The 144,179-nt window shown below is 41.9% G+C and overlaps 1 protein-coding gene across 10 annotated transcripts; it reads left to right on the top strand.

Annotated features, from left to right (window-relative positions):
* The first annotated feature begins 25,548 nt into the window (after window positions 1-25,548).
* On the top strand, window positions 25,549-84,774 carry TLE3 (TLE family member 3, transcriptional corepressor). 10 transcript variants are annotated; one of them, XM_020982176.2, is made up of 20 exons: window positions 25,549-26,760; window positions 27,383-27,483; window positions 28,130-28,193; window positions 29,458-29,502; window positions 49,125-49,187; window positions 51,328-51,402; window positions 61,221-61,422; window positions 64,852-64,868; window positions 68,642-68,761; window positions 70,454-70,504; window positions 71,386-71,538; window positions 71,773-71,905; window positions 73,062-73,240; window positions 74,780-74,856; window positions 75,846-76,095; window positions 76,724-76,971; window positions 78,539-78,686; window positions 80,111-80,261; window positions 81,612-81,688; window positions 82,813-84,774. In XM_020982176.2, exons 1-20 carry the CDS (start codon window positions 26,737-26,739, stop codon window positions 82,918-82,920), a joined length of 2,286 nt encoding a protein of 761 aa, XP_020837835.1. In that variant the 5' UTR covers window positions 25,549-26,736; the 3' UTR covers window positions 82,921-84,774. The 10 variants fall into 10 exon arrangements, with proteins under 10 accessions (XP_020837835.1, XP_020837816.1, XP_020837825.1 ...); XM_020982157.2 differs by having other exon boundaries at window positions 73,062-73,255; XM_020982166.2 differs by having other exon boundaries at window positions 61,218-61,422.
* Window positions 84,775-144,179: the final 59,405 nt, after the last annotated feature.

Below are 144,179 nucleotides of genomic sequence, written 5' to 3'. Positions count from 1 at the left end.
AGAAAGTAGAAATTGCATCTTTCTCTTACAAAAAAAAAAAGCCAACCATAGTAAATGTTGCTACATGGATAATTTCCTATTTATTCTTTGAAAAAGAAAATTATCATTAACATCAATATTTTCTTGCTATCCTAGCCTTCTGTTCCTAGTACAGAGCATAATTTGGGACTCCCTTGAAGGTGGGGATCTCTTCCAGCTTTAATATTCTACGATTCTTAGGTTCTATGGAATGAATGAATACACTTGAAAGTCTGTGAAAATAGACACCTAAGTGAACAATATTTCAGGGCATGAAAACAGCAATAATTTTATCATACCTATTAAACAAATATTTATTTTACATCTGCTCTGAGCAAGACACTGTGCTAGGTGCTGAGGAAGACACAAAGCAAAATGACCCAGTCCTTGACTATGATAAATTTATAATCTAGTGGGAAAGATAAGATTTTTACACTTTTGTAAGCAGAACAAGAACAATATACACAGTGACTACATTAATGTCAATGAAAACAACTCTAAGAAGCAGCTCAACTCTGATAAACTGTAATGACCAGCTTCAGGCCTAGAAAGATGATGAAACACACTTCTCTCCTCTCTCTAAAAGTACGGGAGACCATGGGTGCAAAATGTTGCATATACTGCCTAAAAATATTATATTATCAGTTGCTTTTTCTTTGCTGTAAAGGAGAGCTCTATGATGGTGATGGTGGGGAAAATATCAGGAAATAACAGTGGTATAAAAGCAGAAAGCATCAATAAACCGTTTAAAGACAATTTTTTAAAAAAGGTATACCTTTCTTTAGCATTTCAGTACTTCAAAAGAACTGTTGGTTCTTGGCAGGATCCATGGAACAGGTAGTATTTGAAAGGGTCTTCAAATGATGGGCATTCAGGGAATGGCAGGAGCTTAGGTGAATTGGACTAAGGAGTGAGAAGGCTAAGATTCTGCCACAGGTCTCTTTATAGGCCAACCTTACTCCTGTACCCCCTAAGCTTTGTCACTAATCTTGGGTAAATCACTTTTTCTCTCTGGGCTTCATTTTCCTTTTCTATAAAAGTTGTTTGAATTCAATGATCCCTAAAGTCCCTCCCGGTTCCAACATTTTATGTTCTGTGATTTTCATTTAGGTTTGATTTTATGGTGTGTTATTTGGTTAGTTTGTTTTATTGATGGCTTTTGTTTTTATATAACAGTCATTTCTGGACATAGTCCTTCCTTTCCCTCTTCCTACCTCTCCATCCCCCACAGTGAACTTTGTCTTAAAGCAAATCAGTTAATCAGAAAAAAAAACAATAGAGTAACTGTATCTGCCATCCTGTGTGACATTGCACATCCTATCTATTCTAAGGAAAGGGGGGAGATGTAGTTCATCTCCTCCAAGGCCAAAAATGGTCATCACAATTACCATGTGTTATTTTACTGCAATGGTGTTTTTTCTTTTAGGTAATTGTGCTCATTATACATGTTTATTTCCTGGTCCTGCTTCCTTCACTCTACATCAGTTCATGTGTAAAGGGAGGCTGATCTCTGGGGTCTGTATACAGTTTGATGAGTTGCCTAATCAGTGTAAGAGACTTGGGGGGGGGGGTCTTTGTTTAGAGGAATCTAAAGCAAGGTGGGAAACGGGGGAGGGGGTCAAGGCCACAGGTGGCCCTCTAGGTCCTCAAGTGTAGCCTTTTGACTGAGTCCAAGTTTTACAGAACAAATCCTTTTATTAAGGAGATTTGTTCTGTGAATATATATATCTTTGCCCTAGGATCAATTAATAATCACATCCTAGCCTAAGAGGGTAGTTCATAGACTATACTAACAAGAAACTCCAAACTCTTGTGTGGATGAGGGAGGATGTTAACTTTCCTAGATATTATAATGCAGAGAGTTCAACTCCAATGGGTCGGCCACCCTGTTTGGATGCCAAATGTACATTTGCTTAAAAGACTATTTTACAGAGAACTCACAAAACACAAGTGCTCACACAGAGGTCAGAAGAAGTGATTCAAGGACACTCTTCAAGGTCGCTCTGAAGAACTTTGATATTGATTGTGAGACATAGGAGACACTGGCATGGGACTGCCCAGCATGGCATGTCTGCATCAAAGATGTCGTACTTTATGAGCAGAGCAGAATTGTAGTAGCTCAAAAGAAATATGAGATGTGCAAGTTTAGAGACATCTCCATCCCAAATGTTCAAATGGATTATTTGTGCCCAACCTGTGATAGAGCCTTCTGAGCTCGTACTAGCCTGTTCAGCCACAGTTGCTGCGGTGGGACACACTGTACTTTGACCTCATGGGGAAAGAACTTTGGCTATAGCGTCAGAGAACCTAGGTTCAAATCTTGCCCTTGATGCTTTCTACCTGCTTCACCTTGGGGAAGTCTCTTAATCTTCCTGGGATTCAGTTTCCTTATCTGTAAAATGAGGACATTGAACTATATGCCCTCTGAGGTTTCCGCCAGCTCCAGAGCTATCAGCCTAGATAGATACAGGCCGAAACAGAGATTTTCCTCAGAAACTCCAGGAGGGGGGCAATGAGCCTAAAAGAGAAAATTACTATCCTAGGGTTATTCCCTAGACAGAGGTGGGGAACCTTTGGCCTTGAGACCACCTGTGGCCCTTCAGGTCCTCAAGTGCGGCCCTTCAGCTGAAGGACCTAGAGGGCCACATGTCACCTCAAGGCCGCAGTTTCCCCAACTCTGCCCTAGGATCAGTCACAGTCTATATAATCCCAGAATCTTATTGTTCCCTAGGTTATGGGTTACCTTATATAAATGTTCCCATATTTCTCTGAATTACTCAGTCATTGTTTCTTATGTACAGTATGCACAGTAAAAAGCAAACACTGTTCAAATATCATAGTTATTAAGCCATCTCAAAAGGAGTGGCTGACCACTTTGTTTCCAGTTCTTTTTCTTATAGAAAAATTGTTGATGTGAGTATTTTTGCATATCTTAGACCTTTCTTACTCTTTGAACTCCTTGGAACATGTACTCTAAAGTAGCCTGTACCTTTCCTTGAATAATACCAAATTCAGAGGTAGGGAACCCACAGCCTCGAGGCCATATGTGGTCTTCTAGGTCCTTGAGTGCAGCCTTTTGACTGAGTCTAAGTTTTACAGAACAAATCCTTTTCTTAAGTGGAAATGTTCTATGAAGTTTGGATTCAGTCAAAGGGCCTCACTTAAGGACCTTACAGGGCCATATGTGGCCTCCACAGGTTCACCACCCCTGAAAATTTTTTTCCAAAATGATTGTACCTTTCAATCCCCAGTTCCAACAATATTAGTGTGCATAGTGCATGTTTTTTTAAAAGAAAGATCTTTCACCTTTACTCAGATGACCAGACCCCCAGCACTATGAAGACTTCCTCTTTTTCTCTTCCACAAAGCATTTTCATCTCCCCTGACAAAACATGACCCTCTCCCTAACTTCCCTATTCCTCTTAATGGCACCACCATCCTCCCAGTCACCCACATTCAAAACCTAGATGTCACCTTTCACTATTTCCTCTTCCTCACTTCTCACATCCAGATAGCTACCAATTTCTGTGCTTTCCACCTCTGAAATATTTCATGAATCCTGTCCAAAGCTGAATCTAGAATACTGCCTTAGGGTGCCAGTATGTAGTAAGAGAAGGGAGCACTTCCTCCCTTCAAGGTAACTGCAAATGGTACCATGACCCTCCCACTATGAGGTGAACCTGCTCATAGACCACTCCCAAAGGTTTCTATGAGTGTGATAGCTTTCTCCAGGTTTTATAACCTTTTATCACCTCTTCTCAACTCCTTTGGAAAAAAGGGGTCAGATTGCCCCGTCCATTGGGACTGGTCCCCTATTTGGAATGTCCCCTTCTCGCCACCTAGCTGCCTTTGCTATTAAGTGTTTGAAGTGGGATTCAAACTCAGGTCTTTCTGACTCCAAGTCATTTCCTTTTCATTTTCCAGTAGGCTCTATACCTTCAGACTTTTCCCTCATACCCCCAAAACCTGACCATCCACCCTGGAAGATCTCTTCAGCCTAGGAATTCTCACCTCAAAAGTGCTTTCTGCCCTTGGGGCCGCTCCCTCTGATTGTACTGCTCAGCCAAGAATCTCCATTTAAACTCCATTTCCCACTAGGCTGCACTCTTTTGAACTTCTCCATCACTCCCCCTCACCAGGCATCTTTTACTACCTCCCTCTCCTTTCAACTTCCTTTTATATGTTGTCTCCCCTTTAGAATGTAAGCTCCTTGAGGGTAGGACCTGTATTTTTGCCTCTTTGTATTTGTATTCCCAGTACATAGCACAGCCCCTGGCAACTAGTAAGCTTATTGACTGACTGATTCCAGGCCCAATACTCTACCCATATATCAGGATGCTTCTCTTGTATCTTATGTGGTGTTGTGAGGAATAAATTACAGATTTAAAATTTGTAAATTGTAAATGCATATTATCTTATTATTGTCTTTATTGCTATCCTTATTTTAGAGAGAAGGAAAATCAGAGTCATAGAGATGAAGTTACTCACACAAGATTCCACAGCAAGTTGAGAAAGCCTGGACTAGAATGTAGGTTTTGTCTGGGTTCTCTCTCCAGTGTCCCACATTTAGGCTTAGACCAGCAGCCCTCTCCTCCTCCCCTTCAGAACCTGAGAGCTTCAGTTATAGTAAAGCAGTCTGTGAATTCAGAGATGCACTTGGATTATGCACCTGCCGCTGTGTTTCTCCTCCCCTTGAGACCTGGTCCCTGTGGGTTCCTGTAGTGAGGGAGGGTAGGCTTTCCTAGTGAACCAGTTTCCCTAAGCTGCTATCCCTGCCCTGTTTCTTTCCATGATTCCCAAATGCCCTCTCTTTGGCCTTTCTGAAAGCTTTCTAGAATCTATAATTCAGAAGCATTTGGATAAATAAGTTTTCTATCTTCTTGGACAGCCAGAAGATATCAAACCAAATTATTTGTTCTCATACCCTTTCATACACCCCACACCTTCCAGAATGCCCCTTCAGGAACCAGTGTTGATTCAGGGTGATTTATTTAAACCCAGTGCTTTTTGTCTCCCTACTCCCACCTGTTCTAACAGTCCCTCTCCCCCACCCTCAGTCATGCTATTGAGTCAGAGGAAGCAGCTGGTAGGATTCAATTCATTCATTAATTCATTCAAAAACCATTTGTGCATTGGCTACTATCTTTCACTTACATTCTTGGCTGAGGAAGATCCTAAGATAAATAAGACAGCTCAATTCAGTAGACATTCATGGAATCCCTACCCTGGGCAAGCCCCTGTGCTAGGCACTATGGGCAATACAAAGATGGACAGGGCTGGGTTCCTCCCCTCCAAGAGTTTGCAATCTAATAGAGAGATGGATAAGACAAGTATGCAAATTACTCCACAGGAAGTATGCTGTAGGTAATGCCTACCTCTTAGGATAGGTACAAACTGCTGAGTGTGGGGAAGATGGAGGAAGGGAGAGCTCAAATCTACCCAGAGGACAAGAAAGGTCTTCATGAAGTAAGGTGGCCTTAAAGTATGTTATAGAATTTTGACAGGTAGAAGTGGGAAGAGGAGGAAACCTCTCTCCACTTTCAGCTGGTGTTAAAAGGGCCCAAGATTAATATGCAGAATGAGACAGGTTTTTTTGGATGTAGTCAATATGTGTATTTGTTTTGCTTGGCTCTACTTATTTATTATAAGAATTTAGTTGTTTTTCTTTCTTTTTTCTTCTGTTCCTTCTTTTTTTTTTCTTTTGATGATAGGAACAAATTTCTGAAGAGGCGTAAGGATAATGAATAAATCATATTGTGTTGCCCCTCAAAATAGCCTGGACACCTAACATGTAATATTCTAGAAAGGAAAAAAAATATGTGGCTATACAAAAAAAAATACACAAATAATCATATTGAAAATATTTACTGTTAAAGTGCTTTTTAAAAAAACACCTTAGATTCAAGTGAAGTAATCATTCATTTTTGTCATTGCTTCTCTTCATCGTTGGCTCTTTCACTTTCATTCTCTTAATAAAAACACAACTATGATTCAAGCAGTGTTTTTATAAGCAAAATTTGATTCTAAAAATCTCCACTTGTATATGGACCAATCTGGTATAATCAACCTGTAATAATGCACTCGATCTCCCTGCTCTCAGCCTTGATCACCAAGGCTAGGAGGTAGGAGTGTCATTCTCCCTTTTTATGCTTTCCTTAGGCTACCCTTTTCTGACCTCTGTTCCCATTCAGGATGTCCTTTTTAACCTGATTTCACCTAACTACAAGGTGTCTGAAAAGTCTTAGAGCCTTAATATGCCTAAAGCCATACCAAGACTTTTGGGACAGTCTAAACTAAAAAAAGGAGAGGCAGTATGGCTGTGTGAATAGAGTATTGGCCTTGGAATCAGGAAGCCTGATTCTGGCACATACCAGTTTTATAAGGGGCAAGCTCCTGAACCTCTTAGTGCCCCAGCTGGGTCTAAGTTAGATTCAAAGTAACAGACAGTTGCTGAATTTCTGCACTGGGAGCTTAGGGCTCCTTACATCCACAAAATCATAGCTGTAGGCAAAAGAAAAAAATGTTGGCAACCTAGCAAGTATAGAGGGGACATGGGTAACTCTGTGCCAGGGATCTTGCAAGGGACAGCCTTGTCAGTGACCCATAGGAAGTGGTGGATGTCAGGACTCCTCTCCTGCTACTATATCACCCTTCTGGTATTTTCCTCAGAACCTGAAAGAATGTCCCTTTTCCCAGAAGGCTGAGCTCACAGTTCCACTTTATGTTACCGTTAATGGCATAATCAAATTTGCTTCCTATTACACTCACTCATTCACCAGAAACTGACCTCCCTGTTACCCTGTAGCATTCCAGTCAAAGAACAAGAGAAGAAAGCTACTGGCAGAACTATTTACCTAAGCAACTCCAGGATTCTTGACCCAAAGAGATCCATCCAGAATTTGCAGAAGGGCAAAGGGGACAGAGATCTGACTCTGTCAGGCTTTCTGAGAATTATCAGAGATTCCTGAGGTACCATATATTCCTCTATTTTACCCACAAATCCCACCACAGCCAAACCTCCCAACTCAAAGGAGGCTGCCCACTTGCAGATCAGTTGCTCAATTTTTGCTTGGTAATGTCTTTTGTAGTTCAGTTTGGCTTGGGGAAAGAGCAAAAACCAATGGAAGAATAAGTTAAAGCCAGAACCAACGAGATCAAGTCAGCATCAGAGGCAAAGGGGCTAAGACTAAAGTAGAGTGTGTTTACATGTTGTACCCCTCCTTCCTAGTCAAATGTAAATCCCTGAAGGGTAGGGACTCAAAACTTTTTTCTGATTTTTGAATCTTTAATACATACTAGAGTACTTTGCACATAGCAGGCATCTAATAAGTATTGAATTGAGTTGAAAGTCAAAGAAAAGAAGACATAGACAAAACACCTGAATCAGAATCAATCTAAAAAACTAGAGCCAGGACCAGGAAGCCAAAAGCAGAATTAATCAGAAAACCTAAGCCACAGCAACTAAATTAGAGCTAAAGACCGTGAAGAGTTAAAAAGAATAAACTGCAATCAGAATGAGGGAAATGACCCATTTCCCACCTAACTTCCACCCAAGCAACATGTTCAAGATTATAGAGTAGGCCTTCTGAGGTCAACCCAAAACTTTTATTTTACATATTAAGAAACTGAGGCTCAGGAAAAATATGTATGTAGTGATCATCAGAGGCAAGATTTCAACTCAACTCCTTTGACTCCAAATCCAATACTCTTTCCTCAGTACCAAAGCTGTTTGCTTGGCAAGACTTAAAAAAAAAAAAAAGAAAGAAAGAAAAAGAAATGTTTACTTGGGGAGAGCCAAAATTTCTAGTGATGCTGCTGCTATTTCTAGTCATTGCCACAGAACATGACAATTAAGCAGAGAAGCCAGAGTCAAGCACAACATGGAAGATTTAAATGCTCTTACTGGCAAAGGATCGTAGACTGAGAGCTGGAAGGGAACTTATAAGTTATAGAGGCACTGCCTTTATCTAGTTGTTGACTCCTGTCTGAATCTTTGTGACCCCATTTGGGGTTTTCTTGGGAAAGATACTAGAGCAGTTTGCCATTTCCTTTTGCAGCTCATTTGACAGATGAGGAAGCTGAGGCAAGTAGGGCTAAATGACTTGGCCAGGATCATGCAGCTTGTAAGAGTCTGAGGCTGTATTTGAACTTGGACTTTGCACTCTCTACACTGCGCCACCCAGCTACCAGAGGAAACCAAGGCATGAGTAGGTTAGGGGAATCTGCCTAGGGTCACAGAGTGAGGAAATGTCTCCACTAAGATTTGAGCCCAGGTCTTCCTGAGTCTAAGTCCTGAGCTCTGTCTATAGCACTGTTGTTAGCTTTATTTCTGCCCTACATTAGGTATGTTGATTAGAAAACCAGGGGTGCAGCATTCTATTTCTGGGCTGGGTTTTGAAGAGTGCTAACATCATGAGATTAGAGATGTTGAACTAGAAAGGCAAAGAGAGGTTAATGGCTTATTCAAAGTCACATAAACAGGGGCAGCTAGGTGGTGTAGTGGTTATAGCTCTGGCCTTGTAGTCAGGAGGACCTGAGTTCAAATCTGACCTCAGACACTTGACACTTACTAGCTGTGTGACCCTGGGCAAGTCACTTAACCGCAATTGCCTCACCAAACAGCAAAAAAAAAAAAAAAATCGAAGTCACATAAACACAAGATTTGGACTAAGTCCAAGATTTGAACCAAGTAGATTTGCAGTCAGTTCACTTTTCACTCTGCCACAATCTTAAATTGATCCTGAATGTCACCACCCAAACTCCCTAAAACACCCCTTTCATCATGTCACTCTATTGTTTAAGAGCCTCCCTATAGCTTCCCACTGACTACAGGATGAAGCTCATACTTGTCAACCTGGGTTTCAAAGCCCTCTCCAATTTGACTTCCATGAGTCTTTCTATGTTTATCGCCCACAAGGAAGAAAAGGAAGAAGGAAGCAAGTAAAGAAGAATTCATTAAGTGCATCCTGTGTGCCAGACACAGTCTCAGTCAGTCAGTCAATAAACGAGGGCATTCAAAGCCCTTCACGACCTGCCCCTCCACACACTTCCAGTCTTCTTACCCCTTACTGTGCTGCCCCTGCTCTTCCATCCAGTGCCACTGGCCTCCTGGCTCTTTGACAAACAGGACACTCCATCTCTCAGCTTGGGGCATTTTCTCTTGCCATCCCCCAGGCCTGGACTGCCCTCTCTCCTTATCTCTACCACTTCCTTCCCTGGCTTCCTTTAAGTCTCAACTAAAATCCTATCTTTCACAGGAAAACTTCCCCAACATCTTTTAATAGAAGGGCCTGCCCTCTGCTACTTGTCTCCTTTGTATCATGTATGTGTGTGTGTGTAGTTTGTACATCTTTCTTCACTTATGGTTGTTGTCTCCCAGTTAGATCAAAGGCTGTCTTTTGCCTCTTTTACCACTTAGTACAGTGTCTGGTACACAGTAGATGCACAATAAATATTTATCGACTGACTGTGCTAATTTCTTTTTTATTATCTCATTTGATCCTTGCCTGGGAGGTAGGTGATATTATAATCCCCATTTTACAGTTGAGGAAACTGAGGCAGATAGAAGGTAAGTGACTTCCCCAGAGTCACACAGCCGGTACGTTTCTGAGACGAAATCTGAACTCAGAAAGAGGAGTCTTCTTGACTTCAGGCCTGGCTGAGACTGGTTTTGAACTCAGCTATTCTTGACTCCAGGGCTCAGTGCTCTACTAATCAACCAGTAAACAGGCATTTATTAAGCAACTACAATGTGCCAGGCATCATGCTAAGTGAAGGGAATGCAAAAAGAGGCAAAAGAGAGCCCCTGCCCTCAAGGAGCTTACTATCTAATGAGGGAGACAAGAAGCAAAGGAATAGGTACTAACCAAATATATAGGAGAAAAAGGAAATGATTAACAGAGGGAAGGCCCTGGAACAGGGGTTGGGGAATCCGTAGCCCTGAGGCCATATGTGGCCCTCTAGGTCCTCAAGTGAGGCCCTTTGACTGAATCCAAATTTCACAGAACAAATCCCCTTAATAAAAGGATTTGTTCCGTAAAACTTGGACTCAGTCAAAAGGCTTGCACCCAAGGACCTAGAAGGCCATGTGTGGCCTTGAGGATGGAGGTTCCCCACCCCTGGCCTAGAATTAAGAGGGGTTGGAGAAGGCTTCCTGTAGAAAGTGGTATTTTAGTTGGAACTTAAAGGAAGCCTGGGAGGTGAGGAGGCAGAGCTGAGGAAGGAGAACATTCTAGGCATAAGGGACGGCTAGAGAAAATGCCTGCAGCTGAGAGATGGAGTATCCTATTTGCGGAACAAGCAAGAGAAAGCCAGTGTCATTGGACTGAAGAGCATAAGTCAGAGAGTAAGGTTTAATAAGACTGGAAAGGTAGGAGGGGGCAAGTTATAAAGGGCTTTGAATGCCAAACAGAGCATTTTGTATTTGATCCTTGAGGCCATAGGGAGCCATTGGAGTTTATTAAGCAGAGGAGTGACATGATCAGATTTATGATTTAGAAAAATCACTTTGGTGGCTGAGTGGAAGAGAGATTGGAGTAGGGAGAAACTGGAGGCAGGCAGATCCACCTATCAGCTTTTGCAGTAATCCAAGCATGAGGTGATGAGGACCTGCACTGCAGTGGTAACAGTGTCAGAGGAGAGAAGGGGGCACATTGGAGAGATATTGCAGAAGTAAAATCAGTAGGCCTTCGTAACAGATTGGATATGAGTGAGAGATAGTGAGGAGTCCAGGATGACTCCTAGATTTCAAAGATGAAGGACTAAGAAGATGGTGCTGTCCTCTGCAGTAACAGGGAAGGGGAGAAAGAGTTTAGAGAGAAAGATAATGGGTTTTCTTTTGTACCTGTTTAGTTTAAATTGTTTACTGGACATCCAGTTTGAGATATCTGAAAAGCACTTGGAGATGCAAGATTGGAGATCAGCAGAGTCTGGTGCAAGACAAGTAGATTTAAGAATTATCGGCATAGAGATGGTAATTAAGTCTATGAAAGCTGATGAGATCACCAAGTGAAGTTGTGTAGAGAGAGAAGAGAAGAGGGTCCAGGACAGAATCCTCAGGAACACCTATAGTTAATGGGCATGACCTTGATGAGGGTCCACTAAAAAAGACTGAGAAGGGGTGGTCAAATAGGTAGGAGGAGAACCAGGATAGAGTTGCATCCTGAAAACCTAGAAAGAAAAGAGTGTTAAGGAGGAGAGGATGATTGTCAGTATCAAAGGCTTTGGAGAGGTCAAGGAGATTGAGGATTGAGAAAAGACCAGTTTCAGTGGAATAATCAAGTTGGAAGTTGAATGTAAGGGGCTGAGAAAGGAATGAGAGGAGAGAATTTGGAGGCATCTATTGTAGATGGTCTTTTCAAGGAATTTAGCCACAAAGCGCAGAAGAGATATAGGACAGCAGTGGGAAGGGTTTTTTTCAGAATGGGGGAGACATGGGCATATTTGTAGGCAGTAGGAAATGAACCAGGAGACAGGGAGAGATTGAACATAAATGATAGAGTGGGGGGTGACAGAGGAAGTGATCTGTTGGAGAGGATGGGATAGAATAGGATCACTTGAACAAGTACAGGGGGTTAGCCCTGGTAAAGAATAAGGCCACTTCATCATGTGAGACAGCAGTAAAGAAGGAGATAGTTACTAGGTAGAAGGCATCTCTGAGTGATAGGAGATGAGGAAGAGGGGAGAAGAGAGAGCTCACAGTAAATGGCCCCTTTTTTTCTGTAAAATATACAGCAGTGATCTCTGCTGGGGGGTAGGGTAGGGGTGCCATAGGAAGTTTAAGATGGGGATGAAAAGGTTTGGAAGAGCCTCTATGGAGAGTGGGATAGTGAGTTGAGAAAAGAGGTATAGCAGAATTTCCAAGAAGCAAGGAGGGCCCAATTAAGGTTATATAACACAAATTTGTATTGGACCAAGGCAGAATGGTTGCATGATTTTCTCCACTTTTGTTCAGTAGTATGGGTATAGGATTGAAGGCAGTGAATAGTGGGAGTGATCCTAAGGCTGAGGCTTGGCAGGACATAATTGGTGATATGATAAGGAGGCTAGTGACTCAAGAGAGCATAGTGTAAAGTTGAATTGGTTCACCAAGAGGTCAAGATGAGGAAAAGAGGAGAGAGTATCTAGAGCAAGATAGATAGCCAGGGAGTGAAATCCAAGGTTAAAGGAACTGGAGGTCACAATGCAGATGAGCAGCAGGCTATATTCACTGTGCCGTCTAGCTGCTGGACTGCTATGTAAGTTTTATAGAATGTATTTTCTGTATCATTGATTTTCTCATAAAATTACATCTTAATTTGGATTGTTTCTCAACTACTCGTGCAAGTTTTGTTTCTCCAAATAGACTATAAGCTCTCAGAGGGCAGAAATGGGGCCTTAAATCTCTTCTCTATTTTCCCTCACTAATAGCATAGTGTTTTATGCACATAGTAAGCACTGAATATGACACTTTTGAATATGTGAATGAGGAAGCATCGGATTCTTTTAAAAATGTATATATACAAGCTCTCTAGCTGTTCTGAAAACAAACGACACTCTTCTGTATGAAACGGCAGCCAAAAAAACTAATGCAATCTTAGGCTGCATTAAGAGCGGAATTGTGGCCAGGACTAAGCAAGTCACAGTCTTACTGTTTGCTATCCTGGCCATATCACATCTAGGGGATTCTGTTTAGTTCTGAGGATCCTTCTAGAAAGGACGTTAGTTAAGTTAGAGAGCATTATTGGGAGAGAAACCAAGGTGGGAAAAGGCCTGGAGATGTTGCCATATGAGGATGAATTGAAAGAAAGAGAGATGTTGACACTGGAGGAGAGGAGATGGAAGAGAGACATCATAGCAGGCTTTGAATTTTTGAGTGACCATCACTTGGAAAAGGATCTGACTTTATCTTCTTGGCTCCTGAAGGAAGAGCGATAGGTGGAAGTTATGAAGAATAGATTTCAACTCATTTTAAGGGAAAGCCTCCTATCAGAGCTATCTCAGGGCTGCCCTGGGAAGCAGGGGGCACTTCCTTACTAGTAGTCTTCAGGCTAGGACTAGATGACCACTTGGCAGGCATGTTGTGGAGTTCCTTGTTCAGGTAGGGTTAGACTTGATGACTCCTGATGTCTGTTCCAACTCAAGACATTCTTAGGACAACTCAAGGATTCTGCTATTCTACCCTGAGCTTGGAATTATCTCTTCCCATAGCTGAACCTGTACCTAAAGCACGTTATAGAATAAAGAGATGAATATTATTAGGAAGAGTAGAAATATTGATGCCTAGAAACCAGGCTTAACCCAAATATTTGATATGAAACAGGATAAAAATCTAAGGGTCTCAGACAAAGACACTAAATACTAAACCGGTTCCCTGTCTGTCAGGTATATCATAGCAGATGTCAAAGATAAATGTTAGAAAGCCACAAAGTAAGGGAAACAAGAATATGAATGATCTTGGAATGGAAATTGAAATCAAGGTAATGGTAATCATCATTGTAATTGACATGTCTATAGGATGGCTTATCCAAATAAATGTAGCTGCTGCTGGGGTCTTTTCCTCTACCACAATTTCCTCATTCCTCAGACAGTCAACAGGCATTTATTATGTACTTATATGCCAGACACTGTACTGAGAACAGAGATGCAAAAGGGAAAAAGCCCCCAAGAGCTTCAAAATAGAGGTGGCAACATGTCATAGGCAGAGACAAGAAACACAAAGAATACATGGAAGGTGATCCTAGCAGGGAAGGCTTTAGCTAGAGTGACGGGAAAGGCCTTCTGTAGAAGGTAACATTTGAGCCAAATCTTGAAGGAAGCCAGGCATACGTGAGACAGGAGAGCCTTCCAGGCATAAGGGACATCAGTGCATAAGGGCAAGAAGAAAGAGAGGGAAAAACAAACCCAGGTAGCTCCCCTTTCCGCCTTCTAGGGGAGCCTTGGGGAGAGATTGCCTGGTCAGATCAAGATGCCTGGGGAAGGGCCCTCTGCCAGAGTGGTTCTCACATCCAGGACTGGAAGTAGTTCTCGGGGTTTATGTCCATCTTTGTGACTAATGTTTACTCATTTAGGGGGTCTCTGTTTTTTTTCTTTCTTTAACTAAACTTTATACTGGAATATCATGAAATACTCATTTGCTAAAAGGGAGTCAGTCTTAATATACTAGAGGTGGGAATACCATGCCATATGTCGTTTCATGTTTCCTAGGTAGGGCTATAAGCCAATGGCTTGGGGGAAATCGTCCAAAGTCTACAGGCACTTCCCATCATGAGAACAAAATTTACAAAAGGATATGAAAGCTTCTCTCAAGCATTAGCTGAGTCCCGGAAGCCTACTAAGAGGAAATGAAGTCCTACAGCTAGGAGAATGGAGTATTGTGAATTATCAATGGATTGTATATGATGTTGGCATATTAGGGTCATAGAAATAAAGCTAGAAAGGACCTCAGAGACCAGCAATGCTTTCATTTTACAGAGGAAGAAACTGTAGCACTAGAAGATTAAGTGACTTGCCTAAGGTGACAGAGGTAGTGATTAGCATAGAGGCAAGATTTGAACCCAAGTCCTCTGACTGCAGAGGACATGTACTTTTCACTGTATTACCCTGCTTCTCTCCTAAAGAGATATTCTGGCTTTGCAAACTGGGCCAGCCAGTAGGTCAGTCAAAAAACATTTATTAAGGCATGTTAGACACTGCACTGAGTATACAAAGAAAGGCAAAGGACAGTCTCTGTCCTTCAGGAGTTCACAATCTAATGGGGGTTGGGGAATAGGATGCAAACAGCTACGTACAAACAAGCCATACACAGGGTAAATAAGAAGTAATCAACAGAAGGAAGGCACTAGCATTAAGAGGGCCTGGGAAAAGCTTTCTTTTAGAAGGTGGGATTTTAGTTGCAACTTAAAGGAAGCCAGAGAAGCCAGAAGGCAGAGATGAGAAAGGACATTCTAGGCAAAGAACTGTTCCACCAAGTACCAGAGATGGAGTTTCCTGTTTGAGGAACAGCAAGGCCGGTGTCCCTGGCTTAAAGAATACATGTGATTTAGTTCAAATTTTCTTCTCAGTCTCCTCTTCCACCTCACTGAATACCTGTGGTGTCTACCAAATTAACCATGTTGCTGTTCAGTCATTTTTCAATTGTGTCTGACTCTTTGTGACCCCATTTGGGGTTTTCTTGGCAAAGATACTGGAGTGGTTTGCCATTTCCTTCTCCAGCTCATTTATGGATCGGGAAACTGAGGCAAACAAGGTTAAGTGACTTGCCCAGGGTCACACACAGCTAGTAAGTGTCTGAGGCCAGACTTGAACTCAGGAAGACAGGTCTTCCTGATTCTAAGCCTGCTCTATCCACTGGATCACCTAGCTGCCTTAAATGAACCATGGGATCATGGATTTAGATCTGGAAATGACTTTAGAGATCACTTAATCTAATCTTCTCATTTAACACACAAGAAAACAAAGGGTCAATGAAGTTATAATTTGGCCAAGGTCACATAGGTCATATGTAGCAGAGTTAGGATTTGAACTCATGTTCTTTGACTCCAAATTCATTGGTCTTTCTGAATTGATATATTACTGAGAGAGCTTATTCACCTGATACAGTATTCTGCATACCATAGGTGCTTAACGCATACTTGTTGATTTGTACTGATTACTAGTCATTCCTTATATGGTAGAATATGTATATTTTAACAATGGCCAAGTAGGGACAATAACTGAATTCTGAAGGGTGGAATATCAGATAAGTGGTAGGCCCATGTTGGGAAGCAGAAGGCCAGGACATTTTGGGATAGGAGAACTGTTCCACCAAGTCTGCAGTTCTCATACAGCTAGTTCTTTTTGTGGTGTAATACAATTCCATTAGATTCGGTGAATATTCTTAAAATACCTACCATGTACAAAACATTGTGCTATGTGCTGGGGGTTCAGAGACAAAAATGAAAAAGTTCTTCCCTTCAAGTTGCTTATGTTCTATAATCATTATAGATCTTTCTAAGAAAAGGTTTCTGTTATACTACTCCTTGGATTTCTGATTTCTGGAAGTCCTCTGGCTGTGTAGACTAGTCTGCACATTTCTACCCTAACCCTAATTAGAATAGAGAGTTTATATCACCTTAAGATTGTCTGCCTACTGGTGAGGTCTCAGAAGCAGATGGCATATTCAAAAGTTTACAAGATTTAGGAGTCAGGAAACTTAAGATTTAGCCCTGGCTTCATTTCTCCAGGCCTCAGTTTCTTCTTCTGCAAATGAGGGAACTGAACTAGAAAATCTCCAAGGTCCCTCCTAGTTCTAACATGTTATGATTCTCTTCTTGTTAACATACAAACGATCATAGGCCATAGATTTAGCACCACACCGAATATTAGTGGTCATCTAGTCTAACTGCTTCCTTTTTTTTTTTGGTTAGGCAATGGGGTTAAGTGACTTGCCCAGTGTCATGCAGCTAGTAAGTGTTATGTGTCTGAGGCCACATTTGAACTCAGGTTATCCTGAATCCAGTGCCGGTAATCTATCCACTGTGCAACCTAGGTACCCGTAACTGCTTCCTTTTATAACTGAGAGTATCACCCCATTCCACAAGACTTCCCTAGCCCATCTTTGTATCAGGGGTAAATCTTAGCCTGATACCATTGAAGGCTATCTTATTTTTCATGATGAACAGAAAGAGCCTGGATCTATAAATTAGAAGACATGGGCTCCAGAACTATTTTTGCCACTTATTCATTGTGACCTTCGCCTCTTGGAGTCTCAATTTCTTCTTTCAAAAAAGAGTAAGAGTCTTTGTGCAGTCTACTTTAGAGGGGTAATGTGAGGACCAGACGATATTGAGAGGTGGTACAGCTTTTAACATATTTAAAAGCACTATACTCATATATAGGATAAGATATTAAAGTTGAGTTAGTGTTTTTCTTTTCTTTTTTTAAATTATGAACTTAACAAACATGTACATTTTAATAGGCATAAAAGATTATAAAAAGACAAAATACAATAGACAAAAAGGTTGTGCATGAAACTACGTACAGTCCGATGATTTTTTTAAAGTAAACATCAAATTTAAGATGGTAGTAACAAAACTCCCCTGCTTTTTTGAGTGGGTTTTCCAAAATGACTCCTCTGTAGAAGTCTCTCTGGCTTGCAAAATCTGTAGTGGCCTGGCAATCACATTTCCCAGTAACTTCCTTCTTTTCCCTTTATCCTTTACCTCTAAAACTTTCTTCTATCCTTTTCCACTTTCCCCCTTTTCTCAAGAGTCACCAACATACTCAGAGATTCCACCTCCCTTCTCTGGACAATAAGTCCAGTAGGAAAGGGAAGAACCATGTACCTCTATTTCTTTAGGCCCCTGGAACCTTATTTTTATCAGGAATATATGAATATCTTTCCTGCATTGGGCCAGGAATGTGCTTACTCCCCAATTAGACTGTAAGCTCAGGGAGGGCTAATATGTTCCGATATTCTCCACAGAACCAAGTGCGGGGGACAATGAAAGAACCATTTTCAGTGTAACAATTAAAACTCCCTGATTGGTCCCAGCCATCCCCAAAACAAAACAAAACCTGACAAAGAATTCGTTGGCATTCTCACTCAGGTTGTCCTGGACCAAGTTGAGTTGTTTCCTTGAGTTACTTGAAGAATACAGCCTCCATATAAAGCTGAGGTCAAATTCATTAACAAGGAAATACCTCTTAATCTCCTAAGCCTTCACTTTTAATTTTTAAGAAGGAAAATAACCTCACAAATCTCTTAATTAGGAAGCCCAATCACTTCAATAAGTGTTGACCCCACTACACAAATCATAGATGGGAAAATTACAAAACTGTCAATAAAAGTCAGCAATGCCTGCCTTCTGAAACTTTTACCTTCCTCTAATAGGGAGTCAGCTTTCTTATTTCTTTCCTCTCATTGTGGAAAATGAACAAACATCCAATGGATCTTCCTCCCAACTGTTACACACTACCTCCTCTCTGGCCGAAGCCTCAAGGGGTTACCAGGAGTCATGGCACCAAGGACAGCTAGTTAGTCAAGTAGGATGTTCCTTAGGGTTTTGGAGACATATTTCAGCAAGCTTAGTCTTACCTCCAAATATATTTGCACGTAAAACCTGTGACTCTAGCCAAATCAATTATGCCTCCTTTAATTTTGCTACCTCTCCACTTTTTCCTTCACTTTAAACGCCTTCCTTCCCTCCTCTGCCCTATCCAAATCCTACCCATCCTCCATGGTTTTGCTTAACTCTCATCTCCTCCTGAACCTTGCCTGAGTTCCCAAATTCACATTGATCTGTGTCTCTCTCTGTCTCTGCGTCTGTCTGTCTGCCTCTCTCTCTCTCTTCCTGTTTCTGTCTGTTGGTCTATCTCTTCTAAACAATGATTGAAAACAAAACGATTGCACTTATTGTCTGTACCTCTCATTTGCACTTATTCGAGATAATAGATTTGGTGCAAGAAAGGCACCTTGTAGATCATTTAGTCCAGGGATTCCTAACTTGGGTACATGATCTGGCTTAAATAAAAATTGATATTTGAATACATGTGCATTTCGATATGTTTCCCTTTGCAAATTTAAAATTTATGCATTTAAAATATCACTCTGTTAAGGGGTCTGTGGTGATTGGTGGTTATTGTCCTTTGTTCTCCAAAAGGACCAAAATGACATCACTATGCTAGAGTCCAGCTGTGGCTGATCAGACCAATACAAGCTTGGAATGCTCTACAACAGGTCAGGCACAAATAATCCATGTGATCATTTGGGGTGGATTCTGTAAATTTGTGCACCTCACATTTCTTTTGGACTACTTCAATTCTGCTTTCCTCATAGAGCACAGCACCTTCTCTGATGAGGGCACTCCATGCTGAGCGGGCCTGTGCCAGTGTCTCCATGTGACACAATTAATCCCAAAATTCTTAAGAGAGATGTTGAGAGTACCCCTTGTATCGCTTCTTCTGACCACCATGTGAGCACTTCCCCTGTGTGAGTTCTCCATAAAAGAGTCTTTTTGGCAAGCATACATTATGCATTTGAACGACATGGTTAGCACTCTCTGCAGTAGAGTTTCACTTCACCAGACCACCAAAGCGGTTTGTTAAATAGAAATAAAGTTTAGGAACCAATGATCTAGTCCAACTGACTTTTATATGTGGGAAAACTAAGGACAAAGCCACAAAAGTAGGGTCAGAGTCAAGATTTGAACCAAAGTCCTCCAATTCCAGAGTCTTTGCTCTTTCTGTTATACCACGCTGTCTCAACGTCCTTTCCTCTATTGTTAATTACCTCTTTTTAAAATTAAATTTAATTTTTTGTTACATTTGAAGTTCTGAACTGTCCCCCTCCTTTCCCACCCCACATTGGAGAAGACCACCATTTGACATGGATTTATAAATACATATAAAATGAAACTATGCATATTTCTATTTATCAGATCTGTCTCTGGAGACGAATAACATCTTCATTTGTAGGTCCTTTATAGTTGATTTCTGTACTGAGAGTACTCAGAGTAACTTGGTTGTTCACAATTATTTTTTGACCAATATTGCTGCTACTATATACAATGGTCTCTTGGTTCTGCTCACTTCACTTTTCATTATTTCATGCAAGTTATTTCATGTTTTTCCAAAATCAACCAGCTCATCATTTCTTACAGAACAGTAGTAGTATTCCATCACAACCATATACACAACTTATTTAGCCATTCCCCAATTGATCCTCTCAATTTCCCTACATATATCTTTAAGTATATATTGTTTACCCACCTAGACTGCAAGGTCCTTGAGGGCAAGAACAGTGCCTTATTTCTTTGTATCCCCTGAAGCACCCAAAATTTGGTAGGTACCCAACAAGTACTTGTTAAATTATTAAGTTGGATTGCTGTTTCCATACATACTCTCCTCTCCTGTAAATACCAGTTATCAATACCAAGGATAGTTCAACTTTCTCCTATGAATTAAAAAAAAGTTCTGGTATATTAATTTTTAAATTTTATGTTTCATCAGCTTTACAATAAGAAATGAAACATACATAGACACATTGTAGCTTCTTGATAACAAACATAGCTTCTGATTCTAGAATGATTTTTTCATAACAGCCTTTGATTTGTATGGAGGGCTTCTAGCTCTACTTTTCTCACTTTATATTATTTTTGTATAAGCTTCTTCACATTTCCCCACATTTATGTTTATGTCATTCTTGATAGAAAGCACTTTTCCATAGCACTGATATGCCTTTGTATAGTATTGAAGGCCCCCAGTCTGACACTGACCTACTTTTCTAGCCATAGTCATGTTGCTTTTCTCCATACACTATACCCTCTAGCCAAAGTAGACTACTCAATTTGTGCCCCTTTACCATTACCTGCTGAATTGCTCATCCTTTAAAGGTCAAGTTAAAGGCCACTTCTTCCAGTACTCTATAGGACCTTCCCTCTGGGATCTCATGGGTCACTTTGGTTTTCACCTGTCTGATTCATGCATAATGCAATATTGTACATTATAGTTATCTCTGTTAGTGTTTTATTACCCTAATAGACCTCAGTGAGGGCACAGATCAGTTTACCTAAACTCTGTAAACACATAATAATTTCTTTGTTGAATAAATAAATGAATAAGTGAATAAGTCTCCCAACATTCTTCCAACCTTTGATCAGCCTGGTCCTGCTATTTATTATTTTCTGGACCTTGGATATCACTGTCCCTTCCTTAGCCTTGGTTTCCTTTATGTGTCAAATGAAAATGTTGGATTAAATCAAGGTCTTAATCTGGGGTCGCTGAACTTGTTTAAAAAATTTTTTATAACTACATTTCAATATAATTGGTTTCCTTTGTAATCTTACATATTTAATTATCTGCATTTAAAAACATTCTGAGAAGGAGTCTATGACACACAAAAAGGTTAAGAACCTTGGATTGGATGATATCTATAGTTGTTTGCAGCTGTAAATCCTATGGTGCATTTAAATGCTTTCTAGTTTACTGATATCACAAACAGCAAAGCTATAGATTTCCATATGGCTTTTCAAGAAAAGAGACTAATGAGGAAAATGATTTTAGAAAGTAAAGGTAGTGGGAAGGGGATAAAGAGCCTCTGGAGCACCTTGGATAAAGGCTTAGCCATATCCTTTGCTGCCAAAAAAAAAAGATAAAAAACACTCAATCCTAGGTCACAGGCAGTAAAGTTCTTCAAATACACTAAAAATTAAAGTTGGGATAGGGTCTTGGGTGTGGTGGAATCCGGATGCTTGGTTGTTCTGCATTATTCCCCGGGTAAATTGCTCCTTCCTCTGGATCTATTTTTGGGGTGTGTGTAGTGAGAGGCTGATGGTGGTGGCGAAGATGATGATAACAGTAATAACAAGGGAAACCCTTTATTATTAATAACAGTAATGAGACAATGACCAAGCTTTCAACCAAGGGAGAGATTTCCTGGAATTTTTTAAAAAAGGAGATAATCTCTCCTTGGGACATCTGAGCACTGCTCTTTGAAAAATCAAAGTAACCAGGCAGTCTACAACCCCTGAACCTGCCAAGCCAGACAGCTCTATTTCGGGAAGGGACAGAAGGGAGAGGTTTAAAAAAAAAAAAAAGAAAGAAAAGAGAAGACAAGCAAACTCAAAATAAAAATGGATGCTGTGATCAGCCCTGAAAATAAAAGGCCAGAGCCTTACAGATCTGCTGACGCCAGTCACAAAAATCAGTAGCAGTAATAGTTCAAGTCTGGGGCAAGCCCCCAGCCACCCCCATGGAAGAAAAAAAAAAACCTTTGTGCCTCTCCTCTAATCCAGGCCTGGATTTCCTTCTTGCCCTGGTGACTCCCGTGTGAGCCAGGAATTCCTCTCCCACGTGGGGTGGACTCCAAGGTACTCAATTAGGCAGCCAATGAAAAGTCAGTTCTCCAGTAGCAAATGACCCTGACACTTCTTGTAACATAAACAGTTGAAACGTTTCCAATTAGAACTGGAGACAGAGACGTTTGAACTTTTTTTTTTAAAATAATTGTCAAGCGCCTTGGATTGTGTGTGTGTTTTCTTTTTTCTTTCTCAAACACCAAGGTTAAAAACGCATTTTTTTTTTTGCTTAACTTGCCTTGTGGTGCGGGGTAGAGGTGTGTTGGTGAAGTTTAAAAAGTGAACCTGATCTCTTCTCTCTGTACCCTTTAGCTTTTTCCCAATCCCCTTTTATGTACAGAAGATGGCTTGTCCCTAAAGACCGGAATCCCACGATTGGAGGAGCTGTTTAGGTCGACGGATTGAGGTAGTTATCTGAGGTCGGAGCTTTGGAAACCTCAGCATCTAACTCTTTTGACCCTTCTCAGGTGGTTTTATTCAACAGCAACAAGATGAAGCTGGTTTCAGAAAAAATGAGAGATAGCCCTGCGCGGGCCTCATTTAGAACCAGAGACTAGAGAGCAAAGCTGGTTTTCCTGTAGGCCAGAATTCTCCACCTACCTGTGCAACCTACACCAGCCCTAGGGCTGCTCAGTGGTATTCCTTCAACACCAGTCTTTCTCCCCACCCCCATTCAGGCTAGGGCAAAAGCCAACCAGGGGACACTGCATCTTGAAGGCATTATATTTAATAAACGTGAGATTTACATTACTTCTTCCCGCTTCCCATACACTCCCCCATCTATCCCCCACCTCTTTTCGTCCCAAATAGAGAGCTGGTGTGAGTTCCTCCATTTTTACAAGGCCTTAACAATCTTCATTTTGATAACCATCTTCAAAGGGTACCTTTCAATTTAACCCCCCTCCCAACACCGTTTTTCTTGCCCTATCTCCACTGTGAGCACACCAACCCATCCTACTCAAAGCAACCCCTCCTTTTCCAGACTTAACGACAACAAAAAACGAGAGTCAGGTTCCTTTTTCATGGGTTAAAGAAACTACCTGCTTCATGTGTGTTGAGAGGAGGACGGCTGAGGTTTTTTTTTTGTGTGTATTTTTTTTTACCTTTTATTATTTAAATTGATACGTTTCATTACTAGGGAGAAAAATAAAATATTCCTTTGATACACAAAATCAAATTGATATTTAGCCTCTGCTTACTTTTTTATGCATGGCTCCTTTATACCACATGGTAGTGACAGATTGTTTGAGCTGGAAGGAAAAGCCATTCAAAGCTAATTAAGCAGCCATTCCAAGCACTATTTGCAAGCGGGAGGCTCAGAAGCCCAGGCATTTGTCAGCGCTCCCCGCCCCGCGTGGTTTTGACTGACAAGCCCTGCTGGAGAAAGACAGTCCCCACCGACTGCACCAATTGGCGAAGGGCAACTACCTCAGCTCTATGTGATTGGTTATTGACGCCCGGATGGGGGGGCGGAGTCGGCGAATCCCACGTGGGGCACCTGGAGAGGGAAGGGAGGGGTGAAAAGGGGAGGGTGAGCCCACCCGTGACGTAAGGGGGAGGGAAGAAAAGGGGGGGAGGAGAAGAAGATAGAGAGAGGAGCCATTTTGTGTCTAATAGATGCTGTAGCCAGATGTTTGCATCTGCCGAACTGGGTTCTCCCTTTCACTCTTTCAGCTCCATACACTATTTTTATATTTTATGTAACTAAATAAATAGATTTTAAAATGTGGTGTTGGCAGGGCCTGTTGTAGTAGAGAGACTAGTGTTAACTCTTTAAGAAACTGAGGCACTCACGTGTAACTCCTTTTTCACTCTCCCTCCCTGGACTCCTTGTGTTGGAAAAGAGATCGCATCCTCCTCATTAAGATGCAAGCGCCAATCTCCGCTCTTAATGAGAGGAAAATATAGATCCAGGCCGAGGAAATAAGCTCGCGACTGCGCTCGCGCGTGTCCTCTCCGGTTCTTCTTTCTCTCCAATTGTACCACCTCGCCAACATGTTGGGGAAGATCCTTTTTGCTAGCTTGCCCGCCTGTCCGCCTGCCCGCCAGCCCTTTTCTCCTCTAGCCCGGAGCTGACATGGTTTATTGATGATTTACAGAAATGATAAAAGGGGTGGGGAGGAGAGGATTGGGGAAAAGATTGGGAGAATAGTTATTGGCTTTCACCTGGCCACAATTGGTTGCTCAACCCTGATGGTTCTATGTTTGAGAATCCAAGGTTTTTGTTCCTTTTGTACAAGGAGGAAGAAGAAAGGTTTGTGTGTGAGGAGGGAAGAGAGTGTATGTGGGGGAGTGTGTAAAACAGTGTCTCTTCTTTTTTTTTCTTTTTAATTACACACACAGTAAAGGCCTTCTCTTTTTTCTCTCCAGATCCGGCCTGGAGTAACCCTGAGATACAGTGATAAAGGACTATCGGTGATGGGTTTACGGTTTCCCGTTCCACCAAACTCCCCCCACCCTCCGTCCCCACTAATGGCAGCAACAAGCTAGCCTGGGAGATCGGTTGGTCTTTCCCACTCAGAACCCTACTACTGTCAGGGTACACGCAGAAAACGCTCTAGGTTAGTTTGGTGCGAACCTACTGTAGTAGGAGGTGTATTGTCAGACCCTCAATCTTGTGTTTGCCTTAGAACATTGTAATCCTATGGTATGGGGTAAATTTAGTCCTCCTCTCTAATAAGCTTAATAAAATGCTGTGAGAGTGGATAGCTTCTCCGACTGAGGGGGAAAAATCCTCTTCTACTATCCCATAGACGCTACTGTAAGCACTACTTTGTAGCTAGAATGCAGGGATATTCAAATGATGTTTGGTGAGTGTGTAACTTTAATGATGGTTACCCAAGTATTTGACCAGGACTGCTCAGACTGGAAAGGAGACCAGAGTTCAGGGATACGTGAGTGAAACAGGTAGTCCGGGTGGAACCGGGTTGTTTCCATTTTTTGTTAGCAGCCAACCAAGAGTTCTCCAGACCTTCTCCCTACCCATCTCACAACAAAGCGGGTGTTTATTTTGCGAAAAGAGTGGAGCATAAAGGAGAAAATGGGGCGGGGGTGGGGGGCTGGTAGGTTGAGGAAAAGAAAGAGCCGCCTGCCTATTCTGAACACATCTTTAAATGGGGGTGGGGGGAAAAGCAACTTTGGGAACAACCATTTTATCCTCACTAAATCTTGTGAACTGAAAACATAAAAGTGACAAAGCGATTCTGTTTGTTTTATAGTATCTAATTGGACTGCTTTGCAGACCTAATGAGATTAGAGGGAGGAATCGTTCGCTGCTGCTGCAGAATAAACTGATACATTATTACAAGCCACAGGTTTTTTTAGAATTGTAGAGAGGATGTCTTTTTTTCTTTTGTTATTTCTCTTCCTTTTCCCTCCCGCCAAATAATTATTTGCTAGTGGATCGTGGGAAAAAAAAAAGAGGAGGGAAAAAAACCCTAGCCCAGGACCATACTATATATCTATTTATTATTATATGTCTTTCGGTTAATTCTTGATCTGAGGAGCGCTGTTTTTCACTCCCATGCGAAAGTCACCAGCGGGTAGGGGCTGATTGCTACTTTTCATGCATAGTTTTAGACACAAGAGGGCATTGTGACGTCGCCCCTGCAAGCATCCATTCGCAGGCCGAGTTCGGCCGCCCCACGTGGGGGTTCCGCGCTCCCATTGGCCAAGTCCGGGCAAAGCTGCCACATTATTTTGTTACTTTTCAGTCCCTATTTGGAACTGCTCTCGCGGCAGTTCAGACCTCGTGCTTGTCCCCCTAGCTTCTGTCTGTGTGTGGTATCCGCAAGGTCCGGGGTACTTTTTTTTTTTTTGGTGTGAGTGTATGTACGTGTGTGTGAGTGTGTGTTTTGGGGGTTAGTAGAGGAAAGAGGAAAGGAGAGGGGCCGAGTGGAAAGCCACAGAGCTCTCTTGTCTTGCCGGGTCTTTTCCTCTTGAGCGTCTCCTCTTTGCCCGTCCTCCGAGGCAGCAGCAAGAAGGCTTTCTTGTCTTCGGGATTTGCCATTCTCTGGCTTTGAGGACAGCGAATTTTTTCCCGGAGTGGACCCTGGCTAATTCCATCTTGCGCCTGGTGGAGTTAGGATGCCAAGCAGTTGAATCGTATCTACTTAGAAGCGGCTTTTCTCCAGCTCCGGGAAGGGAATTGAAGCCACAGCCACCGCGGAGGAGCAGCTGGGTTCTCCGAGGGGGGTGGGGGGAGGGTGGTCAAACGGCCTGAGCTGAGCTCCTGTCCTCACTTTTCTGCACTCTCACCGCCTCAGCTCGCCACCTTGGTCCTTCCTAATTCAACCTTTCACCTCCGGGAGGGTTTTCTTTGGAGCCAGCCCGGAGCTCGGCTACGCTGGGGATCTTGTGAGCGCTCCGGTTGGTGGAGCTGTCTGGTCGAGGCCCCCTCCTAGCCCGGCGGCGGTGATTTGGAGGAGGGGGTAGAGGAGGTCGTTAGTAGCTGCGTCTGCTGGTCTTGGGACTCCAACGCAGGACACCGCACCCTCCCCCCGGTGAATCCGCGGGGAGGACAAGGATGTCTACGAACCCCCCGAGTCTGACTCCCTCTTCGCACTCGAGGGAAACCGGCCGGCTGCTGGCGGCGGAGCCCTAGCTAGACAAAGACAAGGAGACCCCATTCCCCACGCCTAGCAAGCTCGGCCCCGGCCTCCCCATTCGCTTTCTGGAAGGACTTTTTTTCCCTTAATTTTTCTTTGGCTCTTTGTTTCTACTTGTGCCTGGTTCCCGAGCCTGGGATATTGTTCCGAGAGTGGGGTGGGGGGGGCGGGGGAAACCACTCAATTTCCCTGCCGCCCCCTGGTCCGGCTTTCCCTGCTCCCCCTCTCCGTCACCTCCCCGGGTTCAAGTCTCTGCACTTCAGTCTACTCTCGCAGAATCACGACCCCTCCCTGCGATGTATCCGCAAGGCAGACATCCGGTGAGTAATTGTAACTCGATTTATTTAATCATCTATCATTGGAAGGTAAATGAAGCTGTTTATCTTGCACCTCCATTTTGCTTGTTACCTTTATGGTGTGTGTGCGTGCGTGTGTGTGTGTGTGCGCGTGTGTGCGCGCTCTAACACAAAGAGGGAGGAAGCGGGGGGGCGGGGGAGGGTTCGCGGACTGGCGGACCGAGATGGTTAAAGCCTTCTGGTGCGCTTTGGTACGGCTGGTGTAGAAAGATGAAGTGCTTTCATATATACACGCCTTCTGTCCCTCACCCCCACCTCTGTGTCTAAACAAACAGTGCCTTCCCCCTCCCATTCCCTCCTTGGGATGCTGCCGGGATGGAAGCCCTCTAATGGAGGGGAGTGCTTGGGGTGCCTCTTCTCACGGTAGCTAAGAAACTTGGATCAGAGGGTTGGATCTTTTTCGGAGGGTAGTGTAGACCGGTGCTGCCGTGCGGATGGGGTGAAGGTGGGGGGGGGGAAGGGCTCCAAGGCTAAGTGATCGAGAGAAGCAGGACTAGGGGGCAGATGGTGGCAGCTTTGCCGGTGCGGATCCCTTCGCTGATCTCTTTACTCCCCTCTCCCAATGTCTCTTTCCCCCTGACTCTAGGCTCCCCATCAACCTGGGCAGCCGGGATTTAAGTTTACTGTGGCTGAGTCCTGTGATCGAATCAAAGACGAATTCCAGTTCTTACAAGCTCAGTATCACAGGTAAGGTCCAAGGTGGAGGCTGAGAGCTAGGCAGATCCCCAGGGTCCCTCAGCATACTCTTCTCCTGTTACCTAGGGGTTCAGAAATCTCCGAGGAGAGCAGACTTGGGGTGCAATCCTTCATTTCCCCGTTCGGAGCTGCCCCAGTTTATCTGTTTGTCAACCGGAGGCCCCACTCTCTACCCTCAATACTATCCCTTCATTCCCAGAGGAGTTTGGGAATAATTTTTAAAGGGGGTTTAAGGGTGAAGATTGCTCCCTGCTCCAGCACCAGATTTAGATTTTAGGATCCTTCACCATTTTCTTTACCGACTTCCCCCACCCCAAATCGCAGAGAAAGTTGACCCTTCTGGGAATATTCGAGTTTCTTTGGCAGGGTTGAGTGGAGGAGCAGGTCTTCTTTTGCCCCCTGCTTGTGGGGGTAGGGGCGGGGGCGGGGGGGGAGTGCGAATGTTGATGAGTTGCTTTTTCTAATGTCAACTGAAAATTGGATAGTGCCCTGGGTAGGTAGAAAAGTGACTTTTAAAGTCCTCTTTCTCGGCTTTCACGTTTAGTAGTACCCTTTCTACTCTCCAACCCCACCCCCCTAAAAGACAATCTTTAGTTGTGGGTGGGTTCTGAAAATTATCTGGTTTTGGTCTTTATAGTCTCAAAGTGGAGTACGACAAGCTGGCCAACGAGAAGACCGAAATGCAGCGCCATTATGTTATGGTAAGAGCTGCTCTGCAGAATGAATGGCCCCGGAGTTGGAAGTTGGGGTGGGGGAAGAAGCAACAGGGGTGGAGGGTGGACAGCAGAGTTGTGAAGTCAGACTGGAGTCGAAACACGGGGACAGTGCAGAGGAAAATTTGGCATGTGCTGAGGGGGAGAGGAAGAAAGGTGGGCATTTGGTAAAGAACTGAGAACAACCTTGCAGCTTCTGAGGCTTTGTCCCTCTTACCCTTGTCACTCCAGGATTTCTGGGTTCTGTCTAGGCTGCTCAGCAGCAAAATTCCTCTGTCTACATTAAAGGGGGATGCTGCTTTAAAAAAGAGACACTTTAGCTCACAGTTGTTGGGGCTGGAATCAAAAAGGAGAACTGGTCCCACACACTGACCTCTCTCCAAGTGTCTGTTACTTGTTTTTGTTTTTATTTTTACTTTGACACTTCCCAGATGTTCTCCAGGGGTTGGTTGACCCAATCCTGTATTATCCAGGGGCAACCTGTCTTTATGTTGGCTAAGTCTTTGGAATCTGTTCAGTAACTTTACTGCTCTCTTAGCCTTTTGGTAAAGTCAGGGGGTCTGGTCTGGCCTTAAAAGCCCTTATAAACCATTCTTCCCCCATCCCCCTTTTAAAGAGGAATGAGTAGCTTTTGCAGGTAGGCATGGTATTCTACCCAGCTGTCAGTCCTTTCCCCTCACCCCACCCCTACCCAAGCCAAAACAAAACTTGAGAAATCTATTCACCAAATCTTCTTTCGGGGGCAGTAGGTTGAATGCCTCTTCTTTTTATATCCCTGAGATTATCACAGCAAGTCTAGTCTTCAGTTTGTAAGTGAGCATAGAAGACACTTAAGCTCTTCTCCCCCACACTGCTTTCCACATAAGAGGCCTTTGACACTGTGCTAAATAAATAATTCTTAGAGGAAAAGAGGTAGCAGTGTCCCAGTGTACATAATATTCTCTGTTGAACTCGAACCTTGTATCAACAGGATATGTGGCACATGTACTGCTAGAAGGGAGGGTGATCGCTATTCTCACTATATATATGTTCCATTTGGTAGTAGGAGAAACACTTGTTCATTGTTGGCTTCTGGGGCCTCTGTAGGCTGGCCTATTAGTTTTGATTTAAAACTTCCTTGGCACATCTATCATAAGTACAGTTTGGCCAGAAACCTTCCTCATCACAAGCAGCATTTGAAGAATGAATAGATTTCTGTGTGGTTTGTTCATCATTAATGGGAACGCTTTTTGCCATTTTGTTTTTTCAATAGTACTATGAAATGTCCTATGGTCTGAACATTGAAATGCACAAACAGGTAAGTGATTGTTCCTGATCTGTGAAAAGAATACATTAAAAGAGAGAAACTTGGTTGAATTGCAGTGTCTGTGGAATTTCCTGAGTTAATCTCCAGTTTGGGAAGTGAGGTTTAGCTACCTCCCCTCAACACCCCCCCCCCAGTTGTCTGGGAGGACATGAAACTCAAACTACTGCTTGAAGTGGTAACGGTAGGGCACCTAGTTTTCTTAAGCTGCTGAGCTGAGTTTCTCTAATTCATTACAAAGAGTACTACCTAATTGTCAGAGGCATCTGATTTAACATTTAGGCCTTACTTAACTGAGAAGTTGTACACAAGATGGAGGCACCCCTTAGATCTTTACATCTTGAAAGTGAAGGGATGGCTTGCAACTTTTTATCTGCTTTTATGTAAAATTCTCTAGAGGAAGTGCTGGAGGGTTTGTTGGGGGGGGGGAAGTGATGTGCTAACTTGATAAGATAACTGGAAGGGGCCTAAAGGCCTTAGGCACAGGAGTGTAAAAATTGCAGGAATGAAGCAACTGAGATTAAACCTGATTATTTACCCTAACTACTTACTACTTTTAAAAGCACTCCTCATTCAGAATTAAAGGAGAGACCCAGTTGGAGTTGAGCTCCACTTTGGAAATCTGAAGTTAAACCAGTTTCCCTAGTAGGGGCATGGTTTAATGGATAGGCAGACCATCTTATGTTGTGGTTGTTCTAACTACAATAGGCCTCAAACTGAGCAAATACTAATATCCTTTATCTCAATGCATATCTGTAATCTGGCACTATCCCTGGGAGGGGTAAAGGGTGAGGCCCTTGGTATATTTATATTTGTAGGAGAGAGGCTGACTGTAATTGTGGCCTCTGGAATGATTTGCATTGACTGAACCCATACTGATAAATGAAGACTGGTTGGTCTCTTTCACAATTGGTGTTCCAAAGTTGTTGGCTAATACTGACTTTTGGCAACTCTGCTCGAGTGGACTTTCTACTAGAAATTTAACTTGGCTATGAGGTTTCAATTCTGTTCTAGTTATGCAGGGTGTCACAGGTAGGAAGATCACAGGGAGTCTTGGAATGTTAAAGCTGGGAGGGACCTTAGAGACCAGCTACTGTAACCCCTTGTATTTGGGAAGAGGCTGGGGTTCCTGTAATTCTAAGTGCTGTCTACTACATCTGGATACTTCTTTAATGATCCCCAGGTATTTTGTTGTTGTTGTTTAGTTGTCTCAGTTGTGTCCAACTCTTTGTGACCCCATTTGGGGTTTTCTTGGCAAAGATACTGGAATGGTTTGTCATTCCTTTCTCCAGCTCATTTTACAGATGAGGAAAGTGAGGCAAACAAGTTGAAGTGACTTGCCTAGGGTCACACACCTAAGAAGTGTCTGAGGCCAGATTTGAACTCAGGAAGATGAGTCTTCCTGACTCCAGGCCCCACACTCTCTAGCCACTGTGCCACCTCGATGCTCCTATTCTATTCCCTGGTACAGGTGCCTGTAAAATCCTAAAAGGTTTCTCAGTTAAGCAGTTTGGTAGAGACTCCTTTGGTAATCCTAACCAGGAGAAGGCTGAAGCAGTGAAGTTAAGACTGTAGTGTGACATCTTAATAAACCCTTTTAGGATGCCTCCTCTAAATGGGAAGGTTAAAATCAACCATACAGCTTCGTAATGGGATTATTTGGAAAAGTTTAACATTTGTGGGAATAATGTAGGAAATATTTGTGGGAGTGCGGTATAATGAAGAGGGCTGGACTTGATTCCATTCCAGCTCTGTTACTCCTTATGTGACTGGGCAAATTCACCTCTCTAGGCCTCATCTGCAAAATGGCCAGATTGGCCTAGATTCTGGTACAATAAAAATAGCTGAGTGTGTTGAGTGGAAATGTATGGGGGGGAGGGGGTATCGAGGGCCCCGGGCCTAAGGAAACTGAAATCCTGTCATCCTGACTCCTTGTCTCCCTTCACACCCACCCTTTTCCCCAAGAGCTGAGTTTCTTGGGTGTGTTTAAAGAGGGTAATTGCACCCAAGTTTAAAATTTATAGCAGCGGTTATCCTAAGAGCCTTATAATTAAGGCATTATATGTTGTTGCATGTTGAGTTCTGCTTGGTGTTGGACTCCCGTGGCCCCAGTAAGAGTGGATAAGATGGCCCTTTGGCATAAGGAATCCTGCTTTGATTGATGTAATGTATACACAGAGATGACTTGTAACAATCCCATTTTTTTAAGTCCGGGGCCTTGGCACACTGAGTGTCCAGAAAAAATTGCTAGTACAAAATCATAACATGTTTGGCATGTGATAGTTTGAGAAATGAGCCTCTCAGTTAAAAGAGCCTTCTCCAAATTCTTCTGCTTGATTTGGAAATTCATCTATTGTACCTCTGAGTCATTGGCCCAGTGAGGTTCTCTCCCTTCCCCCCACTGGAATCTGGCTCCCGGTTTTGCCGAATGGGGGCGGAATGTTTTCTGTTTCTTCCACTTCTTGTAGCTTTAACTTGCAAATCTCTAAGTTGGGTGAAAGGGCCCTGTGGCACCGCAGGAACAAAGGCAGAAGGAGGTGAGGAAACCCTGTGATGATAAATGCAACCATAAGCTAATAGGGCTTGTCACTCCCCCTGGCTTCTGAGAGCTCTGCAAAATAAATCCTGCCACTAATTGTAGTGTGGGTACTGGGTGCATTCAGTGGATGGTGGTTAGGCCTGAGCAAACAAGTTTATCAGCTGACCTGTTTAGCGGTTGACTGGTGTTTTATCTGCACACACAATCAAGTGACTGGAGTGCTTGAATTATTCATGCAGTGTCCTGCCCTCTAGACTTGACTGTTGTGTGATTACATCTGCCTGGAACAAACTGGATGGGTACTTCTTTAAGTAGAGGGGTGGGAGGGGGATTGTCTTGTACATTTATATAATACATTATCTACATAGCACCTTCTGGAAGTGTCGAGGTCTTCAATCCACAGAGTAAATGTCCTGCCTCCCCACTACCACAGCTCTATTTTCTTTCAAATTGGTCATAAAAATGAATTCTGGTTCATGTTTCTATGGGAAATGCCAATTAGGTAGGAACCACAGGTTTGGCTGGACGGGCCCTCAAGTATTGACAGAGGGCAGCTCAATCCATTTTGGTTTATAAACAAACTTAAATGTGGATTTGGTTGTCTCTTTAGTGTCTCTCTGTCTCTGTCTCTTTCCCTGTCTCATAGCCTTCAGATCACTGAGTGGTTAATAAATGGTTTCCCCCTCCTACTCTTCTGCCTCCCTCCCTAATTATGTCAGAGTGTAAATTACAAAATCTCTAGGGCTGGGCTGGCTCTGCTGCCCTTGCTGAGATTTCAAGAGGTTATCTGGTCCAACCCCCAGCCTTGAGGCAGAATATCATGGATGATTCAAGAGAGCTTGCCAGTTCCCATCTTTCTTGTTTTCTTTTGTTTCCCAGTAGCAACCAGAAATAACAAAGGTAATTGAGGGACAAATCCCAGAAAGATAATGAACTTTTCTTACTTAAATGAACAATGGTGATGATAAAGATAGTATTTTGGGTCACTGGGGAACCTGCGGCCTCGAGGCCACATGTGGCCCTCAAGTGCAGCCCTTTGACAGAATCCAAACGTCACAGAACAAATCCTCATAATAAAAGGATTTGTTCTGTAAAACTTGGACTCGGTCAAAAGGCTGCACTTGAGGATCTAGAGGGCCACATGTGCCTTGAGGTCACAGGTTTCCCACCCCTGCTTCAGAATATTGAATTTGGCCTATTGTGTAATTCATCCTTTATTTAGTTTTGGATTTTTTTTTTTGAAGGGGTAGGGGTTTTCCATGAGGCAACCCAGGGACAACTCTCATGCTCTGTTGGTATTCTCATGTCTGGAAAATTGGAGGAAAGCTTTAAACACTTTGAATGGAAGCTCCCCCACCCTGCTTGGCAAAACTTATTTATTGTAAGATATAGATAAGAGAGTCTTGCAGGATGGGTAAGCTTGGAAAGACTGTGATCTGCTTTTGTTGGAGGGTATGCTGTCATTGAGGACATCACAAATCCACTTCATTATTTGAGTCAGTTTTAAAGAGTGAGATTTAAGGCATTTTGGTTTCAAAGCAACATTATGTGCTAAGAGGAAAATGTTCTTGTTCCACAAACCACCAGACTTCAGTAAAAGGGCTTTTTAGTGAGAGAAGAAAAAGATCGAAGACTCACTCCTTGGCTGATAGGAAGCCAAGTATTTAGACTGGCACAGACTTTTATATTAATATCTAAAGGAACTGAGGCTATAAACTTAGTATACAGAAGTGCTGAGTACCTAATTTAAAGTTTTATAACTGTGTCAGCTTGCCCTCTTTGCACTCATTATGTTTTGAATTGCTAGTTAGAGTCAAATATTTGTCCAACTAATGATTAAAAATGCATAGTAATCCCCCATGTGTCTAACTAGTTATCCTAGGTAGGAGATTTCCTGCAGAGTTAAGACAGCTTGTAAACTTCCCCTGGGGTAGGGATGAAATGTTAGCACATCAGGTTGTATGGGGCCTGGGAGTCAGGAGACTTGGGTTCTAGTCCTGCACCTTGCTATTGGCTAGCTGTGTGACAAGTCACTTAACTGGATCTGGATGTCATTTTTCTGTTCTTTTAAGTGGAGTATGGTATAGATTGAGGCCTCGTCTACCTCCAAAATTCCATGGTTCAATGTTTTGCTATTCAGGTGGTGGAAGAGCAGATTCCCTGGCAGATAGTGGGCAAGAAGAGCCCTATGACCCTGACTGTAGAGTATATATGTTGGGGGCAGCTAGGTGTTGCAGTGGATAGAGTGCCCTCTTCCTGAGTTCACATCTCATCTCAAGACACTTCTTGGGCGAGTTACTTAACCCTTTTTGCTTCAAATTTCCTCATCTGTAAAATGATTTAGGGAAGGGAATGGCAAACCATTCCAGTATCTTTGCTAAGAAAACTCCAAAAATGGGGTCAGGAAGGGTCAGGATTGAACAACAAAAACATCAAACATTATTGTACTCCTCGTATGGAGCGAGTTAATTTCGGTTTTCAGCTTCTGTGAAGGCTTTGTTGGCTGGCTGGTTGGTTTTTGAGGGGGGTGAGAAGGAGAACCTAGGTGAAACGATTTGGGTCCTGATAGTTTGAAAAAAAATACACGTAAGGGGTTATCTGTAAAGAATAAGTACGAACGTTTGAGTGATTGAGGCCAAACTCTGGCAACAGGGCTTTTTGTTTGTTTCTTTGTTTGTTTAGTCTTATTTTCTTTTTTAATACACATTTGGAGTTCAAGTATATTCTTTCATAATCCTTCTGATTTATGTATTTCAGTCCTATCTTCCCAACCAGATTATAAACTTTAGGGCCAGGATGTTTTTCTTTCTGGATCCATCCTAGTGTGTAGTATAGGGCTAGGGTACATAGTAGGTGGTTTGATAATTGTGCAGTTGTATATGGTCCAGTAAGATAGCTGGAAATAGGACTAGGTTCTAGCTCTGATCTGAGCCCCTTCTGCAAATGAGAGAATTGGGCCCAGGTGATCTGACCTCTCAGCTCCTTTCTAGCCAGAAGATTCTGGGACTCTGTCTTCACCTTACATAGGGCCATCCAGGTCTGGCCTCGCTGCCACTGACTGAAGCCTTATTGGGGTTGAAGCTCTTTTCTTTCCCTGTCATCTGAATTGGCTGCAGACTAGAAGTCCCAGCTCCCCTGGACTTAATGCACTAGTTTGGACTTTATTCCCCAAAGTGGCATTGTGTCTCCTTTCTGATATTGGTAATTCTGTAATGACTGGTTGTGACCCACCCCCCTCCCTCATATTTAATTCTCATCAGTATAGCTCTCCACTTTGCTATTAATGATAGCAGCCAGCAGAATAGCTTTCAACATGCCATTGACAGTCTGGTTTAAGAGAGCACTTGAAAGAGTGCTAGACAGCTGAAAGTACCCATAATTGTGTACCGCAGTGAGAACTGCCAACTCAAGGGCCTTGTTTTCATAGGCTTAAAGGGACAATATCTGGTTTTCAACAAATGCTTCCAGTGACTTATATCCAAGATGATTTCTTCTCTTGTGTCCTCCCCCTTTCCTCTTCCTCTTCCATTTTCATTTTTTGGTCTTTTTTTTAGTGGATATATTCAGCCCTCTTAGGTTTTTCAGAGTAGGGATATGTATATATAAGTCTCTGTGTGTGTGTACATATATATGCACACATGCATATATGTAGATGCATATATGTATATTATATCTCATATAATTACACATAATATACAAATATGTAATATAATACATAATATATGTATCCATATACACACATATACACATATATTTGGGGTGGGGAGAAAGAAAGCATGCATTTGCATGAATAGCTGCTAAGGATAAACCCAGTCATTGATTGGAAATGCTCTCTAGACTAAATGCCTGAGGAAATTAAATTGAGGGGCAAATTCAGATTAGGCTGAACTATCCCTTAGCCTTGGGGGTGTTGGGTAGGAGTGGGACCTGAAAGGCTCTGTAATACTAATTCTCTTGGAAACTCTGATTGAATTTTCAGAATTTCTTGCTTATCCTTGCTGCCTGACTATAGAAGCTTTAGGTTTGGACAGCAAATCTCCCCAAGTCATTGAGCGTGTTTGTCTGTAAAGCTCTCAGCTAAGGCAAAATTGCATGATGAATATGGAATAAGTGCTTTTTGAAGAAGATGAACAATTTAGACTTGGATCTCTGACGTCCCTTCCAGCTCAGAAATCCTGTAATTTAGGACCTCTCATTTCGGGTAGTATTGACATGAGAGAAAAGTAGCGTTATTGGCATTCAGGAAGTGTCAGTGCCAGGATTAGAACCCTTCCTAGCTCTGTGGCCACCGGCTAGCTTCTGAGCCTGTTTCCTTGTCTGTAAAATGGGGCTAAATGGTGCTTGCAACCTCACAGGGTTGTGGGGGAAGCATTTGGTAAACCTTAAAGCATCATATAATTATGACCTATTGTTGTTACTCCTAATTTAATTTCATTCCTTTTCTTAAATAATTTCCTTTGGAAGACCTTTCCATGTGGTTCTCACCCTGCAATTCAATTCCTATTTATTGGACATGGCACAGTTCCAAGTATTATGTGCCATCTTAGAGATCCTACAATTTTTAGAGCAAGAAGGAACTTTGGTAATCTAGTTCAGTGCCTTGCTTCTCCCCCCCCCCCCCCCCCCCCCCCCCCCCCCCCCCGCAGATGAAGAAAATGAAATTCAGAAAGGTAAAGTGATTCATATATAGCAGTCAGTAGCATAGCCAGGACCTCCACTCAGGTTCTCCTGATGTGACTGTCCATCCAGTATCCATTCATTCTTCTCACCAAAGCATAACTAGGACCCGATTTCTAGTTTTTAAAATCTTACCTTTCTGAGGTAGCCTTGACCCTAAAGCTTCTTAGCTCTGTTCTCCCATGTGAGTAACCGCTTATGGTACACTCAGTAGAAGTCCAGATAAAAAATGAGATTCTTAGGGGCAGCCTAAGATAGAGCACCAGCCCTGGATTCAGGAGGACTTGGGTTCAAATCTGGCCTCAGACACATAACACTTACTAGTTATATGACCCTGGGCAAGTCACTTAACCCCATTGCCTAGCCAGAAAACAAACAAAAAAAGAAAAATGGGGTTCTTGATCTTGCTAATTCCACTTTTAGATTTTATCTCTTCACAAGAGCAGCCTGGATCTCCCTGCTCCCTTCCAGAACTCAAAGGGGTAAGAGATATTGTTCTAGGTTGACAAAAGTCACATGGGGGGGACACCTTCTGAAGTTCTTTGTAAGGGAATACCATAGCTAAACTAAAAAATATCTTTATTTATACCTTTTATGTGCTCAGTCATGTGTAATACTACTGCATGGGATGTAAGGGAAATCAGCTGTCCCCTCAAGCTTGTTCTTGCAGTGGAAACAAGACTGAGTCATCAGATAGTTAACACTCTAGGACCACACATAAAGTACGTGGTAAGTGATGTGGCATAGACTCCAACTTCAGGGCTCTGAGCAAGGCAGAGAGTCGTGAAGGGATCTCTCCACTGAGGGGCATGGCCTTCAGTCAGACCTTGAAAGATAGTTTTGAGCTGCCCTTCTTTCTGAAAGGGAAAAGTGTGATTTTTTTTGGGGGGGGAATTCTCTAATGTTGGGTTCCTGTCTAATTCAATAAACATTCATTAATTCCATACTCTGTGCATGCAAGGCACTAGGATACAAAGAGAAAAGTGGAAGTAATACCTGCACTCAAGGGTCTACCTTTTATTAGGGGGAAATCTAGGATTGAGTCATGTGATTGTCTTCCTGTCAAAAAGCAGAGAAGAATAAAAACCCAAGAAAAGTTGTTGCAGCACTGAAGTACATTCCCTTGGTCCCCGTATACACTTGTGCCATCTCTCTCCTCTACCCCCACCCAAAAAAAAAGTTACGTCCTTAGAAAAAAACTGAGCCCTTCCTTTCCTCACTCCAAGTATAGAGTAAAACAGTTTGGGGGGAATAAAAGATCTGACTTTTGCTTTGGTTTGAAAGAGAAGACTTGTATTTAAGACTCTCAAAAGCAGCTTTGCTATTCTTTCTACCACTCTTGGCTTTGAACTCTGTCAGCTCTCGGTGATACCTGGTACTCGTGTGTAGTGCCTTTATAGCATGTGTATTTTCTCAGGGAGCTGTGATCCAGCAAGGAAGCTATCCAGTTAATCCTGCTCAGTGTTTTAGAAACCTTTGCGGATTTGGAGCTCTTCAGGGATACCTGCTTCTCAAGCCCAAACCATCTGAGGACTCTGCCCAGCTCTCCCTCTCTGGTTTCCTCCAGTAGGCTATCTTCCTTCAGCTGCAAGAAAGTGAGGGTCTCTCCATCTCCCCAAGCGGGTTTTAAGAAGACAGATCAGAAGGAAAATGGTTACAGTTTTGCTACCAGTAAAATCACATCAGGAAAAGTGACATCTCTTCTAAGCATCACTGGGGAATGTTTTCAAAAGTTATATACCTGGATGTTGAGAGAGGAACCCACTGAATGAGTAGCCTCTTTGGATATGGGAAACTGAGTTACAAAGGCTGGCAAGGGGAGGAGATGGTATTTTAAGGAGTGCCCCTGGGTGCAGCACTTCTTGGACCAGGATTAAAGTAAACTGGGGCAAACCTAGGACTCAGCTGGGAATTAACAGCAATAATAACTTAGTTTAGATAGTGCTTTATATAATACTGTAGTGGATTGCAAAGCATTTTATATACGTTGTTTCAATTGCTCTTCAAAATGACCCTGTGAAAGTAGGTGCTATTATTATCCTCCTTTTACAGATGAGGTCACTGAGGCTCAGAGAGATATGTGACTTGCCCAGGGTCGCATAGTTAAGAAATGTCTCAGGCAGAACTCAAATTCTGGTCTTCCTGATACCAAATCCAGCACTGCCTAATTGCCTAGTGTCTTGCCATATGTAGCATGGAAGAAGCTGGAGTATCCAGGCCCTGCCTCCTTTTTGACCGTGCAAAGGGTAGACTAGGTGACTTGTTCAGTTGTGTCTAGCTCCTCATGACTCCATTTGGGGTTTTCTTGGCAAAGATGCTGGATCAGTTTGCCATTTCCTTCTCCAGCTCATTTTACAGATGAGGAAACTGAGGCAAACAGTGAAGTGACTTGCCCAAGGTCACACAGCTAGTAAGTGGCTGAGGCCAGATTTGAACTCAGGAAGGTGAGTCTTCTTGACTCCAGGTCTGTCACTCTCTCCACTGTGCCACCTAGCTGCCCCTCAGGTGACTTCTAAAGGCCCCTTTTAGCTCTGTGATTTTGGCACTTCTCATTCAGATAGACTCCTGATCATTGAGGATGGGCATGGGACAAGCCTTCAAGGGGAAAAAAGGCATATTTTTGTAAGTGAATACAATAGCTAAACTGAAGCATGTGACTGGGGAGAGTTGGGGAAGTCTTTTACCCTTTTCATTTCACAATGATAATAGTTAATAATAGCTCACACTTATATAGCACTTGACAGGTTCCAAAGCCCTTTCCTCATAATAGCCCTTTGAGGTAGGCTGTAATTTAAAAAAAAAAATGTGAAGGGCAGCTGGCCAAAGGGTATGCCAAATAAGGGTGGCTCGGTTTGTTTCTCATTTTCCTATGCTAATGCACTCGCTTCTCCCTTTTTCCATGTTCTTCTTAGCACAATTGGACCCCCCCAAAAAAATTCCTTCTCCCAGAGGAGCTACTATAATTAAAAAAAACCCTCAGCATTAGTTCTAATGAGAGAGACCCCAAAATTCAATTTAATGACCTAGCTCTGTTTAGTTTACTTAAAAAAAAAAAGCAGCCTGTTGCTGGGAGAAAGAGATTTGCATAATGTTCTAAGGGGATTAGGTGGCTGGGGGTTGCCATGGCAACCCCATAGTGATGAATTGAGATTTTTTTTGTGGCAGGAGTTGGCTGATGGCGCTAGGGGGGGTGGGGGGGTGCTAAAGGGGGGAATATCGGAGGGGTGGGTAGCAGCAGGAGGTTCTGTCAGAGAGGGCCCTATTGGTTTTTAGGATTCAGGATGAATGGGCAGTGTTTGGGGGTATGTATGTGGGGGGGGGGGAGTATGTCCTATGAAAGCTTCCCCTGTTTCTGGTTATACAGGCACTCTCTTTGAGAGCTTGATAGACCTCAAACAGGAGACGGGGGTATAGGAAGGGAAAGGATCGTAGGGGGGTGAGAGGCAAGCAGATTTAAATGTGTTTGGGAACTGAGAAATTAAAGTGAACAAATATTTAAAGATTATTGCATCTTGTTAACAGGAAGCCTGATGCCTGTAAACTTTGGAGAAATAGAATCAAAGAATCTTAAAGCTGGAAGGGACAAATTATTTGATGCTTACTAGGTACAAAGCACTGTGCTAGCACTTATCCCACCCATCAGGGAGTTGAAAGGGACAGAAGATGTAGTAAGCACAATTAATTATAATAAAAATAGTTGATGCTGAGTGGTTAAGGCCACTCAAGGTTCTAGGGACATTTGGAGGAGGGAAAGCTTATTTCCACCTAAGGCCATCAAGGAAGATTTCATGGAAAAGAGCTAACATTTAAGCTAGGTGTTAGAAGGATGGGTAGGATTTCAGCAAGTAGTGAGGATGCAGGGCATTTGAGGAAAGGAGGCTAGCAACGGATGGAGCAGGAGGGGGTCCAGTTTAGCTACACTTTACACAGACCACCTGGGCCAACCCCATCTTTTGACGGATAGTATTAACCGAGTCCCAGAAAGGGAACATGACTTGCCCAAGGTCATAATGCAAAAACCATAGGCTAATTTTTCTGGCTTTTCTTTTTTCACTTAACCTAAAGGTTAAAATGGGGTTAGGACTGGGAAAAATGTGTGTGTGTTCACCTGGCTTCTGCCTTCTCTCACTAACCATAATCCTTAACCCTGGATGAATTTTCCAGGGGCCAAATTTTGAATTCTCCCTTAAGGGCATAATTGCTGGGATTACTCCTGTCACCAATTAGTAGGTTGCCTCGAGGGGTGGTTAAAGGTTGAGGGTTGGGTTGCTGAGGTAGGGTGGTGAGTGGTCACAAATCCCCAGTAAACAGTCACCTAAGAAGGCTGTAGGGCCTAATACATTTAGTCCTCCTTGCATAAAGAATTCAATAGGTTCCCTTGGAAGACATAAATATTTAATGGAGTTGTAGTTATATATAATTTGATCAATATGTCAATGCTAAAAGGGGTTTTAAGGAGGATCACCTATCATCTAGCAATCTGTGATGGAAGCCTTCACCGGCCCCTGAGTAGCAGGGGTCATTATCTCCTGCTGCTGCTAAGTGGATCATTTATTTACCTTGAGCCTTCAACTTACCAAGCTGTTTTTTCTACCTAAACTCAGGCACACAGCCTAAGTGACGTGCATTCTTGGAAGACTGAACCAAAACCCACCACCTCAGTGTTACTCCTCAAAGATTCAGGTCCTCTCAGCCCATGTTCTGCCAAAGCAGCAGGACGGGTTTTATTTCCATCCCTCCTACCAGCCGTGTGGGGTTGAGGAGTGATTAACTAGAAAGGAAGGTTGTTGTTAAGTCATTTTTCAGTTGTGTCCAAATCTTTGTGACACCATTTGGGGGTTTTTCTTGGCAGAGATACTGAAGTGGTTTGCCATTTTTTTCCTTTTCCAGCTCATTTTACAGATGAAAGAACTGAGGCAAACAGCCATAAGTGACTTGCCCAGGGTCACATAGCTAGTAAGTGTCTGAGACCAGATTTGAACTGAGGAAGATGAATCTTCCTGACTCCAGGCCAAGAACTCTATCCACTGGGCCACCTAGCTGCCCAAGAGTGAAAGGAAGAAATGTTATCGTAGAGTTAAATAATCAAGCTGTATCGAAGGCCTATCATTTTGGAAAAACATAACATATGTAATCGAATACTTTAAGGTAAAGTTGCCCAGGACATGCTGTTCTGAAATCTTCCAATATTTGACTGCTGCTGGCTAATCTCTGGCTGTTGGTAACATTTGGACTGTAGGCTTTGGAGGCCATGATTCTTTCTGACCGTGTTTTCAATTCAAAATGAAGATTGCTCAGCTGGAGCCTCCTAGAATCAGGTAGAAACCTATTACTGATCCTGCAAAGGGGAAATCATTTTTTACCAATATATGTAGGATGCTGGTAGGGGTAATAATAATAACAGCTAACCTGTTTATAGCCCTTTAAGGTTTACAAGGCATAGTACAGAAATTATCTCATTTGATAAGACTGCATGAGGTGGTGTAGTGGAGGGAGTGCCGAATCTGAAACCTCTGCTCTGCAACTTAGTAAGGGTATAACTTTGGGAAAGTAATTTCATTTTTAGGTGCATGGATAGATAAAGCATTTATTAAGTGCTTGCTGTGTGCCAGATACTGTGATAAGCACTGGAAATACAAAGAAAGGCAAAAAGGAAATTGGCCCTACCTTCAAGGAGCTTTTAGTCATTGGGGGAAAAAAATTATTTTTAGATCTACATTCTCTCCCTCTCATCCCCACACCTAATTTGAGGAAGCAAGGAAAACAGAATCCATTGCAAACACATATGGTCAAATAAAGCCAATTCCTACACTGGCTGTAACCAAAAAAAAAATCGTGCCTCATTCTGCCCTCCAAGTCCATCCCCTGTCTATCAGAAGGTGGATATTAAGTTTCATCTTGAGTCCTCTAGAATTACAGCTGGTTATTATGTTGATCAGCATTCATCAGTTTTTCAAAATTTGTCTTTACGATATTGCCATTGTATATTGTTCTGCTTTTTCTGTTTTCTTCACTTTGCATCAATTCATGCAAGTCTTCCCACGTTTCTCTGAAACTACCCCACCTCTTCATCAGTTCTTATAGCACAATGGCATTCCATCACACACATAAAAAATGTTATGTGTATGTATGCACATACACATGGTATACACATACCATGACGGGTTTAGTCTTTCTCCAATTGATGGGCATTCCATCAGTTTCTAATTCTTTTTCACCAATTTTGTAGATATGGCCCTTTCCTTTTTCTTTGTTCTTTCTGATCCTAGTAGTAGCATCCCTGGGTCAGAGGGTAGGCACGCACAGTTTGATAGCTTTTGGGGCCTAATAAAGACTTCCTATTCTGATGGGGAAGACAATGATCATTTCGTGGAGCTTTCAGGCAAGAACTCACTGAAAGGAGGGGGCTGTCAGGGTGAGACTTCTCTATAGAGTATCTCTAAGACCTCTTGCCAATGTAAATACTGGGATTTGCTTAAGGTGTGTGCCCCTGAGGAAGTCTTTCTAACTTCCTGTACCACAGTTTCCCTCATCTGTAAAATGGAATAATGATATTTGCATTATTGACATTCTAGTGCTGCTGTGAGAACAGTGCTTTGTAATTGTTGAAACAGAATATAAATGCCAGTTGCCATTTTATTATTAAATGGCCTACATTCCTATATAATAGAGATATTTTTGATGATAATTAAACTTCTTGTAAAAACAAAAAAGGTCCCTTAAAAATCTTTGCATAGCTAAGTTAAAATAGAGCAACAAATCTGATTTCCTTGTGGGGGGGGTGCTGTGGGAGGGTTTCCAAATACAATCAACTCTTGATTATTTGTGCTGAGGCAAAGAACCTGTGATAAACATGATCCCAAGAAGTTTAAATCCAAATATTGCTGTTTGACTTTGGAATGCAGGAAATTTTTTTCTACCTAATTTGTTTTCTTTAAGGTCTTTTAAAATGATTGCTTTACAAAACACAAGATTCCTGTGCATTTATTAAATATAGAGGAGAGTGGGAACAGTAATATAATATCTGGAAACTGAGCAAGGAAGGGACAAGATTTTGGAGTCTTTTGGGATCATTTTATTCTCAAAGCAATCTAAACTTGCCCCCTATCTTGTTTGTGTTATTCATTTGCTTGCCAAAGTCTGTATCTCCATGGAAAGTACAGGGGTCACTTCCTAGTGTCCCTATCTATAGGACAGACTCCAGATTAGTATGGTGAAGTGAGAAGTGCCTTGGATTTCAGTTAAGAGATCCCGAACTGAAGCTCAGGCCTTGTTACTTGTTAGCTATGTAGGCAACTCTCTTCCTTTCTGGGTGGGCCTTGGTTATTTCCTCTGTAAAATGATGGAGTTGGACTGTATGACCTTCAAAAATCTGTTCCCTAAGTCTAGTGGGGGATACAAATGAGGTTTACTTCCTCTGAGGGAGGAGAGATCTCAGTAGTTCCTAAGGGAGGTGCTGTGGTTTTTCCACCAAGAAAGCTGGATTCTTGAAGCAATACATGATAAAAAAAAAAAATCTTAAGAGTTGGGTAAGGTTGGGGGAAAGCGGGAGAAGCCAGGTCCCAAAAGGTTTTCTCAACAAGTGTTTTCCAAAAGAAGTTGATCTTCAAACAGATACCTTGACTCTATCTCTCAAGTGATTTTCTGATTGGTTTTGCTGAAAGGCCAAAGCTTGTAAGACAAAGATGGTGGAGAGGATGTAGATGGACCTAATGCCTATGTACTCTATTGATAACAGATTGCTCTGAATCACCAAAAGGAATTTTTAAACCGTTTGATCTCCTTCCAGTTGGTGCTTTTGACCAAGTCTCTATTGTCAGAGTAGCAGTTCTTCATTTTTTTCCCCCAGCTGATGTTCAGAGCTTGTCGACGTTGGATCAAGAGCTGTTTTAACAGCTGTTTCAATCTGAGAGGCCACAGTTATTAACCCTTGTGGTAAATTTTCTTTCAAAAGCCACTCTTCCAAGGGATTCCAAGTTACTAAATGTTCTATTATAAATTGAGCCTTAGTATCAAAGAGATTGGGCAGCTAGGTGGCGCAGTGGTAGAGTGCTGCGCCTGGAGTCAGGAAGACTCATCTTCCTCAGTTCAAATCTGGCCTCAGACACTTACTAGCTGTGTGATTCTGGGCAAGTCACTTAACCCTGTTTGCCTCAGTTTCCTCATTTGTAAAATGAGGTGGAGAAGGAAATGGCAAACCAATCAAGTATCTTTGTCAAGAAACCCCAAAAAAGGGGTCGTGAAGAGTTGTGAACGACAATAATATCATGGAAGTTGGGAGATTCTTTAAAAAAATATCAAGTACTGCTTTCTAACTCCAGGGAACATTCTCCTCTCCGACTCCTCAAACCAACCCCCACTCCCCCCCCCACAAAAAAAGAAGGAAAACAACAACAAAGAAACAACCTCTTAGAGATAATCATAGTACCAGTGGGAAAGCCCAGTGGCTATGGAGTCTGAGATCCTGAGGTCGATTTCAGATGCTGACTCTTGCATTTCTGTTGCCCTTTGGGGCAGACATTTAACCTCTCTAGACTTTCTTACAATTTCCTCATTGGTAAAATAGGGCTTATAATAGTGGTAACAATGACCATAAGACAATAACTTAATACGAGATGATTGTAAAAGTCCCCTGAAGTGCACACCAGGTATAACTACAGTGACCAATCCTGGCAGCAGAGAAGAAATGAAAAAACAGTTCCTTTCAATGGACAATTGGAAAACCACTGGTATGAACTGATGCATACTGTCAAGAGCAGGACACTGTGTATGCATTAATTTCGGTTAGTTATATCAGGAAATGAATTAGATATTTATTTTTTAATCGTTCAAACATTTTTTGTAAAATCTGCCTCAAAAACGCCTGGATTATAGCTCTAGAGCTACAAGGAGCCTTAAGTATTGTCTAGTCCAACGCTTTAATTTGATAGATGATGAAATAAAGGTTGCTCAAATAGCATAACATAGTTGGTAAATAGCAGATTCAGGAGCCGCACCCAGAGTTTTCTGATCCTAGTTATCTGTTATAAATAGGAGAGAAAAGAGTATAGCTAACCCCCAAAACTGGGACATTTTACAGTTGGCTTTGGCATGTAGTTAGACACATTCATTACACATCAGAGAGGAAACCTTTAATGTATAGGAAGCGGTTGACTGTTGTTTCAAGAATAATTCTACTGGGAAGTCCTTTTCTGTCTTAGTCCATATCCTTTCTGATATCAGCAAAGGGGTTGTTTCTTATGGTGTGGTCCCTAATAAAGGTGCTTCTCCCTTTTGAACATTATGAGCCTCAAGCCTTGAAGAGATGCCATGGTACACGGCATATATAAAGTATACGAATTATGCTAAGCATGCAGTCTTCCTTTTCCTGGAAGAGCTATGTTGGGATGACTTGGGGGTAGGGGAAGATCATGGAAGGAAAGAAGAAAAGAGGGTCAGGAGCTGCTTCCTTTATGGGTTAAAAAGCAAAGAATTCAACTGATGTTGCTTAGGAAGGGCTCCCAAGCAACCCAGCCATGGAGAGCAGATTTCAGCAGGGTGATATATCATAAAATCTTGCTGAAGTCACTCTACCCTTTGGGTAATCAGATGATGTTGGGCACCACACCAGGAACTGCAGGAGTTGAGACACAGAATTATATAGAGAAGATTGGACTCCTGCCTTCAGGGAGTCTACAACCTTAATCCTGTGGCCTTCCTTTGTTCTTTCTCTGAAGGATGTGGGAAAGGGGAATACTTTTCATTTTTTATTAAACCATTAAGGTCCTGACACTGACCAGTTGTGTTCAAAGTCTAGTTTGGCTTGCCAAAGGAAGTTGGCAGTGGGGAAGAACGTTTCATCCACAAGTGAGTGCTTTAATTGCAGGCTAGGTCATGGCCAGCTGGAAAACTTTGAGGCATTCTTTCCTGTCTTCCCAAAGAGAAGGTGGTGTAGGCAGCAGCAGCAGCAGCAGCAGCTGCCAGAGACCCCGTTGAGGTCGGTCAGGTATGGCTGGGCCATTTCTCTGTTTAATGAAGGGCTTACTTAGTCATATGTTGGTATGTCAACACTTAGTACCTCCTGTTTCTACTATCATCCCTTCTCACCCGGGTTTGCCCACAAATAGACATTTCTCCTCAAACCACGGGCCACTGGCATGTGTTGTTGGCAGGAGCTCTAGTGTTTGGATGACTGCACCTGCAGTCCTTAGGAAGGTCTGTACCTTTTTCCCTTCACCTACCAAAGGGTGAAGACCTAAATTAAGCATAAATTAGGTGGATTCATTGCTTAGAAGTTTTCTAGTTGTCTGTACAGGTATGTCAGTACAGGTCAAATCTTAAGAGAAAACTGTCCAAAATAGTACTTAGAGAGGGCCCTTCTGCCTTCCTTTTTTCCTTCCTTTCTCCCTTCCTCTCTCCCTCCAAGATCTTTTCCATGCAGAGATTGGCTTGTGTAAGGAAAAAGACGTGTCAACTTTGAATAAAGTTCCAGGAATATTGTATTTCTTCGTTTTCCCCTTGGTAGAGAATTAAGTGGAAATGTGGGAAAAATAATTCTCCCACCTCAACCCCTTGGAGTCAGGAAAGGGTCCTGATCGGTGGAGAGTGAACCAAGAAATGTAGGATGGGCCAGTGAGCCTGATCCAGTGCCTGTGTGGGCAAATTTTAAATCATTTGGGACTATTCCAGTGAAGAAGATGTCATTCTTGCTAGTGTTTATTTCTACTGTGTTAATTACCCGGGAAAATAGACTGTACAGATTCTGAAATAATAACCAGGCTAAAATGATAAAAGGGTAGCTAGGTGGTACAGTAGATAATAGAATTACAAAAACCTGAGTTCACATTTGGCCTCAGACACTTAGCTAGCTGTGTGACCCTGGGCAAGTCACTTCACCCTGTTTGCCTCGACTTCCTCATCTGTAAAATGAGGTGTATCTTTGCCAAGAAAACCCTAAATGGGGTCACAAAGGGTCAGATATGACTGAAATGTTTAAATAACAGCAAAGCGATAAGAGGTTTATTTAAAAGAAAGCTATGAAGATTGGGTTGTACTAAATATCTAAACTGGGCCTCCTCAGTACGTGAAATCCCTTTAGATCTAATTAGCCGTCATTCTCTCTAGGGCTGGAGGGTCTGTTTCTTTATGTTTGATTCAAAACCAATAGCTAACATGCAATAGAAGAGGAAGGCCAGAAGCAGCATCTGATTAGAGGAGAAGGGGCAAGAATAGGGAAGAATTCATCCCAAAGGCAGGTGCCTGTGTGGGACTTGAAAACTTTTAAGTTATGCCCATTTAATTTTATCTTGCAGTTGGGTCTTACCTTGATACCCTGATAAGTAGACTGAAGGGGGTGGGATGGAGATGGGGATGGGGCTGAGGAGGAAGCTTAATAGATGTCTGTTGAATTGAATCTGTTTTGTTGACTTCTCTTTGATAAGGACTTTTTAAGTTAATTTTTGGCACAGTTCCCTGAAGTAGGCGCCAAATCAAAACTGAAGTCAGAAAGGCCTAGGAGCTGTCCACCAATAGAAGTCAAAACTTTCTCATTAACTGGATTAAACAAGTGCAGCTAGCTGGTCCAATGGAGATAGCATGAAGGACCTGAAATCAGAGGGACCAAAGTTGAAATCTGGTTCTGGATACTTACCAGCTGTGTGACCCTGGGCAAGTTATTTAACATCTGTCTGCCTCAGGTTCCTGTCATTCCATAGTTATTGGGATGATTTTTTAAATTTAAAGTATTTTTAATCTAAAGGGAAAAAAATCTCTCTTGGTAGAATTTAAGGTTAGGTTTTTTGAGATAATATGTGTGAGAGAGAGAGTGTGTGTGTGTGTGTGTGTGTGTGTGTGTGTGTGTGTGTGTGTGTGTGTGGGGAGTTGTTCTTGCCTTAAAATCATGCCATATTGATGGTTCTGCCTAAATAGAAAGGTCACCCCTGGCAATCCTCATAATTGCCAGGCTACTTGGCAACAGTACCAAGAAATTTCGCTATATTATCTTCCAGTTTATTTGAGACCTTGAATAGATGTACCTAACAACAACTGCTGTGTGTTCTTGTAAAACAATAGAATGTCTTTGATAAGAAATCAGAGCCTTTAAAGAGATGTAGGTTGGGGAATCCTGGTGGTTGGACCCAGCCTGCTCACTTTCTGGTCTTTTGAATACAAGTGTAGGGGGTGGAACAAATCATCTCCCAAGCCCTGTCCAGCTCCAGCCCCTATTATAGATAGCCTCCCTCTAACCACCCTTGAGTGGGCTCATGAGGAGGAAAGGGCTGCTATTGCTTGTTAAAAGAGAAAGCAGTTTTACATTGTGGTTGGAAGTCTGGAATTAGTCTCGACTATGACATTTTAGTGACTTTGATTTATGTTCCCAAGTTGACGTGTAAAACTTAATGTGATCTCTTTTTCTTTTCAGACAGAGATTGCTAAGAGACTGAACACAATTTTAGCTCAGATCATGCCTTTTCTGTCGCAAGAGGTAAGATATGTTTTCTTCCCCTTTCTCTCTTGCCTTTAAAACATCTAATGAATTTCCAAGTCAGTGTTCTTGAATGGTGGCAGAAGTGACTGTCTTGAATTTGGTAATGTTGTTCTGAAGAGACTTGAGCAATTTCAAGGGATAGACAGATCTAAAAGTGCATATTTTTTATATCATTGGGTCAAATGGGCCCCTTCCCACCATCCACAGAGGCAATTTCTACCATTGGTGCTGTGCCTGGTTAATTGACTATACTTGGTGTATAGTCGACTGGGGCATTTGACTGCCTTGGTTTACACCCTGCCAGTTCAGGGCAACCCTGCCCACAGTTATGAAGATGTATATATGTAGGTCTCAGTTTTCTTATATAGAAAAATGAAGGAGTTAGATTAGATTACTTTTGCAGTCTCTCCCAGTTGTAAATCCATGTCATCTCTATGACAAACGAATTCTGTTGAACAAAAGCCCTCAGTAAGTGGTCAGCCCAGATTAAGGTGAGTGTGTTGGTCTTTTTTGTCTGGGCATTAGCTTTATAAAAGGGCTTCTTCCACTTGGATAGGACAACATCCTGGATTTTTGGTGGGAAGGAACCTTAGAGGTTATCTCATCCAACCCAGTCATATTACAAATGAGGAAACTGAGGTACAGAGAGGTCATGTAACTTGCTAAAAGTCACTTAAGTAGTAAGTGGAATAGCTGGGGTTCAAACCCAAGTCTTCTTGACTTCAAGCTATCACACTGCCTCCCAATTTGGGGTCACTAATTTGTTAGGTGGGAAGAGCAGTTACTGTTCTCATTCCAACCTGGTTCTTTTGGGGGGCCTTATATATACTTTATGATCTATAGTTAGGTGTATTTCTGTGCTTCAAACTTTGGCTAGTTCCTATTTGCATCCCAAGCTTCCTGCTGGGATGCTGTGCTTTTGGGGAGACTCTTTCTTAGATATTCCATACTGCATGTTATTGGGGCTTAAAAGCAAGCACCCTTTCTCCCCCTTCCCACTCACATTTATCCTCTGGTCTCAAAAGTTAACACACGTGAAAGGATAGTTGTTCACATTCCTTTTTGAAGTCCCAGCCCCTGAGGTGACTAAATGATCACTCCCTTCGGAGGTTAGATATCCCACCCCAGCCTGGCACAGTAGGTAAAGTGCTAGAGTCAGAATGAAATGAACGTAAATCCTACTTCAAATCACCTTACCAGCTTCTCAGCTTCTTTACCTGTAAAATTATCCCCACAATGGTAGCAGCTACCTTACAGGGTTGTTGTGAATAGTGGGATCAGACTCAAATAGAAAGGGGTCCTTTTGGGGGCACCTACTGACTTAGAAAGCCACAAATTAGCATTATCTATGTTGTATTGTATGTCTATTTATTCTGTTAAACATTTCCCAATTCTGGGGCGGGCTGGCTGGCAGTCTGATCCCTCTGGTCTTGAGGATCAGATGAGAGAATGTCCTTAAAATACTTTGCAAACCTGAAGGTACTGCTTGTTGTGGTGGCTGCTTGTATGTAAAGTGAAGAGGTGGGATCAATAACGTATCAAGTCCCTTTCTAGTTTTCGGTCCTATGGAACTGCCTCATGACCCATTCACAGACAGATTTCTTCTTATATATAATATATATAAAATATACTGTCTTGTACAGTGAACTGCTTTTCATTTACATACATATGGGTGGTGGGCAGAGAAGAAGAGAGCGTTTTGGGTGAAGACTTGGGAGGCAGCTGAATTCTGTGTTGTTCTGCATCAGGGCTTCTCAGAACTTTAAAAATATTTTTTTTTGGTAATTTCAATATTATTGGATTCCTTTGTGATCTTGCATTTTTAATTTCTGCATTTAAAAACATTATTATGAAAAGTCCATGGGCTTCACCAGACTGACGTTGGAGTCCATGGCACATAAGGAAAGTTACAAGCCCATGCTCTATATATGGGTTTGAAAAAAGAGATAAATAAATACCTGAGCAGAATGAGAACATCTTAGCAATATGTGTCTAAGCTTTTTTTGAGGGAACAGTGGTGATCCTTGCAACTTTGGTGTCCAAATCCTGATTTAGAATTCTTCCTGTCACTTGTAGGGACCATCTAGTGTTCTAAGGCTTGTTTTAATGGATGCTCCTACACCTTTGTTTCCTTTAGCACCAACAGCAAGTTGCACAAGCTGTGGAACGAGCCAAGCAGGTGACCATGACAGAGTTGAATGCCATCATCGGGGTACGTGGACTCCCCAATCTGCCTCTCACCGTGTGTATATCCCTTTTATTCCTCTCATTTACCATAACCAGAGATCAACCCTGAACTCAGTTGGTCTCAAAGAATGGTGGCTTTAACCCTCCTCCTGGACCCCACTGGGGATTTCCTCATTGGTTTTCCAAATTGTTTCCCAGCTTCCATCTGGGAGGTAGCTGAAAACAGTTGGATTTCCACTCTTGCCTCTAAATTTTTTCTTTGGTCTGGCTGTTAGCCTGCAAAGGGAGACAGTTGGTTCCTCAGGGTTCCCCTTTCTCTGGCTCAAAGTAGCCGTGACTCAAGGTGGGGGAGGAAGGGAGCCTGTCAAGACAAATACGTGGCAAAAGCTGTTGTATAGTGGGGCTTAAAGGAGCAGTCATCAACACGTTACACCCTGGCTTCGAGGCGGAGTATCCTCCTGCCTTTGGGGGCCAGGCAGCATTAAGTGCTATTTCTCTAGGCAAAGGTTCACCCTTCTTTTGGCCACCTGGGATCAGAACTGTCTCTGTTGTACTGTTAATGTGAACTGTGCTGTGAAACATTGGTTTTTGCTTCAATATCCCATGCATCGAGTGGCCCGTTTCAATGTTGGTTATGTTGCAGCTGACTCAGCTGGCACTGAAGGCCCTTTAGGTTTTAAAATTGGAATCTGGGCTATACATGTAAACGTTTCTATGCTGCACAAGCTGCCTGCCCAGTGTGGGGGTGGGGTGGGTTGCCAGTCTTCACCTGGTGGATCAATCAGATTTCTGTGTTATCTTTCCTGCTTCTTATCTAAGTACCAAGGTTTGGTGTGAACCTGAAAATATTTAGGTTGCTCACTCAAAAAAAAATTTTCCCCTCCCTTCTGCAGTTTTATAGGGATAGGGAATGGATCTTTTTGGTACAGGGAACGCTTGAATGAGGGAGCTGCTTCTGCCAAGAAGAGGTTGGCACCTTCTCTGCAGATGAAGTCTGCCTGGAATGCCAAGAAATTAAATGACTTGTCCAGAGTCCTAGTGGTAGGACTTGAACTCAGGTTTCCTGGCTTTAAGGCTGGGTCTCTATCCAGTCTACCAAGCTGCCTTACTGATTTATATTTGGTCTTTATTTCAAGGGGAGAAAAGGACAGAAGATTTTCCCTTGTTTAGTAAAAGCCTATTTATGGTTTTTGGGTTTTTAGTATGGTTTAGTTAGAAAGCACCAGACCTGATTAGGACACTTGAATTTTCATTCTGGTTCTGCCACTAAGTTAATATGTGATCTTTGAACAAGTCACTTGACTGATTTCACTGAGTTTCATTTTTCTGATCTATAAAAATGAGAAGTTTGGACCCAGTAGCCTCCTAAGGCCCTTTCTAACTTTCAAACTTTCAGAAGCGACATTTCAATTGTAACACTACTATAATAACACACTTAGTACTTTTGAGGCTTGCAAAGTGCTTTGAAACCACCCCATGAGAGAGGCCGTGTAGGTAGTATTACAGCCATCTGATGGATGAGGAAACCGATGTTAGTCCATGGTCATAGAGCTAGCAAGTATTTGAGGTAGGATGCAAACCCAGGTATCTCAAGTATTGGACTGTTCTTTTTCTTATATCATACTGCCTCTTACTAGCTTTTGTATGTTGGCTTGCTGACTATCTGCTTAGGATAGGAAAACTGAGTCACCACTTGTACTGGGAAGGATTGTATGACCAACCCAACAAGTTTGTACTTCTGGGGCCCATTCACCAAAAGGAAATTTCTAAATGCCCTCAATGAGTGGTGGTTAGCCAAGCCTGGAGTCTACTAATGCTGTGGCTAGGGTAAATATTCACCCTAATAATTCTCATGGAGAAGGGAAAGAGGAGGATGGACAGATATTTGGGCCAACAGACAGACAGCCCAAGACCCCAGGAAACCCAAGACTGTGAAAAAATCCTTACAGACTTTCTAGGCCTTGCATCTCAGAGGCACAAGGTGGGAGCATCCAAGAACAGAAGCATGGACTGGTAGACCCAGAAGGGACCTAGGAAACCAGCCGCCCACCGCCCTTCTTTTACAGATGACAGCGCTGGGCCCCAGAGAAGGACAATGGTTTGCCTTGTTCCACCAGCGTGTTCATGGCAGGGGCAGGATTCGAATATGAAGTCCTGGGACATCTGGCTGACCCCGGAATGCTGTGTTTGCATAATGTGCTCTCTCTGTATTTAGAGTCAGGCTCTGAGACATTTGGGGACATAAGGAGAGAAGGGTGTTTTGGGACCTGATTAGATGTGGGTTCTCGGGTGGTGTGTTTCTGCGCTTGGAGCTCCTGAACACTCACCCTGATTCTCTAAAAGCAGACTCGATGCATGTTTCTGCCCCCATTTTCACAGTGTACTCCCACCTTCTCATGTGGGGGATTTTTCTCTCCCTGTCCCCATTCCTTCCTTCCTTCCCCAGACTGCCTTAATTTTTGACCCTTCTTTCCTCCCCTCTTTCCTTTTTGGAATAAGGACAGCCTGATGAATATTACTTAATTAAAAAAAAAAGGAATAGTAAAATTGAGGGAAGACAGTATGCTTTGATTAGCTGAGCTTCCTTTAAGTAGTATTTAGGAAGCTCCACGTTAGGTCAAGGCAGCTAGAGGCAGATATTGGAATTCAATTAAGCCAACGAGTGGGGCCTGTGACCCCCATTTTCAAGGTAATTGCTTCTTCGGCTCGGTCTGAATGCAGCCATAGTCCTGTCATTAAGCAGGCAGCCATTTAATCGCTCCTTCTGACAGAGTCTCACAAGGCAGGAATTACGGGCAGAGGAGGCTTGCCGGAGCTGAGGAGGCTGTGCTTGACTGCACTCCAGCAAAGGAGAGCTAATCCAGTCAAGCTGTTCTTTATCTCTTCTAGAGCAAGAAGCCTGGGACCCAGCAGCTACCACAGTGGAGATATTTGAAGCTCATCAGCAATGGGCAGTGAGATAGAAAGTGGGGTGTGGGGGAGGTGCATAGGAAAGGTCTTGGCCTTAGTAGTGGAAGGGCAAGTGGTCCCAGGAGGCAAAATCTGCCCTGGGCAGAGCAGTGGTAAGCCAGCAGTACCCCTGGGGCTGGCCAGTTCCTTTTATTGTTGTTCTGGTTTTCGAGGGAGGGGACTGTATTGGGAAGTAGGAGTGGGAGGAAGGGCAAAGGGCTGTCAGCCCCACCCACTTTGCCCAGTTCAAGTGTGACTCAAGTGTTAGGCCTAAGAACAAATCTGGAGCCAGGAGATTGCATCTGTTCTGGTTAACCAGGAGTGGGGGTGGGGGGCTGTGATTGGGCTAGGCTGGTGGCTGTAAGCAGTAGCTCCACCCCTCTTGAGTCCTAGCTCCCAACCCTTTCCTAGAGGAGGTCTGAGCCTGGGGATGGTAGAGGGGGAGTTTGAGGAGACAGTCCCATCCTTGGTTAGTAACGTACAGGCTGTGCTTGTCTTTCCAGAAGAGGGGTAGAGACCCTGCCAACTTATTTGTAATCCAGTCTCTGAGTTTACTTTTAACTTGTTGGTCTCAGTTCCTAGGACGCTCACAACTGAAACTTCTTTTTTTCCCCATTTACTAGCTCAGAGGCTGTCTTCTCTTTTAATACATCTCCTGGATGAAGACTTTTAGTAGTACCATTTACTATAGATCAGGAGTCCTAAACCTGGGGGTCTGTGAACTTTTTTTTAAAATATTTTGATGACTTTCCCTTATTTTATATATTTTATCTTAAGTATTTAAAATCATTATTCTGAGAAGGGGTCCATAGGCCTCATTACACTGTGAAAAGGGTCAACTATGCAAAACAGGTTAAGAATCCCTACTGTAGAGTGTCCAAGAATTTTTAAAGGGGAGAGAGGGAGGATAGACCCCTAATTCAGCTTATTGGCCCTCTCTTGGGATTGGGGGCAGGGGGAGGGATGTTACAGATCATTATTAAAAGATTGCAATGAGGTGGATCCAGTTGATTAAGTTTTTGTTTTTTAAAGCAAAAACAAGCAAGTTGGAAGTGAGAGTTGTTGCTCAGAAATGTTAGATAGGAAAGAAGGGCCCTTGTCACCAGGACAGGGAGTGGGTAATCTTTCTTCCTTTCCTTTGAGGTCGAGAACTGTTAATTTTATGCATCTAGGACATTGTCTTTGGCTCTCCTGTGAAATGGAGCCCTTGATCTGGTCAGAGCCCTGGAAATGATTAGACTACTTTACTAAATTTAACCCAAGTGGTGAGCTTCAGGTGGTGAAGCATTAAATCCGTTAACAAAGGCATGACGCATGATGTACATAATCCCCTTAAACACTCTACATGCAAGATCTTCCAGCCAGACCTGTCTTGTCAGTTGCAGTGTCTTCTTCTTCTTCTCTTGATCCATATTTCTTTGGCAACTTCACAGAAGATCTCAGAGGGGAAATGTGTCTGCTTTGTGAGGGTGGCGCTTCATTCCTGAGATCTGTTTTGTTGGGATGAAGCAGGGAAAGAGGAGGGGACCTGACTGCTTAGACCAGCAGTGCCTGATCTCTAACCCACATTTCCCCTCATTTGGGGCCAAAATGCCTGGGTGGTTTCGATTTTCTTTTGCAGTATCTTTATTGTTTTGCAGGCAAATCCTGGTGTTCCTTATAAGGATTAGGGGAAACTGGAGCCGGGAAGCTACAAAATGGTTAAGGGCAGAGGCTTCTGCAGTTATTAAGGTGATTTATTGTAGGGTGCTGCAAGGCTTTCCAGCTCTTGAAAACATGACCATATCATGCTTCCCCCTGTTAACCAGCTCTGCAGCATGTTTCAGCTTCTTTATCTAGTCAGGGATACCTTTCAGACCTGGCTGAAGTTCATGAGAGACCTGGCTTCACTTGAAATGGAGAAGCCCTGATGAAGGTGGACCTTGACTGTGTTGGAAGCAAATTTCTTTACAGCCTTTATTCCATGCCATGTAAGATAGTCCAACTTACCATTTACATAGCACCAGGTCTAGAGCTATTTGAGGCTAGTGGGTGACCAGTAATAGGTTACACTCTCAAGGAGTGCAAGTTCTTAAGAGAGAAGAGGTCTTCTCACATGTCCCAGCCAAGAAAGAACTTGGTTCAGTTTCTTAACCCCCTAAATGCTACCATCTCATTGTTTAGGGGAAAGGGGGGTGGGGGGGGGCAGAGGGAGCATAGAAGATCTGAATGGGCAGCTAGGTGGCACTGTGGATAGAGCTCTGGTCCTGGAGTCAGGAGGACCTGACTTCAAATCCACCCTCAGATACTAGCTTTGTGACTCTGGCAAGTTGCTTAACTCTACCTCAGTTTCCTCATCTGTAGAATGAGCTGGAGAAGGAAATAGCGAACCACTCCAGTATCTTTGCCAAGAAGACCCCAAATGGGGTCATGAAGAGTCACACATGACTGAAAAGGACTGAACAACAAGATTATCTGAAACCAAAGAGTTAATGACAAGGCCTTTCCATCCATTAAAAGAGAAGATGGAATTGCCTCTCCTCCCCCTAGCTGTCTGCCCAACCTTTTACGTGGTCCTGCTTCAATGAGAAGTTCTCAGTTTTTGAATTTTTGTATTCATTGACTGAATTCTTTGCCTGACCCTGCCATCTCTTAGCCAAAATCCTGATTCAGCTGTCTGGACACACATAGGATGAACATGATAACTTCTAAGGTCCCTTCCAGCTCTAAATCTACATTCCTCTCATGTGGTTCTCTGCTGTGCATGGACAATTAAAACAAATCACTTTGTGTCTGGTACCTTTAATTACACTGGGCCTCCATAGACATTAAAATATTTAGTAATATGAAGAGATCACATGCCCTTTGTTTCAGAAACTTTTCTTCTCCCAAAACAGCTGCTACCCCTCTGAAAAAGTATGCCTATGTTTATGATCTCCCATAGCTGCAGTTAGAGATGGGGAAAGTTTCCTTCGCATCCAGAAACTAAAGTATTCATCCTAGTCATTTCTTAGATGTGCTGCTAATTCCATCTTACATGTCAAAGTGGCCTAGGATTCAAATTCCCAATTCTGTCTTCCTGTGGTCAGAAGAGGAAGAGATTGGATGGTTAGGGTACAAAGGAAAGATGGAAAGGATGAAGGTGCAATTCAACAAAGCATCTGGTTCCCATTAGAGGGAGTTGAATTCCTGACTTGAAGGATGGCATGTGTGTGTGTGGCTTTGGTGGGGGGGGGGGAGGTGGGAGGATTGCCAGAATGCTTTGGTATGGGGAAGATCACACAGTTTAGAACAACTCTCCTGTTTTTGTTGTTATTATTGTTTGTAATGGATCCACACTTTCAACCAACTTGGGCCAGGCAATGAGGATATCTTTCTTAAGCCTCTAACGCTTTCTCTAAATTGAAACCAGGCCCTCCTCCCCCCAAAAAAGAAAACAAAGAAAAGGTGGCTGCTGACCTTTACCTTCTGCCCTTCTTGGATAGATGAAGTTTGATTATATTTCTAGAGGCAGCTGAGTGTAGCGGAAAAGTGTATTAGGCTCAGAGCTGAAAGCAAAGGGTCCATGTCCTGCCTCCAAAACTTAATCGTTGTGGGACCTAAGCATGGAGAAATCATCTAACTTCTTTGGGTCTTGGTTTCCTCATTTATCAAGTGAGGAAAATACCTGTAAGATTTACTTGGTAAGACTGTTGTGAAGAAAGTCAAATAAGATGATGCTTATAAAATACGTTGGTAAATTTGGTTTTTTTTTTTAGTTTTTGGTGAGGCAATGGGGTTAAGTGATTTGCCCAGGGTCACACAGCTAGTAAGTATTATGTGTGTGAGGCTGGATTTGAGTGCTCTATCCACTGCACCACCTAGCTGCCCCTCTGTTGGTAAATTTGAAAGCGCTACATAAATAGAAGTTATTATTGTGTTGGATTAAGGAAAGAATTATGCAGATATAAAATGGCATCTTCTATTCTACCTTATCTTTGTTAAAAATACTTCATACGAAAAGTGAATTTAAAAAGCCATGGTCCTCCTCACTCTGGGAGTGGATGGACTTAATTCAGCCCCTCTTCACCGACAAAAAGGAAAAGGATGTGCTAGTTAACACCTTTGACAAAATTGAACTAATTCTGGAATTAAGTCTAAACCAATAAAAAACAAAAACGTTATAATTCTATGTAAATAGTGAAGGAAGTTCTTGTGGTGGAATGACATGAGTTGCATTTAAACAGTAATTATGAACCAAGGGTATCCCTAAACTGTCTTCTAATTAGTAAAGGAAAGCTTCCTGGAAGAGGTGGGTTTGCATACTAATGACAGAAGAATACACAGTTTTAGGATTGATTGGATTTCGTTCCAGAAGATTATCTGTGAGTTGGCACAAGGTTTCTTCCCTGAAACCAACAGCAAGGATAGCTTGTATTTCCATACAAGTTTTTAGTTTACTGAGCACTTTCCTCACAACAACCTTACGATGTAGTTATTATAACCGCCATTTTAACAGGTGAGGACATAGAAGTTCAAAGTCAAAGGGTTATAGTCAAGTAGCCAAACTGAGGTTTACACAGGTTTTTCCACCCTCAAGTTTAGTGCTCTTTCTACTACAAACCCATCACCTGCTTGGCTACCTTAATGATGGTGGCAGCCCTGCCATCTTATGCTTTATGCCCTTCCTTCCTCATTCCAGGTATCATTCAGCATGGTTTGTGAGTGTCTTTCCTGTTAGCTTGTGAAAGCTACTTGTAATCCGGGATTGCTTCAGTCATTGTATTTGTGTCTGCAACACTTATCATAGTATCCTGGCACATAGTATGCAATTAATAAAGACTAGATTGATTTGAGTGATAATTAATGTCCTGGACTCTAGAGGAAGACCTGAGTTCAAATCCGACTTCATATACTTTCTAGTTGTATGACCCTTGGCAAGTCACTTAACCCTGTCTGCCTCAGTTTCCTCATCTGTAAAATGAGCTGGAGAAGGAAATGGTAAACCACTTCAGTATCTTTGCCAAGAAACGGAGTCATGGAGAGTTGGACCTGACTGAAACAACTCAACGTCAACAAAAAAGAGAAATAAGGGAATGTTTGGGAATGTGTGGATGTGTCCAGCTACTAATTTTTTAAGGGCCTGTTTTGATTAAGATCCTATGCCTAGGTGCTGGGGACACACAAAAAACCAGAGGTCGTGGTCTTCTGGGGAGTTTACATTTTAAGGGGAGGGTAGAGCATGTACCTAGACAATTACAAAAAGGAGATTATATTAAGGTCTGGGCATACCCAGAAAGCCTTTTTGCAGGAGGGGGCACCTGAGGTAAAAATTCTAAGAGATGGAGGAGAAGAGGGAGTCATTGCAGACAAGGGGGCAGGCTGTCTTATGGCATGAAGTTGGAAGTCAGAATATAGAGTTTAGGAAATGGCTAATAGACTAGTTCTGTCAGAATGTAGAATGTATGAAGGGGATTAATAGTAAATAAGTCTGGAAATGTAAGTTGGCACCAACCTGTAGAGGGCATTAATTAAATGCCAGGTTAAGGTGTTTATAATTCTAGTGGCAATGGGGAGCCACTGAGGTTTTTTGAATGGGAAAGTGACATGATCAGACCTATACCTAAGGAAATTAACATAGAAGCTTGAGGCCTATGATAAAAAGCAGCAACCTGGAGTCATCATTGGGGAGGAAATGAAAATCTCTGGCTCTTGACCCAAGAAATCATCATTGCCTGATATCTGAACCACTGGAGTCTTAAACCTTTATCATTTCTTCCCTGTGCTATGGAAATTTTTTTTATTGAGTTGGAGGGAGGGAGCAGCATATCAGTGGCCCATCAGGATGCCATCTCACAGTTAAAAATGAATCCCAGTCCGACAAGAATTCAATGCAATCGCATGACCACCTGAACTCTGTATTCTCTTCCCCCTCTCTCATTCCCTCCTTTCCCTCCGACATTAAAAATCTCTTGAAAGGAAGAGCTCTGGGCAGATTGTCAATAATACCACCTCTTCCTAGGCCCAGGATGATTTTTCGGTCCTTATTCAAAGGAAGTGCTGTGCTGCCTGGTCCACAAAGCTGATGGACTGTGGTGTGGTCTTGATGAATAGCTAAGCGTGTTGTGATGACTTAGAGCCTTAGTTGTAATGGTAGCTGTTCAAGGGCTTTATTTACCATGGGCATAAGGTTAGGAGGCTTGTATTTCTAATTGATGTCTTTCCTAGAAGTGTTGGGGTGGGGGAAACTGGTAGAACACAGCCCATATTGGATGAGGTAGGATCGTTCCTTCAGGGAGTTAGGTAGTCAATAAGAATCTAGGTTCTACCCTAGCCCCATCCCAACCCAACCCCCTTGCACAACCTTGCCTTGATCTCCTAATAACTGTAAGTTGTCATTCTAGCCCTGCAGATGGCAGTCTTTCTAGGCCACAAAACCTCCAGGGTCACGGGGCAGAGGCTTTCCTAAGGATGTTGCCATGAGAATTGGGCTACCAGTATTGTTTTTTAAGGCCTAAAAACTGGAATACATTGAAGAGTTAAAAATGAATTCCCTTGAAGTAAGAGGGAGTCCTTGATGAACTTGGGTGGTTCTTTTAAAAAACATGCATTATTTATTGCTATCTTGGAAACAGGCATATTTTGAAAATACTGTCCTGAGTCTATGTGGTGGAGTTTGTAGAAATCTTTTATCTAAATTGAAGTCCATTAATTCAGGCTGTTCTTTCAGAGAGAAGAAGATGTTGTCTCAGCCTTGGTCAAAGGTTTTGGGTTGTTCTACCCTAACCCCTCCCACCCACCCCCATTATGAGTGCATGAAACAGGATTTGCCCCTTCTCCACTTACTTGTATGATCATGTTGCCATTCTGTTATCTTCTTGAGGTATTACTACTTCCTCATCAGTTTACTTATCCAAGCTGGCTTTATTACAGCAGCAGCAGCTCCAGGCCCAGCACCTCTCCCACGCCACTCATGGCCCCCCTGTCCAGTTGCCGCCTCACCCTTCGGGCCTCCAGCCACCAGGCATCCCTCCAGTCACAGGAAGCAGCTCAGGGCTGCTAGCGCTTGGTGCCCTTGGCAGTCAGGCCCACTTGACTGTGAAAGATGAGAAAAACCATCATGAGCTGGATCATAGAGGTAAGGCCATGGAAGGAAAGAGGGGAGAAAGAGGAGGAAGGAGGAGGGTTCTGTTGGGAGCCGAGTCTCGTTGTAGGCAGGAGCCACAGTTGTGACTATTTAGCTGTTAAAAACTGTATATTTGTCCCCTACTCGTTTTAAGACCAGCAGGACAGTAAAGAAATTAGAATTATGTGAGCTTGACTTTTCTTATTCCAAAAAAATTATCTTCTGCTGTGCTCAGAAGCAGCTCCTCGACATACAATGAACACTCCATGTTCATTTCCACATCCCTTGACGTTCTTTTGTGGAATAATATCCTCCTCCTTACCTTTGTCTATCTAAAACTCATCCATCCATCAAGTTCCAGTGAATGAAGCTTAGCAGAAGGGCATTGGATGGGGGGGGGATGTCAGGGGTCAGGGAGACTTGGGTTCAAATCCTGATTCAGACACTTAATTAGCTGGGCAAGTTCTTCACCTCTCAGTGCCTCATTCTGCTCATCTATAAAACAAGGGGATTGGGACTCAGCCTTCTAAGGTCCCTTCTAGCTCTAAATATATGATTCTGTGATTCTATAAAACTGTCCTTGTCTGGAAACTTCCTCACCACACCTTCAGCCCTTAAAAGTCTTGCCTTTTTCTGAACCATGACTACTTAGTCACAGAATGCAATGCAGTTGAAAAGGGGACCTTGGTTTACCTGATCCAACCCTGCATCATACAACCTAACACAATTAAGTTTATACTCACCATTCTATAGCATCTCTGTCTTGCTTTCCCAAATAGGTAACAGTTTCTTTAAAGGACAAGGACCTCCTATTATTTCCAAATTCTTCACAGAATCTAGCATGATTCTGGGTTTGCAGAGTAGGTGCTTAATAGATGCTTGAATGGACAAATGATTGATTAATTAATTAACTTGAAAGTGGAGAGAGTAGGGCAGACCCAAGATGGAATGAGATAGGGGGCATCTTTCTTCCTGGAGAGTGGCTCTCCAAGTCTTTCTCTTTGGAGATTTGGAGATGTGATTGATCCTTAGGTCTCTTCATAGCTGGGCTCTCTGCCCAGCCTTCCCTATTTGTTTCTTTCAACTATTCCCATAACCACATCCTCTATTCTCTTCCTCTGTACCTTTCACCCCAAAGATGCACACACCCATCCTCTTTAGCTTGTACTGAAGTGTTCTTCTTTGCATTCTGGCTTAGACCCAGCAAAGAATTTGGAGGCATGACCAGCCGAGCCTTCTCCTTCCCCCCACCCCTCCCCTTTCCCTCCTGGGTTTTGGAATCATGTGGATTAGAGAGTTAACACTGGAACCACAGGGTTTCACAATCCTTTGTGGAGTAGAGACCAAGCCCTTGGCTTCTCAGTGAACCAGACAGGCTCATAGAGTTCAATTAGGAGCTTGTCTCCCACCCTGCCAGGTAGATGGAGGAGGGAGAGATTCTTTTAAATAATATCATTCTCATTTTTCCCACACCCCCAACTGTACAAATAAAGCCCAAATAATTCCCTTTTGGTGACTGGTGCCTGGTTCCCACTCTTTCCTCCCCCTTCCCATCAGAGCCCTGTGGTCTCTACTTTGGCAGCCTGGTTGGCAAGAGCCAATTGAAGCAATTGATTTCAGAAAGGTTAATTTTTAAACTGACAAACCTCATAGAAAAGCTATTATTGTGTTATTTCCAAAGGACATAGTGAGCTGAACCTGCTACCCTACTAAAACCAGACTTTCTTTGCCTTCACCCTTTCTCAGTGGGCTCAGAATGAGGATAGTCTTAACACTGTTGAGGTGTCCTGGCTGCCATGTGGTTCACAGTCTTAGAGGTGGCTCTGACGTATTCTTTTGCTTCTGACTTTCTTTAAATGACATCTTAAGAAGTTCTGCTATCTTCTATTCCCCATCTAAATGACAGTGACTCCTGGCTCCTGGTTTGTTTTGAATATACTTGGTACTAGGGAAAACAACACCTGCCCTGCCTACTTTTCCTGTCTTTAAGGGGTTGGTCTTTGATATGTGGATTTTTTCATGCTTTCTTGAGTGTTCTCTTCTTGTTTCTTCCTATCTTCCCCTTCTCTGTTAGAATCATTTATCTTTCGAGGCCCAGATCAGATGTCACCTCTTCTGAAAGTTTTCTCCATTCTAATAAGATATGATCTTTCTAACCTCTGAACCCCTATGGTATTTTACTTGCATGCTCCTGCCCTTGAACTTATCATATCTCTTTACATCATAGTTCTTTTGTATCTGTGCTTTCTGTACTTCTAGCAGATGATAAATTCCTCCAAGGTAAGAGGGACTGTGTCTTAATTCATCTTTGCATCTCAAATGGTTTCTTCTTCCAAGCAGAGGTTTGCACATTTTAAGTGTTCCATAAATATTTGAGTCAATGCATGATGCTGCTACCCCGAACGAGAGACACTCATATCTACCTTGTGTGACTTGTGTACTCTTTAGAAATGTGCTTGCAGATAGTACTACCTTTCTTCCCACTACCCACCCATTTGAGTCAGGAAATGTCTGTAATCAGTGCCCTCCCTCCCCCTCCTCAATACCCCCTCCCCAAACCAAAGATTAAGGTGGCCTTTTAGAACATTCCTTTGAAAAGGCTGTTGATTCCTGCTCTGTATCATCTAGGGACTATGATGAAGGGAATGCAAATTCTGCCCCAGAATTTGCTTCGAAAATGGCAATCTTTGTTTCAGCCCTCATTTTAACCCTTTGGCCACTAGCTCAGTCTTTGGTCTCAAGCAGCAGGAGGACTGCAGCCTATATTGCATGCCTGGATTAGCTCTGGCTGCAGGTTTTCCTACTTTTTGGTGCTTTGCCCAGCTCCCTGGGAGCTATAGCTCCCACGCTTTTCTCTGGCCAGGTGGGAAGCATGTGAGAAACCCTTTTCCATCCCAACACCCCCTTCTGTCTGCCTACACTTCCTTTGTTAGCCAGGTAGGTGTCTTTTGACTGACATGGTCTCAGGTCAGAGGATCGGACCTTTAGAGCTGAAAGGGACCCTAGAGACCATCTAATGCTGTGCGCACCCCCCCCCCCCATTTTGCAAAGGGGGGAAATGGGACCAGGGGAGATCAAGCAACTTGCCCAAGTCTAGAACTTAATTCTTTGGAGAATGAACCAGTCGTTCTGCTTTCTGTCTCTTCGTGGTGTGTCTGAGAGTCAGGAGTAGATCAAGGCCAGTGCAAGTACTCGAGCCCAGAAAGATTAATTTTTAAACAGGCAATCAGAAAGACCATTACTGTGTCAATCCCCAAGGAACTCAGTGAACTGGGACTGCCACCTACTAAGAAGGAGACAAAACAGAGCAAAGTAAAAGGCAGCTCACATTATGTTAGGCTCAGTCTGAACTTGTTTTCTTTTTTTTTGTTCCCACTGCCATGTCTTCCTTTCATGTTGGATGCACAACCCTACCTCTGATTTGGGCTTCGTTTTGGAAAGAGAGAGAATCCAGCGCGGTAAGTGACCTGCATCTGACTGTGTTACAGGGTTTGTTTGGGGATGGGCTGTGTGTGTGTGTGTGTGTGTGTGTGTGTGTGTATTCATGCTCTTTTCTTGCTCTGAAAGTTTCAAAGGCCATCTTCTCCATTCTCATCCTGTTGTTTCTTGAAGGGAGAAAGCAGCCTATGATTGTCGAGAAAGAGCACATCACCACCCCCATCCCCTCCCATTCAGCTTCACTTTAGTTGAAGGGAATCTTAGCAAACCCTTATTGTCCTTCCAGGGTGCCTTTTACGGGGTGCCAGCCCTACTAGCTCTAAGGTTCCTTTTAAATATTTGTGATTACAGAGGCCCTGAGATTCCATTTCAAGTGAATAAGCCTCCAGAGTGAGTGCACTAGAGTCTGTAGATGAGGAGAAAAATCCTCCAGTGATTAGCAAAGCTATTTAATTTCTGATCACTGTTCTTTTATCTTGGGCCATCTAATCTGTTGGGATGGCTTTGGTTATTACTTTGTGTTAAGTAGGACTTGGAAGGTCAAGCAGTCAACTAACCATCTAAATAACATTGGTTGCTCACAATCGTTGCCTCGGGCAGGTTCCTCACCACCCCCATCCTTTAAAAAAAAAAAAGAACCCTTCATCTCTCTATTAGCCATTCTCCCTTTGTGTCTTTTCATTTGGTTTCATTGGAAAGAATTCATTTTAGCAACCTGGCTAGAGAACAATGTTTAGATTTATCAACCCTCTATAAACTGAACCTCCCTTCCCTCCCTATTTCCACCCCCCCATTCCCCCTCCCTAAGGAGGAAGCAATGTGGTGTATGAGAAAAGGCACTGGCAATCAGGGAATTACCTGTCCCATCTCTGTCACTATTGTGTGTGACATCGAAGGGAATAATTTTACCTATCTGGGTCTCCAGTTCTTCCATCTACAAGATAAGAATACATGACTGCTGCCTCCCAGGGTGTTTGTGAAGAGTGTAGATAGATTGAGTCCTGGGAGTGATCTTAGAGGTGATCTAGTCCAAACTCTTCATTTTACAGATGAGGAAACTGAGGCCTAGAGGAGTGAAGTGACTTGTGCAGTCATACAGGCAGGGATTTGAACCCAGGTTCATGGACACCAAGTCCATCACTCTGCTTTGCCCCCATGCTACCTCTCAAATGAAATGTTGTATATGAAAGCACTGTGCAAATATTAAAGACTCTTGGGAAGTCCAACTTTCATAGATTTCCCCAATCCTACCCTCCCATAGTCCCCCCTCCCTTTTCCTTTTTTGTTATATTGCTATTATTGTTTTTATTTTACGTATTTGTTTTTGCTTTGGGCCTTATGCCCAGTTAGATGAAAACTTTTTGTTAAAAAGAAACCCCCAAGGGGACCAAGAAAAAAACCCTACCCCACTAAAAATCCTCCCTTTGCATAGATCTCCTGTCATCCATGCACTTCAGGCATACAGAGCAGAAAGGCCACAAATGAGCCTTTGGAGGATCAGACGAAGATGAATCAAAATGCCATCTGAGCTGGGGGAGGGAGAAGGGGAGGAGAGAGGGAAGAGAGGAGGGGGTTGGTGTGTGTTGGGGTGGGGTTAGGGAGGGCATTAATCTGTCCCTTGGCAGCCGGGTCATCGAGAAAGGGCAAGTCATCCAAGGAGGAGGGGAAAAGGGAATAGAAATATTTCAGACTAGGTAGGGGGAGGCTGGTGGTGCTTGTGGTGCTGGTGAAAGAGAGTGTGTGGAGGGGCTGGTCCCTGGAAATTTTCCCGATGGGGGTTAATATGGAGTATAATCACAGATAGATTCATTCATATTTCCTTGCCTAGCCTAAGCAATAAAAAATACTTAGTTTTTTGGCTGCCTGCCGACAAAAGGCGGACTGGATCGATGCCTCTAAATGCCTGACATGACTCTCTGGTAGTTGCAAGGTTTTTCAGCTGACTGCATGAGAAGAAAGGACTCCGTGTTATCCAAAGCTACTTATTGGGTACTGAGGAGAAACATGAGCTGCTCTGGTTCTCCCTTTCTTCCCCATCTGAAAAGAGAAGCAGAAGAGCTTAGAAACATTTCTACTTAGCATGGGGTGGCAGCCCCTGTTAGAAGAGCTGAAATGATGGTAATTTCTGCCAGCGCTGGTAGGAACTAATTGAATTGCATCTGTGTTAGAGCATTGCCCGTTTGTGCTGCTGTAGTTAAGGTTGGGTTGCACTTTCCATTATAACCTCCACTCTCTGTTCAAGGCTTTATAACTCTGCCATTTTAATTTGCTCCAGGCAGAAACTTGGCAGGGACAGGATTTGCACAGAAACAGGCTTAGGAAATGAATTTGTTGTGCTGCTGCTCCTGTTACCACAGCATCATTTGTGCTGCCCCGCAGCGCGCACACACACACACACACACACACACACACACACTCTTTCTCACTGTCCCCTCTCTCTATGTATATGAGCCAGGGTGTGGGTCTTTAATAGAAGGCAAAGTCAAGGGGAAGCCTCAGAGTCAGGAAGACTTAAGTCCTGCCTTTAAGTTCTACTAGCTCTGTGACTCTGGATGAAGTCACTTAACCTCTCAGTGTCCTCAACTCTCTAAAATTGTAAGTTACAGATGAGTTGCTGATCTATATCTGTGCAGGGAAGTTTTCCCCACAGAAATGAAAACACAGGTCTGGGACACCACCACAAAATTTTGGGGGTGAATGGGAATTGCCCTCAAGTGACCATTTTTGTCCACTCTGTTTTGTCCATTTTAAAACACTATGGAAATATGATCTACTATTGACTATTATTATTTCTTCCTATTCAATCTAGTGCAAGTTTTGTCCTATCTTTCAGGGTCATAAGAAATGTCATGGGGTCTAGATGAAATGCTGAAATGTTATGAAACATAAACACTGAATATGAATATATGAAATATAAAATACATAATAATACAAATGCCAAAATTACCCCTAGAATGATACTGGGTGTGATGTTATTGTTACAGGCAAAATAATCCATTGGCTAATAGCACTTCCCATCGATTTCCCCCTGCTCAGCTCCCAGAGTTCTTCTAATCATCATGGAGAGGTCTTCCTGTCCATTAATATTATACTGGTTTAGTAAGATCTTCCCTGAAAACACGTCACTGTGTGTTTTTCTCTTAAAGACTTTACCACACTGCACCTCTTTGTTTTGTAGCAAAAGAATAGATTTTCTTTTTCAGGAACAATGCCTTCATTTTTAGCCATTGCATCTTCTAGCCTTGCTCTTTCTTCACTCTCTGACCCCACAATTCCAGGTGCTAGTTTTGGAAGCCTGGATTCCTTCCGTGGCAACAGCAGTGGGTGTTCTTGGGCCCAGTGCTCTGTTTCCTGTCTCTGTTGCTCCTTGGCTTTGGACAGATCACTTGACCTTTTGGCACCCTAGTTTTCCATCTTGAAAACATGAATGATTGTCTGCCAACTTGGATTTCTTTAGGAATAAGAGTATGTGTGTTGTGTGTCCTTTCTCACTTGCATTTCTGTATGGATAGCTGACAAATTTAGCAATATTCCCACCAGGTATTTAGACTAAAATGCTAGCAAGCTGGTCTAGGGAGAGTATTTGTAACCTGAGGCTTCTAGTTCTGACTTTTCTACAGGAAGACTTGGGTAGACAAAAGGTGTACATGTGTGTTTGTGAATTCATGGGCATGTGCACCAATGTATTGTGTAAATGGACCTATATACTCAATGCTAATAACAGAATTCTTCTTAACTTACCTGCTAGGCACAAAAAATATCTCTAATGGCAAGACCAATCTCTTTGTTTCAGAATAACTCGGTGTCTCCTTCTGAAAGCTTGAGGGCTAGTGAAAAGCATCGAAGTTCTGCTGACTATGGCATCGACTCCAAGAAGAGGAAAGCAGAAGAAAAAGACAGCATGAGTCGATATGTAGGTCTGATTGGGTGCGACTGTCATCTTTTTTGGGGTGGAAGGGCTAATGGGGGGAAAGGCCTAGGGCCCTGTCCCAAGGGCAGTAGCCTTGAGGCCCTGCTGCTTCAAGGATGAGGCGACTAGCTAGAATCCATAGGGCCTCCTGGAAAAGAGTAGATGGGAGAGGCAACTGGCTCTCTCCACTAGAGATAAAAAGCTCATGCTGAAGTTTTCATGCATCTTCTCCTACCCAACCCCCCTCTTCCCATTGCCCATCAGTTCAGATGAGACTATAGCTGGCTTTTTACCAGCATTGCCTTCATTTCCACACCAGCCCTCAAACTGCATGTTGTCCTAATGTGCCATCTTGTCTTCAAAGGTTTCCCCCACACACCCTTCCTCAAAAGAAAAGGTGGCAACAGTGATAGTTAAAAATAAGCCATTGTAGCTTTTTTTTCAAAATGATTCACAGAAGAGAAGTATAAGGAAGTTCAGAAGGCAGCCCACATGAGTAGGGCAAGTTTTGAAAGTAATGTGTAGAATTTATTACATGCTGTTTAAAAACAATACAGAACAAATAGAATGAAGGGGTTGTTCATGGCTTTGTGTAGAATGCTCTTTTTGTGGTGTTCTGCATTTATGGGGGTGCCCTCTTCCCCTTTTGGGGGTTTTTAAGATTTTTTTTGAAATCTCCCCACCAGAAACTAACCTTGATAGTTTTACTCTGTATCCAAAAGTGTTGAGGGGCCACTCACACAATCCAAGACCAGTGACTATAGACATCATTTGTAATAGAACCTCACTGACCCTCAGGACAATAGAGCCCAGACTGTGGTTATGAGATGGGGTCCTTCTCAAGGGACAAGAAATACTCCTTATTCAGAAGGACCTTGTTCCTAAATGCAGTGACGTGGCTGTACTCCATTCTGTTCTAGCAGAGGAAGTGAGGGGGCGAGGGAAACTATCTTAAAACTATCCTCTGGAGTTCTTCAAAGTTCATTTTAGTGATCTTGAAGCCTCTGTTCAGGGAGAGCAAATATCCTTTGGATACTGATGAAGTAGGCTCCTTTTCCTTCCTGGAAAGAGATGACTCCAGGATATGTCCGGTCCTCATTTTCAGCATTGCCCATTTACTCAGGTGTTCTGCTCCCATCCTTTAAGACCCAGATCAAGTCCCATCCTAGTCTGCAGAGCCTTTTCTCACCACCCAGCTCAGATACTGCTCTCTTTATCTCTTGCCTTCCTAAGCTCCAGTGGCATTGATTATCTGGCCTTCTTACTTTGGATGCCACACTTCCTGCTTATATTTTGGCTTATCTTTTATTGTGTGTGTGTCTAATGCTTTGTGACCCCACCCTCAACCCCTTATTGTGAGGAGATGAGCAAAAGTATCATTGCTCAATAACATTTTTGAGTGGTCACTCTGCACAGTTCCTGGCCCCAAAGGGCTTATAGTCTGGGATGGGGAGGCTGCAGAACATGTTATCTGTAACTAAGGCAGGGAAAGGGTTAAAGTGCAAATCAGTATGCAGCAAACTGAATTTAAAAGGGAGATAGCAGAGTAAGAGCAATCAGATTGATGGATGGTTAATTAGGGAAGGTGTCCTGTGGAAGTTGACTGTGTTTTGAAGGAAAGGGATGATGTGTAAACTATCAGAGGTAAGCATGGAGGGTATTCCCATTTCTTACCTACCTCTTCTTACCTTGCAGGATAGTGATGGGGACAAGAGCGATGACCTTGTGGTAGACGTATCCAATGAGGTGAGTAAGAGACTCTGTTGTAAATGGGACATTTAAAAAGAAAATGAATTTTTTTTGTTTTTTGTTTGTTTTTTACGAAGGACTAAGATTAGAAATCCTTTCTGAGAATCCTTAGCTGATTGGAGACCATAGCAGAGACAAGTGACCACATGTAAATCGTGTTAAAAGGGGCATCAGATCCCATGGCTCCTGAGCTGAGGGAAAGATGAAAACTGCAGATTGGTATTTCTTGTTAAATCTCTGTCTAAGCAGAGTTGAGTTGTACCCCTATCAAGCTGCTTCTTGCTTGTGTTCTAAGGAAGAATGTGATTCTTAGATATATTAAAAATGGGAGTTTTTGAGGGTTCTGGGATAGGTAGCTGTGCCTTCTCTTCTGAAATAGATCATTAAAAGCGTATTAAAATATGAACTAAAGGAAAAATGTCCTTGACCAGTTCCTTGGTCCATCAAAGCAGGCCCCTGCTCATAATTACAGGAAGGTGTGGTCATTCCCAAAATCAATCCCAGCAGGTTAGAGATAGCATATCATGGCAAGAACACTGGCCACTGGAGTTATGAGACCTGGATTCTAATCCCAGATCTGCCACTAGTTAACTCTATGACCCCGGACAAATAATTTCACCTCTCCATTTTCCTCATCTGTAAACTGATGGGTTTGGACTCTTAGCTTCCTTCTAGCTTTAATTAGTATTCCAAGATCTCTCTGTTATACCTCCAAAATGTCTGTAGGAATGTAGAGACCCCTGAACCTGGTCTCTTCTCAGGGTCTGGACTTCACCAAGTCCAGATCAATTACTTCTCCTTCTTTCTCCCATCTAGCAACTATAAATTTGAACACTTGACCTTAGCGGTTGCTATAAATGCATTTCTTGTGTTTTTAGGATCCAGCCACACCCCGGGTCAGTCCAGCCCACTCCCCTCCTGAAAATGGGATAGATAAAACCCGAGGACTGAAAAAGGATGCTCCTAATAGCCCTGCCTCGGTCGCTTCCTCCAGTAGTACTCCTTCTTCTAAGACAAAAGACCTTGGTCACGTAGGTGGTGTTTGCTGCTCCTTATGTGCTCATGACTGGCAGCGGGAGGAGGGGTGTAGATGCAGATTTCTCGAGTAACCCAGAAAGAGCTTCAGTGACTCTGGGGTTTATTTCTTAGTGGGTGGAAAGGGAGGGTGAGCATAATTCACTGTCTGAAGAAGCTGGCTTTTGTAGGCTGTTGTCACAGGAGCGGGGCTCTTCATGTTTTCCTTTTTCTTTACCCTTTGATTCCAGAATGATAAATCCTCTACCCCTGGTCTCAAGTCAAACACACCAACTCCAAGAAATGATGCCCCAACTCCTGGAACAAGCTCGACTCCGGGGCTCAGATCGATGCCAGGCAAACCATCTGGCATGGATCCCCTAGGTAGAGATGTGGGCCCTTGGGGTTTGAGGGGTGTGTATGTGTGTTGGGGGGGTGGTCATTGGCAATTAAGAGTCTTCTTTCTTGGGTGTTCTTCCCTGGGTTTGTGTTCCTGACAGAGACATGGGTGAGGATTTTTCAAGGCGTGGGTCACCTAACATCTGATCTGGTTTACAGTGATTCATAGATAAAGTACCTTTGGAACAAATCCAAAGAAGGTAGTCTTAGCTTCTGGTCCTGGGGCAGCCTGAACCCTAGTTGGAAATCCAGGACAGACCCACTGAAATAATTCAGAATGCTTAGTTTAGGAATATGCCAACAAATGCAAAAGATTGTAATTTAAGAGGTTGTGGGTAGAAAAAGCACGTAACTAGAAATTGGAAAAGTTAGATTCTGGCTCCAATAAGCAGTTAACTCCTTCTGTGGCTGTAGGTCTCATGTTTCTGTATCTTAATTTTCTTATCTATAAAAGTTTGAAGTTGAGTGGATTCTACCAGAGAAAATTTCCAAGAGGCCTGGATTTCAAAGGGAGAGCTTGGGTTCATAGACTCAAAGGGACCTCAGAGGCCATCACATCTAACCAGGGAAAGGAACCGGACCTGTGATTTCGTTGGTTTAGGGAACTCCCAAGTGAGGGAACCATCAGTGCAGGCCTGGCACCTTTTCTGCAATTAGGTTCTAATCCCAGTTCTGCCACTATATAATGTTGATACTAGATAAGTAATTTAACTTCTCTGGGTCTCAGTTTCCTTCTTTGTAGAATGAGAGGATTTGACTCTAAGGTTCCTTCCAGCCCTAAGTATTCCAGGTTCTCACACTTCTACTTCCAGAGTATATATGGCATTTTGCCTGGAGCGAGTGTGTTACTTAGTGACATTCCCCAAGTTATGCCATATTGGAGGAAGTGAAAGAGGGTGGGGAAGGGGTCTGTGAGTTAGGTTTTCCAGTAGCTTGCTGTTCACATTTTATTGCATGGTCACATGGCTGGTATGTGTGAGAGGATGAACTTAAATCCAGGTGTTGCTAATTTCAAGGTTCTTTCTCTAGTCACACTGCCTCTCAGGGGAAGGATTATCAAAGTGGTTAGAAGAAGGTGGGAGATGTGAAGGGTTTCTTGGAACTGTAGCCCTCTAATATATAATCTCCTGTTTCCATTTAGCATCTACTCTCCGGACTCCCATCTCTATTGGCTCCTATGCAACTCCATTTGCTATGATGGGCCATCATGAGATGAATGGCTCACTCACCAGCCCAGGGGCCTACGCAAGCCTACACAACCTCCCGCCTCAGATGAGTGCCGCAGCTGCCGCTGCAGCTGCCTATGGTCGATCACCAATGGTGAGCTTTGGAGCTGTACGTAGAACTTTTGGCTCCTTTCAATGGGCATGGGGTGTTGTTGGGCTAGCATTGATTGGGGTAGACGACCACTCAACCATGGGCTGTTCTCAGCACTTCTGGGGTTGGGGGCTTCAAATTTTAGGGAGCGTGTCCATGTGGAGAACTGGAATATAGGAGATAAATAAGGTGACCTTTTAAGATTTCCTCCAGTTCCAAGGCTTATATGACTAAGTAAACTGGCAACCCTAGGCTGTAGAAGAGGTGTTTTCTAAAGGGAGAACTAGGGGACGTTGGAAGTTGTGTTGGAAGTATTGATCTATATGTCTGTAATGGGTTATGCCTTATAAGGGATATTTAAGTATGATATCTCCAGCCCTTAAAAATATTCCTGACCTCACTCTAGGGTGTTTGAGATAATATTACTTTGGGCAAGGTGCACAACCTTTCAATTTCTTTATCTGTAAATTGTGCATAGCAGTATATCACAAGGTTATTGAAATGCGTATGACTATAACCATCATCTGTGTTTATCATATTAATACATTAGACAAGTGGTCTTTTTGGAGGTGTTAACACTTCTTTTTTAAACAGGAGTTGGTCATCAGTTATTTATTGTGTGCCTGGCCCTTATGCTAGTGAAACAAGAAATTTCTTATCTCTTTGGGGGAGACCAGACATGATATTCATTCACATAAAAACAATTGGAGAATGATGATGATGATGATGATGATAATTAGAATATATATTGGGACTGTAAGTACTGTAAGAATTTGGAGAAAGAAAAGTTCCATGTACATAGTAGAGGTAGTCAAGGCAGGCTTCCTGCGGGAGTCAGACCTGAGCAAGACCTTGAAGGATGGGTTAGACGTGGATAGGCAGAAGGGATGAAGAAGACATTTGGGCTGTTAGAAAGTAGGGAATGGAAAAAAAAAGAAAGTAGGGATTGTTTCATTCTTTGTATCTTTAGTGCCTAGCAGGCCAGACATGTGGTAGGTGTCTAATAAGTGCTTATTGATTGAGTGAAAGGAGGGGAAATTTCTCTAGAGAGCAGAGGTTCTCTTGTCTCGACCCTCTTGCATTTTACATGGAGCAAGTGTGCACTCAGTGACATTCACCAGATTTTGCCACATTGAAGGAAGGGTATGTGAAGGAAAGGTGAAAGAAGGGCTTTGTGAGCCTGGTCTTCAGTAGCTCACCTGTTGACATCCCTTGTAAGTGGCGCCATTTTTCCTCCCCGGGTGTTTTTTAGTTCAGGTAGAAAGACAAGTGGGTATTAACTAGAAAAGGCACTGGGCTCATCGTCTTGGGTTGTGGTCTTAGTTTTGTTTGCTAATTTCCTGTATGACCTTGGGCAAGTCACCAACTTTCTGAGCCTCAGTTTCTTCATTTATAAAACAGGGACATTAATACCTGTCCCATCCAGCCCCAAGGGTGATTATGAGGCTTAATCAGGTAACAAATGTGAAAAGGACTTAAAATGTTTAAATGTGAGGTGTTGTAATTTTTGCTGAAGGCTAATGCCTTATGTTGGTTTCACAGGTTGGTTTTGACCCCCACCCCCCGATGAGGGCCACTGGACTGCCCTCAAGCCTTGCTTCCATTCCTGGAGGAAAGCCGTAAGATTTTGGCTCTTGCTAAATCCTATTGGGCATAGGGTAGGATTTGAACTCTGTTCAGAGCACCATGAGTCAGTGTTAGGAAAAACTAGGCCACCCCATTACAAACTGGAGAACTTTTTTTTTGGTTAATAATCTGAAGAGAGGGACCTTAGAGGTCTTCTGATAATTTTAAAATTGAGGAAACTAAGCACCTGAAAGGGGAAGTGAGTGAGTGGCCCAACCACACACACACACACACACACACACACACACACACACACACACACACACACACACGCGCGCGCGCGCGCGCGCACATGTACACACGTCACCTAGCTAGGACTAGAACTTGGGTCCTCTCACCCTCACTAGCCTTCTTGCAGTTCTTCCATGCTGTCTTTCCAATTTTAAGAAATGTGGCCCCAAATGCTGTTGATGGGGATCCCCTATTCCAAATCCCAGCTGAGGATAGGAAAAGGAATAACTGTAATATTTGATATGACATGATAAGTGGACTAGAACAGTGCAAAGCATAAAAGCTAAAAGGATGGGAGAAAGGTCATTACCAACCCCCATATGAGGGGTGGGGGAATGAAAGCTTATTATATGGATGAGTTGGCATTTGAGTTAGCCTTTAAAGAGTGGGTAAACATGGAGAACAAGTGTACAGAGGGAGGGGGAACAAAAAAATTCTGCAATAGATAATTCCCAAAGTGAATAAATAAGACTTACACTGAGCTAATTGAGAAGGGACAATTAAAATCAATTTTATTATCATTCTGGTTGCAAAGTTTTCTGGGTCTTAGCTGAAAAAATCAACACATTATATTTTATGTATGTTTCTATGTATAAATACCTAGAAGAGAAATAATTTCCCTCCCTCTGCCCCCCTCCCCAAAAAATCTGCTGCTTTCCATTGATAGCTTTTAGATGCAGATTGGGAATAAGGTGGTGTCGGTTTCTGATCTGGATCTGACCCCTGTATTCTGGGCATCCTCTTCTTTCAGGGCTTATTCCTTCCACGTGAGTGCTGATGGCCAGATGCAGCCAGTCCCCTTTCCCCATGATGCACTAGCTGGGCCTGGGATTCCTCGGCATGCAAGACAGATCAACACGCTGAGCCATGGGGAGGTGGTATGTGCTGTGACCATCAGCAACCCTACCCGGCATGTCTACACTGGAGGCAAAGGATGTGTGAAAATCTGGGACATCAGCCAACCAGGAAGCAAAAGCCCCATTTCTCAGCTTGACTGCTTGGTAAGGAACTCTTTAGAGTATAAGCCTAATGTGGTCAGGGGGTAGTTTTTTTCTCTCTTCTGTTTGCTAGGAATGCACAACTTCTTTCCATATCCAGTCCCCTGTCCTCTGATCATCTCAGCCTGCTTATCATACTTATTCCTTTCTCTATACTTCTGTTCATGGCTCTCTCTTGCTAGGAATGTATTCTTCCTGTCCACATCCTACTCATCCTTCAAAAATTTAGCACATCTCCTCAGTAAGTTTCTTGAGGTCAGAGACTGTGCTTCCCTTTTTTTTTTAAATTTTTTCATCTCTAGCACATAGGCAGGTTCATAACATAGAAAGAAGGAGGGAGGGAGAGAGGAAGAGAAGTGGAGGGGAGGAAAAGAAATGTTGCTTAAGGTAGCTCCTATTTTGATTTTGGAAAAATGCTGCCTGTTTTTGGGGAGGAGACCAGACAAACATGGGCCTTCTACAATATATTTACTTAATAAATGGTAAACAACAAGGGTGGAGGGGTTGGGTGGGAAAGCATATAAAGCAGCAATGAATTCTCAGAGGTGATAGGAATTATGTTCCATTTTTAACGTTGTGGTCCTGGAGTGAGGGAGCCCAAACTGCTAATATTCTACCCTCCTTTCTCCAGAATCGAGACAACTATATCCGCTCCTGTAAGCTACTTCCCGATGGTCGCACACTTATTGTGGGGGGTGAAGCCAGTACGTTGACCATCTGGGACCTGGCATCCCCTACCCCTAGAATCAAAGCTGAGCTGACGTCCTCTGCCCCAGCCTGCTATGCCCTGGCCATCAGCCCTGATGCCAAAGTTTGTTTTTCCTGCTGCAGTGATGGGAATATTGCTGTTTGGGACCTTCACAACCAAACCCTGGTCAGGTAAGGACAGGAACTAGATTGTGGCAGCACAGAGAGATGGGCTCTACCACCCCCATCATTAGCCTCATTTAAAAAAAAACTTTATTAACCATGTAGTTCATGGTTTTAGGTACCATATTGAGTGATTTATATAATGTCTAATTCTTTTTTTTTTTTTTGGTGGGGGTAAGGAGTACCTAATTTAGAAGGAATTATGGTAGGGACTCTACAAGTATGAAGGAACTTATGCACGTGCAAGTACACGTGCAAGAAAACTGAATACAGATATTTACCATAAAATACTGTGTACAAGGAGATTGGAAGTACTTCAGCAGTTTGGGGTGATCAGGGAAGGTTTCAATGGAGAAGATGAGATTTTTTTTAAGCTGGGGCTTGAGGATTGGGCTCAGCAAGATGGGAGTCAGGTGGGGGACTGCAAAAGGGCATTCTAGGTGGGAAGAACAGTATGTGGTATCGCTTAGGTATACCAAGGTACAGAGGCCAGAATGCATATGGTGTTCTGGATGCATGGAGTAGATAGACCTGGTTGAAGCAGAGAGTTCTTAACCTTCTTTTGTGTCCTGGACACCTTTGGCCATCTGCTGAAGCCTGTGGATGCTTTGTCACAGTGATATTTAAAATGCATAGAATAAAATTATAGGATCATAAAGGAAAGCAATTATATTAAAATAGAATTATCAATTTTTTAAAAAAGTTCAAAGGCCCCAAATTTAAGAGCCCCATGTATAGGGGAATAGTAGGCAATAAGGCTGGAATGATAGGCTGGGTCCATACCAAAACATAGAGAGCCTTGACTATTACGTTGAGAAATTCAGGCTTTTATTCCTCAGGTATTGTGTTGTGGAACCAGCTTTCCCTTACTCTGGCTGTCCGGCCTGTACATCATTCAGGTCCTCCTATTCTTCCTCATCAAGTGTTTACTCTGTGAAGTCCTGGACCAAATGGCATTATATGGGATCCATGTGGTTTATTTATTTATGTTGAGTCTACTTAGATTTTACATAGATTTTTCTTGAAGAAAAATATGGCTTAACACCTGTGAACTCACTTAAACTTTCTGGGCTTCCATTTCCTCTTCTGTAAAATGACGGGGTTTGTATTGTACCACATGGCCTCTTCCAACCCTTCAAGTTCTAAAATCTGTGATCCTTGCCCGCAGAGGTTGTTCATATGTAAGGAAAAGCTTTCTAAAAATTAGAGCTATTCAGAAGTGAAATGGACAGTTTTGGGGGCTGGCTTTCTGTGTGCAACTCTACCTGCAGATGTACTGACTCAGGTGGATATCGTGTCCAAAAGCTAACTTGGTCAGGTGGTAAAGTAGAATGAAATACTAGATTCAGTCAGGAAACCTGATGATTTGGTGATTTCCAGCTCTCCTGTCTGGACAGCTTAGTCTTGGACCAACCCCTTCCCCATTCTGGGCCTTAGGTTCTTTATTTGCGAAATGAGGAGATTGAACTCAAAGGTCATCCCTCAACTTCCTTCAAGATGTAACATTCTGTGATCCCCCCAGGTTGATTTCTTTCTTCTTCCTCACTTATCTCCCTTTCTCTTTACGCACCTTCAGGCAATTTCAGGGCCACACAGATGGTGCCAGCTGTATAGATATTTCCCATGATGGCACCAAGTTGTGGACAGGTGGTTTAGATAACACAGTCCGATCCTGGGACCTGCGGGAAGGCAGACAGCTACAGCAACATGATTTCACTTCCCAGGTGAGTCTCCAAATCCCTCAGGCAGCTGACAAGGTTTACACTTTGTAGACAAAAGGGTCTGTCTTTGGAACCTTCTTTCTCTTAAAGTGGTCTCTTATGTATGTTTGTGTGTTTATCATACATATTGTGTCTGTTTTCTTCAGACTGATGATGTTACATACAGACTGAATCTAGCACTGATGGCAAGTTGAATAGATTATGATCTGTGATCTCAGAAGAGGTGGATATTTCCTCTATTGAAAAAGGTGGTAGGCTGACCATTTGGTACAAATGTTAGTTAACAGGTAGATGAGTCATTTGGTCCACTGGTACCTGGGAACGGTAGATAGAGCTGATGATCTTAGATTTACTGAAACAAACATGTGCGCGCGCGCGTGCACACACACACACACACATACATTAAACTTCATGCATGTGACATCACCATTACTAGGAAAATTGTAAATGTGTATACAGAAAACATGTATAAATATGTGTATATCAAACTGTTGAGTACCAGTGGAACACTTGGCCTGGACCTGTCCTTGTGTTAATGTCTCCCTCTCACCATATGACCATTCTACCTCCCATTTACACATTTCCTTGAAGATAGCTTTCCCTTTGATCACTTCTTGAATGTAGGTCATCATTGGAAGTTTGCTGCAGCCTACTTGTGCCCAATTTCATTTCTTCTTTGACTTTGACATGCTTGTAATTTGGCTCAGATATTGTAGTGGTCCCCACGTACATAAAACAATAACTAAAACTTATCTCCATTCTTTAAAGGTCAGGGCTAGTGGCTTATGAGCTTTTGTTTTCTCTATTCACTTTACAGGGGGAAGCTCTTTGGAAATTAGGTTAAAATCTTGTATCTGATTCTAACACGCTAAGGTCTAGATCTGAATTTTACAGCTTTGGCTTCAGTGAACCACCTTGATGGATAGGGAAGTCTCTTAACCCCCTTCCCTCTGCCACCATTCTTCCCATATGTTGGCCTCTGCCCCTTGCAGTGGAAATAAAGGCAGATCCACCTTATGCTCCAAATTTAGGAAAACCAGACAAAGCAGTAGCTTCCTTTTCTTCTTGAATATGATATGGCTCTAAACCTGTCAAAGCATAATCTCAGCCAATTCTCATAATAGGGATTATCTTGGAAGGAGGATCTTAACCTAAAGATCTCATCTCATCAACCAGAAAACTTAGGGGAGGGAGATGTTTTTCAGCCAGCCTTGTGCAAAATGTTAAAAGAGATGTGTCTTTGGCAAGTGGTGGCTGTTTCGGGATTGGGGAAGGGAGTAACAGATTCCAGATATAAGGTGTTGTTTGAAAATAAGATTGGAGGTGTTTGTGGGACCTGTGGTGAAAGGGGACTCCTTGTGACCTAGTTGGGGGCCGGCAGACTCACTCACATTCAATGTTGAAACCCTTTTTGTTCCCTTTTAAAGATCTTCTCCTTAGGCTACTGCCCCACTGGGGAGTGGCTGGCTGTGGGCATGGAGAGCAGCAATGTGGAAGTGTTGCATCACACCAAACCAGATAAATACCAGCTGCACCTGCATGAGAGCTGTGTGCTGTCCTTGAAATTTGCCTACTGTGGTAAGAAATGGGGGCGTAGGGTGTCACTCAGTCATTCCTTCCCCACCCCCCAGATGTTCTTGAGGTTCTTTGACTATCAGTTCTCTCTTATGACCCACCAGACCTACCCTAGCAAGGAGACTTTCTTTGCCAAGTGTTGCCTCTTTGGCTTAGCTAAGAGACCTTGAAAAAAGGAATGACATTAACCAAACCATTGGCTTGATTTGATTTGTGTGACTAAATCTTCTTGGTTTAGTTAAGAGAGCACTGCTAGAATGAGAGTCAGAATATCTGAGTTGAAATCCCAGCTCTGCCACTTATTATCTGTGTGAGTTTGGGCACCTCAGTTTCTTTATCTGGGAAGTACTGGCCTCTGAGGTCCCTTCTTGCTCTTAATACTCTAATCTATAAAGTCAAGTGCATGAAGACCTAGGCTGCCTCCTGTTTTGAAAGTGTGCATACATGTGTTTGTTTACACATGCTCATGGCTATGTGTAATCATAACACAGCCTTGGAAACTCAGGGAAATGCCAACTTAAAAAAGGAAAAGGCACAAATTAAAAACAAACAGAAGAAAAGGAAACAAAACATTAAGGAGACACAAATAGTAATTTGTTACTACCTTGTATTTAATTTATACTTTTTGCAAATGATGCAAAAGAAGTTGAGGATTTCTTATATAATCCTTTTTTGCTCTTTATAAAATATTGGCATATTTGTGTTTAAATTCATAATTAAAAAATTTAAAAACAACTCGAGTAACCTTCATAGAGGAATCCTTGTTCTTCCTTCCTTCTCCAAGAGGACCAGTGGCATCACAAGGGTGATGATAACAACAACTACAAACAGTAGAGAAATCCTAGCGTTTTACAGTCAGAAAAGTTCTTAGAGATTCTGTCATTTAACAGATAAACTAAGGCCTAGAAAGAGGAGGGTGTCTTTTGGGGTAAGAGGTCACAGATCACTAGGCTGCAGAGCTAAGACTAGAAACAGCAGCCCCTCAGTTCGTTGTCAAGGTCAGTGATCTCTTTATGACATTCACATTTTCTCTCCTAGAAATACAAAGTAAGTAGTTCCAACAGCAACCTGGTCCAGTCAATTTTGTTGATATTTAAAAACAAAAAACAAATTCATGAATATATTTGCCAGAAATCACTCTCCTTTCCCCTTCTCTTGTTGAAGGGAAGAATATATCTTCGTATCTCATTTTCTCACTCACATGCACTTGTGAACTACTTTGCATGGGTAGTTTCCTACACACTGGGTATTTGATCCCTCTGGAGCAGGCATTGGGGAGGAGCAAGGTGTCTGGGTTTGCCTCTGAGGACAATAGGCCACAAACTGAGCCTTCTCTCACTTTTTGTCACTTAGGCAAATGGTTCGTGAGCACTGGGAAAGACAATCTTCTCAATGCCTGGAGAACACCGTATGGTGCTAGCATATTCCAGGTATGGTGGCTCTCCTGCATCCTCATCCTACCTGTCAGCATGATGACAACAGGGACAAAAAAGGGTACAGGGCTCAGAAGATGTAGAGCCATTGTGGGTAACTTGTACACATAGATATTTTGGAAGAGAAGAGCCCTGAATACATTTCACTCTTCCCCCCTCCCCCAACTTTCTGCCCCGGCATACCTTAAAGCAATGTCGCTTTTGGGTTTGTACTGACTTAGGGGAGCTTAGATTAGACTTCCCTATAAATAGCCAAAACTGTTTTGCTCTTGGCCAGAGGCCACCCAACGATTTTGAGAGCAAAGAGGCAGCTCAGTGTGCCCTTTAATTCTGCCCCATTTATCTGAGGCTGTCCCTCAAATTTTCTTGGACAGAGGTTCTTAATTTTTGATATGTCATGTACCTCTTTTGGCAGTCTGGTTAAAACTGTGGGCCTTTCTTAGAAAATATTTTTTAAAATACTCATAATTGAAGGAAATAATAAATTTCAGTTAGAGGTTAGCAAAATATACATATTTTTCCCCTAACCAATTTCATAGACCCCTGAAATCTCTCCACAGACCCTCTGCTCTAGAATAATGCTAGGAAAGGTTCAAGTAGTTGACCATCTGTCACAGGCATGAACAATATAACTTAAGACACTGGGTATGCATTGGCCCCTTCAGAATCAAAGCAAAAGCTGTTTTAGACAAGTTTGGTTAAGATGAAGGCAGTCTTCTTATGTCTAACTTTTTTTTTTAATGAAACTATAGAAAACCCAGGAAACCTCTCTAACTTTGTTCTTGCCTTAACTTTAAAGATCATATTATTCCTAATTAATGAGCTAGCCCATTTCCTTATGAAAGGAGACAGAAGCTGTGTTTATGGGGAGCATGAACCTGGCTCTTCAGAGCATTATGTCTATTTCTGGGTAGATTTTTAAAAATTTTACTCGTATTACTGAGTTCCTTTCAAATGGTAGAGATTGGAGCTCCAGAGAGGCTTTTATCTTAATTCATATAGCATTGAAACTGAGCAACTGAGAAAATAGACTGTAATCTTCTGATTCCTCTACCTCCCCTCCCCCACCCCCTCTTCTATCTCCTCCCTGCTAATCCTTGTTCTCCCTCTCCTTTCTTCAGTCTAAAGAATCCTCATCTGTCTTGAGTTGTGACATTTCAGCGGATGACAAATACATTGTAACAGGCTCTGGTGACAAGAAGGCCACAGTTTATGAGGTCATCTACTAAACAAGGATTCTAACAGGGCTGTCAAACTCTGGGAAAAACAGACCCAGCTCTGACAATACAATGGGCAAGGACCCACTGAAGGATGTCGGCAGAATGAAGCGTAGGCAGTCATGCATTCAGAGCCTTTTTCTCTGGCAAGCCGAGAGGGGATGTGCCACGTCACGGTCTGGGACTAATGTGCATGGATTGATACGTTTCAGCAACTTGGATAGATTTTTTTCCCCCCCTCCTCCTCTCTTAAAAATCCTGGCAGATGATGCAAATGGATTTATTTGGATGTTTTCAGCTCTGGCACCCAAGGAAACCCTCACAAATCATGCCTTCTTTCACTTTCTTTTTATTCAGTTCTCATTTGTCTACGCTTCAGTGGCACTGTAGTGGATGGCCTTTTTTTTTTCTTTGAGGGGATGCTTTCCTCCCTCTCCCCCAATTGTGCAGTGCACAAGACTTGTGAAAAATGTAAATAATGGACAAATAAATAAGACTGGACAAGAGGGAAAAGGAAGGGACTCCTTCCTACCGGGTACACTAGCTGTGTATTTTGTCTGCTGTAATTGTAATCCACTAATGGTGGTGGCTTTTTTTTTTTTAAAGAAGTTCCTATCTGGGAGGGAGGAGGGGGAGGGATTGTGGGAGCAAAGGGGTTGGGGGTGGGGAACTGGACCAGTCGGGGAGGAAAAAAAAAAGCCTTTTTGGACCCACAGCTGGTAACCAGATTGAACAAAAGGCATCCACTGGTCAGCATTGTTCCTCCTGTTGTACATGTGAATTGTTCAGTGTGTGAGTCAAATGTTTGAACACTGTATGGGCTGACAGGATGTGGGTCGGGATGCCAGCTACCAATAGAACATCAGCAGAAGCAATCCGATTTTCTGTGGATTTGTTCTTTTTCTTTTTCTTTATTTCTTTCTTTTTGGATGTTTTGGAGATACTAGAAAGTCCCAACAAACTCCTGCTCCAGCCCCTTTTAAGCTTTGGACACAGCCTATAAGAGGAATAATCTCAAAGGAAGCATAGCAAACTCAGCTCAGGGAGCTACCAGAGAAAATAGCTACTAATGTGTGTTTTTTTTCTTTAATTTTTTTTGTATTTGAATAAAAATCAAGAATTAGAATGGATGGTCTTTTTAACAGCATCTTCTTACCCTCTCCCATCCACTGTTCTTTCCTCCACTTCTCAAAAGGGGGGGTGGGGTGGGATTTATTGGCCTCTGGGGGTACATCTGGAAGAGTCACTTTCCCTTTGGTCAAAATAGGCTCCTAGTAGTCAGTCACTTTGGTTACTGGCTCCTACAGATTGAAATTGGAAACAGCCTGACTCAGGCCAACTATTGCCACTTTTTGTACCAGAAGGAGCTTTGATGGTTTTTCATTTTTATTTTGATTCATTTTTTTGTTTTGTTTTGTTTTAAAGAAGATGAAGCTAATGGCCATTGTGAGTCCTTGTGTAGCAGACGGGCTCACCCAGTGATGTAGCATATGGAAGAGAATTTTTATACTACATTTTTATGGATTATTTTTTAATTTTTGATTCAGTCTGGTCAAAAGGAACTAGGGGGTGGGGTATGATGAAAACTACCTGTCTTAAAAGTTCTTTCTAGGGCAAAACATTCTATATATAATAAAAAGGATGAAGAGGTGGGTGTTATGGACCTTTCTCTGTTGGGGTAAGGGGGAGCTGTTCTTTCTGCGCCTCTCTGTATCCCAGATGTTTAGCCATTGCCTCTCGCTGTGGTGTTTGCCATGAGGGAGGGAAGAAGATGGAAGGGACTTGACTCTTTAAAAAAAAAAGAAGAAAAAATGAGAAGTAATTGTAATGAGCTGTTTTTATATTTTTAAAAGTCTAATATTTAAAGGTTTGTTTGATGTGTTTTAATTGACTTCGTTGTGTGCCAGTTAGTGCTTAAAACCAGAATGTTTGGGGATGGGGAGGGGTGTCTCAGCTTGCCTTCACGCTGCATTATATTTTTTATACACATTGTCCACTCCAAGAAATTGACCCTTGTCATAAAGAGATCTCTGAATTTGGGTTCCATACACTAATTCCCATGACACTTAGGAGGGGAGGGATGGCAGGGTGAGAAGGATGGCTATTACTTGAAGTTAGGATTTAATTGTTTTCTTAGGGCAAAGAGTATAGTTTCAAATTCACATTATTAAAGTACCCAGGGCTAGTTAAATCCACACTTTGGAGTTACCAACAGTCAAGAAAAGGTCTCATTTCCTTTTGAGAATCTGTCCATAAAAAGCTGGTGTTGGCTGGATGTGGGGAGAGGTAGTATGACTACAGTATAAGTATGTAGCAGGTTTTGTGGAGCTATTAATAACTCAGCTGTATTGGGGGAGTTGGGTGTTCCATAGGTTAGAAGCTAAATGTAAATTTAACTTTAACCCAAGCTTCATTTCTTAAAAACCTACAAAGTTGTTTAAAAACAAACTCTGGAGTTCAAGGAGTGGACCACCGACTTCAGCTTTGCCCTCAGCAAAACAAATAAACTTTCTAAAATTAAAAAAAATGAACCCTCAAGTCCTTAAAGAACAACTTTTCATTGATATAATGGGTGATAGCTTAAGAAGGAGCAATTTGGGAGAGTTGCTTATGAGAGACCAAATATACTAGAAGGAAGACATGTTCATAGTCATGGTAACCAGTACTGTGTAAGTCTAAGCTGTGTGTGCCACGAGGGGCATTAAGGAAGAGGATCTGGGGCCAAAAAAAAGGAAAGACAATCCAGATAAGAAGAATGTAGAGAATAGTTGTTACGAAACTCAGAGGCAGCTAGGCAGGATACAATAGTCCCTACTTGCTACTAACTTGCTTTGTGATTTTGAGCTCATCCTCAACCTGGGTTTTATCTCCTTATTCATCAATAATCGTGGAATCATAGATTTAGGACAAGAAGAGAACCTTAAGAGACCATCATGTCCAACCCTCTCATTTTAGAAGTGGAGAAACTGAGGTATTTAGCAATTAAGTGACTTGTTCAGAATCCCACAGCTACTAAATGTCTGTGGCAATGTTCTGAGTCCCACACCAGTGCTCTGGATAATGTCACCTAGCTTCCTCAATTCCTGCCTGCTTACCTCAAAAAATACTTGCAAGCTTGAATAGGAGACCAAACTGCTACATGCATGTAAAGACTTGTTAGAGATTGCCTGTCAGTGTGCCATCAGTCTGTGTTGAATCTAGAGTTAGAAACCCAAATTGGCTGAAAGAGGCCCTTTTACCTCTCAGAGAGAGGATTATGTCACTTCTAATCCTATTTAGTATCTTACTGGGTCAGGCAAAGATCATCCTAACCACTGGTTGAAATAATTGGTGACATGAGGAAGAACTCTCTCTCTCTCTCCCTCCCTCCCTCCTCTCTCTGTCTCTCATTTATGCACACACATATATAGATGTCATATCTTATATATATGATGTCTTACCTATGATGCCTGTCTCCACTCTACGTAGTCTACATCTGTCTCTAATATATATTATATTAATGTCTATATGTCTTAATATGTAAATATATAATATTAATGTAATATGTCTATATAAAATTTACATGTCTTACCTAAATCTCTCCCCTTCCCTCTCTTTCCCTCCTCTCCCCTTTCTCTCCTTCCCTTCCCCTCCCCTCCTCCTCTCTTCTTTCCTCTCCTCTCCTCTTTTTCCTCTCCACGTACACCCACACACATATTCAAGCAAAGATCTAAAAGGGGATAAGATTGAATTATGACCAAGAAATCCAAAAAGGCAATGATTGTAAGCACCCATTTAACAGAAGGTACAGATTAAAAGCCCCTCAGTGAGGTGATACTGTCAGCAAAAAACGATGATGGGAAGAAAGACATCTCATGAGTAGAAACTAACCTTGGATGAAGTTGGGTAAACTATCTAACCTGTTGTAGTTGCCTGGAAGTACTTAAAGGTTAAGTGACTTCAAATAATTTGGTGTGTCAAAAGCTGTACTTAAACCAGATCTTTCTGATTCAATGGCCTGGCCCTTTGTCCACCAGGTTAGGCTTCTTCTGCCTCATAATAATTATAATAATACCTAACATTTAGTCTGTAGGGATCTTAAAGGGGGAAAAGAATTCATATCCACAAAAGTAATATGCAGCTCATATGGCCTACAGGAAAAAGGGAAGATGGGGAGGCATTGTCTACGTTCTCTCCAAGTGTAAGCACATCTTGGGCCTTATTTAGGACTAGTTCTAGCGATTACTTCTGCCTCCCACATGGCACCCTGAGCCACTGACCTGCTTCCTTCCCCCTTTCCCCCTGACATGGGGCTCCCCAGATCATGAGGTCCAGGTCAGCTGCCCTGTTTGCCACATCTTAGGGTCTGACTGCCTGGCTCAGGGACCGAAGAACAGCCTGCCAAGATGAGTTCTGAGCAGCCTGATGTCATAGCTCTGTCTGGGATTTGGACTAGGAGTCATTAACATTGGATTTTGTTGTCTTGTCCAAACTTCTCAATTTACATTCGAGGAAACTATAGCCTTGAAAGGTAAAATTGCGGAATTAGGGCTATGATCCAGTTCCCTTCCCTCAACTGACTTTTGGTTCAGGGTTTCAGTGGGACTAGTATGGTTGCGTGCGTGCGTGTGTGTGTGCACACGCGCGCGCATGTGCCCGCAAAAGAAAAAGAAGATAAATGAGTTTAACCTCTAGGAGAATAGTAGTAACATTTGAAATTGAAAATTTGCCTAAAAATTCACAAGCATGGTCCTTTGCTCATGCAGATGATATATAAATAAATATCAAATCATATGCTCATGGATGTGATATATAAATGCAGCTAAAGCCCTGCTATGCAATTATTAAATTAAAATTAGGTTTCCTTTTAAATTAATTTGCATTCTGGAGAGAATTGTACTCAGGAGTTAATAAAACCTTGCAGAAAGGGCCTAGATTTACCAGCCCACTGATGGGCAACTCTTGGTCTTATTTCACAACTTTTCCTCCCAGACTATTTCTCTCAAAACAGGAAAAAAAATGTTGGTCTTCTCACTTATGTGGCCATCCGTTAATAGATCTCTTCTTCTGAGCGGCTAGTTTGGCTCATCCAAGTTGGGAGGCATCACCATCCCAAATGCCATGGGGGTGAGGTAGCCCACTGAGAGCAGGAGTCATTGTTATTCTCTCCTTCTCTCTTGTCTGACTCTGGGGTCTTAATGTTATAATGACATCTGTACATTTGAGGCTGCTGAAATATACCTGAAACAAGCAAATGCAGGAGCTGGTACTGATTTAGGGTTCTCTTTAGTCTCTCTCTTTTGCCCTCTCTATTCTTCTTTCTCTTGTTTCCCTTCTCCCCTCTCTCATTCTGTCTGGCCTGGAATTAGATATTGAAGAAAGACTGCCAACCCTTTTACTGTTCCTGTGACAGATGTTTGTAAACTGTTTCTGATTCTAAACATAGGCTCGGTGAGAACACACAGTCAGAGCCTGTGAGCTGTCTGGGGCTGGCCTAGTTCACACACACACACACACACACACACACACACACACACACTTCTGCAAAGTGACTCAAGTAGAACATTGCTGCATATCCTATTTAGATGGTACTGGTTTGGAAAAAACATTTGAGACAGTGATACCTCCCACTTGCCTAGGCCCTCTCCCATCGAGGTTCCTTTTTCATTCTCCCCTTTCCTCCACAGTAAATCAATCAATCTACAAATATATGGAGCACCTGCTTTGTACTCAGCCCCATCCTAGAAGGCTCCAGCATAGTGTGAATAAAATCAAAGACATGGGTTCATGTCTCAAATGGATCCAGTAAATTAGTTGTATTTTCTTAACCCTGAGCCAACAGTCTTTCAAAGTTGATCAGCCAGCAAGGGGTGGCTGGCTCAGCACAACTACTCACTGGGTTGGTAGTTAGAATGAAGGGAAAGGAGAAACTTGAAAAGTTCTTGGCTGAGAAGCATCATCCCTTTGTAATACCTCAAATCACAGTGGAAGAGACCTTAGAGATCATCTCTTCTAGAAACTAGGTCCCTTCTAACTCTATATAATCTAGTCCAACTTTCTTATTTATCAGGAAGCTGTAGTTCAGAGAAATAAGTGATTTAGGGAAGTCCCACAGAAAAGGGAACGTGAGTGAGGCTTTGACAGGCATGGCCTTACCTTTCTGTGCTCTTTCTCTCCTCTCCCTTCTCCCAGTACACTCAGACCAAACAAACAGCAAGCATTTATTAAGTGCTTACCATGTGCCAGACGTCGTACTAGGTAACAGCGACTATATTGGCAATACAGTAAATTAACAGATGCCTACTGATTTTTCCCTCCTTTCGGATCTTCCTTTCCTACTTAAGGTATAAAAGCATCAAGTGCTACACTTTACATTTATCTCAAAGTCCTTCAATTATTTAAAAGGAGTCTGGAGAGTGATTGGGCAACCCTCCAAACCTTTTACCTTTTAGGAAGGAAATCAGCCTTTAGTTTGAACACGGGGGGAAGTGGCAGAAAGTCTAGTACCTTGGCCTCTCTGCAGGTTACTGCAAACCTTTCTGCTCTCTAGTGTTGGCTTTGGCCTAGCTTGTCCTTTCTTTGTCCATTCTTTCTGGATACAATATACACTTACAGAAAGATTTTTCTTTGTGTTGTTTTGTTTTATTAGGAAACAGTAGGTTTCTAATAATTGCTGGTTGATTAGAAAAGATCTGAAGGTTTCAGGAGACTGCAAGCTCTGGACAGCAGGCAAAACGAACAAATAAAGCACTCTGAGCTTAGGTGACATTGAAAGTGATAGAGCATCCCAAAGGAAGGAAAACAATCATCTGTCCCACTGGCTTCTGCCCAGCTCAGGGAATCGCGGGAATTTTGTACTCAGTCCTGTGGAGCACATTGAAGAAGGTCTTTGATAAGCTGGAGAGCCCAGAGAAGTAGGTAACCAGGATGATGAATGTTTGGAAATCAGGCCACTTGAGGATTGGTTGAAGGAACTGGAGACATTTAATCTGGAGCAGATAAGATTTAGGTGGGGAACATGATCACTTTCTGCAAGTATTTGAAGGACTGACATGTAGGAGAGGAATCTGATATGGTCTGTTTATTCCCAGAGTGCAGAATCTGGAGTCAGGTAGCCTGGGTTCCAATCCTAGCTCTGTCATTTGAAACCAGTGTGACCTCGGGCATTGTATCCCACCTTGTAGGGCCTCAGTTTCTCCATCCAAAAAATGGGAGAACTTGATGTTAGAGGTCATCTAGTCTACCTTCTTCATTTTACAAATAAGGAAACTGAGACCTGGAGAAATCCCTTCCAACTCTAAATCTATGAACCTGAGTTGCAGACATAAGGAAAATTGAAGATGTAAAGTAGGTGTAAGGGAAGACTTTTCTAACAATTACAGTTATCTCTTCTACACTGTAGAGGTTTTGGGTACGGTGCCCCTGAGAACCAGAAAATCTACTTAAATGTTTTTGACCCTCCCTTTGTACCAGAGAAGTCTGAATTATCATGATATTAAAAGATAAAATATGTTGATAATATATAATACTATCCACATACTTTATGCATTCAGTATGACTTGGACTTTGAGGCATCTCAGATCCATTCCACTTTGGGATTCTGTTTTTCCATGTTTACTATGCTCAAAGCCTAAGGGTTTAGAATTTCAGGCCTTAGACTGGGAAGCATTTGGAGATAGGGATGGGGACTTTGAATTTCCCACTAATACTGTCTTCTCCCAAGGAGGAAGAAACTCTCCCTATTAGACTACCAAGTTCCTTGAAGGCAGAAGCTTGTAACCTCTTCTTTGAAGGGCTTCCAGAACCAAGCCTGGGGGCAGTGCATGTGGTTTGTAGGTCCTTAATTAGCGTTTGCTGCCTGAATGTAGCTAGAAATGGAAACGAAGCCAGGAAGCAGCTGTCTGGGCCTGGAGTCTAAACCCAAGGCAGTTTAATGAAGCTGCCTTCCACCCCACCTCCCTTCACCCCACCTGGTGGTTCTTCATCTGGGCAGGTGAGCAAACTACCTTCCCCCCACCAACCTCCTACTCAAGTGAAGCTGAAAGTTTGGTCCATCTTCCTACCACCAATCTTGGTCATCCTCATAAGAAAGGAATTTGAGCTCTAGGCATTGACAGAGCTGTTCTGAGGGTAGACAAATCAGGATGATCTACCTTTGCCTTCATCTCTCCTGCATCTTTCTCACTGCCCCATTCAGAGGAGCAGTTTATGAAGAATTGGTGGGTGGGTACTTTGCTTAAAGAAAAAAAAACAGGCCTGATGCTTATACACACATACACATACAGGTATGCATACACATATGCACAGATACACAATACATACATACTCATATATGCATACACATGTACATACGCCATAAAATCAGCTGGTAACCCCTACCCTTTGCCCAAGGAACTATATCTCCTCATTTTCTCTGTTGCCTTTTGATTTTTTGCTCTTTGAGACTTGTTCTTGATTTTTTATTTCATTCTGATTTCATCAGTATCAAAGCAGAGGTCTTAGGGGCCTTGAATCCTGAATCCCAAAGTCACCCCCGTCCAACCAAACTTGAGTGTGTGAGTGAAATGAAACACTTCCTCAGGAAGGAAAATAAAATACTCACCAACTGGATCTTGGTCTGTATATAAAATGTCAGCCAGGTGGGTGGGAGTGGAGAGAGAGATAGCAAAGGAGAGAGAGTGGGTAGCGATGGCATCTGCTGGTCTCCGGTGGAAGTCAAAGGGAGTACGAAGGAGGCGGTGGGTGCGGCACCTGGGCAAAACTGTGACGTTCATTTTTTTGGGTGGCCTTGGCTTCCCTGTTCTGGGCTTCTCCCCCATCTTGGCCTGTTCTTATAACTCCAAACTCCTCCTACCCTCCCTATCTCCAGTTCCAACATCATGGAATCCTAGAACTTAAGAGTTGGAAGAAAATCTAGTGGCCATCATACCCCTCCACAGTATTCTGACAGATGGTCAATCAATTAATCAATAAACATTTGATGTTGTTCAGTTGTGTCTCACTCTCCATGACCCCGTTTGGGGTTTTCTTGGCAAAGATACTTGAGTGGTTTGCCATTTTCTTCTCCAGCTCATTTCACAGTTGAGGAACTGAGGCAAACAGGGTTAAGTGACTTGCCTAGGGTCACACAGCTAATAAGTATCTGAGGCCACATTTGAACTCATGAAGATGAGTCTTTCTGACTCCAAGCTTAGTGCTCTATCCACTGCACCACTTAGCATTTATTAAGTGCTGACTACAAGCCAGGCACTGTGCTGAGCTTTGGGGACACAAAAAGAGGCAAAAGACTAGTCCCTGCCCTCAGGGAGCTTACAATCTCCTCCTTTTACTACATCCCCTCCCATTAAAAATTGTCCTCAGGAACTTAACTTCAATTCTTCAAGGGTCTGTGATTTTTCCAGTGTAGGACAAACCTTAAAAAACATATATTCTATAGTTAGTTTGGTACTTGAAACATTTTGAGCTTTGTGGGACCTGTAAGAGTTTGTATATTTTTTAATTGTTTTTTTTTTAAATTTTGGAGGCAGTAGGGGTTAAATGACTTGTTCAAGGTCCACACAACTGTTAGCAAGTGTCTGAGGCTGTGTTTGAATTCAGGTCCTCATGATTATAGGGCTGTATTCTATTCACTGAGCCACCCTAGCTACCTCAAGAGTTTGTGTTCTGTAGCCTTTTGAGAAACCAAGGTGTTGCCATACTGAGGCAGCAAAGAGTTCTCAAGAAGGGTCTTATGCTTGATCATAGTATTTGTATGCTTATGTACAAAAGAAGCAACATGATACAGTGGAGAAAGTGCTGGATTCCAAAAACCTGCTTCTTTGATTTCCTCATCTGATCCTTAACTTTGTGACCTTGGGAGAGTCACTTCCTATCTCTGGAGTTTAGTTTCTTCACTGATAAAATTAGGGGATGACTGGACCAAGGGTTATTAACCTTTTTGTGTGAAGCCTATCTTCTCATAATAATGTCTGTAAATAATTGAAGGAAATGCTAAATTTCAGTTAGAGGTAAGTGAGAGCAAAGATGTAATTTTTTTTTCCATCCAAATTCATAGACCCCCCTACAATCTATCTATCAGCCCAAGATTAAGAATCCCCAGATCTCTAAATTCCATTCCAGAGTTAACATTCTTTGGAATGAGGCAAACTGCCAAGGTGAAGGCATCAACCAGTAGGTGAATGAGGTGTTTTGGTGGTCAAGGAAGCCTTCTGATATCCTAGACTCAGAGATTCAGTGCATTCAGGCTATGTATCCCATTGATTCAGCGAAGCAAACTAAGAGGGAGGTAGCTGTTTAGGTGTTCCTTTCTCCCTCCTTCCCTCTCTCCCTTCCTTCCTTCCTTCCTTCCTTCCTTCCTTCCTTCCTTCCTTCCTTCCTTCTTCCTTCCTTCCTTCCTTCCTTCCTTTCTCTCTCCCTCCCTCCAGCTCAATAGAAGAGAGGGTCTATGAGGTGGAGGGGACGGGGCAGTCTATTTCAAACATGAGGTATGGCCAGTACAAAGGCACTAAGATGGGAAATAGTGTTACATGTAAAGAACAGAGAGAAGACCAGTTTTGTTGGCTTGCAGAATGTAGGAGGGGAAGTAATGTCTATGGTGAATTTATGAAGACAGGCCTGGTTATGAAAGGCTTTAAAAGGTAAATAGAAAAGTTTATGTGCTAGTTGCAATAGGAAGTCATGGGCCTCAGCTTGCTCATTTGTAAAATGAGGGAGTTGGATTAAGGGGACCTCTGGAATCTCCTCCATCTCTATATCTAGGATCCTAATTCATCCCCCCTCTCTTCCCAGCCAACTTTTTTGCAGATGAAGATCACGTGGAGCATTTTTATTTTTCTTCCTGAATGGTGGTTCTCTCTCTCTCTCTCTCTCTCTCTCTCTCTCTCTCTCTCTCTCTCTCTCCCCATCCCCACTCCTTTTTCATTCATTCAAAAAAGATGAAGGGCTATCTCTGACTCTTGAGATGAGGGTTAGGGTAAGAACAGGGAGGAGTCAGAGGACTATAGATGGGGAGGGAACTTATTCTAGATCTCTCATATAAGAAATGTGAAACTGAGGTCCGAAGAGAAATGACTTCACCAAGGTCACACTGAGAGTACATGGCAGAGCCAGGATTGGAATCTAGCTCCTCTGCCTCCCAAGTCAGCACTCTCTCCACTGCTCTGTGGGGGACAGGGCATTGCAAAAATAATTTCTTCTCCCTGTATTTTGTGTTGTCTCAGAACAGCCCTGATTGAGTCAAAGTCCTTTCCTTGCACTAGGGCATATGTAACATCCAATAGGGGTTTCCCCAGTGATGTATTGGACATGACAGCTAACTGAGAGGGAGAAATAAAAAGCAGAAACGGAACTCACTCAGCTTGGGTTTCAGCAGCAAATGGTTCGGAGTGTATTTAAATTGGATTTTAATCTGAATGGAGTGAGGCCCATACTAGAGAACAATAAAATTATAAATATAGCAAGCCAGTCCAGGTGTTCCATGGGAAAGAGAAATGGGTACTTCTAGGAAGCTAGAAAGGCCAGGCTGGGGAGTGACCATCGCTCACAGCTCCCAAGCAGGCCCTTGTTCTGCAGGAGGGGAGGCCCCAAGCAATCTGCTCCCTTTTGCAAAGCTACAACTACCCCAGGGAGCTGCTGTCTCTGTTATTCATCAGCTCTGCAATGCCTCCAACACAGGGGATCAGATTTCCTGGGACTCCCATCCTGGTGCCTGCCCTCACCTCTTCTTTGCATAAGGAAAGGCCCCCTCTGAACCATGAGCTCATCGATTTTTCCTAGGGCTCCACCAATTGCCTCTTGCCAGATGCTTCTCCATTCAGGTCCAGGCTTGTGCCACCCAAAGGCTGATAACACCTGGCTGTGCTCTCAGCCCGCTTGCTGATTTCTGATGTCTAGGGTAGCCTTCCAGGCAGAGTGGTTGAGATCATGTTTATACTTCAACTTCACCCCACCCTGCCTATTTGTTTTTTAAGACAGCCTCCTGAGCCCCTTGGGATATATCTGTGTCTTCTCATGCCAAGGTGTTGGGTTGAACAGGATAGACCTTGGCAAAAGTTTGAAGGGAGTGAAATGGGACTTTGACGCCCCTCCCCCTGACTTCCCTCTTAGAAGCATCACTCTTGCCTTCTGGCACCTCCTCTCCCTCCTTCCTCCCTTACCCACCCCTTTTTGCATCTGCTTTGAAAATCAGAGAATCTGGGTTCAAATCCTGTCTCTCCTATTTATTGCCTATGTCACCTAGCATAAATCACTTAACTTTCCCATGGCCTCATTTTCCTTATCTGGAAAATGAAGGGTTGAACCTGGCCACCTCTCAGGTCCTTAACCAGCTCTAATTCTTTCTTCCTAAGGTCTCTCTGGCTACCTAAAGCCCTCCCTTGAGGTGAGCCACCTAGGCCTGCTCTTCCACTGGGGATGGTTTTAATTTTGCATTTTATATGAAGAGTTCTGTAACTTTTCCTAGCTGGCATGGATTTCAGAGATCACTGATCATAGCTCTAGCTCTGGAAGGACCCTCTGAGGCCATCTACTCCAAGTCCTTCATTTTACAGATGAAGAAACTGAGGCAAAGAATAGTTAAGTAACCTGACAGATCTTGTCATTGCTACTCTAACAACATCTCTTCTGCATGTCCTCTTCTCTCCATTCACCCTGGTTCAAGCCCTCATCTATCACCTCCTGCCTGGACTTTTGCAATAGCCTTCTTACTTGGTTTCCATTCAAGCCAGCCTCCATTTATTCAGCTGCCGAAGTGAGTTTTTTTTTTAAAGCAATGACAACAAATTCAAGTGGAAATGGGGGCCACTAATCCATACATATGTTGTCCCTCTCATTAGTATGTAAGTTCCTTGAGGCAGAGGCTGGGTTTTTGTTTGTTTGTTTGTTTGTTTTATCCCCAGAGTTCATCACAAAGCAAATACTTAATAAAGACTTGTTAACTGACTGAGTGGCTAGCCAAGGTCACAAAGTTGATGGGCAGACCTGGGACTCAGAACCAGGTCTCCTGACTCCCAATCTTGTGTTTCTTCCATCGTACCAAAGCTTCTTTCCCATCTACAATTCTTTAAAATTATATTTTATGGATATCTTGTGTTTTTTTACATCACCATTATTTTCTAATATATCCCTCCCCCTTCCCTAACTAGAGATTCCTTTTAATAAAGATTTAAAGAGAGAGGGAAAAAAAACATTTTAGCAAAACTTATCAACACATCGATCACGTCTGTTAATGTAATATTCCATATCCACAATCCCCCACCTCTGCAAATAAGGGAGGGGAAGTACATTTTCTCAGCTCTTCTCTAGGGGCCAATTTGTAGATCATCTGTTTGTAAGATGAAGGGGGTGGCGTGGGGTGATGTTGGAAATTGGACTGCTAATATTCTATGACTTCTAAGTTTCCTTCCAGTTCTAAATTTAAGACCCTGTGATCTGAAAAAGGCACAAAAGGATTGTGATGTGCATTAGTGAAGTGAAAACCCATACCAATTAAGTCCTGTGGAAAACTGAAGTAAATACATTTGTGTATAATTTGATGAATTGTTCCATGTTCCTGGTGCCCCATAAATAAGTTACACTGTGGAGGTAATTGCTCATAGGTTGGCCTAGCTGGTCAGAAAACTTGCCTTTCAGTTTGAACAAAGTTCTTTTGAGGGAGTGGGTCACATTCTGCTTTTGGCCAAGTTTGTCCCATAGACCTTACCAAGAAACACCCTGAAAGGGTCACGTTCCAGGATCAGAGGTCCAGGTCGGGTTGCACTAGGGCAAGTCTTTGTTCCTGGAGCTCAGGAAGCCTTATGACTGCACACTATGGGTGACTGAGGATTAGACAGGCAAGCTCATTTGCATCGAGGCCAGGCTTCTCCCAGGAAACCAAATCCTCTGAAGGTGAGTAATTGCAGAGAGGCCGACTCAGGTTGTTTGAACATGTTCTACTTTGGGGTTGAGCTACATTAGATGAAATATGAATCAGTTGCACTTGTTAGTGTAAATAATGCCTGATCTGTTTGCCCAGTTGCACAGGTTCTATTTGTATAGTAGTGAACCTGCCGGCACTGTTTCGACTGAACATACTGCTGTTCCTTCGAGTTGGGACTCTACCTGGGGCTTATCTTCCTGGTTTATCACAGGTGGAGATTTGCTTTTCCCTGGAGAGTCCAACAGCTGCAAAAACTATCCCAGTGGCAGTCAGTGGGCTGATCTGCAAAGTTAAGTCATAGCTGGGCATGAGCAAACCTACATTTTTGGAACTTTCAGCTGGAAGGGATATTGAGAGCTAGAACCCAGGCCACACGACTCCCAGGGCTTTTTCCCCTCATTTGTGTTATCAGCTTGTTTATAACCTTTCTTTTTTTCCACTTTGCTTTTTCAGACACCCCGTGTTTTGGCTAGGCACTGGCTCTAACCTTATTCTAGCCTGGGCTCTGCTACTAACAAGCTCTATGACCTTGTGGAAATCATTTCCCTTCGCTGTGACCCCAGTTTCCAGTTTTCACATCTGTGAAATGAAAGAACTGGGCTAGGTGATCTATTACAGAATCAAAGAATGCCAGAGCTGTTTGAGATCATCTAGGAGAAGCTCAAAACTTTACAGAATCTCTAAGGTTGCCTTCAGCTCTCGACATTCTACAATTTGCCTAGGCAGAAGGTGAAGGATGGGGTATGGAGGTGGGCAAAGGGAGAAAGAGAGAGATAGCAAATGTTGCCTATCTTACAACTTACAACTCCAATGATTTTCCTGAATTATTAGATCTGATAGTCTCATTACTATGTGACGTGACTTTATTTGGATATTTGTCCCTCTTTCCCTCTAGAGGCCAGTTCTTTTCTTTTTGTTTTTAACTATTTTACTGATACTCTTTTCTTTTTTCCATTTATATCATTGACACTTCAAAACTATGCCCCTACCTCCCAATAGAGCCCTCTCCTGTAAAAAAAGAAATCCAGCTGAGGAAAGCAAATCAACACATCAGCTGTTTCTGAAAATGTGTAGCTATCTCCTTCTGCACCTAAAGTTCACCATTTTTCAGCTGAAGGGCTGGGGAGAAGGCACATTTCATCATCACTCTTCTGAAGTTACCATTGTTCACTGCACTGATCAGAGTTCTAAAGTCTTGCTGTTATTTGTCTTTATGTTATTGTGGTCATCATGTAAGTTATTACTTGGTTCTGCCCAAGTCCATCACGAATCAACTCACATGCCTTCTCAAGTTTTTCTAAATTCTTTGCCCTTGTCATTTCTTATGGCATAATGATATTCCATTTATTTTCATATACTATAATTTGTTCAGCAGTCGCCTAATAGGTGGGGATCCACTTTCCTTCCAGTTCCATGCTACTACAAAAATGCTGCTACAAAGCCTTTTCTCAGTCCTCATCCTTCTTGACTTCTCTATGATCTACTGTTGGTCACCCTCTTCTCCTGGATACTCTGCTTTCATGACACTGCCTTCCCGGTTCATGTCCTATCTGTCTGATGGTTCCTTCTCAGTCTTCTTTGGTGGATCTTTATCCAGGTCATTCCTACTAAGTATCCCCAAAAAGGCTCTGCCTGGACCCTTTTTCTTCTTCCTTCACTTGATGATCTCACAAGCTCCCATAGGTTCAATTATCACCTCCATGCACATGATTCTTCTCAGATGTATTTATCTAGCTTGAATCTCTCTCTTGGCCTTGAGTCTTGCATCAACAATCAATACCTCGAGCTGGATGCTCTATAAACATCTCAAACGAAACATATCCAAAACCAAACTCATGATCTTCTTTCCTCACCAAAGCCTTCCTTCTTCCAAACTTCCTCATCACCATTGAGGACACCACCATCTTCCCTGTGTCAAAAATGGAATCCATTGTCTCCCCCTCTCCCCAATCTTTCCTTCTTCTAAACTTCCTTTTCACTTTTGAGGATACCACCATCTTCCTAGTTATATAGGCTCACAACCCCAGTGTCATCCTTGACTTCTAATTCCCACTCACTCTACATATCCAATCTCTTACAAATCTTGTTGCTTCTGTTTTCATATCTCTCCTATACATTTCCTTCTTTCCACTTATACAGCTGGCATTCTCTTCCAGGTCCTCATCACCACTTAATAGTTTTCTAGTTGTTCTGCCTGTCTGAAGTCTCTCCCTATCCAAGTCCATCCTCTACTTAGCTTTCAGGGTGATCACCAAAGTCACAGCTCAAGGCCATATTCTTCTAAATGGTTGGTCAAGAATAACATCTTGATATACCAAGGTAGTAGAATGATTGGCTGAAGTAGTCCTTACACCACTGGCTATAATCTTTAAGGTCTTTTCCAACGCTGAGATTCTGTGGTGCTTTGAAACTTCCACTGTAGCTGCAAGAAGTTGGGAACTATTAGAGAAAGTTTAAATCATGGTTTAAAAATCCATCAAAGCCCCCTTAGCCCCATGAGAATTTGGGCAAGTCACTTGCCTTCTCTGGGATTAAGCTTCCTCATTTGTGACAAAAGGGGTTTGAATTAGATGATCTCTAAGGGCCTTTCCAATGCTAAAACTTGTGATTTCTATGATTTCCATCTCCTCAAATGGAATGGCACTCTAAACCATCAGCAAGGCTACCTTAACATAAACCAGTGTGTGTGCTGTATAAATTTAAGCAAAAAATAATCGCCTTAAAAGAACCTTAAAAAAAACTTTCTTGGGGGCAGCTAGGTGGTGCAATGGATAGAGCACCGGCCCTGGATTCAGGAAGACCTGAGTTCAAATCTTGCCTCAGACACATAACACTTACCAACTGTGTGATCCTGGGCAAGTCACTTAACCCCATTGCCTAACCAAAAAAAAAACTTTCTTGAGGTGAGATGACTATAAAAACAGTTTCTACAAGGTGATCTAAGTAATTGTGCCATCCAATCAGGCAGGATATGGTATTCCTTGATGGGTTCATTGTGACTGTACTTGGGGGCACGTGTGTATATTGGAGAGTAGAAGGAAATAAAGGGCCAACCCTAACCTTACAGCTATAGACATGGTGACAGACAGTTATTTCATTTTTATAGAGAACTGCCCATGAGGACGCTACCTCTACCAATGTGGATTGTTGCCTTTTCTGCAGCTTATAGTCTTAGAATGTGGCCTGGGGCACTGAGAAGTTAGGGTACTTGCCCAGGGTCACAAAGTCCAAACTGCCCATTTAATAGATGAGGAAACCAAGGCCCAGAGAGGCATTTTTAGAGGAGGTCTTGGTTCTTGGTGGAGCTTTATATGATGAAAAAATGAAACCTAGAAGGCCAAAGGATGTGCTGCTTTATTATTCTCATCTTATATCCTAAGCTCTTAGAGAAGAGGGATGAGTAGTACATAGTTCTCTTTGTTTAACCTTTAGCCCAATGCCAGGGGGAATGAGACATGAAGGAAGCTTTCTCAATGACAGTGACACAACAGTGTTGTGTGGGAGTCCCATCATTGTCACCAAGAATAGCACAGGTGATGTTTGAATTCCCTCTTGCCTCACATAGCATCCAATGGGGAAAATACAAAGTGTCCTTAAGAGTAGTCATCCCTAATTGCCAGTGGGGCTGAATGTCCCCCAGTTCTCCAGTCATCCTATTGCTCCTCCCACATCCTATTGAGTACAGGGATGGGAACTTCGGCTGGGTCTTCTCCAATATTTTGTGTTGGAGGTGGAAATGATATCAGTCCCTGTCCTAGTCTGAGGATCGATTAACTTGGTAGAAAAGCCTAGAATTGAATAGAAAAAGGCTTAGTGGTTGGGGGTATGACCACCTATCAGGAGCTTGAAAGGACTGGTAGAATGAGAAGAAAAGGAGTTTATAGGTAGGATCCTAGGGGCAATAGGGAGTGCCAGTTGGCGATAAATCAAACTTAGAGGAGCATAACGACTAGAGACAAAAAGGTTGAGTGCAAATATAATATAATTTTGAGAAATTATATGGGACCCTCTTCCTCTTGCTCCTTTTTTACATTTATGAACTGACAACTGGAATGTCACTATTAAAATTTGTCTAGATATAACCCTGCCTCAATTATTGGAGAGAGTTAAGGGAAAGGGAAGTTGGGGAGAGTTGTAGGCATCAGGGAAGGATCTAGTAGATAAGGAGAAATCGAAGATTAGAGAGTGAGAGAATGGAGCTGATAGAGGGGGCAATCTGTTGGGGAATATGGGAAGGGATGCAATCCAGGATGCATATGGTCAAGTTGAATCAATAAGTACTGTTTGATATAGTATACTCTACTTGTGTGTACAATTAGTGTGTATGTGTATTTGTGGTCTCGTATGTATGTGTAACTTCTGAATGAAGGTCACAGATTCATTTGAGTATTTGAGTTGAATGCACACACAAATATCAATCAATCAATAAACATTTATTAAAGTACCTAATATGTGCCAGGCACCATATGTTATCATCTATCTACCTATCTACCTATCTGTCTATCCATCCATCCATCCATCCATCCATCCATCCATCCATCCATCTATCCATCTATCGACATAAATATGCCTTTAGATAAGTGGTACAGGTCGGTGCTGCTGTGGATAGAATATTGAGCCTAGAGTCAGGAAAATCTGAGTTCAAATCCAGCCTCACACACTTACTAGTTGTATGACCCTGGGCAAGTCACTTTAACCTCTATTTGCCTCAGTTTCCTTACCTATCAAATGGGAATAAAAATAGTACTTACTTCCTAGGGTTGTTGAGCAGATCAAATGAGATAATAATTGTACAGCATTTAGCACATAGTAAACACTATATAAGTGTTAGTGATTATTAGATAGATTATAGGTTGATTAGATTATTAGATATTATTAGATAGATATTACTATCAGACAGGTAATCTATTAGATTAGATTAGCTAGCTGGGCCTGTGACTTCATTGCTATAGAGGACTTCAGGATGAGAAAACTCCCAGTACCAATGCAATTTGACACCTTCTTTTCAGTTCACCATCCTAGAGAGTTGCCTCAAACACGAGGGGTTTCGTATCTTGCCTAGGATCACACAGCAAGTATGTAACACTTCCTCTACCTTTGCAGTTGGCTCTCTGCCTATTTTGATTCGTTGAATGTGTTCATCCTCATATATACATATGTATTAACTTTTTGAATACATTTAGTGAAACTTGGGCTCTAGAAAGCTAACAGCCCCTCACCCCCTCCAACCCCATCCCCCCAAAAAAGCAAAGCCTGAGTCATGGTCCTAAGGATCAGAGAAGGGCATGGAGTAAGAATAAGGACCAATGGGAGCTGCCTGTGGTTGACTGAATCTAGTCCTACCAATAAGCAGGACCCTTTGAAGCTGAGGAACAAGACCCTGATAGACAGGACATCAGAAGGCACAGGTTTTGAAAAAAAAACAAGATATAACCAAAGAGCCTCTCCAAATTCATTGTTTTCAGTTTCTTGGAGACTTGATGTCAGAAACACCTCTCTGTCAGAGAGGTATAGCCATGGCATGGTGGCACTGGACTGTCAATCAGGATACCAAAAATCTTTTCTCAACTGTGTCCACTAAGTAGCTGAGTGACCTTGGATAAATCAAAATTCTCTCTGACTTACAGCTGCTTATCTATTGCTTGTAAAATAAAGTGATTAAGCTAGACCTCTCATGCCTCCCATACATTTATTTCCTTCAATTTTGCATTATAATTATTTGTGTACATGTCTTATCCTTGTAGCTTATAAGATCCAAGAAGGTAGGGATTGTGTCATTTGTCAACTTTCTATCCCCTTGTTACAAATATGGGTGTTTGAGTCAAGTTGAAGCTGTCGAATCAGGTCCTTTCTCTAGGATTCTACACATACTTATGGAACTATGCTACAGGGCATGCAGGATGCTTGCAGCTTTATGCTAAATATGCTTACCATGACCCCTGCCCTTGAAAGTTTCATGTGAACTAATTAACACAGAACAATAATAACAATAATAATAATAATAATTAACAATAATAATAGCTCTAGACATTTCTGTAGCACTGTTTACAGCTTATGACCTCATTTGAATGCCACAATATCTGTCTGAGTTACTCAGGGCAAGCCATTGTCCAGTTAGAGCATGGAACACATACCATAATTTGCTTTTTTCCTCTTTCCTTCCTTTTCCTCCCCACTTATCTTTTACCAAGATATACTGGATGTAAGCACTTCCAGGAGTGGTTGAAATACTGTTTTTCTTATAGCATATGACTTTTAAATGACTGGTTACTTAAATATTTAATTTGCAAGGAGCCAAGTCTAATGTAGCTTTCTTTGTGCAGGACCTTAGCTTAGGGACAGAAAAATTCACTAGCTGTGGAATATGTCTTTTGATAATGATTGTAGAGATCCTTCATTAAGCTGATCTTCAATTTCCTCATCTGTAAAATGGGGATAATAATATGTGTAATATCAACCTCACAGGGCTGTAGTCACATGTACACTTTGTCAATCTATAGGCTTTATGTCAAGGCCAGACATTACTTAAGAGTCCATACTATACTCCTGAGCAGTTAAAAACATTCTGTCTTCTGTGGTTGTTGAGTGCTGGTGGAGAATTATCTTATCTCTTCAAAGTAGAGTGTGAACCCTTTAAGGAGAAGGGTAAGTGGCCTTGCTCATAGCAGCTTGTAGAGGTCTGTGGCACAGTAGGTGCCTGCCTGCCTCAGTAAGGGCTCTGAAGCAATTGATTGTGGTTTCCAGTCCCTGGGGAATGTAGCTTTTGACTCTGTTTTCTTCTCAGGCCTGAGAGTAGAGATCAGACCCAAGAGCAGACATGGCTAGGGGGAATGCCCTCTGGCCTTTCAGTCTTAAACCTGGAGTAGCTAGAGGTCCCACAGAAATTTTTTTCTTTTTGGTGGGGAGAGTACAAGCATTTATAAGTGCCTAATATGTGTGCCTAGGAACTAGGTGGCACAGTAGACAGAGTGCTAGACTTGGGAGTCAAGAAGGCTCATCTTTGTGAGTTACAATTTGGCCTCAGACGCTAGCTGTGTGACCCTGGACAAGTCACTTAACCCTGTTCACCTCAGTTTCCTCATCTGTAAAAATGAGCTGGAAAAGGAAATGGCAAATCACTCCAGTATCTTTGCCAAGAAAACTCCAAATGGGGTCACCAAGAGTCAGACATGAATAAAACAACTGAACGATAACAATGTGCAAAGAGCTGTACTGGGTGCTTCACACATTTCTCATTTGATCCTCACAACCATGCTGTGAAGCAGGTTCTATTATTACCCCCATTTTACAGTTGAGGAAACTGAGACAGACAGAGACACTTATACCAGTATATGCGGGTTTCAATACTATTAAGGCTGGGTTTGAATGTGGGTTTTCTTCACTCTAGGGCCCAGCACTCTATCTACTGTGAGAGGGGTCCCTTAAAGTTCCCAGGGATGCTGCTACCATGTCTCTGGAAACTGGAAATATTGTTTTGGGTTTTAATGGAGATTTATGATTTTTTATTTGGGAGTTAGGATTTGAATTTATGCCAATGGGCAGTGCTTGTGTTTTAGAAGGATTCATGAAACTGCTTCCTATGTTTGGGACACACGTGCACGTGAAACAAGAATAATTTGTATAGGTCTGGACAATTTCATTGTTATCTGCCTATGCAGAGAAGTAACCATTTGCACAACTTAAAAGTCTTAGTCACTTGAGGTGGCCTGAGGGGTTCAGTGACTTGCCCATAAGCATCTAGTCAGCCCCCTGGCAGGGGCAGGACTTGAACATGGCTCTTTCTTTCCTAATCCATTACCATCTAACACACTGATATATATAGGAGAGGCAGCTGGTAGAAGTGTAGAGGGCAGGCCTCTGAGTTAGGATGACTTCAGTTTAAATCTTAGCTCTGATATAGATTGGCTGTACGACCTAGATAAGCTCTGGCCTCTTAGTACCACTGGCCACTCTCTAAGACTGGAAGCTTTAGAATAGTTGCCAATCTGCATTGGTATAAATTAATCAAAATGCATCTATTAACCAGTCCCTGTCCTCAAGGAATTTATATGCTATATGGGGAGGGCAACACATGCATACACACATATACATATAAACATGTACAGATATATACACGTATTCATAGATGGATATAGAGATATAGACATATACCTATGTATGTATGTATATATACAAATGTATATATATGTATACACATACACACACAATTTGTTCAATCATTTCAGACTCTTAATGACCCCATTTGGGGTTTTCTTGGCAAAGATACTAGAGTGGCTTGCCATTTCCTTCTCCAGCTCATTTTATAGATAAAGAAACTGAGGCAAGCAGGGTTAAGTGACTTGCCCAGGGTCAAACAGCTAGTAAGTATCTGAGGCCAGATTTGAACTCAGGTTTTCCTAACTCTAGGCTTGGCACTTTACCCACTTCACCACCTAGCTGCTCCATATACAAAATAGATACAAGGAGAATTTGGTGGGGAGAGCATAAGCATCCACGCAGGTGATCAGGAAAGGCTTCTTCATGGTTCTGCTTCAGCTGAGCTTTGAAAGTAATTAGGGATTTTGACAGGTGACTCTGACAAGGAAGTGTGTTCTAGGCATGGGGGACATTTTCCTCTCTTCTCCCCTTTCCTCACAGTCTTTAACTGGCTTTATTTTGTCCTGCTTGTGTACCTAGGAGGGCTCCTTGCCTGTCCTTCAGGTATCAATTACCAAGTGAGAACTTACCTTCCTGATGCCTGACTGCAGAAGAAGGTAGAATTCATTGGGTCGTAGGATTTTGAGCCAGAAGGAGCACCAGGAAACATCTGGGGTCCATGAACTTTAAAAAACAATTTTAATGACTATATTTCAAGATGATTGGTTTTCCTTTTCAATCCTACGTGCTTTACTTTGGGCATTTAAAAACCACTATTCTGAGAAACACTCCATAGACTTCACCAGACTATCAAGGGGGTCCATGATAGGAGAAAGGGTAAAAATTCTAGATCTAGTCCAAATGTCTCACTTTACAGATGAGAAAACAGAGGCCCACAGAAATAAATCAATTTGCCCATGGTCACACAGCCAGTATGTAACATTAATGAGATGCAGACCCCGATCCTTTAGTTTGAAATGCAGTGTTCTTTCCATTGCCACATGCTGGGCCAGGGGATTATAAGTTATATATGAGAGTTTGTTGGGTCCTGGCAGGGCTGATTGTGGGGTGATCTCTTTTCTGGCCTGGGAAGATTCTGTCGGTTCTATGGTGACCAACCCACTGAGCAACTGAGGGAGAAGACCCCTTAGTATGCATGACAAAGGAATGGGGACAGATTCTATCTCTTCGCTCTGAGCTCACATTTTTGTAAGCACAAAGTGGTACTTTTAACACTTTGTTATGTTTTGACAATGTTGTCATTACATATTGGACATTGCTTAGAAATTGTTTGGTCAATAGGTGAAAATGTGATGTCCATAATGGACAGAAAGCTGGCCTCAGAGGCAGGAAGGCCTGCATTCAAACTCTACTTTTGACAATATAAGAACCTATGGGACTCTGAGTTAGTCACTTGATTGCTAAGTTCCTCCTTCTGATGGAGTTATAGTCTCTGCACTCTTACTGTATGTATAGTCCATCTCTAATCCAGTTTCTTTACTTAGATAATTTGCATTCCTAGTATGTTTGTTGTGCTGGTGAACACATGCCGTAGCTGTGGAGAGTTTTGAAGGACAAACCCAAGTGTACTCAGGATCACTTTTCTACCAGGGTGGCCCCTCTTTCTTGGAACCAGACAGCTCTGTCCAGCCAATACCTCAAAAGACTAGGAAATGGGCAAAGCATCTAGGAGCTCACTACACCCCTGCTGCTTTCTCTGCCTGAGGAAAGGGCCAATGGACAGATTCTTCCTCGGGATTCTCGCAGCCACAAGATCCAGTGGACCCTACAAAGTCATAGGATTATAGATCAAGGCTGGAAGAAGCTTTCAAGGCCATGTAGTACAAATGCTACATTTTACAGATGAAGACACTGGAGTCCAGAGAAGCTAACTGTCTTCCCTTGCTTTTCCCCCGCATTGGATGCTGAATACCATGTGGGCATTGGAAACTGGGAAGAGAAGATCCCAACCTTCCACTTCAACATAATTCTTTCTTGTTCATGGCTGGGGTAGCCCCGGCATAGCCTGTCCTCCTTTCTCCTTACGTATCTTTAAATCTAGCCCTTGAAGGAAGTTGTAACCTGTTGCAACCAGGCTGCTGGCATGTTCCAACAGCCACCAAGCCACCTAGCCTATTGGATCCAGAGAGAAACAAACAGTCATACTAACATTCTTTCCTATGGGCCCCACCAGGCATTGTGTGGTGACTGGGCATACTGCTATCTACAAGGTTATCTTACCCCGTTCTATGAATTGAGGTGATGGCACAAATAAGCACATGGTGTGATTTTGTGGGTTTGCAATTTGAATCTGAACAAAGACACAGGTGGTAAAAGCTCAGAAAAAATGGAATATAATAGTACATTGTGGAAAGAGCAGTGGCCTGAGAGGGAGGACTCCTGGTTTATACCCCTCCCCCCTTCTATCACTAATTTAGGATTACAGATTTAAAGCAGGAAGGATCCCCAGAGATCATCTAGTCCAACTCTCTCGTTTTATAGATGGGGAAACTGAGGCCAGTGACTTTTTCCAAGGTCACACAGGAAATTAGTGGCAGCTAGGTGGATAGGCTTGGGGTCAGGAAGACTTCAGTTTGAATCCTGCCTCACTTATAAGCTATGTGAGCTAAGTAAGTCACTTAGCCTTTCTAAGACTCCATTTCCTTATTTGTAAAATGAGGGCATTGGAGGTCCTTTCCACGGTGACACACTCTCCCTCCACTGTGTGACCACAAGTCACTTGACTCCATTGGCCTTCAGTGACCTCTTGTAACAGATAGAGTTGGTAATACCTCCTTTATATATTTCATAGGATAGGAAGAGAATACAGCTATCCCTTCCACATTGTGACTTTCCCCATTGTGGTTTTGATATATCACAGGTCAGCATAAGAAATTAAATGGGAATTTTGGGGGAGTTTTGTGGAAGCCACAGACAGCACACAAAGGCTGGCAGATGACACAGAAAAAGTTTAGAAACTCAGAAATGCATAAATTATCTGTATAACATTGTACAATATCAACATAGTTTATCTTTAATACCATAATCATTCAGACTTTTCTTTGGTACAAAGGGAGGGGCAAAACATTTTACATAGATTTTCCAGATCGCCAGGGCTCTGAGCCTCAAACTCCCACAATGTGGAAGGGATAACTGTATATGTAGAAATATTCAGAGAAGTTTAAAACATTACGTAGAAAGAAGATACTTTTATTAATTTGGCATGGGGGGGGCAGAGTGAAGGACAGATGAGGATATTGAAAAGAGTCTAAATCTTTGAATTCAAGCCTTCACTAAGCACTCATTAAGTATATCTAGCCAGCACTGCTCTAAACCACCGAGGTGGGCATGAGACAAAAGAAGAGAGAGAGACATGGCTATATTAGGGAGCTTACAGTCTAGAGAGTGAGGCAAGACCCAAGCCCAGGAAAGAGTATTAGCATGCAATTAGGTCAGAGCTGGAAGAAGGCCTTCAACATCCCTCCAGATCTCCTTGCCAGCCAGCCCATCCGCAAAGACACAGATTACAAGTCACAGATTACAAGTGACTCAAAGGAGGTAAGAGCCCCCCATGTGTGCCCCCATACCAGCTCACCCCCCACCCTCTCAGCATCTGCCACCTCCACCAACATTCCAGGGGGAATGTCTAATTGAGAGCAGCCCTCTCCAGTCTCCCCCTAGCAGGAGAGGCGATGGCCCGGGTGGGGGCCTGCTGCCTGCTGGTTGCCTGTAATCTGGCTGCTGCCTGTGCCAGCCCTTGCTTCCCCCTTTTTATCCACCATACGCTCAGTTACTGTGGCACCTAATGCCACTCTTGCAGCCCTCGCTCTCCGAACAGATGGTACGGGAAGCAAAGGGACGCCGTCAGCTGCTGTTATCTCTAGCTGATGACACGGAGTGTAAATTTTGTTGGCAATACTCCCTTCTGCCTCTGCATCCCACCAGTTTTAATTACTGTAATTGAGTTATAATGAATGATTGTGTGTTAGCATTGTCTATAATGTGGCGGGGAGAATTCTCGGCGTTATACACTTCATCTAGCACCCGGCCCCTCCCCCTGGCTTTGTTTATTTGGTTGAAGGGTGTCATCGCTTCAAATGGCAGAGATAAAACACAGTCCCCACACAGCCTTGGTCGCTGTCGTCTTTCTCCCTGCACAGAGACTTCAATAAACCCCCGCGGAAAACTGTAGAGATAGAGATTTAAAAGAAAAAAGTAAGCACTAACAATTCCTCCAGATTTCCCTCCCCCTACAAGTCGGTAGGTGTAACTTTTATGTGTCAAGCCCCAAATCAAGCCCTATCTCCTCAGGGAAGACTTCCCAAATTGCTGCAACTGCACAGATCCATCTTTTGCCTTCCTTGAATGGTTTCCGGCCAGAGGCAACTGGGTGGTGGAGCGTGGATAGAGTGCTAAGCCTGGAGACAAGACCTGAGTTCAAATCTAGCCTCATATACTTGCTAGCTGTGTGATCCCGGGCAAGGCACTTAACCTCAGTTTCCTCAATTGTGAGATGGAAATAATAGCAGCCTCTACTTGCTAGGGTTGTTGTGAAGACCAGATGAGATGACATTTGTAGAGTGCTTCACACAGTGCCTTATAGAGTGAGTACTTAATAAATGTCATATCCTTCCTTCCTATGGCACATTACCTGAGCTACCATTGATCCCCTTGACTCAACACAAAGATCATAGGAGCATAAACAGAAATTAAATGGGATCTTCAAGGTCATCTAGTTTAATTCCTCATTTTACAACTGAAGAAAGAATTGGAGACTAGAGAGGTGAATTACATGTCAGTTGTGGTTTGAAACCAGTTCATCTGTTGGCCAAGCTGGTGCTCTTTCCATCGTCCCATCTTACCTCCTTGGTCTGTCTTTTAGCACACACTTGCCCGAGGTCACACAAATGGTTACATGTCATCACCCAGATTTGAACCCAGATTTTCTGACTCCAAATCCAGCACTAGAGAGGAAGACTTGGCTCCCTATAACTATAAATGCCATCCCACACCTTGACTAGCTCTATGACCCTGGGCAAGTCATTTGATCTCTCTGAACCTCAGTCTCCTCATCTACCAAATGGAGATAATAATAGCTCCTACTTCCAAGGGTTGTTGTGAGGATTAAAAGAGATATTTGGAGCATACGTTTAGAGCTCAAAGGGACCTTAGAACAAAGATGCTTAACCTTTTTTTTGTCATATACTCCTTTGGTGAAATTTATAGACCCTGTCTCAGAATAATGTTTTTAATTGGGCATGAGATAAAACACATAGGATTATAAAGAAGAAATTCAGTTATCAAAATGTTGAAAAAATAAGTTCACAGACTCCAGGTTATTTAATCCAGCCCCCTCATTTTACATATGTGGAAACTGAGGCTCAGCAAAGGTGGGGGCAACAGACCCAGGGTCACACAGCCAAATCCTAAATATATCACTTACTGCTTTAGTGACTTTGGGCAAGTCACTTTATCTCCCTGGGCCTCAGTTTCCTTATCTGTAAAATGAGAGGATTTGGACTAGATGACCTCTGAAGTTCCTTTCTGCTCTAGGTCTATGATCCCATGATTCCATGGGTTATGAAGTGGAAAAGCTGGAAGAATAAATGTAAAAGACTTTATAAATGCGGGTAGTTATTATTATTATTACTGCCACTACTACCTTGGTCTCTTAAATGTTTCATTCTAATAGGTCTAATTTCTCCCCATCTAGGTTTGTAAGCTCTTGGAGGGAAGGTATCAGGACCCATAGAGTTCGAAAGGTCTTAATGTTCCAATGAATGGACATACATGTTTCTCCCCTAGGCTCCTGGGCAGGAGAAAGTGCTCTGAGAATTTTGTTGTTGTTGTTGAGACATATCTGACTCTTCCTAAACCTATTTCAGGTTTTCTTGGCAAAGATATTGGAGTGGTTTGCCATTTCCTTCTCCAGCTCATTTTGCTGCTGAGAAACTGAGACAAACAGGGTTAAGTGACTTGCCCAGGGTCACACAACTAGTAAGTATCTGAGGCCAGATTGAAACTCAGGAAGATGAGTCTTCCTGGTTTCCAGGCCAATGTTTTAATCAATATGTGGCAGGGCAGCTAAATGGCACAATGGATAGAATTATGGCCCTGGAGTCAGGAGGACCTGAGTTCAAATTTGACTCTGAAATACTTGTTGAATAAAGGAAAGAATGAGTGAACATAAAAGTAGCAAAATACACTTGCCTCTTATTCCTCTGTGTCCCACCTTAAGATTTGAACTCAGGTCTTCCCTACTCTATGTCTAATACTCTATACATTGTACCACCTAGCTATCTCAGATAGTCTGGATGTCTGACCACCCTAGATAACCCTCTAAGATTGAAAATTGCATATAAAGTACATTGGAAAGGGCAGTTTCTTCATCTAGAAATAACAAAGAGCAATGAAGTCACAGGTACAGTATTCTTTCCTAGATATTCCTAGACATATGTAAGTTAATGAATTTATTCATATATATGAATGATGATACATAATATATAATGATATATATTATGTAAATAATGCTTTAAAAATCTGGACATAAGAAATACCAAGTAACATGAGCTTTTTCCATATGTACAACAGAACAGATAATGACGATTATACATCAAACTATGGATTTCTGTTATGTGCAGCTTGGTTTTTTAAAAAAGATATACAATAAATTCAACACATACCTTTCAAAGCAGTCCGGGAAGACTCTGGTTCAGTTCCCATCTCTGACACTTGCTACTTTTGTGACCCTTGGCAAGTCACTAAGTCCCTCATTTCCTCAAATGTCTCTTCTCTGTTATAGGTCATTTTCAATAGGCATTTGTTGAAGAAGTTCCCTAGACTGATGAAATCATAGGTCATTGGTATTTATGAGTTTACATAAGTCATTAAAAGGATAAATTGCAACATTTTAAACCATGCCTTACTCACAAAAAATAACTATTTTAAAAACTCAACAAAATTAAAAACATACACACATTAAGTTTATTTGGTTGAAGGGTGCCATCAATTCCAATAAGAGACAGCTTATCCACTGGATTCTCAAGTCATTTCAATTTTAGGAGCCTGCATTTCCTCATTCCTGAGAGAGGGGCAATATTTACATAGCCAACCTCACAGGATTGTTGTAGAGAAAGCACTTTGTCCACCTTATCAGGCAATAGAAATGTGAGAGTTATTAGTTTTGGTTAAGAGAGTGGGGTAAAAAGCCAAGGGGTGGGGTTGGAGGTTATCTCTCTCCCACATAAACTACAGCAATTTTCTTCAAAGGGTACAATCCAACTACTAGGGAATGGCCAAACAAATTGTAGTAAATGAATGTAATGGAATATTATTGTGCCATAAGAGATAATGAAATAGTTTCCAAGGAAGCTGGGAAGACCTCTATGAACTGATGTAGAGCAAAGTGAGCAAAACCAGAAGGACAATTTATACAACAACATTATAAAGGAAAACAACTTTGAAAGACTTTAGAATCCTGATCAATTCAGTGTAGAAATTTGTTTTTGCTAGATTTTATTTTTCATTTTAAAATAATGGTTCAGTGGGAGAGTGATATGGTGGAAAGGAGAGATAATAAATGCTTATAAAATAAATAAACAAATGGGCACCATATTGAAAAATAATCAAGAAATCCAAAGACCAACATTAATAAGTTCCTTAATCCTGCCAGGGACTACATAAAAAGATAGCTAGAACACTGGATGACCCTTTTAGAAGAACAAGCTCAGGTGAACAGGCCAGATAATGGCAACATCTCAAATGAGGAAACCCCAGGGAAGAAGAAAGACCACCCACTGATCAGAAAAGCATTAGGGAAAACAGAAGATTGTGGCAATTTTTTAACTGGGGACAACCAACCACTGAGCCAGTCTGTCTGGTGACCATGAAGCCTACCAGAGCTGTGAGTCTGGACACAACAGGGAAGGTGAAAGTCATTGCAATAGTTCAGGAAAGTTTGAGGTCAAGATCAAACAGGGCCTAACCACAGATTGTATGAGGGGAGGAGCCTGGCTCTGTCCAGAGTCCCATGAGGAAGTGACACTAGAAATATGAGTAAACAGAGGAAAGCATTGAATATTATAAAGAAGTATTATAGATCAAGAGATTCCCAAAAGAAAAACCCAGAGAAAGAGAGTAATTCTAAGAGATGCAAATAGTCCCTCAGGGGAAAAAAAATTTGACCACAAGAACTATAAACTTATCTGGAAGAAATGAAGCAAGAGATAAGAAAAATGAAATTGTAAGTGAAGTAAGAGCACTATAGAAAAGAACTGGAAAGAGAATAAATAAAACAGAAGATGGAAAATCTTACCCTAAATGACCTAAAATCATTGAAGATGACCTAAAAATCAGAGCTCAATGGCTTTATAAGACAACAAGAATATTAAAACAAAATGAAAAGATTTTTTAAAATTGACTTTGTAAGATGCTATCAAAAACAACTAGCTTAGAAAACAAGTCAAAGAGAGAGAACTTAAGATTTGTCAGACTTCCTGAAAACCATGACTCCATCCTTGCCAAATTCTGGATAACATATTTGAAGACATCATAAGCAAAAATTTAGATGTATAGGAATAGAAAGTAAAATGAAAATAGAAAGAATCCACTAGTCTCCTAAAAGGAATCCCAGAATGAAAAATCCTCAGAATGTCATAGCCAAAATCCAGAGCTTCCTGGTCAAAGAAAAAGATACTATAATAAGCCAGAAAGAGAGAAGTCTAGTATAAAGGAACCACAGTCAGATTCACATAAGAGTTAGAAGCAACCACCTAAAAGGAAAGAAAATCTTGGAATGTAATAGTTCAAAAGACAAAAGATAGATTTACAACCAAGAAGAACTTACCGTGAAAAACTGAGAATAATCTTGTTAGGGAAAAGGTAGACCTTTAAAGATAAATCAAAAGCCAAAGATTTCAGGGGTGGGTAGAGAGACAATATTTACACAACTATGTATGTACAAGATCTATACAGAGTGGATGGATGGATGGATGGATGGATGGATGGATGGACGGATGGATGGATGGACGGATGGATGGATGGACAGATAGATAGATGGATAGATAGATAGATAGATAGATAGATAGATAGATAGATAGATAGATGGATGGATGAATGGATAGGGCAGCCACATGGTACAGTGGATAGAGTGTTAACCATGGAATCAGGAGGACCTGAATTCAAATCTGGCCTCTGACACATATTCGCTGTGTGGCTCTGGGCAAGTCATAACCCAATTTGCCTCAGTTTCATCATCCATAAAATGAGATGGAGAAGAAAATGGCAAACCATTCCAGTATTTTTGCCAAGAAGACCCCAAATGGGGTCATGAAAAGTCAATCACAGCTACTGACAAAATGTGTGTATGTGTGTGTGTGTGTGTGTGTGTGTGTGTGTGTGTGTGTGATCTCAGAGGGAAAAGTCTAGCTGGGGCTGGAAGTGGGCATGGGAAGGGTGTAGACTACGAAAGGCTTCCTGCAAAGGTGGCATTTAAGATGAATCTTGAAAGAAACCAGGAAGTAGAGAAGAAGAGGGAGAGCATTCTAAGCTAGTGAAAAGGCACACAATCAGGTGATAGAGAGTTGTGTTCAAGGTCTGACAAAAGGGCCATTGTCACTGGATTGCACAATACATTGAGCACAGTAAAGTATAAGACTAGGGTAGTGAGTATACTCTATCCTACTCTTCCATATTCAGGCTACTATATTGGCCCCTCAAAATTTTAGGGTGCCCTGAGGAGTTTGTGGGGTTTCTCTATTGTCACTGCCTTGAGCCCTTATGGGCTGTGTTCCCCTTGTTAAGTGCCAGTGACTAGTGCCCCCATTCCATTTCACATTTAATCAATTGGCTTTTACTAATGAATATTTACAATTATTCCTTTCACATCATGACTTCCCTTATCATTGTTTCAATACATCATGGGTTAGCATAAGAAATTAAACGGGAATTTTGGAGTTTTGCAGGAGCTGCAGATGATATAGGAAGGCCAGCAAACAACACAGAAAAAGTTTAGAAACTCAGAAATGCATAAAATATATGTATCGTATTGTATAATATCAGCATATTTACAATAAGGTACTGCAAACACCCCAAAAAAAGAAAAAGAAAAAATTCTGACTTCTACTCTGGTATGAGGGAGGCCAAAAAATTTTATGTGGCTTTTCCACAGTGTGGAAGGGATAACTCTACTTTAAAAATGTACCAAGGACAAACATTCAAATATTTCCCCCAGTACTTAGGAGACATACTCTTCCAAACAACACTGTGGTTTCTAAGAGGAGTAGGCTTAAAACATAGCTCAGTTACTACTATACCTTTGGTCTCATACTAATTAAGTTGAGAAAGGGTAACTTTATAGAGCTAGAAAGAATAATGTCCAAACAAAAATGTCAAAGGAAAGAATAAAAAAAAGTGGGAAAGAAGGGGGGTTGGAGCTAACAATGCCAGATCTCAAATTATATACCAAAAAGCAGTAATCATTAAAACCTACTTGGTACTGGTAAAAATAGAAAAGGTGATCAGTGGGATGATGGGTTAGAAACACAATGCCCCCCCCCCAAAAGAATATAATAACAGAGTGTTAAATAAACCCAAAGACTTTGACTTGATACAAACTCACTATTCTACAAAAAGTCCTGAAAAAACATGAAAGTAGCCTGGCAGAAATTAAGTTCAGATTAAGGCTTCTTTTTTGCAACACGGGTTTCATTTGCTAATCTCATGAAACTTATATACTCCTTCTTGGAATAATGTTTTTTTTAATGAAATAGAATACACAGGATGACAAAGGAATCTAATTATTAAAGTTATTAAAATGTTTAAGAAAAAGTTCACAGATCCTCAGTAAGAACCCATGTTTTTTAACTACCTTCTTACACTATATCTTAACATGACCTAGAAATAAAAGGCTACTTCATATGCAATATAAAAGAGGATGAAAGGTGATATCTCTTATAGCTAAGGATAGGGGAAGAGTTGGTAACCAGACAAGGGACAGAGAGAATTGTTGAAGATAAATGGATAATTTTTATTATATAAAACTGATATGCTTTTGCACAAATAAAATCAGTGCAGGTAAAATCAGAGGGGAAATAGTTAACTGGGGAAAATATTTTCATCAAGTTTCTCTGATATAAGTCTGGTATCCAAGATATATAGGGAACTGATTTAAATACACAAGGTTAAGAGCTATTCTCCAGTAGATAAATGGTCAAAGGATAAGAACAAAAAGTTCTCAAAAAAAAAACACCCAAGAAGAAAAATAGGCTGTCAATAACCACATGAAATAAAAATGCCACCAGTTACTAATAAGAGCAACAACTCTCAGATTCTACCTCCACACCCATCAGATTGGCAACACTGATAAAAGACGAAAGTTAACAATTGTTGGAAGGGATACTGGAGGACATACTTACTGATGCACTGCTGGTGGAGCTGTAAATTGGTATAGCCACCCTGGAAAGTAATTTGGAACTGAACCCCATCAGAATCAGTAAAATGTGCATATTATTTGACACAGAAATGCTACAACTAAGTGTATACTCCAAAGAGTATAAAAGAGTAAAAGAACCCATCTATACAAAAATATTCATAATAGCACTTTTTGTTTTAGCAAAGAACCAGAAACTAAGAGGGTGTCTGTTAATTGGGGGACTTGCTGTGCAAATTATGGTATATGAATATAATGGAATACTATTGTACTAGAAGAAATGACAAAAGGGATGGATTTAGGGAGAGCAGGGAAGATTTGTATGAACTGACTCAAAATGAAGTGAGCAGAAAAGGGAAAGCAATGTACACAATGAATACAAACTTGTGAAGAAAATCAGCTTTGAATTCTGATCAATGCAAGAATAAACCAATACTTCAAAGGACCAAGGACAATACATGCTTTCTGCCTCTTGACAGAATTTATGTACTAGAGGGGCTGAATGAGGACTATTTTCAGACATGGACAGCATGTGGCTCTATTTTGCAAGAGGGAAAAAGTGAGGGAGAGAATTGGTTGGGGGAGGCAGGACATAGTGATATAAAAAAGAAAGAAAAAGAGAAAGAAAATAATATTAGTAAGTCATTTAAAAATGCACAGAAGAGAATGGAAGGGGATTTGGAGGGAAACACAGGGAAGCAAGACAGCTTTTAGATACAATGTACTGAATTTCATATATACTTAACCCCACACACACAGACACACAGACTCACAGACACACAGACACACAGACACACAGACACGCAGACACCCCCCCCCAAGATGTACAGGATAAGATAAGATTTTTGGTTTCATATGCAATTATTTTTCCGCATGCTTCTTTATATGGATATGTGCGGGTTTATTAGTGTTTGCCAACTTCAGAATAACAAAAAATAAAATTTTTAAAATTAAAAGAAATGTGAGCTATCAAAATCATTGTTATTATTGTAAAGGTAAAGTGAAAGAAAGGCCACATGCTTGTTCCAAACACTCTGCACACTGGGAAAGTCTTTTGCTTATCCCATGGTTTTTCTAAAACTTGCTTCCAATGCTGAGTACTCAGTTAGAAGTGAGTGTGGGTGGTCTGCCAATCCAGAGCTGTTCCAGGTCAAAATGACCTCTGGATTAGCTCCAAAGAACCTTGCAGTCCAAGGGAGTTGGAGACAGATGCTGCATCCTGGCTTGCCATTGCCCTCTGGTTGTAGCATGAGACAAGGCCTCTGCTCCTCACCCTAAGAAAACTGCTGCTCTGGACTTATTATAAGGTTTCGAGCTGGAAGGGAGTATTAGAAATCTTTTAGTCTAACACTTTCATTTTACAGATAGGGAAACTGAAGTCTAAAAAAGGTTAAGTGACTTTATCCAAAGTTGCAATGATGGTATAGAGCAAAGACTTGAACCCAAGTCTTTTGACTTTAAATCCTTTCCTCTTGACCATGCTGCCTCTGTTAATTTTGACCACCAAGAAAGAATTTAGCTGCTGGAGAGGTAGTCAGTGAAGGGACTTTGTAAAGAAATTCTTTGCAAAGAAATCATCATGCCATTTTCTTATTTTTAATGGATTGCTAGATATAACTGGTGGTGCAATAGATGGAGTTCCAGGCCTGGAGTCATGTAAACTCATCTCCCTGAATTCAAATATGACCTCAGACACTTCCTAACTGTGTGATCCTGGGCAACTCACTTAACCCTGTTTGACTCAGTTACCTCATCTGCAAAATGATCTGGAGAAGGAAGTGGCAAACCTTGGCAAATCTTTGCCAAAAAAAAACCCTAAAAGGGGTCATGAAGAGTCAGACACAACTGAAAAAATGACTAAACAACAACACAAGCAGGATATAATTAAATGTAGAATTTAGAATTTAGGAAGAAGAGACTACAAAAATTTTAGAAATTATAAATGTAGTAATCCCTTTAGTGTCATATTCTATTCCAAAGGCTCTGATGAGAATTCTGATAATTCCAGCTACCTGGGAGACTCGATTATCTCTTGAGCTCTGGAGTTCTAAGCTGCAGTGGATTAATTAAAATACTAGGCTCAGCATCTGGAGCTCAGCACCTCCAGCACGGAGGGTTAGTGGGAGAGGAAGAAATCAGATTGCCTAAGAAGTGAATTGGCTTAGATCAGAAATGGAGCAGGTCAAAGCTTCTGTGCTGATCAGAGTAGGATTGACTTGTGAGGACCCCCTGAACTTCTATCCTAGGCAAGAGAGGGAGATCCAGCCTTACAAACAAACAAACAAACAAAAGGATGTGAAGTTATTTTAAAAAATGGAAATTTTGACACTACGATCACAAATGGTTTCAAAGAGGAATAAAAATAGGTGGCAACTCATTAAACCAGTGAGGCTACATGGGGAATTCGGTGCTCAGATTTTTAAAGGATGTGTTTGTAGGGATGAGCATCTGAAAAGGAAAAAAAAACCCTCAAACGAATGACCTGAACGTATTTGAGTGGTGGGGAAAAAAAGACTCAAGCATGAAATGAAGTGATGGCTTATGAAAAACACTAAGAAGGAGGGTTGTTTTTGTTGTTGTTTTTTAAAACTATCTTCAGAGCAAGAAGAAAAATGAGGACAGGCCAGCCCACTGCTTATGGCAGATGGTTTGCTCTTTAACAAATGCCAGAAAGAAACAAAATTATTCAACTTCTACTTTTTTTCCCCATCTTCTCCATAAAGCAAAATTATCTTTATACTGGGAAGAGCAGAAGAAACATTATTAAAAGGAATTAGAACCTAAGATAGAAGAGATGGTAGGATAGCATCTAATAAATTTAATGAGTTCAAGTCTCTAGGCCCAGATAAATTATGCCCCAAGGAACTGAAAGAATTTGCAGATAGGATCCTAGAAATGCTGCCTATAATGTTTAAGGAATTGTGGTAAACAGGAGGCATGCTCCAAGATTGGAAACAGGATAATATTGATTGTCCTGGTTTCCATAAAGGAAAAAGTAGAAATTCCTCAAAGCTACAGACTGGTTAAATGTCACTGTCAGTAGACTTCTAGCACATATTTTGAAATTAGCAGTTTGTCCACACTTAGGGAAGAAAATAGTGATTACCAGGTGCTAACGTGCATTCATTACAAACAAGTCTTATGAAATTAGAGCGCTTTTCATGGACAATATGGAGAAATGTGGGCTGGATAGTAGTACAATTAGGTGAATGAATACAGTTAGTTAGTTGAATAACTTCATTGAAAGAATGTTGATTAATCATCAACTGAGGTCCATAAGAAGGGAATGATTAAAGTAAAGGGCCCAGAAACCATGTCAAGTGTGAACAATTGAAGAATTCTTTCAATGTGGAAGAGAGAATAGATTTATTTTTCCTGGCTCCAGAGGGTGAAATTATGATCACTGGGTGACAGTTACAGGGCAGCTGATTTTGGCTTGACAGAAAGAACTTTCTAACAACTGGTGATGTCTGAAATGGGAGGGTCTAACAAGTGAGTTCCCCATCACTGGCAGTATTTAAATAGTAGGCCAGATGATCATTTGTTATGATGCTATAAAAGGGATTCCTTCATTGGAAAGGAGGGTGGATGAGATGATTTCAGTGGTTCTTTCCCACCATGGGTTTATTATAAGAAGTAGAAGACAATGAGATTGGTCACCAGACTAGACTCCCAGTGGAAATGTTCTATCAAATGGGCAACAAGGCTCTTCTGTATTTAGGGTTCGCCACATGCTAACTCAGCTGTAATCTAGGTTAGATGTATCGGAACTACTTGGATCATAAGTAGAGGGGTCCACAAGGGACTCTGGTAGAAAATATAACCCTCCTAATGATGCCTCAAATTCCATCCTGAGTTCTTTATTGCCTTGGGTTAAGGCATTGTAAAAACAAAACAAACAAACAAAAAAACTTTCCTGTGCTGTGAGGACTTTCTTAGCTTGTAAAGCTTTGTCAGTTATTTCAACTTGATATGAGTTTATGAGCCCTTTTTCAATTGAATTGAATTCAATTCAATAAGCATTAAGCTCTACCACACACCTTACTGTATAGAAGACCCTGTGGATTCAAAGACAAAAAAAAATGGAAATAGTCTTTCATCTCATGGAGGTTGGGAGATTTACCTTCCAAGAGGAGGCCTTTATAGAAGGAGGAGAACCCAGAGCTATCTGGAGATGATTGAAGTATCCAGGAGAACAGGTTTGGGAAAGAGCATAAAAGTCTGCCCTCTCATGCATAGCCAGGAGGTTGAGCAGGCATAGAGACATGAGATAGGGTGCAGAGGGATGGACGGAGGGCACCAGAAGCAATATTCTTGCCTTTTCAGGAAAGGTAGTGTGCTAGGGAAAGTGAGAAGGTCTTGGCTTTGCTGATAACTTACTCTGGGACCTCAGACAATTTCAAAGGCCGCAGAAGGGTGGAAGAGTGGTGAAAAAGCCATAATCTCTGGACTAGGAAAGGGGAAATAAAGGGAAAGTGTTATTGGAATGTCTCTAGGGTATGAGGACAGCTGCCCACCAAACTGTCCTCTCCCTGACCATGTCAAATCTTCCTTATTGGGTTTGGACACCTGGAGCCATTACCCTTCCTGCTTCCCCCATTACATCTAAGAAAACATTTTATCTGCTATGGTTCATTTGTATTGGCAGCTACTGGCTGTCATGTTATGGAAGGCCAGGGTTCAGGCCAGATGCCTGAGTCCTAGGATCTTGGCCTGAGCTTGAATCATTGACAATAAAGCAGTTCTGACAAATTATAGTGAAGGAACCAAAGACCAAAGAATTGGGCAGGGATGAGATTTCAGTCTGATACTTCAGGGTTTTAAAGGCCTGGAGGGGTGGCTAGTGGAGGGATGAGGAATGTCTTGAAGCTTTCAGCTCAAGGCACTTGATAGTGCTGAGAGGCATGTGGAGACTGCCTGAGTAAGTTTGCCAGAATGGCCTCCTTGTCTCAGGGTACTACCACCGGGGTTCCAGTCCCACGCCCACAACTAGCATTGAATAAATATGTGTAGAGAAGGGACAGGCTTGCACCCCAAGCTCACTGACTCTGCTTGCTTCACATACCTGAAAGGGTTTCAGTGGCTTGTCAAATGAGACCTTATATGTATGAAGACACTTTGTAAACTAAGCTTCATGCAAATGTAAGATACTATTGTAAAGAGTGGACCCAGACTCAGAGATGGGAAGGGAAAAGGGCCTGTTCTGCAAGGCAGGTAGCCAATGGATTCCAGCCCTGGGAAACTCTGGTCTTGAACTTTGGAGGCGAAACAAAGCACAGCTTTGATAATTTTACTCCCTGTTCTGAAAGTTCCAGCCTCTTTCCAATGGCCACACAATCTCTCTGACTGTTCTTCAGGCCCCTCCATAATCTGGCCCCACCTATATTTCTGGCCTCAGCTCCCACTATTGTCTTAGATACACCCTCTGCTTCCACCAAAGAGACCTATGGTACTCACTGACCCTTGGTTCTTGTTTCTGCTTCTGGAAGCAGTGTTACTTGTGATCCAGAGGACCTGGGTCTGAATCCTGTCTTAAATACTAGCTATGGGAACTTGAGCAGTCATTGAACCTGTCTGAACCTCAATTTCCTCCTTGGTAAAATAAGACGGGGCTTGATGGCCTCTAAGGTCCCTTCCAGCTTGAATTTATGATGTAATGAATGTCTTTCCTGCCTTAAAAGACTGTGGGAGGAGCCCAGGATTTGGAGTCAGAGGACTCAGGTTTGAACCTGACTCTGTGGCTTACTGAGTGGGTGACTATATTTCATTCTTCTGGTCCTGTTTTCTCATCTGTAAATTGAGCAGGTTGGATTAGATGACATCAGAAGTACCTTTCAATTCCAAATTTGGGGTCCTATGATTGCCTCTTCCCATATCAAAAGCCAATTCATTTTTGAAGGACCAGCTCACATCTCACCCTCTCCCTGAAGTCTTCCTGACCATCTCATTCCACACTTATTTATTTTTGTTTTGTTTTGTTTTGTTTTTAGGGGCAATCAGGGTTAAGTGATTCTCCCAGGGTCACACAGGTAGTATCTGAGGTCAGATTTGAACTTAGGTCCTCCTTACTCTATCCACACTTATTTCAATAGACCTTCCTATACCCCCCCTCATTTGACATATGACATGCCATCCATTCTTCTTCTTTTTTCAAATGACTATGTACGCCTTATCTCCTCCAGCTTGACTCCTCCAGGGCAGAGATTGTGTCTTAATTGTCATTGAACCTAGCACAGTCCCTGACACTGTTGTTGTTCATCCTTCATTCTTGAAGAGGACCGATGACATCTCTGACAACTTAGACGATATCTGTCAGTTGATGATTGAGAAAGGAAGGTATACTAGATCCCACTTCTCTGCTGGGCCATAGGCCACTCCTGCTCTCCACAGCAAATGCAGCAGACAGATCACTGGATTTGGATTCAGATGTCCTGGGTTCAAATTATGTCTCTGTTACTGCATGACCTCGGGCAGGTTTTCTTATCTTTTTGAGTCTTTATTTCTTCATCTGTAAAATGAGGGAGCTGAATTAGATGCCTTTTAAGGTCCCTTACAACTTGAAATGTAGGACGGGGGAAGGCAAAGAGCAGGGAGAAGAAGAGGAATTGGAAAGAAGGGACTATGTCAGATACAGGATAACCCTGGGGATCACTCAGAGGCCATACCATGAAGGTAGTCTTCCTCGTCCCTCCATCCCCACTTTCAATGCTCTGCCCATTGACTAGGCAGGGAGAAACAGGAAGAGTGGAAGATTTCCCCTGTTCTTGGCTATTTACAAAAAGTATCCTTTGACCCTCCTTTCCTAATTGATTTTGACAGGGTTGGAAAGTTTTTGCAAAACCTCTCATTCATAACTGTAGCTGTTCTGTTGAGGTGATTCATGTGCTTGGGAGAGCTCCCCTCACCACTTTGGCTAATGGCAATCTCTGCTGGGGGTGGGGTGGGGATTGAGGGGAAGCTTTTGAGGAAGAATGGCTTATCTTTTCCTGAGCAAACAAGACTGGGTTTCCAGGAGAGGGGGCGGTGTTGGAGTTGGGATTTTTTTGGGGGGGGCAGTTAGTTTTAAATATTGTAAGAATGAAGTTTGAAGTAGTTATCTCTAATGACTGGGATCAATTCTATGATCCGTGGATTCCCCAGAGTCTTGTTTCCTTGTGTTTATAGATGACACTTTGTATGCCCATGTGTATTTTTAAATGTGCATCCCTGTGTGACTATATATTTATTTGTGTGTTGTTATATATGTGTGTGTGTTTATATGGATACCTGTCTGTATCTTTCTGTGTCTTTGTATATCGGTGATGTGTGTACTCGTGTGTAAATTCTTTGTGTGCATTTGACAGTATTTTATGTTTATGTATGTTCTTTCGTGTCTGTTGCTCTGGGTCTAGTGTTTCTGGAAAACATGGCAACTCAAAAAAACAAGTTGGGGGACCCCTTAACAGTCCCTAACAGTTTGTATCAGTGTGTATGTTTGTGTACTTGTATCAGAGTGTGTGGACATTCATTTGTGTCTGTGTATGCTTACATCATTGTGTATTTGCACATATGTCTATGTTATGTCCGTGGATGTTTGTGACAGTGTGTATATCTGCATGTGCCTCATATGCCTTGTTATTGTCTGGTGCCATGTCTCCATGTCAAGTTTTCTCTCTGTCTGCTTGTGCACATGTGTATACCAGTTCATATGCATGTCTGTGTTTGCATCTGTACAAGACTGTCTGTCTGTGGAAGTCTGTGGCTGCGTGTGGATGTGTGAATATGTGTGTCAGTTCAGGTCTGTGCCTATGTTTGTGTGTCTGCAAGAAAAAAAAAACAAACCCAAAAAACCTTGGCAGTTTGCCCTGCCCCATCATCAGTGAGCAGATGAACTGAATAACACGTTCATTCAGAAGAGCAGGTTCAAGAGCTAAGGCTGGCCTATTTTGTCTTTAAGGTAAATTCCAGTGGGATCAGCACTAGAGGAATTGGCCAGGAGGTAGCTGGCTGGTGGCCAATTCGTCTTGTAAAAAAGATTCCCGATGACTGTGGAGCCAAGATGAAACAATTCTTTGGAATTAACCAAGCTAATTTTGACGAGCAAACATTTTGCTACAATGAAAGTTTTTATTGTAGCACATAAAAGTCAAAACAACACCCAGTCCCCTTGGGGGAGACGGGTGAAAAAAAAAACCCACACAAGGCTCTAACTAATCATACTGAAATCAAAAGTGCTAAGCCGGCTGCCAAATTAAATGTGACTAAAAATACCCAGCGAGAGAGGAGACATTTAGGGCAACACCCAGAAGCTGTTGATTCTTTCGCTTACTTAACTAATCAAAACCAAAGACTCATTGGGCACAAATGATTCTGTTTGCAGGAGAATGGAAAAGACCATCTGGAGTGGTAGCAACCCCAGCAGCTCTTTACCAAGGGGAGAAGCCTCCTATCAGGGCACAGAAGGGCTGAGGTTGGAGGGATGGTGGGTATTTGATCTATGGTCTACCAGAGCAGCTTGGCCAGGATGGGGGGTGGGGTGGGGAGAAGCAGGTGATCTCCTTTAATTGGAGTTAGGAAGGAATCAGTCATCCCTCCCCCTCTCCCTTTAATAAAGTTTTATTGATGCATTTTTTTAAACATCACAGTCATTTGAGGATTAACCCTTTTCCCTCTGAGTTACTTTACTTTTGTAACAAAAGAAAAACAACCACAGCCACCACGTCTGGCATCCCACACTTATTGCTACCAACCTGTTCTATGAAAGGAGGAAGGTATTTCCTTGTCCCTTGGCAGGGGGTGGGAGGGGCAAGATTAATCATTGCGCAGCATCATCAAACATCTCTTTAAGAATAATCGCTCCATCTCTTACCTGCCCTTATTCCAATACGCACTCTCTGATCTAGATGGATGGGTATCTGCATCCCCCCTCCCCATCTAACCTCTCTCCCTTGTTCATCCTCACTCCCTTGCCTAGGCAATACAAATATACATATATTTGCATACAAATATAAATACAAGAAAGCAGTTCAGTATCTTCTTCTGCTTAAGTCAGGCCAGAGTCTCTTCTTTCCCTTCCCCAACCCCGTTTTCCTATCAATGCTCATTCCTACCTCCTTGAATGCATTCCTACAAATATAAATGCTGTAAGAAACAGAAAAAACTTAAGTGTCTCCTGGCAGTACAATGCTGTGTTAGGCACTGGAGGAAATTCCAAATTAAGATAAGACCCTTGCTCTTGTGATGCTTGTTCCCTTCTCCTAGGATGCTCTTCCTCCTCTATTCTTTTTTTTTCTTTTTTTTTAGGCATAGGGTTAAGCGACTTGCCCAGGGTCACACAGCTAGTAAGTATCAAGTGTTTGGTGTGAGGCTGGATTTGAGCTCAGCTTCTCCTGACTTCTGAGCCGGTGCTCTATCCACTGCGCCACCTGGCTGCCCTACCTTCTCTATTCTTAATAGACCCTTCTTTTTAGGAACAGCTCAAGCCCCATTATCATCTACAGTGACACACATTTCTACAATCCTTTTCTGGTTTATAAAACATTTTCCTCACAACAGTTCTTTGAGACGGTAGTACAAGCCCATGCCCCAGACATAAAGCTTTGGATTTACAGGGACTAGGTTTTATCATGGGGGGCTTCTCACCTAAGTACTCTTTTTGACTTGTGCCTCCACCGAGGGTTTTTCTTGGGTACATCAGAATTTGCATTGTGTCTAGTCCTCCATAGCCAAGGAAACAGGCCCTTATGCAAACATGTTAATACTGAATATAGGACATTTTATTTAACCCAAGAAAAAATACAAAGGATTTACACTTGAATTAAAACAATGCTTTTTCTGTCTAGGGTAAACCCCATTTCCCCTATGCTATCTTCTGGACTAATAGTGCTATCCTGGGTGGGGATCTCCAAGAGAAAAATAATTTGGGGTTGCTAAAGAATCAAGTAACCCAATCCTCTGGTGATCCCCACCCATCAAGGTTCTATACAGTTATCTAGATTTCTGGTGCCAGGCTTGGTGGGGCCCCCTTGCAGTGTGAAAGCACTCCAGGTCAATAGAAACTCTCCCCTTCTCCCTCAGACCTGCTCAGTCCACATAACTCACATTACCAGGGAGGACCAAACTCAAGGTTTGCTCCTCTATACCATGGTTCCATGCTTTGTTATCTGTGGATTTTGGATCAACCTTAGTCCAAGAAGCTTGGCTCAAGATCTCTTCTGTGATTCCAAGACTGCTTATTCACTCCTGTTCCCAGCTTTGTCCTATAGTTCATGGCTTAGCTTGAGAACTCCTCAAAGTCCCAATGCTGCCTCTGTCTGTGGTCATCCCTGGGACCATATATTACCCTGAAGCATGTTTTCCTGAACCACATGGTTCTTTGGAGGGGATATGTGGCAATTCAGGCTTCCTTCCAATAAACCAAGTCCATGTGTGTCTGACTAGGTTCTCTCTGTCAGACTCTAGTTCTGTTTATCTATTTTATATTTTTGCTCTTTGCTTTAAAGGCCAAATACAAGAGTTTAGCTCAAGGGTTTAATCCTATGGACTGGCTATGAATCAATTATTCTCATGGTGGTATCAATGGACCAGCCCAAGACATGGCAAGCAATTCATACCTTATTAAAGGTCATCATCGATGCTTAAACAAAATCCTCATCAACAGAGGTCATGTGGTCTCAAAACAATGTCTAGAAACACCCAGGAAATATACATTATCATCCTTATTTTATAGATGAAGAAATTGTGACTCAGACAGAAAAAGTGATTTCCATTTAGTCAGACAACTAATAAGTATAAAGTAATTTTACCTGGGGTTAGGACAGCTCCAATCCTGGGAAGACTGTTGCCAGTCACACGTAAATAACACCAGCAGAAATCTGGAGCAAGAGATTAAGGTGGAAAGATGATGTTTCTTCAGGTGCTACCTGCAATGCTAGAATATCTGAAGGGAAATTTTGGATGAGACTCCACAAGGTAACTCCAAAGACATGCCAGTCTCCCATGCAGAACCACCAGAAAATGAGAGGGTTGGATTAGATGCCTTTTAAGACCTTTTCAGCTCAAATCTATGAAGCTGGGACTTAGAGGAGGGTAGGGAAAGAGAAGTGGAATGGTAGTGAAGGGGAAGTGCCAGAGAAATAGTATAACACCTGAGGTCATTCAGGAGTTCAAGGTACTCTGTGGGGTCATATTCACTCAAAAACCATAGCCGACAAATCCTAACCATGGAGGATCAACTCATACCTTCAATGCTACTGGACTCTTCTGCTGTTTTCATCACATTGTTCATGACATGCCTGATCCCAGCAGGCATACAGTTTCTGCCAGGTAGTGAGGGTCCCATTGGTCTTATGTCCAATAGCTAAGTCTTGTTCCATTAACATGTGGTTGTGGAACTTCTTGATGCTTCTAACTTTTGACTTTTGATAGAGTTTTTTGCTTACTCTACAAATATAAACAAATAAGGAAAATGAGATGTGATGTGACTTGCCTGACATCATACAACTAGTTAGTTGTCTAAGCCAAGACTAGACTTGGTTTACCAAGTCTGAGTATAGCCCACAAGTACTTAATCTACTTTTGAAATTACTGTGTCTGCAACTGAATCATAGTCTATTGTTCTGACAACTATGTGATTTAGAATTGGAAATTGCTTGTAACTTCTGCTCAATCCCTTATGGGGCTCTTGTATCCTCAAATTCTTTTTTAGGTTGGGAGAGTTTATCAAAGAAATTTCCCAAGAGCTATGCAAGTCTTAGACCCTGAAGTTTTCACCATCCTCTCAAGACCTTTTATCTTTCATGAGAATGAAATGGAAGAAGAAAAGAGCAAGAACAAAAACCCTGTTCCACATTTCTGCCTGTATTATGTGTATGAGGCTAGCAACCAACCTGGCAGTCTTTGAACCATCTTACATGGCAATTATTACTCTCACTTTGCAGGTGGGGAAACTGAGGCCTGAAGAAATGATGTCATGGTCCTCTTCAAGAATGAAGGACAAACAACAACAATTTTCCCAGACTCATTAGATTAGTAAGTAGGTCACAGAGTTATAGCATACTTATTGGCAGATGATAGACTCTCAGTAATTATTTAGTGATTAATACAATCACACCATATTGTAAACTTATTGAAGAACTCATATCTAACACATAGTAGGAACTCAAAAGATATTTGTTGAATTGAATTGAGTAGATGTGTTGAAGAAGCTATTTGTCCTCTATTCTCGTAACCCTTCCATAGTTGCTAGAACAAGGCTGGGCAAATATTTATCAGTTAATTTTGTGGCTGCCACGTGAAGAACCAGAAAAAGATCCTTGTTAAGACAAGGGAAAGGAAGGCAAAAAGAGGAAAGGGGAGACCTTCCTAGTCCCTGCTCTGAATGCTACTATTTGTTTAATAACCCAACCTGTCACTGAATCTACTACAGCTTAATAATCAACACACAATCACCAAACATTTATTAAGCAACTACGTTCTTGCCAAGATTATCTGACCTAGGTCTCTGCTAGGCTATGTGTCTACGTCCTTAGGTGACTGCTGTTCTTTTCTCTCAATTCCTAGAAAGGATCAAAGGACAGGATTCCCTCTTCCCCTATCATCCCAACCTTCCTTGTCTTGTAGACGAGGATTTGATCACCTTCTGGAGTAATATCACACTGATAGAGCCTTGCCTTGCTTATATTCTGGTACAGTTGCTGTATGTGGTGTAATGTTGTCTTTTTTTTTCTGTTCCCATGTCTCATGCATGTATAATTTTGTATAATAATGACTTTGCTGGAGCTATTATTAGAAGGCTACATATATAAAATGGATAAAGTGTTAGACCTGGTGTCAAGAAGATATGTTCAAACCATGTCAGACACATTTAAAAAAAAATTGAGGCTGGTTCTCCATATCTTGCCCAGTCTGGAAGTTCAAGGACTCCTCATTAGCCCAGTCCCACTCTGACTGACACAGAAGCTTTGACCTGATCCTTTACTAACCTGGGCCAGTTTTCCCCACCTTAGGCAACCTGGTGGCCCACACACCCTGGGTTTCCCCATGTTAATGTTGAACTTAGTGCGGATACTCAGTTGGCATAGCCAGCCGCTTCTCAGAATGCTTGAGCTCAAGAGATCTGCCAGGATGAACCTGGCAGCCTCGCTGGTAACTAAGATTATAGGTGCATGACACCACACTCGACATTAGATACTTAGGAACAGTATAACCCTGAACAAATCACTTTCCCTGTCTGGGGCTCAGCCTCCTCATCTATAAAATGAGAGGGTTGGATCGGATGACCTCTAAGCTCTAAATTTATGACCCTATAAGCTCATTGATGTAAGCACATCCTCCAATGGTTCAGAAGGTGCTCATTTACACCTTCTCAGCCTATATGACTCTTGTCTATGTCCTCCCATAAATCCATCACAAGGCATACTCTCACATAATGGCAATCTCTTGGCATTGCGTGTGCATACCAATGGAGAAGATAGCCTATCAAGGTCATTCTGTGCACTCATCGAGTGACTAGCCTGCCTCCTTTTCTGATCATGAAATGAAATGAGGGGGTTGGACCACATGTGCTCTAAAGTCTCTTCCAAATGTAGGATCCCATGAATATTTATTCTTTCCCCTTGTCCTCCTGTGCAATGCTTAATAAAGCAATGGACTGCAGATAGGTACGAATATCGTACCTATCATTCATCTCTCCTACAACTTTAATTCTTTGGACACAATAGTATTTCATGCTTTGCACCCACTATTGGGAGAATATTGGTTCTACAAAAGATGGACCTTTGTTTCACAAAGAAGGTTGGGTTAAAAAAAAAAAGGATTCTCAAATGAAATCCAGCCTCCCTCCCCCATTTAATTCTGCGGCCACTTATTTGCTCATCTGCAGTGTCTAAGATATACATACTAATGGACCAGTTCCACAAGTTGTTCACCTGCATATTGTAGTCTGGACAACAGGCATTTTTCATCCACTTGGTTTTTCTTATGTGTATCTGCTATATGTTAGTATATACAACTGAGTAGTAGTATAGTATAGTTAGTATATAGAACTCAGTAGAACTAAGGAGATGTGAACTAACCCTTCACACGCTCACAATGCTAACTAGTACTGTTGCAAGCAATGAAGTTGTAATGTAGACCGGCAGCAGTTAACGTTGCCCCTCAGAGGCGGCTTGATCTTGGACCCAGTTGTAAACCCCTTGGGCAAGAACAGTTTGGAAGTAATTTTTAGTACTTTGTGTTACACTCTTGAAGCCCCAGGGACCCTCCTGGATGACCCCTTTTTAACCTTTCTGTCCATGGTTTTGATTTGTTTTTATCCCTTCAGCTGCTATTTAACCACCCAGAGAACTGCTGCAGCCTGAGAGTATTGGAATGGGATTTTGGTAAAAGACTGTCTAAACCAGGGGTGGGGAACCTGAGGCCTCGAAGCCACATGAGGCCTTCTCAGCCCTTCAATGCGGCCTTTTGACTGATTCCAAGTTTTACAGAACAAATCCTTTTATCAAGTGGATTTATTCTGTGAAGTTTGGACTCAGTCAAAGGACCGTACTTGAGGACCTAGAGGGCCACATGTGGCTTCGAGGCCTCAGGTTCCCCCACCCCTGGAACCCTTGAGTAAGCCATCGTAACAGACGTGGAATAGTCACCTCAGCAGGATCCTTAGAATTCATTTGAGTGATTATGGATCTCGCTTAGGAGTCTTTGCAATATTCTGGGGATCTATGTGATCAGCATCATTTTGCATCTGGAGGACTTCACCATCTATAAAGCTATTATTATCAATGTATGCACTATATCCACCTATTAGATTTTAAGCTTAATGAGGAGGAGATAGGTGTTTTCTCACTAGCAATGAGCTGGTAAGTGTTTAACGACAGGCTCTCTGAAAAAAAAATTCTGCATGACATACTTTTAAGTTTAATCTGCATTAACATCTTATCCATCACTTTCTTATCTCTAGACAATCAACAAAACAATAAATCAAGCCCTAATCTATAGCAGTGCCAATTTTCGAGGTGTAAATGCTGACATTGAAAATTCTAGCTGGCTCCAGAACATATCTGCTTTTTCACTTAGTATCTAGTACTGGGTCTGAACACAGGAGCTTAATAAATGTTTGTAGAAATGCACTGAATCTGACTGGACATCCAGTGTTATTGATTATTCCTTTAGTGTCTGGATAAGTCATTTAACCTCCGTATACTAAGAAGCAGCATGGTAACAGAAAGAGTCCTCTACTAGGGAGTCAGGAGACCTGGCTTCTGTCATTGACAGTGACTCCAGGTAAGTCACCTCTCTGTTTCCTCATGGAAAAAGAAGGAAATCAGAGCAGGCAGACTCTTAAGGGCCTATCTTTCCTGCTCCAAGATTCTGTAACTTTTATTGTTCCTTTCCTCTGAATCTTCACTTCCACCACCTCTGTATTTCTCAGGCATGGGCTTGTTCTGAGGAAGCCGTAGCAAGACTGTGTCTTAGGGCATCCCCTAGTGTGACCTACAAAGGCCTTGTCAGAGCCCTGGCCTGATCTCACTGGCTAGGAAGGTAAAATAAGCAGGTTCCCACCTGGTTTTGCTTTATTTTTAAATCTTGTCACTCTCCTGTCTGCAAATTAAATGACCACACTTTTTAATTTAATCTTATCATTCTCTTGCCTCTAAATTTATAAATTCTTTGTGATTTGTTTTGTTTTTTAGTAACACAAATGCCTTACAGGAATTTCTGCTGCAGAAGGGAAATTGGTGAGGTCACAGTAACTCTTTACAAATCATAGAATCTTAGCATTCTAAATCCTGAAGCGACAATTTTCTTTGTTTGTTTATTCTTTGTTTATGTGGGCTATATCCATCAATACTTACCATATTAGAAATGAAAATGCATGAATTTCTAAATGTTTGTATTTATTAATTCATTTTAAAATAACAATAATGCACCACTTGCATGTTAACAGAAATGACATATTTTTATGAAAATAACTATATTTTCCAAAACAAAAAATTTTAGTGAGAAGAGTAGCATTGTTTTACATATTTTTGCAAATCTCTTCAATGTCTGGCTTAATTGAAGCCAGCTGGATTCTTATATCTGCTTCTGCTGTCAATCTGTTGTGATGTGTTGTTTTGGATGAAGTATATGAACACAATCTGACCTCACATAGATATGTAACTAGAAAGGGGAGGAGTATAATAATAGGCAAATGATGTTTTAATATTATTAGGAAAATGTTTTTGACCTCACAGATCATTTGAAAGAATCCAGATTTCATAGACTAAATCTCCTTAATAAAAGGGTTTGTTCTGTAAAACTTGGACTCAGTCAGAAGTCTGCACCCAAGGACCTAGAAGGCCACATGTGGCCTTGAGGCCACAGGTTCCCCAACTCTGGTTTAAACCCTCATTTTACAAATAAGGAAAATGAGATGTGATGTGACTTGCCTGACATCGCACATCTAGTTAGTGGTCTAAGCCAGAACTAGACATGATCTACCAATGCCCAGTCTGGTGGACTCTTCATCACTCCACATTACTTTTCAAGCAGTCCCAATAATGGGATAAATCCATGGATGAGAGAGGTGATTGCATTGGGAATAGCACCTGTAATCCAGACTCCCTCTCTTCTTTAGCTCCTTTTAATTGAAAAAGCCAACCACCGTATAGTTCAGGCTTGCTAGCTAGCCATTTCGTGGAATCATAGATTGAGAACTGGAAGGTCCCTAAGGTCACTGGATCCAGCCCTTTCATTTTACAGATGAGAAACCCCCAGACAATGTGAGGCATTTAAACTCATAAGTGATTTATAAGAGGTAATATAGTACAGTGGATAAAAAGCAGGCCCTGCAGGTAGGAGGAACTGAGTTCAAGTTTTACCTCTGCCGAATTATTAAACATGTGATTCTTGGTCTTGGTGCCTCAGCCAACTCTTTAAGATTGTAAATTGCAAGGAAATTGCTAATCTTCATTGGCAGAGGGAGTTCCTCAATGGTAGTTCTCTATGCCAATGAAATCACAGGTTCAGTCACCCTAAAAAATGAGTGAAATAGGGAATTTTAACAGAAGGCAAAACTTGCTTAGACAATCATAAGAAAAGTAGATGATAGGTGGCCATTGGTACAAGCTCAGGAGAACTCAACCTGGCTGGTGTTGCTGGAAGGGGATTCAGGCCCAGGTGTGACTTGGTATCCCATTATTAAATGCTGATGTTCTCATGGGATCAACTTTTCAGACTTATTGGAATGACATCCTGACCTTTACAAAAAGCCATCGAATTGATGCAAAGTAGGCAAGAGAAGCCAAGGCTATGACATTCATGGGCCTGACTGCCATTTTTAAGATCCCCATGCCCTTTAACCATAACGATAATGCCAGGTGGGAACTTATATATGAAGGATGCCACTTATTGCCTGAGTGACCTTGGGTAAGTCATTTCATTTCTCTGGGACTCAGTTTCCTTAGCTTTAAAATAGGGGAATTAAATTAGATGGCCTCTGAGGTCACTGCCAGCTGTAGAATTATGATACTATGATCATTCAATCCAGAGTTTCTTATCCTGGGGTCTGTGAACTTAAAAAAAAATTGATAACTATTTCTATGAAATGGGTTTACTTGGTAATCTCATGTTTTGTTTTCTTTTGTTATGTTTTTTCAATTGTACTCAAAACCACTACTCTAAGAAGGGGTCCATAGGATTCACCAGACTGCCAAAGGGGTTCCTGACACAAAAAATATTAAGAACCTCGAATCTAGTCCAATCTGTACCTGCCCAAGAATCCCTTTTGCTACATTTCCAATAAGTAGTTAATTATCCCATCCCTTACTAAAAACTTTTATGAAGGGGAACCTACAGCTGTCTCTAGCAATCCATTCTACTTTTGGACAGCCCTAATTCTTAAGAAGATTTTTCTTACATCAGGTCTAAATCTGACCTTGAAACTCCTACCTATTACTTCTAGTTCTGTCTTCTGAGAACAAGTACAACAAAGGAAATCTCTCTTCCTCACGACCCCACCCAATACTGCTAACATATACCCTACTAAATCTTCTCTTCTCCAGACTAAATATTCATAGTTCAACCACTTTTCATCTGTCATGGCTACCATCCTTCCACCATCCTGGTTACTTTCTTTGGGCACAATCCACCTTATCTAAGTTGATCTTAAAGTATGGCGTCTGGAATTGAACCCAGTACTCCAGGCATAGTCCTACAAGGGGAGAGTACAGCAGAACAATTATGTCCCTTATTCTGGACACAGTTGTTGTTTCAATGTAGCCTATGATAGTGGCCAGGTCATACTGTTGACTCATTTGGAGCTTATGGTTCGCTAATATACCCAGATCTTTTTTCACAGAAATGTTGTCTTCCCAGACCTTATTCTTGTGAAGTTGACTTTAAAACTCAAGTATAGAACTTTACATATATGCCTATTGAATTATATATTATTCAATTCAATCCATCACTCCAGCCTATTGAGATAGTTTTGGGTCTTGATTTTATTGTCTGGTACATTAGCTAAACCTCACAACTTCCTGCTACCTGCAATTTGATAAGTGTTCCATCTATGCCTTCATCCGAGTCATTGGTAAAAACTGTTAAAGGGAATGGGTCCAAGACTAGATCACTGATACACTAAATTAGAGACTTCTCTTCAAGTTGACATTGAGCCATTTAGGGTTACTCTTTAGATCTGGTCATTCAATCAACTCTAAATCCACCTAATTTTACTATCTTCCATATCTCACTTCTTGTTGCCTAGGACAACATGAGAGATCTTGCCAAATGCTTTGCTGAAATTCGAGTATGGTATGACTACAGCATTCTCCTCATTTACTAGTCCAGTTACTCTGTCATCAAAGGAAATGAGGTTAGTCTGGCATAACCTGTTCTTGATGAAGCTATGTTGGCTTTTAGGGATCACTGCTTCCTTTTCTAAGTGCTCACAAACCATTTCTTAATAATGTGTTCTATGTAAACCCAAACCAAAACAAAATGAAACAAAAAACAAAAGTCAATTTTGCAAAATTATAAAGAACGAGCTTGGCTTGAAAGAAGAGATATGAGATGATATTCCCACTTTGCTCCTTTGCAGAGGTAGGAGGTCCACAAGTGTTGTACAAAGCACATATTTTCAGGCTTTTTTATGTATTCTTGTGCTATACAGATTTTTTTTCCTCTTTTTTTTCTTAGTCTTTAAAAATATTATTTGCATATGGGATGGCTCTTTGGGAGGAAGAGATGGAGGGACATTAGGGAAAACTGATGATATACAAACCAAAAATGCATCATTAAAAGCTTATTTTTAAAAGTAATGTATTCTAGACTTTTTCCGGGAATAGAACTCTAGGTACCCCAGCCCAGAGTTTGTATATTTTGCTTTCTTCCCTCTTTTTGAAAATCAGAATATTTTTCCTTTTCTAGCCCTGCCATTCTCCTGTTTTACAAAATACTTCAAAGATCCCTGACAGAGCTCAACAATAACACCTGCCAATTCTTTCTGTACCTTAGGACGTCTTTCTTTTAGACCTGATGAATTGAACTCATAGAGCACACATAGGTGCTTTCCTATACTCTTCTCGCTAAATCTTTGGTTTCTACTCTCTGCTTACTTTTTTGTTCTTATCCAAAGATCATTCTTCTTAGAAGAGAGAATAGAAGCAAAATCAGAGCTGAGCAATTTAACTCATGTCACCTTAGTATGTTATCATCCTTCCATCTACTGTGAGCAAATGTCATATTTCTCCTTTCATCCTCCTCTTGACCCACGTATAGTTAAATCTAAGAGGGATTTCCAATACTCATACTCTCTTTTTGGCTTATGCCTCTGGGAACCTCAAAATTTTGCTTTTGTCCATATTTCTGCCCACAAAAAGGGAAAGGCCATTGGTTTCCATGCAAGCACTAAAGCTAACATAAGATTAAACATAAGACAGGCTTTATTTAATAAAACAAAAAAAGCTCTGCCCCTGAGCCCACAAATGATCAAGACAACTTTCACTCTCTCAGATGGACCTCTATTTCCCAGGGACCAGACTAAACTGGGGTTGACTCTCTTTCCTCCTGAACCCCTCAGTCTCCAAGCTTGGGGAAAGTTTGGAGTGTCTAAAGAGTCAACTCCTCTCCATGGACCTGCACATTTCACAATTATTCACAACACTAGTAAAACCAAAGTACAGATTTGATTTTCCATACAGAGTCACCACCTCTTGCTATTCTTATTTCCAGCTTTCTCTTGGTCCAGAAAGTTCTCCGCTTGGTTCAGAAACATGGTGATACTTCGCCATTGCTAGTCCAAACTATCTTCTCAAGTTGCTACATAGCTCCTGACTTGTCCCAGCTTGTCCTCATGGCTCAACTACTGTCTGCATTACTACTATATCAGGCAGCATGTGGTTTCCTGGAAAAGACTTATAGATGTGGAGGCTTTGGCTCCAGGAAATCCAATCTAAGTGTCCCCCTGTAATCCTTCTTTTACCCATTTCTCTCCCTCCTTCCAAATCCCTATTTGTCTTTTCTTATACTTTTAAGATACAAGTCCAAACTGTGAATCAATTAATTATCATTAATGTGGTGTTAAAGGGCCAAGAATGTCCCCAAGGTCAGGCAGGTACATAGTTTATCAAAGAGCTAACCTTCTGGAGGGCAACTGTCTTGGTATTGTAAAGGAGATCAGGATGCTAACAATGGATGCCCACTGGTTTTAGGTAGAAATCATCTCAATGTTCCCCTATTTAATCCTCAAAAGTTTGCCCTGACTCTGTGACTGACTGGATCAACAAGTTTGTCCCATCCTATGGGATTATAGGGAAGGGAAGCAGAGAAATATTCATGCTTGCTATGGCTTCATTCATTAAGGAAACAGAAGAGGGATTCAGGAAGAGTTTCCAAGACTTCTCCTGGGCACACCTTCTATATACAAAAGACAGAAAAAATAGAATCTAAAAATTTATAGAGACCCTGGAGGTCATCCAGCCCATCCTCTTACCTCTATGTTGCTGGAATCCCCTTTGCAACAACCATCAAAGGTAATTAGCTAGCTCCTTCTTCAATATTTCCAGTGAAAGGAAACTTACTACCCAAGAGGTAGCCCATTCCATTCTTGGACAACTTTAATTGTTAGAAAGTTCTTTATGTTTTCAATTTTCATCTTTATTTCCTAGTTCTGTTCTCTGGAACTAGATAGAATAGGTCAAAACTGTCTTCCATGTGACACTTCAGTTACTTACAAAAAACTACCACATCACCCTTAAGTTTTCACTTCTCAAATTTAAGCATCTCCACTCCTTTCTACCATTCTCCGTATGACATGGCTTCATATCCCTTCACTATTGTGGTCATGCTCTAGTTTGTCTTGAAATGTGGCTACCAGAAATGATGACACTTCAGGTATGTTCTGACAGTTATAGAGTAGGGTAGGGTTGTTACTTCCCTTCTCTGGAAACCATAGTACTATTTATAAAAATTATTTACATTTATATAGCACTTGCAGGTTTGCAAAATGCTGTCTTCACAACTGGATAAGATGCATATTGCAAGCATTATGATCTTCATTTTTTTTTTTTTACTGATGCAGAAACTGAGGCTCTGTCAGGTCAAGTGACTTGAGGAAGGTCACATAAGTACTAAGTGTTGGAGCTAGGTTTAAATATAAGGCTATCTCTTTCTGTTATACCACATAGCCTCTGAAATAAATCTTCTTGATTGGGATTTACTGGAAGAGCAATATAAACAATGATATAACGTAACTATCTTTTCTGTTTGGTCTGTTGTTAAATCAGTTATCATCTGCCCTCACCTTCTGCAGTAGATTTTTTTAAAAGCTAACCTAAAATTAATCACTAAAATTTGTTCCTGTTGAATTTTGTCTTATTACATTCGGCTAACAAAGGCTCACCCCTAAAACTTCAGGTGGACTACTCTTGGCAAGCTTATGGGAGTATGTGAACAAGAGTTCTACAAGATAGACAAGCAGTGTTGGTGGGAATATTCACATTGGTGAGACCACAGATGAATTGATGTATTATGAAGATTTAGACTTGGCTAATTGGTCTAGCCTTTCAGAGATCTTGATTCTGTCATCTGGCATTATATTTGCTCTCAGTTTCACATTGTGTTGGTTACAAATTTGATAAATATACCTTCTATGTCTTCCAATTCACTGATAAAAAATGTCAACAGGGCCAATGACAGGAGTCTTGAAGCTTGTCACTAGGGACTACACTCCAAATTAACTTACTTCAGTATTTATATGGATCTGTGGTATCATTGCTATGATTACTCCCACCAAGATTGCACCTCCCTAGGCCTTCTCACCCTCTATAACGCCTTATCCATGTCCTCCCCAAAATCTTGCATCAGGGTCAACTCAGCATATTAGAGTTTCCCCCATGACATCTTTCGACTATGTGTGCCTATCAGTGAGGCTCATGACTGGCTCACCACCTTTCCAAGTCATACCTCTCTCTGATAATATTTTTATGCCATTTTTTTCATGCACATGTGTAATTTTTTGTTGGTAATATATTGCAACCTACCACGTAGCTTTCTATTACCTATTTGGTGACCTGAAGTTGTAATTCTTTCAAAATTGTGATATTCTATGATACATAAAATTATATCACTGGGAGAATTCTCCAATATTCTAATGAATCTGTATTCTCATTAATGTAGTTACTTTTTCTTGTAATGCAGATTGCATGCTATCCTTGCTTATCCCTTTTGTTTTTGATTTTACTGAACTCTTTTTTTTTAAAAAAATCTTTGTTATAAGGGAAGGCTTCCTAAGTAGGCCAGGGAAGATGGGGATGTATCTTTTTTTGCATAAAATGTTCACTTTTCACTTTTTATACTTAATTAATTAATTTATTTTTAGTTTTCAACTTCCACTTCCACAAGATTTTTAGTTCCAAATTTTCTCCCCATCTCTCCCCTCCCACACCCCAAGACAGTATGCTCTCTGAATACCCCTTCCCCTGATCTGCCTTCCCTTCTATTGCCCCCCCCTTCTCTTATCCCCTTCCCCTTCTATTTTCCTGTAGGGCAGGATAGATTTCTATACCCCATTGTCTGTATATATTATTTCCCAGTTGCATGTGAAAACAATTTTTAACATTTATTTTAAAACTTTGGGTTCCAAATCCTCTCCCTTCCTCCCTCCCCACCCACCCTCATTGAGAAGGCAAGCAACTCGATACAGGTTGTACATGTGTTGTCATGCAAAGCACTTCGTTGGGGATGTATCTTATCCATGTCCTTCTACAAATTAACCACAGATTGTTCACCCAACATGCTCCAGGTATTTCTCTAGATCTGCTGATATTTCATGAAAAATGAAGAGTAGTCAATGTTTTTCTCTTACTCCTAAAAAAAGTTTTATTGATACCTTCCTTTTGTTTTTACATCATACTCATTCCTGAATACATCCCTATCTATTGAGGAAGTCTTCCTTTGTAACAAAGATTTAAAAAGAAAAAAAAAAGATTTCAGTAAAATCCGCAAATACATCAACCATGTCTGATAGTATGCACAACATTCTATACCTATAGTTTTTCACCTCTCCAACAACACCTGTCTGGAGCCAAGCTTGGTCATTATAATTACCTAGTGTTCAGGTTCGTTTTTATTATTTTTGTTATTTATGTTGTAGTTACGTATGCATTGTTTTCCTGGCTCTTTTTGATGCTTTCTGCATCATTTCATATGAATCTCCCAAATTTCTCTCAATTCTTCATATTTGTCTCTTTTTTATAGTACACTAATATTCCATTACATATATGAACCACAATTCATTTAGCTATTCCCCAAAACATCGGGAACTCATTTTGTAACAAGTTCTTTAATTCCACAAAAAGTGCCACTACTGATATTTTGGCATTATGAGGGCTTTCTCTTTTTGTTTTCCTCTTTGACCTCTTTGGGGTATGTGTCATGCACTGGGATCTCTGGGTTAAGGGATATGAACCTTTTCAGGATTACTTTTCAAAGAATGAGTCTAAATTGCTTCTCAGAAAGGCTGAACCAATTCACAATTCTACAGTGAGTATATTAATAAACCTGTCTTCTCACAGTTCCTCCAGTGTTAACTATTTCCATCTCTTGTCATCTTTGCCAACTTGTTGGTTGTGAGGTGAATCTTCAGAGTTGTTTTACTTTGCATTCCTCTTTCATTTGGTTAAGAATTTTCAAATTTTCTTTTGAGAACTCTTCATATTTTTTGACCACTTATCAGTTGGGGAATGTCTCTTGGTCTTATATATTTGTGTTAATTTCTTATATATCTTGGATATCAGATTTTTTTTTTGAGGCAATCAAGGTTAAATGACTTGCCCAGGGTCAGATATCTAGTAAGTGTGTGAGGCTGGATTTGAACTCTGGTCCTCCTGACTCCAGAGCCAGTGCTCTATCCACTGTACCAGCTGGCTGCCCTGATATCAGATCTTTATCAGAAATATTTGATGAAGATGCTTTTTCCCATTCAACAGTTTCCCTTCTTATCCTCACTGCATTGATTTTGTTTATGCAAAAGTCTTTCAATTCATGTGCTTGAAATGGTCTATTTTCTCTTTATAGAGATTATTTGTATCCTCTATTTTGGCAAAGAATTGTTGTTGCTTATTCTTGCTACATGACTAGCTCATCATTTTTTCCAGTTATAGATGTCTCTGCTGCCATTTATCCTGCATAATTCCTCATTTGTAATGAATTCCAACCTATTCATTCCAATCACATGACTCCCTATTACCCTTTAGGTGATGCTTAGCTTCAATTCTTCAGAGACTGTAGTGTTTTGTGATTCATAGATATATAACATCACTGGAAGAATATTGATTTTTAAAAAGACAGGACTGTGTTTCAGGGAGAAGATTGGTGTCTTCAAAAGAATGGTGCAATTTTCCAAAGGTAATCCAAACCCCTCAACATTTCCTATTTGATTCTGGGTCTATTTCATGGACCACCTTCAGTGTCTGTCCAAGATATGTGCACTGAGGGATGAGCTCTACAAGTTATCCTCCCAATTGCACTGCATACCCTAAAGCAGAGATGTTAAAGACCCAGCTGATTACAACACAAACCAGATAAATACATAAATCGGGAAATATTTAACAAAATAAATTAAAATACAATAGAACATAAATAATGTTAATATTTGGTTTTCTAAGTCATTGTATGGCCCTCAGGGATCCTTATGTATGGTTTAGTGGCCTTGCTTCAATTTGGGTTTGATGCTACAGGTCTAAACAATAGACATTTTTAATACATTTGGTTTTTCTTCTAGGGATTCTTAGGCCAAACCCTCTTAAATGGTTATGGATCTTATTTAGGAGGCTCTCTTCAATGTTCCAGGGCTTTGTGCAATGAGTACAATGTCATCTGCAAACAGGAGCATCTGGAGGGAATCCCTCTTCTATTTGGACTTTCTCCATGACAGTAGCAAACACCTTTAATGAGCATATGTCTCCCTGTTTTATGCCTCACTTGATATTAATAATCAGATGATAGTTGTACAAATTTCCCTCTGTTGCTACATCTTTCAAGGAATCCACTGCTTAACATAGTGCCTTGAACACAGTAAGTGCTTAATAGGTGCTTATTGAATGGATGACTGAGTCTCAGATGATTTTGATGTGTACATTGTGAACACATTGTTGGGAGGGAGACTTTGTTCTTCAGGATTGAATGATTTTTTTTATGGTCAGCAAACAATAAACACAATGGGAGCTTGCATTCTCCATTCTTTTCAGTAAATTGTGTAACTATTAAAATGTGATATGTTCTCGAATATTATTTCAAAAGCCTACATATTTCCTTCTCAAGCCTTTATCAAGTATATCTTGGATTGGTGTATAGATTATTTTCATAAAGATTTTGTGGAGGTGGAATAGCAGGCATGTGTAGGTCAGTACTTTTCAGATATTTTCTTTTTAGCTTATTTTGGTAAAAATAAAGTCAGCTATTTTTTCCCCCTGTGTATTTGGTATCCTCTCCCTTTTTAAGTTGGGTAGCTAGGTACCACACTGGATAGAGCACCAGGCTTAGAGTCGGGAAGACTTCATGAGTTCAAATCTGGCCTCAGATACCTACTGGCTGTGTGATCCTGGGCAAGTCATTTATCCCTGTTTGCCTCAGTTTCCTCATCTGTCAAATGAGCTAGAGAAGGAAATGGCAAACGACTTCAGTATCTTTGCCAAGAAAACCCCAAATGGGGTATGAAGAGTCAGATACAACTTAAAAATGACTGAACAATAACAACCTTTTAAAAGTTATTTAAATTGATTCATCAATGTTCTCTAAATTGTATAGCCTTCAGAATGATCTCTCCTGATTATACTTATTGGAATCTAGTTACTCTTCCTAAGTTTGTTTTGTTTAGGGCCATTTCCATGTCCTCAGGAAGAAGATTGGGGACTGTGAAATTAATGTCCAAATGTGACAGCTCTTGTGTCATTGATGGGGAAAAAAAGAGACTTAAAAGAAATTTGAACACAACATTTCCATTTTTTGGCCTATTTATCATCCTTCCAGTTTCATCCCTAATTGTCCTCTGATATGGTCTTCTTCAGTTAAGTCTCTTGCTAAGATTTCTGCAAACTTGCTTTCTCCTCTATGGTTTCTGGCTGTTTTATTAGGTGATATTGCTTATAACTCCCCACCATCTCCTCCATAAGATTTTACAAACACATTTGTATTCTAAATCGGTGTTGCCCTTTGCTACCATACCTCTCATTGAGCAGGTCAAGTATTTCTTAACATACTATGCTCTTTTAGTCTCTTTGTTTTCACCATTGATTTATATTGGCTAAATTTCCTTAGGAAGTGGTGTTAGTCTGTGTTGATTTCTGTTCTCTTCTCCATCTCCCATTTTTCAGTATCAATATTTTATTTAAATAGATCAAATACATTCTCCAGGTTAGCACCAGTCTATTAATCTTCTTCATTCTTTGGATGTGATCTTCAGTTAGCTATGATGAATCCACTTTCCCACCCCGTTTTTCACCTCGTCCAGATGAATATCATGGCTGTCAAAATGTCTTTCTTAACTCTAGTTATTTTATATTTATGACATTCCTTGAATCTGTTTGATTAAAAATCCTATCAAAATGAAAATGAGGTTACTTTGCCATGAACTATTCTTGGTGAAACTGTTCTGCCTCTTAATAATCACGGCTTATATTTTTAAGTGCTCACAAGGCATCTATTTAATTATTCATTCTAAAATTTCATTGTAGCTTCAGGACCCAGAACATTTCAGAACTTTCTAAATGAGATCTATAATGACTTGAAAAAGTTCAGCCTAATTATCCACGTAGGAAAGAAAATGGATGAAAAATGCCTATTGTCTAGACTACGATATTTGATTGGACAGACAGCCCACAAAACTGACATATGTATATACATACCCACACAGATGTGTACACACAAACACACATACTTGTTTACATACATGCATGCACACATATACACACCCCCATATATGTCTCCAGGGAAATAGAAAGAAAGTTCTAGAAAGCAATGGGAAGGGGAATGTAGGGTGGATTGCCTTTGGAAGTTTCTCAGTGCTTTTCATGACCCCAAATTTTCCCCTGAAACAAAGGCCCATTTTTTTTCTTCTTTTAAATATAGTCTTTTTTTGGGGGTAGTATTGTATGGCTGAGAGAAATAGAATACCACAGTCATTGATGAATTAAAGCTGAGGATCACACAAAGGGCAATGGGGGGATTCATGGTGGATGAGTCAGCTGCAAGATGTAGGAAAAACAAAGTTAAAGATTAGGGAGATATATGAATGAGAAAGGAGTTGGGACATTCATGCAACCAAATTAGGGGATGGTCGATGGATAGCCCATGGTA

The sequence above is a fragment of the Phascolarctos cinereus genome, unplaced genomic scaffold, assembly GCF_003287225.1.
Source record: "Phascolarctos cinereus isolate Bilbo 61053 unplaced genomic scaffold, phaCin_HiC Scaffold_3;HRSCAF=262, whole genome shotgun sequence".
NCBI classification, from domain to species: domain Eukaryota; kingdom Metazoa; phylum Chordata; class Mammalia; order Diprotodontia; family Phascolarctidae; genus Phascolarctos; species Phascolarctos cinereus.
The sequence above is the reverse complement of the archived record's forward strand: the minus strand, read 5'-3'. Positions and strand labels throughout refer to the sequence as shown.

Bases quoted from the DNA above. Each gene is read 5' to 3' on its own strand.
- TLE3 (XM_020982121.2), top strand. From the start codon at position 26,737: ATGTATCCGCAAGGCAGACATCCG. The intron at 71,906-73,061 runs GTAGAGATGTGG...GTTTCCATTTAG, and splicing joins ATCTGGCATGGATCCCCTAG to CATCTACTCTCCGGACTCCC. The intron at 78,687-80,110 runs GTGAGTCTCCAA...TCCCTTTTAAAG, and splicing joins AACATGATTTCACTTCCCAG to ATCTTCTCCTTAGGCTACTG.